The sequence below is a fragment of the Coregonus lavaretus genome (genome assembly GCF_964263955.1).
Source record: "Coregonus lavaretus genome assembly, chromosome: 38".
Taxonomy (NCBI): domain Eukaryota; kingdom Metazoa; phylum Chordata; class Actinopteri; order Salmoniformes; family Salmonidae; genus Coregonus; species Coregonus lavaretus.
In genome coordinates this window covers 16,230,001-16,374,179 of record NC_140025.1, presented here as the reverse complement: position 1 = coordinate 16,374,179, position 144,179 = coordinate 16,230,001, and the positions used below count along the sequence as shown (strand labels likewise).

The window sequence follows — 144,179 nt, the reverse complement described above, 5'->3', positions numbered from 1 at the left end:
TCATACGTTTCCTGTAGGTCTTGACCAGGTTTGCACACACTGCAGCAGGGATTTTGGCCCACTCCTCCATACAGACCTTCTCCAGATCCTTCAGGTTTTGGGGCTGTCGCTGGGCAATACGGACTTTCAGCTCCCTCCAAAGATTTTCTATTGGGTTTAGGTCTGGAGACTGGCTAGGCCACTCCAGGACCTTGAGATGCTTCTTACGGAGCCACTCCTTAGTTGCCCTGGCTGTGTGTTTCGGGTCATTGTCATGCTGGAAGACCCAGCCACGACCCATCTTCAATGCTCTTACTGAGGGAAGGAGGTTGTTGGCCAAGATCTCGCGATACATGGCCCCATCCATCCTCCCCTCAATACGGTGCAGTCGTCCTGTCCCCTTTGCAGAAAAGCATCCCCAAAGAATGATGTTTCAACCTCCATGCTTCACGGTTGGGATGGTGTTTTTGGGGTTGTACTCATCCTTCTTCTTCCACCAAACACGGCGAGTGGAGTTTAGACCAAAAAGCTATATTTTTGTCTCATCAGACCACATGACCTTCTCCCATTCCTCCTCTGGATCATCCAGATGGTCATTGGCAAACTTCAGACGGGCCTGGACATGCGCTGGCTTGAGCAGGGGGACCTTGCGTGCGCTGCAGGATTTTAATCCATGACGGCGTAGTGTGTTACTAATGGTTTTCTTTGAGACTGTGGTCCCAGCTCTCTTCGGGTCATTGACCAGGTCCTGCCATGTAGTTCTGGGCTGATCCCTCACGTTCCTCATGATCATTGATGCCCCACGAGGTGAGATCTTGCATGGAGCCCCAGACCGAGGGTGATTGACCGTCATCTTGAACTTCTTCCATTTTCTAATAATTGAGCCAACAGCTGTTGCCTTCTCACCAAGCTGCTTGCCTATTGTCCTGTAGGCCATCCCAGCCTTGTGCAGGTCTACAATTGTATCCCTGACGTCCTTACATAGCTCTCTGGTCTTGGCCATTGTGGAGAGGTTGGAGTCTGTTTGATTGAGTGTGTGGACAGGTGTCTTTTATACAGGTAACGAGTTCAAACAGGTGCAGTTAATACAGGTAATGAGTGGAGAACAGGAGGGCTTCTTAAAGAAAAACTAACAGGTCTGTGAGAGCCGGAATTCTTACTGGTTGGTAGGTGATCAAATACTTATGTCATGCAATAAAATGCAAATTAATTACTTAAAAATCATACAATGTGATTTTCTGGATTACAGACCTCTACATGCTTTGTAAGTAGGACAACCTGCAAAATCGGCAGTGTATCAAATACTTGTTCTCTCCATATATGTTGAAGAGGGTAGGGCTTAAGCTGCATCCCTGTCTCACCGCACAGCCCTGTGTAAACAAATGTGTGTGTTTTTTGCCAATTTCAACCACACACTTGTTGTTTGTGTACATGGATTTTATAATGTTGTATGTTTTTCCCCCAAAACCACTTTCCATCAATTTTTATTGCAGGCCCTCATGCCAAATTGTGTCAACAGCTTTGTTGAAGTCAACAAAGCATGAGAAGACTTTGCCTTTGTTTTAGTTTGTTTTTTGTCAATTAGGGTGTGCAGGGTGAATAAGTGGTCTGTCGTACGGTCATTTGGTAAAAAGCCAATTTGACATTTGCTCAGTACATTGAGGAAATGTACAAGTCTGCTGTTAATGATAATGCAAAGGATTTTCCCAAGGTTGCTGTTGGGGTAAAATGTGTCTCCACTTTTGTGGATTGTGGTTATCAGTCCATGTTTCCAAATATTGGGGAAGATGGCAGAGCTGAGGATGATGTTAAAGAGTTTTAGTATAGCCAATTGGAATTTGTGGTCTGTATATTTTATCATTTCATTTAGGATACCATCAACACCACAGGCCTTTTTGGGTTGGAGTGTTTGTATTTTGTCCTGTAGTTCATTCAATGTAATTGGAGAATCCAGTGGGTTCTGGTAGTCTTTAATAGCTGATTCTACGATTTGTAATTGATCATGTATATGTTTTTGCTGTTTGTTCTTTGTTATAGAGCCAAAAAGATTGGAGAAGTGGTTTATCCACACATCTCCATTTTGGATAGATAACTCTTTTCGTGTTGTTGTTTGTTTTCCCAGAAGTGGTTAGATTCTATGGATTCTTCAATTACATTGAGCTGATTTCTGACGTGCTGCGCTCTCTCTCTCTCTCAGACAGTAGCCTCACTCTAGTCTCTATTGTAGCTCCCTACAGTAAGCGGTGGCGGCAGACAAAGCCTCGCCTTGTAGGCCAATATCTGTCTGTCTCTCTGCCAAGGGGTCACCATCTCTCTCTCTCTCTGTGCTTCTGACTTCGATGCCAGTACCCAACAGGCCAGTACTTGAGAACCACTCGAAGAAGGAGATTCTAAAAGAAGCATGCCAGGATAAGAAACAAACCATCCCTTCAGTCAGCAACTGAAAACACTCAAAGCACCTATTGTGTTGAAGTTAATATAACTGGTGGTGTTTTCATTCACTGGCAGTGATGATGAATAAACAACGTCTATGATGGGAGATAAAGCACATTGCCCCATTGTGAGGTTTCTCACTTGTGTGGGGTGATGTCATCACTGAATGATGATGGTCAGTGTAAAGAGATGCAGTTTGCTGTAATTGATATTGTCTCTATCCCAAATGGCACCCTATTCCCTTTATACTGCAGATCTTTTGAACAGGGCCCATAGGTCTCTGGTCAAAAGTAGTACACTTTGTAGGAAATAGGGTGCCATTAGGGACGGAGACAAGATCATTTACAGCCAACCCTTGTTGTCATGGCACACTCCGGGTTGTTAAGTGTTGATGGGCCTTGTCACTGCTGGCAATACTGACAGTGACAGAGTGAGTGTGTGTTTGCTTGGGGGGGTGTATTTTGTGTGTGTGTGTGTGTGTGTGTGTGTGTGTGTGTGTGTGTTTGTTTGTGTGTGTACATACACATTATCACTCATCAGGCTAACAGGGTCAGAGGAACTTTTAGTCAGAGGGTTTAACATAAACCTGGCATGATGTCCACTATCTACCATCATCCATCTCTGTTAAATACTGCATTGATTAGAGCTGTGTTTACTGTATCTATAGAGCACCAGTTGACATTGACTGACTGTTAAACACAATCCTATGTCATTCCATGAGTGCTACTCCGCAACATTGGTGAAGGAGCAATGACAGCTTGGTAACAGATTTCCGTTTACATGGAATCATGGACAATAAAGTTTTATTTATTCAACACAACGTCTAGTTTTACCGCTCAGGAAGTTGGAATTTTCTTAAAGGATTCCAATAAAACTAAAATAAACTATTTTAACAACACACATAGCATTATCGCTAACGAGTGACATCCCCATGCTATTTCCTCATAAATAAAGTGGTTTGGGGACTTTTTTCCTCTTTTGGCGAAAAAGAGAATTGATATGCCCCCTGTTTCATTTTACTCCTAATTGTAAACAGCTGTTGTCATAAATACATTAAACGAGCATAACCTTGCAGAGCACTCGGCGCAGGTAACAACTTCCTTATGTTTTACATCGGGTTCCACACAGAAATAGCAGAAACAAGAAAGAAAGAGAAAACACTAAAAATCTTAGCTAGTTTCACTCAAAAGCAAGTTTGATGCAAACCATGCATGCGTTCAGCACACAATGTAGTCCTTCGGTGTGTGTCCTTGTAGACTAGTTTCCTGGTATGTAGGGGAAAAACCCACTGTGCCGCGGTAACTAGTAATGACTGCCCCGGCTGGAGGGGCCTCACGAGTGTAGCACACCTCACATGACATCAGAGCTGCCTGCTGTGCATCTGCTGTGTATCACTGCATGGGGCTGGACTCCTTGCCCTGTTCTGTCTATTACATTACATTACACTACATTAATGCTTTTGGCTACTCTTCAGCCAAGTGAGTCAGTGGCCCTATCCAGAAACAGCCCCTAGCCACTAGCCCTTAGCCCTCTTGGTACTTGTGTAGCTCTGAAAGAATGGGATCGTTTAAGCAATATGGTAGTAGCTACACCTAGCCCTCTGATTAGATCTAACTAGATGGAATTTGACTAGATGGAATTTTCGCCATATTGCTTATGCCTAGCGACACAAGTGCCTATATGGCGTAGCAGCTAGTTACAAGTATGTAAGCTACGGAGTTCCAGGATTGGGGTCAAATCAATTTCAGTTCCAGTCAATTTAAAAGGTAAACAAAATTCCAATTCCAATTCCACATTTTCCTCATTGAAAAGCATTGAAGAAAATACTTCCTAAATTGACTAATTGAAATGCAATTGACACCAACCCTGCTGAGTTTGGTGCTATGTAGGGGTCAAAATTGTGTAGCGGTCAAAATCTGTAGGGGTCGAAATTAAACCATCTTGTTAAGAGGGAGGCCGGGAATGTCCTTCATGAGGGATCGGGGACAGGAAGCCATATACATGCATTATTGGTTCCTCCCCAGCCCTCCTGTAACATGCTTCTTAGAAAGAAGGCTGTGGCCTGGGGTGCTATAGTGGATTATAGGAAACATTGGCAACCGCACCCATCCTCATGCCTCCACCCCTCCACTCCTGCCTCCTCAAGCTCTGGGTATGAGGGGCCTGTAAATAGATTGTAGTGCGACACATACTGACACACACATACGCACACATACATTGTTTCATCAAAAACTCACAGAAACACACACACACAGACCTACGTTAACATGCATAACAGACCTACTGGATGAAGTCCATTGTTTCTACTGTGCACATACACACACTTACATACACACACATACACAAATGTATGCAAACACGCACACTGACTATGCTTAATCAGTTTAAATAAAGAACCCTAGCTAGTTGAGACCTCTTGAGACATAGTAGGCGCAGCAAATGGAAGTGCACACCCTAAACCAAAACACCGCTGGACGACCGAGTGAATAAAGAAAGAAGAAAAGAAAGAGAGAAGAACTTGAGATGGTTAAAGACATTCAGTCTGTCTTCAGATCGGCTTGCTGGAACACACTAAGGCAAGATATACTCTAGGCTATTTCATGATGACTTGTCCTTTGTCCTGCAAACAATATAAATCATAAGTCAGTGATGTGTCACACAGAGAGATGAGGTCAAGATTCACCCTTCCACTTGTCATAGCCGGACGCCGGAGACATACCAAAGGTCAGAGTTCACATGCAGCACCCTTGGTGGACCCCATAAAGAGAGGGACTAGTTCCTTTGGCAGAAGACATTTCTCAGTGTGTAAATGTACAAGAATGTGTGATGAAGTTCTACATTTGGAATTAATTTAATTTCTCCCACTCCACCCAGTTCTTATATAAGAAGCACTCGTAACTATAGCGAGGGTTCACTGGATTGAACCAAAAACATCTCGGGATCAGGCCTACTCGAGTTTTCCACTGACATAAAATGGTTGCAAGCAGTTACAGTCTTGCTTCGCTCCGTTGTGACATGGGCCAGTAGACATATCTAGCCTCTGTAATCCTTTTGCCAAATGTACACAATTGTAAAAGCATGGTTTGTTAATCGCTTCAAGGCACAAGTAGTATTGTTTTTTTGTATTCTGAGCCTCAGTACAGAAGTGCAAATTATGCCACTAGGGGATTTCATCACATCACAAAATAGTTCATGGGTTTCCTTTATTATTATATTATATATATATTTTTTTTTTTTTTTTTGGGGGGGGGGGGGGTGGAGTAGCACAGCTTTAATACTGCAGATGAATTGTAGCTTCCATCAATGTAATTGTCTGCATCATTTCAAATCACCCATATCTTTTTTTGTAAATATACAGTGCCTTCAGAAAGTATTCAGACCCCTTGACTTTTTCCACATTTTGTTACGTTACAGCCTTATTCTAAAATTGATTACAGTGAGGGTGTCACGCCCTGGCTCTGGGGACTCTTAAATGTTGAACCAGGGTGTGGAGTTTCTATGTCATATTTTCTATGTTGTGTTTTCTAGATCGTGTTGATCTATGTTGGCCAGGGTGGTTCCTAATCAGAGGCAGCTGTATCTCGTTGTCTCTGATTGGGGACCATACTTAGGCAGCCTGTTTGGCACTAGTCGGTGTGGGATCTTGTTCCGTTAAGGTTTGTTTTGTTGTAACCTAGGAGTTCACGTTTCGTTTGTTTGTTGTTTTGTCGTGAGTTAAGTACTTAATAAAATGTACGCTTATCATGCTGCGCCTTGGTTCCACGAATCTTTAAACGGACGTGACAGAGGGAAAAAAGTATTTGATCCCCTGCTGATTTTGTAGTTTGCCCAATGACAAAGAAATGATCAGTCTAAAATTTTAATGGTAGGTTTATTTGAACAGTGAGAGACAGAATAACAACAAAAGAATCCGGAAAAATGCATGTCAAAAATGTTATGAATTGATTTGCATTTTAATGAGGGAAATAAGTATTTGACCCTCTCAATCAGAAAGATTTCTAGCTCCCAGGTGTCTTTTATACAGGCAACGAGCTGAGATTAGGAGCACACTCTTAAAGGGAGTGCTCATAATCTCAGCTTGTTACCTGTATAAAAGACACCTGTCCACAGAAGCAATCAATCAATCAGATTCCAAACTCTCCACCATGGCCAAGACCAAAGAGCTCTCCAAGGATGTCAGGGACAAGATTGTAGACCTACACAAGGCTGGAATGGGCTACAAGACCATCACCAAGCAGCTTGGTGAGAAGGTGACAACAGTTGGTGCGATTATTCGCAAATGGAAGAAACACAAAAGAACTGTCAATCTCCCTCGGCCTGGGGCTCCATGCAAGATCTCACCTTGTGGAGTTGCAATGATCATGAGAACGGTGAGGAATCAGCCCAGAACTACACGGGAGGATATTGTCAATGATCTCAAGGCAGCTGGGACCATAGTCACCAAGAAAACAATTGGTAACACACTACGCCGTGAAGGACTGAAATCCTGCAGCGCCCGCAAGGTCCCCCTGCTCAAGAAAGCACATATACAGGCCTGTCTGAAGTTTGCCAATGAACATCTGAATGATTCAGAGGAGAACTGGGTGAAAGTGTTGTGGTCAGATGAGACCAAAATTGAGCTCTTTGGCATCAACTCAACTCGCCGTGTTTGGAGGAGGAGGGATGCTGCCTATGACCCCAAGAACACCATCCCCACCGTCAAACATGGAGGTGGAAACATTATGCTTTGGGGGTGTTTTCAGCCAGGGCATTGAAAATGGGTCGTGGATGGGTATCCCAGCATGACAATGACCCAAAAGACACGGCCAAGGCAACAAAGGAGTGGCTCAAGAAGAAGCACATTGAGGTCCTGGAGTGGCCTAGCCAGTCTCCAGACCTTAATCCCATAGAAAATCTGTGGAGGGAGCTGAAGGTTCGAGTTGCCAAACGTCAGCCTCGAAACCTTAATGACTTGGAGAAGATCTGCAAAGAGGAGTGGGACAAAATCCCTCCTGAGATGTGTGCAATCCTGGTGGCCAACTACAAGAAACGTCTGACCTCTGTGATTGCCAACAAGGGTTTTTCCACCAAGTACTAAGTCATGTTTTGCAGAGGGGTCAAATACTTATTTCCCTCATTAAAATGCAAATCAATTTATAACATTTTTGACATGCGTTTTTCTGGATATTCTGTCTCTCACGGTTCAAATAAACCTACCATTAAAATTATAGACTGATAATTTTTTTGTCAGTGGGCAAACGTACAAAATCAGCAGGGGATCAAATAATTTTTTCCCTCACTGTAAATAAATAAAAATCCTCAGCAATCTACACACAATACCCCATAATGACAAGAGAAAACAGGTTTTTAGAAATACAGAAATACCTTCTTAGCAAATGTATTAAAAATAGAGAGACAGAGCTCTAGAGTTCCTCTGTGGAGCTGGGAGAACCTTCCAGGAGGACAACCATCTCTGCAGCACTCCACCAAGCAGGCCTTTATTGTAGAGTGGCCAGATGGAAGCCACTCCTCAGCAAAAGGCACATGACAGCCCGCTTAGAGTTTGCCAAAAGTCACCTAACAAGATTCTCTGGTCTGAATGCCAAGCGTCACGTCTGGAGGAAACCTGGCACCATCCCCACGATGACGCAAGAGACGGTTCGGGACAAGTCTCTGAATGTCCTTGAGTGGCCCAGCCAGAGCCCGGAATTGAACCTGATCGAACAGCTCTGGAGAGACCTGAAAATAGCTGTGCAGCAACGCTCCCCATCCAACCTGACAGAGCTTCAGAGGATCTGCAGAGAAGAATGGGAGAAACTCCCCAAATACAGGCGTGCCAAGCTTGTAGCGTCATACCCAAGAAGACTCAAGGCTGTAATCGCTGCCAAAGGTGTTTCAACAAAGTACTGAGTAAATGGTCTGAATACTTATGTAAATGTCATATTTCAGTTTTCTTTTGCAAACATTTCTAAAAACCTGTTTTTGCTTTGCCATTATGGGGTATTGTGTGTAGATTGATGAGGGAAAAAATCAATGTAATCCATTTTAGAATAAGGCTATAACATAACAAAATGTGGTAAAGGTCAAGGGGTCTGAATACTTTCCGAATGCCCTGTATATACAGTACCAGTCAAAAGTTTGGACACTCATTCAAGGGTTTTCTTTATTTTTACTATTTTCTACATTGTAGAATAATAGTGAAGACATCAAAACTATGAAATAACACATATGGAATCATGTAGTAAGCACAAAAGCGTTAAACAAATCAAAATATGTTTTATGTTTAAGATTCTTCAAATAGCCACCCTTTGCCTTGATGACAGCTTTGCACACTCTTGGCATTCTCTCAACCAGCTTCATGAGGTAGTCACCTGGAATCCACCTCAATTAACAGGTGTGCCTTGTTAAAAGCTAATTTGTGGTATTTCTTTCCTTCTTAATGCGTTTGAGCCAATCAGTTGTGTTGTGACAAGGTAGGGGTGGTATACAGAAGATAGCCCTATTTGGTAAAAGACCAAATCCATATTATGGCAAGAACAGCTCAAATAAACAAAGAAAAACGACAGTCCATTATTACTTTAAGACATGAAGGTCAGTTATTCCTGGAACATTTCAAAGAACTTTGAAAGTGTCTTCAAGTGCAGTCGCAAATACCATCAAGCGCTATGATGAAACTGGCTCTCATGAGGATCGCCACAGGAAAGGAAGACCCAGAGTTACCTCTGCTGCAGAGGATAAATTCATCAGAGTTAACTGCACTTCAGATTGAGGCCCAAATAAATGCTTCACAGAGTTCAATTAACAGACACATTTCAACATCAACTGTTCAGAGGAGACTACGTGAATCAGGCCTTCATGGTCGAATTGCTGCAAAGAAACCACTACTAAAGGACACCAATAAGAAGAAGAGACTTGCTTGAGCCAAGAAACACGAGCAAGGGACATTAGACTGGTGGAATCTGTCTTTTGATCTGATGAGTCCAAATTTGAGATTTTATGTTCCAACCGCCATGTCTTTGTGAGACGCAGAGTAGGTGAACGGATAATCTCTGCATGTGTGGTTCCCACCGTGAAGCATGGAGGAAGACGTGTGATTGTGTGGGGATGCTTTGCTGGTGACACTCCCCGCCCACTCAGCCTGTTTTTTCAGGCTTCCTGATAGTTAGAGATGAGAGAAAGCAATTTCTTCACTTCTGAGCATTTTAATAGTGTAAAAATATTATGGGTGATGTCATTCAAAGGCACCTTTTACTTGGGAAATAGGATGACTGTGTGGGACATTTAATAAACAAAATCTAGTTCTCTGATCAATTGTATTAGTATTATTTTTTTAAATTTAGCATACAATATTGTTCAGTAATTGTATTATTTATTTTATACAGTCTTTTAGCTCATCTTTATCAAGAGTGCCAATAATTTTGGACCTGACTAAATATGCCATTTAGCAGATGCTTGTATCTAAAGCGACTTACAGTCATGCACGCTTACATTTTTGTATGGGTGGTCCCAGCAGGAAATGGAATCCACCACTCCTGGCATTGCAAGCACCATGCTCTACCAACTGAGCTACAGAGGACCACTTGGTTGTGTTACAACCAATATTTTTGTGATACAACAGAGCTCTTATGCACAAAAATGGTTAGACAACCATTGTGCGGTGTCTCCACAATGCCTACGGAATGATTTTTGTGCAGAAAAACTCTCACAGCGGTTGTGCATCAGAGTGTGTACGGGGAAACTGTGATAACGGCTTCAGCTGTTACTGTGGGACATTGATCGGTCATGGACCCAGACGATGACTGGCTTCCAATTCCAACATATTTCCAAGATGGCATCATCTTTTGTTTACTTCTGTGACAAAGATTGTATTGGGTAGTCACAAGTGCTATGGCCACTATGCAGAGAATAATTAGTTTAGCTTTTACGCCACTCTAAAGCAAGGCTCATCACTTCTTGTTCTGTTGAAATGCAGTATGTGCAGGCTTTTGTTCCAGCGCAGAACCCAGCATCTGATTTGAATACTCAGGTTGGTTATTTGAATACTCAGGTTGTCAAAACTATAAATATACTGAGCAAGAATATAAACGCAAATGAAATGCCTTTGACCCTGTCCTTCTCACAAAAACATGCACACTGATACATTTGTTAATGCAAAATAGCCTAATATCCATGACTAATGTTCAAACTTAGACGTCAAACAGTATCAAGGTTGTGGTCTAATGCTTCAACAAAATTAGGCGTAACCGTGTTCAGGTGTTATGGCACTAGGCTCTTTATTCATTTTACTAGGCTGGAAACAATGACCCGCACACACTGCAGCTCTCCAATACCAATAGGGAAGACCACTGCTTCAAAATAAAGTATAACATCTCAAAACCAGATGTTTTGACCCAACTAGTGAAACTATAGGCTGTAGATAGTCCAAATACTATAGGATCGGGCGAGCAGCCTGGAAAATATGGGTCATGAAGGGTGACATCAGAGTACTCAGTGTCACACCAGATGTCCTTCCCTGGAGAGACTGGTTGCATCCCACATTGCACCCGATCCCCTATGTAGTGAATTACTTTTGACCAGGGTCCATAGGGCTCTGGTCAAAAGTAGTGCAATGTAGGGAATATGGTGCTGTTTGGGATGCAACCTAGGTCTGCTGTAATGCATTCGGCAGAGCAGTTGGAAGTTAGCAGCTGGAAGCCGCTTGGCGCTTGCAGCTGCACGGTTTTCTCCATCCAGAATGAGATCTGCAGGGCCCCCACGCTGTTCATTCCTGTACTACGGTGTAGCCACATCAGACAGACTGAGGAGAATATCTCCTGACATTTGCTGAAGTACACACACACACACACAGACACACACTCACAAAGAAACACACGCTCACACACACACACAATTGCACATACTCAGATTGCATGGCTGGAGTGTGTGCAAAGTGTGTAAGGACTGTGTAGTCTCACAGACCTAGCCTGGTTCCAAATCTGCATGTGCTTCAGGGAAGAGAACCGACCTGTAAGGTAGTATGAAGGAGTGACTGCTCAGATGCAGTGTTTTTCTCGTAAAACACAGGGGTTATTATCTGCTAATGTCCTAATGTTGTGTCAGAATATGTGTGGGTTTGGGCGAGTGTGTGTTCATGTGCGAACAGTAATGTAGTGTTCCTAGGTGTGGATTGATGCTGGCCCTGTGCGTTTGGCACCTATACTGCCTCCTTGGGAAAAACTGTCAGGAAAATAGTTTCATCTCCATATGATTTGTTTCATGCAATTGTTAAATAATCAATGGCTGTTGTGAATATAGGTGAGTATGATTATTGTCATAACGATAGTCAGAGGAGATAGATTGCAAGTTCTATCAGAATCACATATATTCACAACAGCCCAATTTTCCTGACAGTTTTTCCCTAGGCGGCATAGGTGTGCCACAAAGCTCCGGGCAGTGCCTTTAGTGTTGGCACACAACAGAAAAAAGTATTTGAATTGAAATACACATTTTTGAGGACATTACAGCATTTCATCACACCCACCAGTGGTGAGAGCCTTCTCTAGCTGTTATTCCCATTTATGCCTACATTTGTTTTAAGTGGTTTAAACAACTTACTTGTCCCATCAATCAGTACATTCATCATGCGTCATACCTTTTGACAACATAAACATGCAACTGGTTAGTTACCTGCCAATGACTTACCATAAAAGTAGGCGTTACTTTGTAGGTGTAACTTTTATAGTCCTTCCTTCCCATAACACCTGAGCTATATGTCACCTCCATTTCCTCCGGAAGGTTCTTATCAGCCAGGTGTGTGCTACGGACTAATACCCAACACCACCTGTTAATCAACCACACCTTCAGGATATTTTTCAGCTGACCCCAGGTGAGTTCACTGAGTGTTAGAGGTATTTTACTATGATACTGTAAAACCACTGTATTACTACGATACTGTAGTATTATTAAGACCATGACCACTAGTATTTTGTATTTTATTAAAGCAGAAGCTACTCTTCCTGGGGTCCACACAAAACATAAAACATGACATAATACATAACATTAATAGACAAGGACAGAATTACTGTACATAAATGATAAATACGTATACACTCTTTCATACATTTATGACTTCATAATCATGTGATTCATAGATGCTACTGAATGCAAGTGCAACACACAAAAACAAAAAATTGAAATACAATAAAAAGGATGTGCGTTGCAAATAGGCTGACATTCACCCCTGCTATATTCACCCCTGAGGTGAATATAGCAACCTTGTTTCGTTAAATTCCCCTGACGTGAATAAAGCTACCTTGCTTCTATAGTTACTTGTCTTATGTTTCCACTATCATTCCCCTACACCATATTCACACCCAGCAGAGTCCACCAGTCACACATATACACACATATCAGTACATACTGTACTTAGGTATCAACTCAAGGACAGAACTACATACAGTACATTTAAAATAAGAATACACACTGTATACACTTTAGCCTAACATTCCATACATCAATAATATTTTGCTCTACTGAGGCAGGCCCTGATATTCTAATGTCACTGCACCAATGCTCTTTAAACAACCTGAGAGATTCTCACAACATCCGTTTGTTAGTGAGCTGAGTAGAGTATCATATTATACGGAGCATGACTGAAGTCCTTACTCTACTGAGGCTTTGTTTACAATTTCTTTCTCTAAGCAGGCCCTGACATCCTAATGCCAAGGGCAAATCTTTTCTTTAACTTTAACCCAAAAACCAGCTCGTGAGGACGATGGTACGAGCTATTTATACTGAACAAAAATCTAAATGCAACATGCAACAATTTCAACATTTTACTGAGTTACAGTTCATATAAGGATATCAGTCAATTGAAGTAAATTCATTAGGCCCTAATCTATGGATATCACAAGACTGGGCAGGAGCGCAGCCATGGGTGGGCCTGGGAGGGCATAGGCCCACCCATTTGGGTGCCAGTCCCACCCATTGGGGAGCCAGGCCCAGCCAATCAAAATACGTTTTTCTCCACAAAAGGGCTTTATTACAGACAGAAATACTCCTCAGTTTCATCAGCTGTCAAGGTGGCTGGTCTCAGACGATCCTGCAGGTGAAGAAGCCGGATGTGGTTGTTCTGGGCTGGCGTGGTTACACATGGTCTGCGGTTGTGAGGCCGGTTGGACGCACTGCCAAATTCTCTAAAACGACGTTGGAGGCGGCTTATGGTAGAGAAATGAACATTCAATTCTCTGGCAACAGCTCTGGTAGACATTCCTGCAGTCAGCATACCAATTGCACGTTCAATTGCACGTTCCCTCAAAACTTGAGACATCTGTGGCATTGTGTTGTGTGACAACACTGCGCATTTTCGAGTGGCCCTTTATTGTCCCCAGCAAAAACGTGCACCTGTGTAATAATCATGCTGTTTAATCAGCTTCTTGATAATGACTCATCTCTGTACCCAAAACATTCAATTACAGCGGCTTGCGAAAGTATTCACCCCCCTTGGCATTTTTCCTATTTTGTTGCCTTACAACCTGGAATAAAAATTTATTTTGGGGGGGTTTGTATCATTTGATTTACACAAGATGCCTACTAATTTGAAGATGCAAAATATTTTTTGGGGTGAAACAAACATGAAATAAGACAAAAAAACAGAAAACTTGAGCGTGCATAACTATTCACCACCCCAAAGTCAATACTTTGTAGAGCCCCATTTTGCAGCAATTACAGCTGCAGGTCTCTTGGGATATGTCTCTATAAGCTTGGCACATCTAGCCACTGGTATTTTTGCCCATTCTTCAAGGCAAAACTGCTCCAGCTCATTCAAGTTGGATGGGGTCCGCTGGTGTACAGCAATCTTTAAGTCATACCATAGATTCTCAATTGGATTGAGGTCTGGGCTTTGCCATTCCAAGACATTTAAATGTTTCCCCTTAAACCACTCAAGTGTTGCTTTAGCAGTATGCTTAGGGTCAATATCCTGCTAGAAGGTGAACCTCTGTCCCAGTCTCAAATCTCTGGAAGACTGAAACAGGTTTCCCTCAATAATTTCCCTGTATTTAGCGCCATCCATGATTCCTTCAATTCTGACCAGTTTCCCAGTCCCTGCAGATGAAAAACATCCCCACAGCATGATGCTGCCACCACCATGCTTCACTGTGGGGATGGTGTTCTCGGGGTGATGAGAGGTGTTGGGTTTGCGCCAGAAATAGTGTTTTCCTTGATGGCCAAAAAGCTCAGTTTTAGTCTCATCTGACCAGAGTACCCTCTTCCATATGTTTGGGGAGTCTCCTTAATGCCTTTTGGCAAACACCAAACGCGTCACTAATTATGTGACTTCTGAAGGTAATTGATTGCACCAGATTTTATTTGGGGGCTTCATAGCAAAGGGGTTGAATACATATGCACGCACCACTTTTCTGTTATTTATTTTTTTGAATTTTCTGAAATAAGTAAAAAAAAATATCATTTCACTTCACCAATTTGGACTATTTTGTGTATGTCCATTACATGAAATCCAAAAAACGCCAAGGGGGATGAATACTTTTGCAAGGCACTGTATCTGTAAGGTCCCTCAGTCGAGCAGTGAATTTCAAACACAGATTCAACCACAAAGACCAGGGAGGTTTTCAAATGCCTCGCAAAGAAGTGCACATATTGGTAGATGGGTAAAAATAAATAAAAACTGACACTGAATATCCCTTTGAGCATGGTGAAGTTATTAATTACACTTTGGATGGTGTATAAATATACCCAGTCATTAAAATATCCAGGTGTCCTTCCTTACTCAGTTGCCGGAGAGGAAGGAAACCACTCTGAGATTTCACCATGAGGCCAATGGTGACTTTAAAACAGTTACAGAGTGCAATGGCTGTGATAGGAGAAAGCTGAGGATGGATCAACAGCATTGTACATTGTACTCCACAATACTAACCTAATTGGCAGAGTGAAAAGAAGGAAGCCTCTACAGAATCAAAATATTCCAAAACATGCATGCTGTTTGCAATAAGGTACTAAAGTAAATCTGCCAAAAAAAAAAAATTAGCTTTATGTCCTGACTGCAAACCATTACGTTTGGGGCAAATCCAACACAAAACATCACTGAGTACCACTCTTCATATTTTGAAGCATGGTGGTGGCTGCATCATGTTATGGGTATGCTTGTCATTGGCAAGGACTAGGGCGTTTGTTGGGATACAAATAAATGGAATAGAGCTAAGCACAGGAAAAATGCTAGAGGAAAACCTGGTTCAGTCTGCTGGGCAATAAATTCACCTTTCAGCAGGCCAATAACCTAAAACACAAGGCCAAATATACACTGGAGTTGCTTACCAAGATGACAATGATCATTCCTGAGTGGCCTAGTTACAGTTTTGACTTAAATCAGCCTGAAAATATATGGCAAGACTTGAAAATGGCTGTGTAGCAATGATCAACAACCAACTTGACAGAGCTTGAAGAATTATAAAGGGAATAATGTCCAAATATTGTACAATCCAGGTGTGCAAAGCTCTTAGAGACTTACCCAGAAATACTCATAGCTGTAATTGATGTCAAAGGTGATTCTAACATGTATTGACTCAGAGGTGTGAATTATTATGTAAATGAGATATTTATATATTTCATATTCAGTAAATTTGCATTTCTAAAAACGTTTTCACTGTGTCATTATGGGGTATTGTGTGTAGGTGGGTAAAACATATATATTTAATCCCTTTTGAATTCAGGCTGTAACACAATAAAATTAGGAATAAGTTAAGGGGTATGAATACTTTCTGAAGGCACTGTATATGAATGCTGTAAGTACAGAAATTGTTTGCTCACTGGGAAATGAATATCCAACTAGTCAGTGACAACTGTGTGGAATTTCGAGTTTGTGAGCTAATTACAGTATTATAGTCACTATGTCCTGGGATTTCCTATGAACTTCTATGTAGAAGAACCCCTTACCTTCTAACGACTCTTGTTTAGCTTGTGAGCGTCATAGAGAGAAACATGTGCATGTTCATGAGAGTCAGGTTTTCATAGATAGCTTTTAATAGTTTGTAGCTCAAACCATTCAGACTCTACTGACATTTTTGTAAAAAGACCTGGCCCAAGGAACCTTTTGGGATCCGCCCTTGTCTCACAAACACCGCTCTAGCTCAGCCCACGTTAATCCCTCAGACTAATGGTATCTACGGATGCAGAAGAAATACTGTAGATGAATCCGAATAGTACAACCCAAAAGTCTGTAGCTCAAACACACAAAGGGGTTAGAAGTCCAAAACGTGTCGGCATTACGGTGGGACTCATCGAGTTAGAATAGAATAGAATAAAATAGAATACAACTTTATTGTCCATCCAGGATGTACATTCTTCTTTGGCATCAACTTACATTATTCATGCAGGTGACCTCAGGGTCTGGCAGCAGTGATGCGCCCCTTAAGGCTAGTGGTAGATCATTAATAAAAATAGAAAACAGTAGCGGGCCAAGACAGCTTCCTTGTGGAATACCACACTCAACATGTTTACCGTTAGAGAGGCTTCCATTAAAAAACAAATAGATTCGATGTCCGCGACCCACATAAATCTAATTAGCATAAGGAACAAATCTGTCTCTTTAAGCTAGAGATATCAGTTTTTTTGCATGGACATCTGCGGTGGAAGGTAGCCAAGCTATGGAAAGATGAGACACTCACGAACACGATGGTGTTCTCCATTTTGCTTGACGACCCCCACAAGCGTCATGGGACTCGTCTGAAGTCGGTACCGCCAATCTGCCAACTTCTGTCTGTAGCGTCCGAACAGTGTGGGCTGCCCACTAATATGAACATTCTATGGAAAGATGAGACTTGTTTTGCTCTAGGCCGCCCACAAGCCTCACAAAACTTGTCTGAAGGTAGCCCGGTACCAGTTTAAAAAATGAATGGAAGTACAGTGCCCTCCGTAATTATTGGGACAGTGAAGCATTTATTTATTTTTTTGACTCTATACTCCAAAAATGTACGTTAAAGTGCAGACTAGACTGTCAGCTTTAATTTGAGGGTATTTTCAAATCAAATCAAATTTTATTGGTCACATGCGCCGAATACAACAGGTGCAGACATTACAGTGAAATGCTTACTTACAGCCCTTAACCAACAGTGCATTTATTTTCACAAAAAGTAAAAATAAAACAACAACAAAAAAAGTGTTTAGAAAAAAAGAGCAGAAGTAAAATAAAATAACAGTAGGGAGGCTATATATACAGGGGGGTACCGGTGCAGAGTCAATGTGCGGGGGCACCGGCTAGTTGAGATAGTTGAAGTAATATGTACAAGTGGGTAGAGTTAAAGTGACTATGCATAAATAATTAACAGAGTAGCAGCAGCGTAAAAAGGATGGGGTGGGGGGGCAGTGCAAATAGTCCGGGTAGCCATGATTAGCTGTTCAGGAGTCTTATGGCTTGGGGGTAAAAGCTGTTGAGAAGTCTTTTCATTCATATCGGGTGAACCATCTAGAAATTACAGCACTTTTTGTACATAGTCCCCCCATTTTAGAGAAACAAAAGCATTGGGACAAATTCACTTATATGTGTATTAAAGTAGTAAAAAGTTAAGTATTTTGTCCCATACTCATAGCACGCAATGAATACATCAAGCTTGTAACTCTACAAATCTGTTGGATGGATTTGCTGTTTGTATTGGTTGTGTTTCAGATTATTTTGTGCTCAATAGAAATTAATGGTAAATAATGTATTGTGTCATTTTGGAGTCACTGTTATTGTAAATAAGAATATAATATGTTTCTAAACCCTTCTACATTAATGTGGTTACGGATAATCCTGTTTGATTTGTGAATAATGATGAGTGAGAAGGTTACAAAGCCACAAATATCATACCCCCATGGAATACTAACCTCTCACCATTACAATAACAGTGGAGGTTAGTATTTTTGGGGGGGACTCCAAGAAGCTCCTCATTAAATATATTACTAATCTTATACTGAACAAAAATATAAACGCAACATGTAAAGTGTTGGTCCCGTGATTCATGAGCTGAAATAGAATATCCCAGAAATGTTTCATACGCACAAAAAGCGTATTTCTCTCAAATTGTGTGCACAAATTCGTTTACATCCATGTTAGTGAGCATTTCTCCTTTGCCAAGATAATCCATCCACCTGACAGGTGTGACATATAAAGAAGCTGATTAAACAGTATGATCATTACACAGGTGCACCTTGTGCTGGGGACAATAAAAGGCCACTCTAAAATGTGCAGTTTTGTCACACAATGCCACAGATGTCTCATGTTTTGAGGGAGCGTGCAATTGGCATGCTGACTGCAAGAATCGCCACCAGAGCTGTTACCAGATAATTTAATGTTCATTTCCCTACCGTAAGCCGCCTCCAACATCGCTTTAGAGAATTTGGCAGTACGTCCAACCGGCCTCACAACTGCAGACCACATGTAACCACACCAGCCCAGGACCTCCACATCCAGCTTCTTCACCTGTGGGATCATCTTAGTCCAGCCACCCAGACAGCTGATGAAACTGGGGGTTTTCACAACCAAAGAATTTCTACACAAACTGTCAGAAACCGTCTCAGGGAAGCTCATCTGCATGCTTGTCGTCCTCACCAGGGTCTTGACCTGACAGCAGTTCGGCGTCATAACCAACTTCAGTGGGCAAATGCTCACCTTCGATGGCCACTGGCACGCTGGAGAAGTGTGCTCGTCACGAATGAATCACGGTTTCAACTGTACCGGGCAGATGGCAGACAGCGTGTATCCATCATCAAGAAGAAATCCAGTGTCTGTGTTCTTTTTCCCATCTTAATATTTTATTTTTATTGGCCAGTCTGAGATATGGCTTTTTCTTTGCAACTCTGACTAGAAGGTCAGCATCCCGGTGTCGCCTCTTCACTGTTGACGTTGAGACTGGTGTTTTGCGGGTACTATTTAATGAAGCTGTCAGTTGAGGACCTGTGAGGCGTCTGTTTCTCAAACTAGACACTCTAACGTATTTGTCCTCTTGCTCAGTTGTGCACCGGGGCCTCCCACTCCTCTTTCTATTCTGGTTTGAGACAGTTTGAGCTGTTCTGTGAAGGTAGTAGTACAGAGCGTTGTACGAGATCTTCAGTTTCTTGGCAATTTCTCGCATGGAATAGCCTTCATTTCTCAGAACAAGAATAGACTGACGAGTTTCAGAAGAAAGTTATTTGTATCTGGCCATTTTGAGCCTGTAATCAAACCCACAATTGCTGATGCTCCAGATACTCAACAAGACTCAAGAAGGCCAGTTTTATTGCTTCTTTAATCAGCACAACAGTTTTCAGCTGTGCTAACATAATTGCAAAAGGGTTTTCTAATTATCAATTAGCCTTTTAAAATGATAAACTTGGATTAGCAAACACAACATGCCATTGGAACACATGACTGATGGTTGCTGATAATGGGCCTCTGTACGCCTATGTAGATATTCCATTGAAAACCAGCCGTTTCCAGCTACAATAGCCATTTACAACATTAACAATGTCTACACTGTATTTCTGATCAATTTGATGATATTTTAATGGACAAAAAAAATGTTTTTCTTTCGAAAACAAGGAAATTTCTAAGTGACCCCAAACTTTTGAACGGTAGTTTAAATCATAAGGAATAAGGTTTTGAAGTGTCTGTCCTATATCTAGGAGATGTAAGAAAGCTCAGGAAATATTAATATTTTTTTGGACACATATTAAACCCCTTATTTTTGTTAGCACAAAACTACCTTCATTCCTCCATTAATTTGTATGGGTTACCTTCAGACGAGTCCCTTTCCACAGTGGGGTTTGTAGCCCATATTAGTTTGTTGCCCAAACAGACATTTTCGTGAGAAGACCAATTTTCAGGATGCCTCATGGTCTGACAAACACTGCTGTAGCTCGGCCACCTTCCACAGCAGATGCGGAAGGCCGACAGGCAGATGCGGTCTATTGAGATGCAGCTTAAACTGACAGATTTGTATGGGGATTTCTTTATAATGTTACTTAGATTGACGTACAGGTGCGTCAATAGACTCTTACTCTTTCTAATGTTCGCAAGTATGGCCCCAGAGAGTTTCTCACAGGCAGTAAAGCTGACTGAATGGCTAATTGCACATACAGTAGGCCTGTTTTACTGTAATACTACTTAATGTACTGTATATCAGCTTTACCATTTAATTGCTAGTTGGTGTATCTTGTGTATTTCTTGCTGTTTGTATGTGTCACACCCTGGCTCTGGGACTCTATATGTTGAGCCAGGGTGTGTTCATTCTATGTGTTCATTTTCTATGTTGGGTGTTCTAGGTTGTGTATTCTATGTTGGCCAGAGTGGCTCCCAGTCAGAGGCAACGAGTGTCAGCTGTTGTGGGTTGTCTCTGATTGGGAGCCATATTTAAACTGTATGTTTTCCCTTGGGTGTTGTGGGTTTTTGTTCCGTGTCGGTGTTTGTCACCGTGGACTTCACGAGTCGTGTTTTGTTTGGTAAACTTTAACTATTAAAGTCATGTTTGTTTCACACGCTGCGCCTTGGTCTACTCCTTACCCTGACGTTCGTGACAGAAAAACCCACCATACAACGACCAAGCAGCGTGTCCAGGAACACACGCAGGAGGTGACGCTGGTGGATGTCCTCCTCGGTTGGGGGCAGATTACCGAGGAGGAGGCCGTCCGGTACCGGAGGGCTATGAAGGGGGAGACCCAGGCAGGAGAGGAGCAGCGGCGTCAGCAGTGCCATCGTCGGACGGACGAGAGGCACCCCCAATAATTTTTTAGGGGGGGGCACACGGCATGGGCGACTGGGCAGCAGGAGGCTGCCACAGGGCGAAATAGGAGACGAGGAGAGAAGGCCACCGGGTTACGGGAGCCATTGGCGAGAGGAGGGAAGGAAGTTGTAGAGGCACGGCGAGAGGTACTGAGGTGTATTGCCAGTCCGGTCCGGCCCGTTCCTGATCCCCGTTTAAAGCCAGTGGTGTGTGTGTTCCCAGTACGGTTCGGCCTGTTCCTGCTCCACGCACCAAGCCTACGGTGTGCGTCGCCAGCCCAGTCCGGCCTGTCCCTGCTCCACGCACCAAGCCTACGGTGTGCGTCGCCAGCCCAGCCCGGCCTGTCCCTGCTCCACGCACCAAGCCTACGGTGTGCGTCGACAGCCCAGCCCGGCCTGTCCCTGCTCCACGCACCAAGCCTACGGTGTGCGTCGACAGCCCAGCCCGGCCTGTCCCTGCTCCACGCACCAAGCCTACGGTGTGCGTCGCCAGCCCAGCCCGGCCTGTCCCTGCTCCACGCACCAAGCCTACGGTGTGCGTCGCCAGCCCAGCCCGGCCTGTCCCTGCTCCACGCACCAAGCCTACGGTGTGCGTCGACAGCCCAGCCCGGCCTGTTCCTGCTCCACGCACCAAGCCTACGGTGTGCGTCGCCAGCCCAGCCCGGCCTGTCCCTGCTCCACGCACCAAGCCTACGGTGTGCGTCGACAGCCCAGCCCGGCCTGTTCCTGCTCCACGCACCAAGCCTACGGTGTGCGTCGACAGCCCAGCCCGGCCTGTCCCTGCTCCACGCACCAAGCCTACGGTGTGCGTCGCCAGCCCAGCCCGGCCTGTCCCTGCTCCACGCACCAAGCCTACGGTGTGCGTCGCCAGCCCAGCCCGGCCTGTTCCTACTCCACGCACCAAGCCTACGGTGTGCGTCGACAGCCCAGCCCGGCCTGTCCCTGCTCCACGCACCAAGCCTACGTGTGCATCGCCAGCCCGGTCCGGCCTGTTCCTGCCACCCGCACCAAGTCTACGGTGCGCGTCGCCAGCCCGGTCCGGCCTGTTCCTGCCACTCGCACCAAACCTACGGTGCGCGTCGCCAGCCCGGTCCGGCCTGTTCCTGCCACTCGCACCAAACCTACGGTGCGCGTCACCAGCCCGACCCGGCCTGTTCCTGCCACTCGCACCAAACCTACGGTGCGCGTCGCCAGCCCGACCCGGCCTGTTCCTGCCACTCGCACCAAACCTACGGTGCGCGTCACCAGCCTGGTCCGGCCTGTTCCTGCCACTCGCACCAAACCTACGGTGCGCGTCGCCAGCCCGACCCGGCCTGTTCCTGCCACTCGCACCAAACCTACGGTGCGCGTCGCCAGCCCGGTCCGGCCCGTCTCTCTTCCACGCACCAAGCCTAGGGTGCGAGTCGTCAGTCCGGCACAACCCGTGCCTGGGTCATCGGTGCCAATTCAGGTACCGCTCAACTGCTCCACTAAGGAGCTGAAGCCTACCGCCCCTGCTACGTCCAGTCCAGCTCCAGCCAGCGGGGCCAGACCGGACCAGGGGCGCTATGGGGGGTTGATTGGAGGGTGGTGGGCAAGGCCGGAGCCAGAACCGCCGCCGAGGAGGTATGCCCACCCAGCCCTCCCCCTGTTTAGCTCTTATTGAGGCGCGGTCGCAGTCCGCGCCTTTAGGGGGGGGTACTGTCACACCCTGGCTCTGGGACTCTATATGTTGAGCCAGGGTGTGTTCATTCTATGTGTTCATTTTCTATGTTGGGTGTTCTAGGTTGTGTATTCTATGTTGGCCAGAGTGGCTCCCAGTCAGAGGCAACGAGTGTCAGCTGTTGTGGGTTGTCTCTGATTGGGAGCCATATTTAAACTGTATGTTTTCCCTTGGGTGTTGTGGGTTTTTGTTCCGTGTCGGTGTTTGTCACCGTGGACTTCACGAGTCGTGTTTTGTTTGGTAAACTTTAACTATTAAAGTCATGTTTGTTTCACACGCTGCGCCTTGGTCTACTCACTCCTACGACGATCGTGACAGTATGCTGTTTGTATGATGAGAGCTCTGGTGAGTAAGACTTCCAATTTATTTATTTATTACAAATGAAGCCCTTTGCTCCACACTGTAAAAAAATGCAACTTAAAAAAAGTCCAGTGAACTTAGATATCCAAGATGGCTGGACCTAAAATTGGGAAATTGTTGAGCTGACATCGAATACTCCATCAACCCAATGATTTCTGCTCAGTGTGAGTTGAATTTGAAAAACAATGTTATGTGAACTTAAATATTGTTTGCCTTTTGCAACACAAATAGCTGAGTTATGGATGTCTGGTCCATTAATTGGACCATGACTGACACTGGAAAGGAGTCAAATGGGACTCTAAGTTGACTCAACTTAATATTTTTTTGTAGTTGACTCAACTTTTTTTATTCAGTGCACTAGTAGCTGAAAGGAGTAAGTCAACACATGGCAAATTAACTTTAAACTATAAACTTGATGATGGACTCTATTAAAAAACTGTTTGATAAGCTTTACTAAACTGGTTTGCCAGGCTATGGCCCGCCATGAGACTGAGCAAAAGCAGTGAGGGAGAAGCGCCCTTCTCAAATCGAACTGTAATCTGCGCCACCTGGTCATATTGTCAAAAAGGCAGCATGGTGTATTGTTTAGAAGCACACTTTTCCATATAATGTATGTTATGCTCTAAAATGTTTTACTAGTTGGGAAGGCAAATAAAGCACGCGTTTTTTTACTAGCAAACAACACTTTCACATGTAAAAACCTGGAATCCTAAATCATTAGTCCACGTTTGACATATGTTACTTTATTTCACGCCCGGTAGACAGCCCAGTTTTAAAACTAATATAATCACTTTTCCCCCGGTGAAAACTCTGGGCACCTGGGCCAGCTTAATCGAATCCCCTCATTGGGTGACTTCATTTTGCATCACCCAGTGCCCCGAGTGGGTGGAGATCTCACTTTAGGACCAATGGAATGGTCTAAAATATGCAAACTCCACCCCCCGGAGCACCCGACGAAGAAAATGAACTCGCCCAAAGTAATTGACAACCATACCCTGTAGCCTTCAATAACAGTGGAAAAGGTGTGAGAGGCACTTTATTAAACCTGCACCCTAACCCGTGTGACTCAGTTGGTAGAGCATGACGCTTGCAATGCCAGGGTTGTGGGTTAGATTCCCACGGGGGAACAGTATGAAAAAGTATAAAAATATATGCACTCATTACTTACTGTAAGTTGCTCTGGATAAGAGTGTCTGCTAAATGAAAATACAAGAGCTATTAGCCCCCCCACAAAAAGTTAGTTATAATATCATAATTGCATTGATGAAAGGTTTTCATATTAACGGCTTCACCTACAGATGTAGGATCTTTATTTTTGCCAGTTTCTACAGAAGGAAAATAATCCTGCAGCTATAGGAAATTTGAATTAATACGTGGGTTATAATTCATGGAGATTTTTTGGAGGGGTTGATACATACATTTCGTAAGGGAAAATCAAGTCTGAAATTTCAAAGTGGAAATTACAAACTTGAGAAGCCTTTTTAAACCTCAAATACACTACAAGTTTTACATTTTCTGCATTGCAGTCATGTTCTCCTGCAACAGGGTGATCAAATTAAGATCCTACATCTTTATGGAGTGTAAGCATGTTTTGATATTTGGATAAGAAGACAGTGCTGTCGCGGAAATTGTAATGATTTCACTGTGGTGCCATGTCATTTATTTAGGGCATGAACTGTAGTTGTAAATAATGTCAATGTCATATCACACACACACACATACCAGGGGTTGGAACCTGTTCAGGGAACAATACCAAAAACCCTCTCTCGCTCTCTCCCCACTTGCAATATTTCAGTTGCCTCTTGCGCCATTGGCTATACATGTCTGTCCATCATGCATGTAAACAACTAGCTTGCCTGCTCTATCCACACTGATTGGTGATGTAATTTAATGAGCAAAATGTAAAAAAAAAACTGTTAATTTCACAGGTTAAAAAAGGAACGATATAAACGATATAAACTAATACTTGTTTTGGGTTCGAACCGGTTCAGAGCTGGTCGGAACAGCGGAACGAATCGAAAAAAATAAATGTTCTGTTCAGGATGAAACGATTGCAAAGTCATTTCGGTTCCAACCCCTGACGAATACACACTGAGAGACCACAGATTGTGAGTGAGGCTGTGGCTTTTTTACTGGAAAAACAAATGTCAGTCAAGGGAGAGTTGGGTTGGACCACCATGGAAAGTATTTGATCCCCCAACTTATGACCCCCCATCTTATCTAGCCTTATCTTGGGGCTTGACATTCTCCAGATATAACACATCAGCAGCATAGGATTTTTTTGTCACACACAAAGACACAGACACACACACACTCTCCATTCATCACTGTCTGGCCAAAGGAGGCCCTTGAACTTGAGGATAGACGTTTATTGTATAGCATTGTAGTATCGGAGTCTGACAGCCCTGTCTCTAAGATGTCTTATATACCTTGGGCCTTGTAAAACTGAAATACCAGAGGGATGTCAAATGGCTGAGTCATTACCTGGCCCCTTAGCGACCGTTTTGGCTCCATTTCAGCCCAGTGTGAGATGAACGATAAGGAGATCCCAATCTCTCTACTGTCTCTGACCCAGCGTGTGGCTCTAGTCTAGTTCCTCCTCATTAAGGTGAATGGTTACTGATTACCATGCTAGGTTAGTTACCACAACAGTATATCTGAGAGAGGGAAACCTGATATCTAGATTCTATACCATTCTCCATTCCTTTGTCTATACATTTGACATTTTACCAATGGATTGTCCATAGGGAGACAGCTTGGGGGGCAAAAGGTGGTAAGTAATGTATATTGAATACCTAAAATATGTGAAACAAAATCAAATTATCCTCAAATGAGACGTTATTATTCAATCGAGATTTGTTGGATCACCTTTTGTCATTCATCTGATTACCAATGTTTTTCCTGCCCTTGTAGAGTCTATGGTGTTCAAAACTTTAAACCTTAGCCTTAGTTAGAGAACACTAGAGTGGTACTGGTTTAAGGCATTGAGTGAAATGTAATATAATCATAAATACGGGCTGTAACCACAAGCACGGCCAAGGGAAGATGTTTTGGGTTGGGGGTGCTGTCGACGGTGGGGCAGGGTGCTGAGTAGTATTTTTCTCCGCTCTGCTTTTTCTTTTGTGGAAGAAAAAGGTGCTGCAGCACCCTCAGCACCCCTACTTCTCGCAGCTATGAGCACAAGCAGGCGTTCACAACAGTGACCTATGGCTGCTTGCCTATTTCAAAGGGCAAATGACTGTACACAATACATGTACATTACACATTAAATCTAATGACTGCATGGTTGTGCCAAAGCAGCATTTTCATCCCCTCCTTCCTCACAGTGCTACTACACAGTGACATCATTCTGTCTTACAGCATGTGTGTTTTATTTGTGGTCCCATTTAAGTTTTCTGAGCCAGGATCGAGAACCAACCACGGATGTTTGGTTAAAGTGACTTTCCATTGCATTTTCTTTCTTCTCTTAATCCCACACTGTTGATGCAGCTCTTTGGCTTTGGCAGTCAAACGCTCCGCGTTTGCTAACGTCGCTATTTAGTGACCTAGTGTAGTGGGACCCTGGCCAGCAGTGGGCAAGATGCCTCTTGAAATGCTTTCTTTGAGCGTTTCTGGCTGAATTGTAAAGGAATAACTGAAAGTGATGGAAGCTGAGCCCTTCAGCTACAAAACTGGTATCTGTTTGGAAGAGCAACCAGAGTGCAAGGGAGGACAATTAATGCAGAGATCTTTTGGAGGCATAGGGTTCCCCTTGGGGACAATGTTGAGTCAAATGCTGGACCTATTTTCTACTTCTATCCTTCCTACTGAATTCAATGGTAACGGTACTGTTATGGTTTGACTGCCTTGAGGGGTCATATGAGGTTGTGTTTTATTGCTTTAGATAAGGATATTTATCTTAGGGTTAAGGTTAGGGTTAAGTTTAGGAGTTAGGTTGAAGGGTTAAGGTGAGGGTTAGGGGAAGGGTTAGCTAACATGCTAAGTAGTTGCAAAGTAGCCAAAAAGTAGTAAGTAGTTGAAAAGTTTGAGTTTCTAATTAGCTAAAATGCTAAAGTTGTCTGTGATAAAATTCGAACTCTCAACCTTTGGGTTGATAGACGTTTGCGTTATAGGCTAACCCATTCACCTCGACAAACCACCCTTCTTTAGCTTTTGACTTAAGTAACCATCTGTCTTATGTAACCATACCAAATGTAACATATCATACTTGTCCCGGTTTACATTTACTATGTTACGTCTAGTCTATGAGACCAGGCTGCTGGCACAGCTCCAGCTCTGAAGCCGGCTCCGCTTTCACTCCTGCCTTGTTTTTGTTTGTACATCGGGCCGGAGGACATGTTATTGTATGGCTAGTAGGAAACACTCACCGAAGTATCTTCTAACAAGACCCGAGTTTTCCAACCCAGCTTGGAATAACAGACAAAGCCCCATTCCTCGTAGTCTCCCACCGCCCCTCCATGACCCCCCTACCTGGTTCCTTTCTCCTAGGCCTTAAGCCTAGCCTCGGGCCCTGGCACTCTGCTCCCTTCACCTCCACTTCCTGGCCCCAACAACAAGATCTTGTTCGTGTTTTTCTGTCTGGAGGGGGAACTGAGGGTGAAGACATTTGATGTCAGACTCAGGTGTGACTCTCTTGAAATCCTAAACCTAACCCTCCATTCTCTTTCCAAGAAAAGTCATATACTATATGCAGGAGTATTCAACTCTTACCCTACGAGGTCTGGAGCCTGCTGGTTTTCTGTTCTACCTGATAATAAATTGCACCCACCTGGTGTCCCAAGTCTAAATCAGTCCCTGATTAGAAGGGAACAATGAAAGAAAGGAGTGGAACTGGCTTCGAGGTCCAGAGTTGAGTTTGAGGGTACTATAGGGTGATCACATGGGCAATAATAGTGGAAAGCTCAGTAGGTATGATCATATACTGCAGGCAGGCTTATGGCTACAAATGTTTTGTTTGCTCTCTAAATCACATGAAATGCACCCCCAACACACACACTGGACTGGGTTGCACACACACACACACACACACACTCATTTGATCAGAAGCCATGACTCAGCCTTTAGCTTTTTTAACAGTCTGAGTGCCCCAACCTCAGTGAACCTCTCAACCTCTGATGAGAGAATGTTATTGTTTCAGCCCCTGGTCAACAAGGCCACGGGGGCTCTCCAAAAAAATCTCAAAAACCCATAACTCAATGGGGCGACGCGCCAAAACCTTGACCAGGGTGCTTAACCTCAATTAAGGTCCTGGTGTCCAGGCATATCAATAGGCCCTGTCTGTGGAATGTTAAAACCAAGGCGAACCTGCCAAGCGAGCCGGAGACCATAGTCATGCAATAATCCAATAACATGCTAATTAAACAATGTCTTTATTATATAGGAAACCTCCCCCCACAATGCTATTTACATTTACATTTTTAGTCATTTAGCAGACGCTCTTATCCAGAGCAACTTACAGTTAGTGCATACATTATTATTTTTCATACCCCCTGTGGGAATCGAACCCACAACCATGGCGTTGCAAACACCATGCTCTATCAACTGAGCTACATCCCTGCCGGCCATCCCCTCCCCTACCCTGGACGACGCTGGGCCAATTGCACGCCGCCCCATGGGTCTCCCGGTCGCGGCCGGCTACGACAGAGCCTGGATTCGAATCAGGATCTCTAGTGGCACAGCTAGCACTGCGATGCAGTGCCTTAGACAACTGCGCCACTCGGGAGACAATGTTTACAGTATGAAAAACACAAGGGACCAATAATAGTTCTTACTGAATTAGATGACTCTGTTTCTAAAATAAGAACTTTAATAGTATGTAGGTTACCAAACGTTTCTATGGGAATGGGGTGCTGGTCTGGGTGAACATTGTAGAATCGGAGCCTTCCAAAAAAGAAAACACGACACCCAAAGATTACCTCAACAAGGATTTGAGTCCTAGTGTGCTATTTTCTTCTTAATCTAATGGGGTGGTTGTATACACTCAATTTCCCATGGTCCTCCTTGGTTGCCCAAACACTGGTTCTCACGGTGTCGGTACAATCAGAAGGCTTTATTTACTCTCCCTGTTCACCCAGTATGAGTGACAAACAAACTCTTTCTTTTCACCGGTGGCGGTGGAAGCTGGCTGAGAAAGGGATTGTTGTTTAATTTCTCGAGATAATCCAATCGCGCTCGGAGGACTATTCCTTACATGCAAGGGCTGCCTTGGCTACCATACTTCCAGACTTAACCTCCAGATCTCCTACAAACCACCATCCAGACCCCCAGAGACCTCCAGCAGGCCTGCACCACATCTTCTGACCCAGTTCTGAACAGGCGTTTTGGAGTGGGTTGTACTGAGGGCTTTGTTGAGGCTGTGCGGGTCAATACTGCTAGAGGGCTACAAAATGTATCTAGGTGAATCAGTCATATAGGCATTAGCAAATGGGGTTGGGAAGCATGTGATTTTATTTTATTGAGGACACAATGTATTTGGTGGACGGTTGCGTTGTACAGTAAGTGTGTACTGGTGCAGTGAAAGGATATTGGCTGGTCATGTGTAGTAGTATTAGTTCATGGTTGATTTGTATTTGTGTGAAGGGATTATGTGGTTTTATGCACCTGTTGCTTGGTCTTGTGGTCAACAATGGGGAGTTGTGCAATGCTAAACCAAGATACTTGACTGTGTGTGTTTGGGTTACAGAGAGCAGCCCTCATTCAACCATGTTTGTGTGTTTTAAAGTTTTATTTTTCAAGTACAGTGAAATGCTTAAATTGCAAGCAGTATTCAATATCAAAATAGTATAACTAATAAATTATAAAAATAAAACACAAGAAATAAGAAATTAGAGAAGAAGCTATACCACCGTTCAAATGTTTGGGGTCACTGAGAAATGTCCTTGTTTTCGAAAGAAAAGCAATTTTTTGTCCATTAAAATAACATCAAATTAATCAGAAATACAGTGTAGACATTGTTAATGTTGTAAATGGAGATTGTAGCTGGAAACGGCTGATTTTTCATGGAATATCTACATAGGCATACAGAGGCCCATTATCAGCAACCATCAGTCCTGTGTTCCAATGGCACGTTGTGTTTGCTAATCCAAGTTTATCATTATAAAAGGCTAATTGATCATTAGAAACCCCTTTTGCAATTATGTTAGCACAGCTGAAAACTGTTGTGCTAATTAAAGAAGCAATAGAACTGGCCTTGAGATTAGTTGAGCATCTGGAGCATCAGCAATTGTCGGTTCGATTACAGGCTCAAAATGGCCAGAAACAAATAACTTTCTTCTGAAACTCGTCAGTCTATTCTTGTTCTGAGAAATGAAGGCGAGAAATTGCCAAGAAACTGAAGATCACGTACAACGCTGTGTACTACTCCCTTCACAGAACAGCGCAAACTGGCTCTAACCAGAATAGAAAGAGGAGTGGGAGGCAAAACACCATGGGGGTGTGTATACATGTAAATAGGAGGAATAGTGACCAGTAGCTGGATAAATAGATGGATACTCAATTCAATGAACAGCAGAACAGTGGTAGTAATACATCTAATCAATAATTATTTTAGCAGCATCGTACACTGTAAAACCATGAACATGAAAAAATGTGACACATTTAGAACCTAAACATCAGTCTTTAAGACTTAAACATCAGACATTTAGATTTGCCAATAATTGTTATCTTCAACACAGGCATTTAGAATGCAAGATTGAACATAATAGTCAGCTTTTTCCAGTCAGTTTCCAACCAGGAAGTGTTCAGATTTTAAACACTAGTGTTTACTTTCCCATCATCCTGTTTAGAGTGAATTTATTCATTAGGAATTGATGTGACTTTCCATGCCTTTTATTGAGATCTGTGTTAGGAATGTCTGTCACTGTCACGCCCTGACTCTAGGGACTTGTATTGGTTGAGTCAGGGTGTGTATTTTCTGTGTTGGGTTTGTCTAGGTTAGTTTCTAGATCATTTAGATCTATGTTGGCCAGGGTGGTTCCCAATCAGAGGCAGCTGTAGCTCGTTGTCTCTGATTGGGGACCATACTTAGGTAGCCTGTTGGCACTAGTGGGGTGTGGGATCTTGTTCCGTGTAAGGTATTGTTGTGTGTATGCTACCTTGGACTTCACGTTTCGTTTGTTGTTTTGTCGTGTGTTTAGTCGTCAATAAACATGAATGCATATCACGCTGCGCCTTGGTCCGTCTCGTCTGTAAACGATCGTGACAGAAGATCCCACCAATCCTGGATCAAGCAGCGTGACGAGGAGAGAGGATGGACTTGGGAGGAGATGAGCGAGAGTCTGGCAAGAGTGATGGAGGCCATGATCATGGGGGAGAGACAAGCCCAAAACATGTTTAGGGGGGGGGCTCACGCCGTGGACGACGAGGCAGCAGGAGGCCGCGATAGAGCGGTTCAGCCATTTTGCAGAGGAGGCCGCCAGATTAAGGGGGTCATTGGTTCAGAGGGAACAGAAGGAAAGTGTAGAGGCACGGCGAGAGGAGCTGGTTAGGCAGCAGAAGGAGCGGGGGTTAATGAAGGAACCCAGTCCCGCTCGTCACACCAATCAAGTGGTGCGTGTCGCCAGTCCGGTCCGGCCCGTTCCTGATTCCCGCACTAAGCCAGTGGTGGGTGTTCCCAGTATGGTTCGGCCCATTCCTGCTCCTCGCATCAAGCCAGTGGTGCGCATCGCCAGTCCGGTACGGCCCGTTCCTGCTCCCCGCTCCAGGCCAGTGGTGTGCGTCGCCAGTCTGGTACGGCCCGTTCCTGCTCCCCGCACCAAGCCAGTGGTGCGCATCGTCAGCCCAGTCCGGCCCGTTCCTGCTCCCCGCACCAAGCCAGGGGTGCGCGTCGTCAGCCCAGTCCGGCCCGTTCCTGCTCCCAGCACCAAGCCAGGGGTGCGCGTCGTCAGCCCAGTCCGGCTCGTTCCTGCTCCCCGCACCAAGCCAGGGGTGCGCGTCGTCAGCCCAGTCCGGCCCGTTCCTGCTCCCTGCACCAAGCCAGTGGTGCGTGTGTCCAGTCCGGCATGGCCCGTGCCTGTTCCACCGGTGCCTGGTCCAGCTCCGGTCAGCGGCTCCACTCCGGAGCCAGAGCAATCCGCTCCACCGGGGTCCAGTCCAGCTCCGGCCAGCGGCTCCACTCCGGAGCCGGATCCGCCTCCGAGGTGGAATGCCCACCCGGCCCCTACCCTGTTAGGTTTATGTGGTGCGGTCGGAGTCCGCACCTTTGGGGGGGTGGGTACTGTCACGCCCTGACTCTAGGGACTTGTATTGGTTGAGTCAGGGTGTGTATTTTCTGTGTTGGGTTTGTCTAGGTTAGTTTCTAGATCGTTTAGATCTATGTTGGCCAGGGTGGTTCCCAATCAGAGGCAGCTGTAGCTCGTTGTCTCTGATTGGGGACCATACTTAGGTAGCCTGTTGGCACTAGTGGGGTGTGGGATCTTGTTCCGTGTAAGATATTGTTGTGTGTATGCTACCTTGGACTTCACGTTTCGTTTGTTGTTTTGTCGTGTGTTTAGTCGTCAATAAACATGAATGCATATCACGCTGCGCCTTGGTCCGTCTCGTCCGTAAACGATCGTGACAGTCACCTTACCTACATGTCAGCACAACTGAACAGGACATTTGATTCAAGAAATCTTTTAAATTGCGTAGTGTTGTTGTTAAACATTTCCGTTAACTCTCTCAGAGTGAAAAAAAGTTTGGGAGGGGGAACATTATCATATTTCCCAACATGCTTTGTTACAGGTTGATTTTTAGAATAGTTTATTATAATACAGTATCTATGTTTCCTCATGCACATTGATTGATTAAATGATCTTATACTCTACAAATAAATAAATACAGATAAATAACTTTATAAACTAATCCAATCTGTAAGGGGTTGGATATATTGCACCCGTTACTGAGATGGTTGTTCCAGTTTAGATGGTTTAGGTATACTTATTTGTTAAGTCATTCTGAGTGCATGTTGTAGGTGATAAAATATTCCAATTGTTGGATATCTTCCCTCTGGCTGGATTCTGATAGGAATTTCTAATCACTTCACTAACCAGTGTATTGTGACTTGCAGGTCTTATGTGGCCCATAAGTCAGAATTTTTTGAAAATAACTAGGCCATAACTAAAGGCCTTATGAAATGTATAATATATGGTCATAAAGGGTTTACTTTTAATTGAAACACATTCACTTAGGCAGTCACTTGGTTAAGGCTTCAGGAATATAATTTATTGAATGTAAAAACCATATCTCTGGCACTAACACTCCTCTTTCTTTTTTAGCCAACGTTCAAGCTTTGGAGAATAAAATGGACGATTTAAGATTACGGTTATCCTACCAACGGGACATTAAAAACTGTAATATCTTATGTTTCACGGAGTCGTGGCTGAATGACAACAATGACAACATTCAGCTAGCAGGCTATACGCTACATCGGCAGGACAGAACGGCAGACTCGGGTAAGACGAGGGGTGGCGGTCTCTGTATTTTTGTAAACAACAGCTGGTGCACAAAATCAAATACTAAGGAAGTCTCAAGGTTTTGCTCGCCTGAGGTAGAGTATCTTATGATAAGCTGTAGACCACACTATTTACCAAGAGAGTTTTCATCTATACTTTTCATAGCTGTCTATTTACCACCACAAACCAATGCTGGCATTAAGATTGCACTGAATGAGTTGTACAAGGCCATTAATCAACAGGAAAACGCTCATCCAGATGCAGCGCTCCTAGTAGCAGGGGACTTTAATGCAGGGAAACTTAAATCCGTTCTACCTCATTTCTACCAGCATGTTAAATGTGCAACCAGAGGGGAAAAAACTCTAGACCACCTTTACTCCACACACAGAGACGCATACAAAGCTCTCCCTCGCCCTCCATTTGGCAAATCTGACCATAACTCTATCCTCCTGATTCCTGCTTATAAGCAAAAACTGAAGCAGGAAGCACCAGTGACTCGGCTAATAAAAAAGTGGTCAGATGACGCAGATGCTAAGCTACAGGACTGTTTTGCTAGCACAGACTGGAACATGTTCCGGGATTCTTCAGACAGCATTGAGGAGTACACCACATCAGTCACTGGCTTCATCAATAAGTGCATCGATGATGTCGTCCCCACAGTGACCGTACGTACATACCCCAACCAGAAGCCATGGATTACAGGAAACATCCGCACTGAGCTAAAGGGTAGAGCTGCCGCTTTCAAGGAACGGGACTCTAACCCGGACGCTTATAAGAAATCCCGCTATGACCTCCGACGAACCATCAAACAGGCAAAGAGTCAATACAGGTCTAAGATTGAATCATACTACACTGGCTCTGACGCTCGTCGGATGTGGCAGGGCTTGAAAACTATTACAGACTACAAAGGGAAGCACAGCCGCGAGCTGCCCAGTGACACAAGCCTACCAGACGAGCTAAACCACTTCTATGCTCGCTTCGAGGCAAGCAACACTGAAGCATGCATGAGAGCACCAGCTGTTCCGGACGACTATGTGATCACGCTCTCCGTAGCCGATGTGAGTAAGACTTTTAAGCAGGTCAACATTCACAAGGCCGCAGGGCCAGACGGATTACCAGGACGTGTACTCCGAGCATGTGCTGACCAACTGGCAAGTGTCTTCACTGACATTTTCAACATGTCCCTGACTGCGTCTGTAATACCAACATGTTTCAAGCAGACCACCATAGTCCCCGTGCCCAATAACTCTAAGATAACCTGCCTAAATGACTACCGACCCGTGGCACTGACGTCTGTAGCCATGAAGTGCTTTGAAAGACTGGTCATGGCTCACATCAACAGCATAATCCCAGAAACCCTAGACCCACTCCAATTTGCATACCGCCCCAACAGATCCACAGATGATGCAATCTCTATCGCACTCCACACTGCCCTTTCCCACCTGGACAAGAGGAACACCTACGTGAGAATGCTATTCATTGACTACAGCTCAGCATTCAACACCATAGTGCCCTCAAAGCTCATCACTAAGCTAAGGATCCTGGGACTAAACACCTCCCTCTGCAACTGGATCCTGGACTTCCTGACGGGCCGCCCCCAGGTGGTAAGGGTAGGTAACAACACATCTGCCACACTGATCCTCAACACGGGGGCCCCTCAGGGGTGCGTGCTCAGTCCCCTCCTGTACTCTCTGTTCACCCATGACTGCATGGCCAGGCACGACTCCAACACCATCATTAAGTTTGCCGACGACACAACAGTGGTAGGCCTGATCACCGACAACGATGAGACAGCCTATAGGGAGGAGGTCAGAGATCTGGCCGTGTGGTGCCAGGACAACAACCTCTCCCTCAACGTGACCAAGACAAAGGAGATGATTGTGGACTACAGGAAAAAAAAGAGGACTGAGCACGCCCCCATTCTCATCGACGGGGCTGTAGTGGAACAGGTTGAGAGCTTCAAGTTCCTTGGTGTCCACATCACCAATGAACTATCATGGTCCAAACACACCAAGACAGTCGTGAAGAGGGCACGACAAAGCCTATTCCCCCTCAGGAGACTAAAAAGATTTGGCATGGGTCCTCAGATCCTCAAAAAATTCTACAGCTGCACCATCGAGAGCATCCTGACTGGTTGCATCACCGCCTGGTATGGCAACTGCTTGGCCTCTGACCGCAAGGCACTACAGAGGGTAGTGCGTACGGCCCAGTACATCACTGGGGCAAAGCTCCCTGCCATCCAGGACCTCTATACCAGGCGGTGTCAGAGGAAGGCCCTCAAAATTGTCAAAGACTCCAGCCACCCTAGTCATAGACTGTTCTCTCTGCTACCGCACGGCAAGCGGTACCGGAGTGCCAAGTCTAGGTCCAAAAGACTTCTCAACAGCTTCTACCCCCAAGCCATAAGACTCCTGAACAGCTAATCATGGCTACCCGGACTATTTGCACTGCCCCCCCACCCCATCCTTTTTACGCTGCTGCTACTCTGTTAAGTATTTATGCATAGTCACTTTAACTCTACCCACATGTACATATTACCTCAACTACCTCAACTAGCCGGTGCCCCCGCACATTGACTATGCAACGGTACCCCCCTGTATATATAGCCTCCCTACTGTCACTTTATTCTATTGTATATATAGCCTCCCTACTGTCACTTTATTTTTTACTTCTGCTCTTTTTTTCTCAACACTTTTTTTGTTGTTGTTTTATTCTTACTTTTTTGTTTAAAATAAATGCACTGTTGGTTAAGGGCTGTAAGTAAGCATTTCACTGTAATGTCTGCACCTGTTGTATTCGGCGCATGTGACCAATAAAATTTGATTTGATTTGATTTAACAAACACAGTCATGGGTGAGTATCTCTCACATTCACTCAAAAGCCATGCTGGAAAATATGCAAATACGGCTTTACACCCTACAGTGTTAAAACGACACCCCCAGTGTTTATTGTTTAAAACCTAAACGCCTTGTGCTGAATAAATGTGTTCATGTGTTTAAAAAGTGTTACAGCGAATAAACACGTTCTGGTGTTTACAATCTAAACATTGTTACGCGTTTTCATTGAAATTCAAAATGCCTTGACGCATTTAAAAACTGTTACAGAAAAGTGTTTAGTTATGTGTTCAGATCCTAAACACTTGGTTTTACAGTGTAGGTGTGAGGGGCAGCAGTAGCTGTTTGCCATTTAACAGTCTTATGGCCAGGAGATGGAAGATGTTTAGGAGTCTGTTGGTCTGACCCTTGATGCACCGGTACCGCTTGCCGGACAGGAGCATGGCGAACAGTCCATGTCTTGGGTGTCTGGCATGCACGTCCTGGATGGCTGGGACCTCACCCCCAGTGATTCACTGGGCCATCCGCACCACCCGAGGTTGCCATACCAGACAGTAATACAACAAGTCAGGATGCTCTCGATGGTGTAGCTGTAAAAAGTTCCTATGGATCTAAGGAGCCATGCCAAACCGTTTCAGCCTCCTGAGGGAGAAGAGGCACTGTCATGCCTTCTTCATGACTGTTCTGGTGGGAGAGGACCATGTTAAGCCCTCAGTGATGGAACTTAGTGTAGACCGTGTGTGTGTGTGTGTTTGTGTGTGTGTGTGTGTGTGTGTGTGCATACCTGTATGTGTGTGTGTGTATGTGTACGTGCATTAGTATGCAAATGTGTGCGTGTGTATGTGTGTGCGCGCATATGTGTGGGTCGGTTCGTAGCCTGGTCTTGTGGTTAGACCATTTAGACCTGGGCTCCAGGATCAGTGAGCAGTTGGAATCTGTGTTTGTTTGGCTTGTCTGGATCCGTCTCTTCCCAGCCCGGATCGCTGGAGCATGGGATGGGAATATGACCACCAGGTGGGTCTGTGGTCTGTATATGTTGCCCCATCCATGGTCTTCCTGATCACTAGCGTTCCTGGGAACCCTATAGGATTCCATATAATGGGAACTGGGAATGCTGCCTCTCCTCCTCATTCATCTTGCCTGTGCAGTATGTCAACACAAAGTGTTTATTCAACACAAACACACTCATGTACACACAAACACATACACACATTGCACTCATGTACACAGACAAACACACACATATACACACACTCATGTACACACACACGTACACACTAAAACACACACACACAAACACACATACCTTCATCATTTACATTTACATTTTAGTCATTTAGCAGACGCTCTTATCCAGAGCGACTTACAGTTAGTGAGTGCATACATTCTTTTTTTTCATCCATGTTGATGTTTTTGTGTATGGCCCTATGGCCCTATGGCCCCATTGACTGTGTCAGTATTTGCACTTTGTAATGTATGGTCTTGCTGAAAGCAGTGGCAGAGTGCGCTGCAGAACAGAGTGAATGTTGACAGCACTGTACTGATATGTTTGACTTCCTTGAGAAGAAGCATGTTATTACTTTGACTCTGAGAAGCAACTGGAACCTAAGAGATCAACACCCATAACTCCTAACTTGAGATCAACTTGAGATCAACACCCTTAACTATTAACTTGAGATGAACTTGAGATCAAAACCCATAACTCTTAATTTGAGATGAACACATGACTCCTAACTTGAGATCAACACCCGTAACTCCTAACTTGAGATCAACATCCGTAACTCCTAAATTGAGATTGACACTCATAACTCAGACTGTAAATGCCAATGGAAGATTTGCGTGGAAACATTTGAATAATGCACACAGATTTTTTTTAAGTTAGCATCTGGTCTTCTCTCTGTCCTTACCCTATGTACTTCCATACAGTAAGCTTACATTTACATTTACATTTTAGTCATTTAGCAGACGCTCTTATCCAGAGCGACTTACAGGAGCATTTAGGGTTAAGTGCCTTGCTTAAGGGCACATCGACAGATTTTTCACCTAGTCGGCTCAGGGATTAGAACCAGCGACCTTTCGGTTACTGGCACAACGCTCTTACCCACTAAGCTACCTGCCGCCCACTTCATTTCCTACTCACATGTCTCCAGTCTATAGGTCAGCCTGCTTAGTCTGGCCTCATTAAACTAGCTCCTAACCCCAATTAGCCCTCTTGGATGGAGGATGGTGTGTGCAAGCAAGGGGGGGAGGTGGGAGTGGGTTTGTCCACTCTAATCCCAGGAGAGAGAGAGAGAGAGAAAGAAAGAGAGAGAGACCATTGTTTCAGAGGAACTCCAGACTGAGGGGTAGTCGTCAGTCACCCTCCTTCTCAGCCCAGAGCACATAAAATCCCTAGGAAGGATTATTAGCATTAAAGCGCCAATCACAATAAATACAACATTAAACGGCCTCTCTCAATCGCCTCAGGGGAGCCCTGCCCAACGGCCAACTTTTTGGGAAAAATGCTGTAGGGGAATAGTAGATTAATGCTTTCCCCCTGGCTCGTTTGACATGGAGGGCAGGGGGTTTGAGGGTTAGGGGGTTACAAACCATACTGGCCACATCCGAGAAAGAGGAAATGTGTGAAGTGGTCGGAGACAGGGGAGCAGTGGTGAGGGCCTGTATCCACAAAGCATCTCAGAAAAGGTCTTAGGAATCCTGTTAAAACCTGTTTTAGGACTATAAAAACTCCCAGCTCAGAGTATGTTTTGGATGATGTTAAGACACTGCCCAGACGAACTCTGAGCCAGGAGCAAAATCAACTCATAAAAGTTTATCTCAGCTGGTAATCACGACAGTTTGAGGTACCGCAAAGGAAAGATAGTGATGATGCTCATTGACATTGTTGCAAATTGGGGATAAACCAATCGTGATGAGGCATCGCCAGCTGTGAACTCTAGAGCACGCTTCAGACAACCACGGTTAATGTGACTGTACATCAAATAATGCAATAAAACGTTTGATATCATTTTCGCCTGACACGATCCCTTTGCCTATTCTTAATTATTGCCTAATATGTTGACATGTGTAATTTTCTTTAACCCATTCTGATGGTTGTTAAAAGCAGAATTTTCTACAATAATCACCATCATATCGACACACTCGTCACGCCCATTAAACAACTCTAAATCGCTTTGACACAGTAGGCATCAAGTCACTTGCCGATAACGTTGTATACAACCTTGCATATAATGTTTGAAAGGCATAGCCGTGGGAGTAGGGGTGCTGAGGGTGCTGCAGCACCACCTGGAAAATCGGAATAAAAAAATTATTGAAATATTTTACATTTTCACAAAAGTAGTGCACTGGGCCTTTAATAGTCCTGTATTAGAGGACCGATATAGCCATCTGTAGCGCAGACAACAACAAAAAAATCTGCATCGGCCACGATTACTAAAAGTTTAGATAGCTGGCTAGACTAACTACCAATCTAAAAAAATTTTGCTGACATGACTAATTTAGTCCTGTCAGTGACTGACATAACAATAGGAAAATTGCTGAATGATGCACAACCAAATTTCTAAATTTCACCTGGTGTATTCTAGTATTTTTACTCTCAATAGTAAGTTGAGACCCTGACTGAGTTCCCCCCATAAAGTTCAGCTTATGCCGCTTATGCCTGGAGCCAGCCCAGCCTGGTACTCTGCTAATGTCAGTAGTGTCTGGGTAGATGAACATTTCATTTGCACACCTGAAGTAACATCTTAGACCACCAATGTGTAGCAGATGTGACTTAAGTAGATACAGTGGGTTGGACAGAACATAGTGCTAGCATCAGATGTTGAATCGAGACCAACTAAGAGCAAATACATTATGTCCAGCTGTGACCAACAGTATTCAGTATTTTTGTTGTTGTTATTATACTTTGATTGTTTGCTTGAGTCTGCCTGGAGTACGAGATGGGCAGGCTTTGCACTTTCGGGACTATTCCATTTGTTCAATTGATCCAGGCAAACTCAATCAAGCACAGCTACAGTTCTCGCAAAGATTTCAAATACTTTTTGTTCAGGTCTAGTATTAACACGAAAATCCCTCATACAGCTACTTCTAACGACCCCAAAATACTGCAATACCCCAATGGCTAGACCTCTGTGGTGACGGATAGTGCTGACTCCAGGCGAGTGGTGTGTGGTGTATAAGTGAGTGATGCTGGGGATCTAGTAGTGGGAACATGGGGAAGTGGGAGGTGGGGAATGTGTGACCCAGTGCCCTGCCTCCCAGACACTGGTTAAAGGCACCATAAAGCAATCCACTGGGCACAGACGTCAGTTCAACATCTAGTTTTGATTTACATTTGGTTGAGTTGTCAACTAATGTGAATTCAACATAAAATCAACAACAAAAAAATCACCTTGTCATTGGATTTAGGTTAAAAGTGTGAAAGAAAAGAACATTATTTTATGTTGATGACTTTTTGTAAATCTAATCAGTTTTCCACGTTGATTCAATGTCATCACATTGAATATTTTGGTTGAAATGACGTGGAAACAACATTTATTCAACCAGTTTCTGCCCAGTGGGACGCTAGTAGAGGTCCACGACTGGGCCTGGGCTGAATTATGCCACTAATTTAAAGGGACTCCAGGTCTGTCCTGCATAGAACAATGGCCACTGTGTGAAAAGACTCCTACGCTGGTATTTTATTTGTCCCAAGTAGCTGAATGGAGTCTGGAGTTGGGTTTGGAATACGGATATGAAAACGTGTGTGGGGTGGGGTCTGTGTGTGTTGGAGGGGATCTCTGTGTGTGTGTGTGTGTGTGTGTGTGTGTGTGTCTTTCTGTCAAACAGAAATGTTTAACAGACACACAACTATTAACAAAAACTGGAAAAGTGAGAAAAACAATACATAGTCCCTTCTTACACTCACCAACGGAGTCTGAAGAGGATCTTGAATTGCCAACGTGTGTGTATGTGTGTGTTGTTTTCTACACTTCCTTACTCTTGACCCTCAATGACCAGCCCAGTACAGACCAGCCTGTGTAGGTTAATAGTTAGCTTTTCTGTGGATGAATGGCATTACCACTGAGTCGTGGTATGGTAATACGTGTGGAAGTGATGTGCGGGTTGACTCAACCTGCAGTCCCCACGGTTATATCCGGTGGGCGGGCAGGTTTAGGGTCATTAAATATTGTGTGTATGAAGGGCGGGTGGGTGGTGGACGGGTTGAATAAATAGAAAACAATACCTTAAAAAATCTATAAATGTATCATTCTTGTGCAATTTATATCTATAGGCTACATTTAGGTTTTTATTTCATTATTTTAGGTTATCTGGCATTAGTGCGTAAGTCTAAGCGTTGGGGCCTAACTGTACGTGCACCAAATAGCCTACACGCCAAACATCAAATGCTTTTGGGAACAGGCAGAAAAATCAAAAAGGACAATGTCGGAGTTTAATTCAATAAGAGAAAAGCTGTTGAAAATAAAGAGAAGGGAGGGCCTGAAAAGTAATGTTTGGGAAAGATTTGGTGAAGTGGTAATAGAGGATGGTAACGGTGCTGGCTATGTCAGCTTAGTTTATTAGGATCCCCATTAACTACTGCACATGCAGCAGCTACTCTTTCTGGGTTCCACATAAAACGTACAAATACATGACAAAGTACAGAACTGTAATAGACAAGAACAACATAAGATATTACATTAAATTCAACATAAAAAATATAAATAATATAGGAGTTATACGTATATGGGAAAGACACCAAGACACAAATAAAAATACTATTTACACATTATTCATATATACATATATTCTTATATCCAGTACAGTTAAATTTGATCTTCAGAAAGAAGTGAGGCGCTATGATGTTTATTATATGTGGGTTTTTTCAGCTAAACTTGCTTTTTGCCTGTGTAACCTCTGGTGGCAGAGCATTCCACGATGACATGGCTGTATAAATAACTGCACGATGCATTAAATCTGTTTTTGGTTTGGGTACCGTGAAGAAACCCATAGTGGCGTGTCTGGTGGGGTATGCATGTCTGTTTGAAGTGTATGCAAATAGATTATACAAGTGGTTAGACATTTTTAACACACAAATGTTTCTTAAAAAGACTAGAAGAGAAGTAGTCAATTTCTCCTCAGCCAGACTATTATGCATGTTATGATGTTAGTTCTGTGTGTGCAGTTAATGGCAAGGCGTGCTGCTTTGTTTTGAGCCAGCTGCAACTTTGCTAGGTCTTTATTTGCTGCACCTGACCATATTACCGGACAGTAATCAAGATGGGACAATATCAAAGCCTGAACAACTAGTACAGTTGATCTTTGTGTCAAAAATATAACAGACATACCTCTCCCCATCTTCACAACAACTTTGTCAAAATGACTTGACCATGATAACTGACCATCCAAATATACTCCTAGGAGTTCAGTTCCTTCAACTCGTTCAATGGTCACACCCTTTATGCACAACTCTAGTTGAGGTTTTGGTCTAAGAGAATGCTTTGAACCAAATAAAATGCTTTTGGTTTTAGATGTATTTAAGACCAGTTTATTGTTAATTATCCATTCTGACTGTAACTCTTTGCTAAGAGTCTTTGCTCTTTGCTAAGAGTCTCAGTGAGCTCAATGGCTGTAGGTGCTGATGTGTAGAGTGTGCAATCATCATCATACATAGTGATTTTAGCTTCTTGTAAGACAAGTGGCAAATAATTTGTAAAAATAGAGAAGAGTAACATCCCAAGGCAACTGCCCTGAGGGATACCACACTGTACATATCTGATGTTAGAGAAGCTTCCATTGAAGAATCCTCTCTGAGTTCTATTGGATTAGTAACTCTCCAACCATGTGATGGCAGGTGATGCAAAGCTGTAACAAGTGAGTTTTTTTCAATAACAAATTATGATCAATAACATCAAAGAATTGAAATCTATCAATACAGCTCCAACTATCATCTTATTATACAATTATATTAGCCAATCATTAGTCATCTGAATCAGTGCAGTACAAGTTGAGTGCCCTTCTCTATATGCATTCTGAAAGTTATGTTATGTTATGTATAATGATTGTGAGGCGCTATACAAATTCCACAGTCACAAGACGGGGACTTCAAATTGGCCTACGGCACATCAAAGGAACTGTAGCCTACTGTTCAGATGGGTTAAATTGAAACTGAAATCTGGACACTGACTGTAGGTCTATAACCTCTCACATAGCCATAATATTAACTCATGCAGAACTAAGCATTTGTTGCAGTAAAATGATACAGCACACCAAATTTAGGCTACATTTTTACTTGAGAATAGCAGTGGAGAAATATAATTTCTTTCAGCATCTTGAGAGAATGCAAATGCGCCGTTAGATACTGTCTGTAGAGATGCTATCTTTATCAGCATCATAAAAGCTGATAGTATTTCAACAACATAAAATACTGTAATGACAGAAGAGAAGCTGCATGTATCTAATTATAGACAAGTTGACTGACAAATAGCCTACCAAAATGTCGGAAGTTATAAGCAGAAACATAGCCTATCTATATCAGGCCAAAATAAATCCTGCACAGGTTGGAGGATTCCAGATTTCCTGCTTATTCCCTCATGATTCCGGGAAACATCCAGGCGTGATTTTGGGAAAACCAGGGAATTTATTGAAAATTCCAGGAATTTTGCAACCCTAAGTGTGTTTGCATGTCTGTAGCCTATATAGGAGCTCTAGCACCAGTGATATACGACACTCATGTTCTTTCTTGATAGTCCATGCATTAGTTCATGATTTAGGCATCTACAATGCCTTCAGAAAGTATTCATACCCATTAACTTATTCCTAATTTTATTGTGTTACAGCCTGAATTCAAAAGGGATTCAATATATATGTTTTTACCCATCTACGCACAATACCCCATAATGACAAAGTGAAAACATGTTTTTCGAAATTTCTGCAAATGTATTGAAAATGAAATACAGAAATATCTGATTTACATAAGTATTCACACCCCTGAGTCAATACATGTTAGAATCACCTTTGGCAGAGATTACAGTTGTGAGTCTTTCTGGGTAAGTCTCTAAGAGCTTTGCACACCAGGATTGTACAATATTTGCACATTGTTATTTTAAAAATTATTCAAGCTCAAGTTGGTTGTTAATCATCGTTGGACAGCCATTGCAAATGACTAGGTGTATCGATACACCATCCAAAGTGTAATTAATAGCTATACTTATGTAAATTAGATATTTCTGTATTTAATTTTCAATACATTTGCAAACATTTCTAAAAACATGTTTTCACTTTTTCATTCATTAAAAAATATTTAATCAATGTTGAATTCAGCCTGTAACACAACAAAATGTGGAATAAGTAAAGGGTTATATATAATTTCAGAAGGCACTGTATATATACTCAGTCAAGGCAAAGAAAGAACCTTGAATAATTTTTTGTCTCACAAAAGTAGTCCACTGGGCCTTTACTAGTACTGTATTAGCGGACAGATATAGCGGTATGTAGCGCTGGCAAAAAAAATACATCTGCACCGCTGCAGGAGTTGAGCCGAAAGGTGGCTGTTATAATTGCTATTATAAACAGGTTACCAACTTAATTAGAACAGTAAACAATACGTTTTGCGTTATACCCATGGTATATTGTGTTGTATACCACGGCTTTCAGACAATCAGCATCCAGGGCTTGAACGTCGCGGAATATAATTAATAAGGCACGAGGCGGTGTGGTACATGGCCAATATACTACAGCTAAGGGCTGTTCTTACGCACGACGCAACGTGGAGTGCCTGGATACAGCCCTTAACCGTGGTACATTGGCCATATACCACAAACCCCCGAAGGTGCCCTATTGCTGTTATAAACTGGTTACCAAAGTAATTAGAGCAGTAAAAATAAATGTTTTGTCATAACCGTGGTATACGGTCTGCTATACCACGGCTGTCAGGAAATCAGCATTCAGGGCTCGAACCACCCGGTTTATAATACATTTTATAAACTGGGTGGTTCGAGCCCTGAATGCTAATTGGCTGAAAGCCATGGCATATCAGATCGTATCAAGGGTCTGACAAAACATGTATTTTTACTGCTCTAATTGCAAGCGATAGAACCCTTTTTAGTTCTATAAGGATTTTTTTCTAAGAGTGTAGTGTAAACTAATCTGGCCTCGCTCAACCTCAAGAATGTAATTTTCTGAATGGAGATTTGGAGCAGATTATGGGCGGGAGTCTTGGTTTTACAGTGCCTATAAAAAGCAGGCTGAATGAGCACAGCCAATGAAACAGCTTGTTAACTTGTTGAGAATTGCCTGGGATGGCGTAAATGGCAAAGACGCCATTTATAGAACGACAGACACCATAACAGCCTAAACTAGGAGGAATTTATTAAGAATTTCTCAATTTATAGTTAGCTTATACAGTGCATTCGTAAAGTTTTCGGGCCACTTCCCTTTTTCCACATTTTGTTCTGTTACAGCCTTATTGGATTAAATAAAATAAAAATCTCATGAATCTACACACAATACCTCATATTGACAAAGCGAAAACAGTTTTTTAGACATTTATGCTAATTTATTAAAAAATAAAAAACAGAAATACCTTATATACGTAAGTATTCAGACCCATTGCTATGAGACTCGAAATTGAGCTCAGGTGCATCCTGTTTCCATTGATCATCCTTGAGATGTTTCTACAACTTGATTGGAGTCCACCTGTGGTAAATTCAATTGATTGGACATGATTTGGAAATGCACACACCTGTCTATATAAGGTCCCACAGTTTACAGTGCATGTCAGAGCAAAAACCAAGCCAAGAGGTCAAATAATTGTCCGTAGAGCTCCAAGACAGGATTGTGTCGAGGCACAGATCTGGGGAAGGGTACCCAAATAATTCTGCAGCATTGAAGGTCCCCAAGAACACAGTGGCCTCCATCATTCTTAAATGGAAGAAGTTTGGAACTACCAAGACTCTTCCTAGAGCTGGCTGCCCTGCCAAACTGAGCAATCGCAGGAGAAGAGCCTTGGTCAGGGAGGTGACCAAGAACCCGATGGTCACTTTGACAGAGCTCCAGAATTCCTCTGTGGAGATGGGAGAACCTTCCAGAAGGACAACCATCTCTGCAGCACTCCACCAATCAGGCCTTTATGGTAGAGTGGCCAGCCACTCCTCAGTAAAAGGCACATGACAGCCCGCATGGAGTTTGCCAAAAGGCACCTAAAGGACTCGGACCATGAGAAACAAGATTCTCTGGTCTGAGGAAATCAAGATTGAACTCTTTGGCTTGAATAACAAGCGTCACGTCTGAAGGAAATCTGGCACCATTCCTACTGTGAAGCATGGTGGTGGCAGCATCATTTTTATTTTATTTTTTTTATGCGGTGGGGATGTGTTTTCAGCGGCAGGGACTGGGAGACTAGTCGGGATCAAGGGAAAGATGAACAGAGCAAAGTACAGAGAGATCCTTGATGAAAACCTGCTCCAGAGCGCTCAGGACCTCAGACTGGGGCGAAGGTTCACCTTACAACAGGACAACGACCCTAAGCACACGACCAAGACAACGCAGGAGTGGCTTCGGGACAAGTCTCTGAATGTCCTTGAGTGGCCCAGACAGAGCCCGGACTTAAACCTGATCGAACATCTCTGGAGAAACCTGAAAATAGCTGTGCAGCGATGCTCCCCATCTAACCTGACAGAGCTTGAGAGGATCTGCAGAGAAGAATGGGAGAAACTCCCCAAATACAGGTGTGCCAAGCTTGTAGCGTCATACCCAAGAAGACTCAAGGCTTTGATCGCTGCCAAACGTGCTTCAACAAAGTACTGATTAAAGGGTCTGAATACTAATGTAAATGTGATTTTTCAGTTGTTTTTTTATACATTTGCTAAAATTTATAAAAATCTGTTTTTGCTTTGTCATTATGGGGTATTGTGTGTAGATTGATGAGGAGGAAAAAACTATTTAATCAATTTTAGAATAAAGCTGTAACGTAACAAAATTTGGAAAAAGTCAAGGGGTCTGAATACTTTCCGAATGCACCGTAGCTAGCTTTGTCTTCAGAGATGGATTACTTTTTATTCTCAACCCATCAGATTGGAGATGGCGTTCCTCTCTCATCTATTTGGCTTCTCTCCTGTCCTATTATTTTGCTTAATTTAATAGGAATGGAGACAGTTTTAGCACTGAGGCTAGCAATTAGCATCCCAGGCAAACTGACAGCTTGGGATGGTGAGACGATAACTGCTCAGAATGGTGAGGGCCCCATATGACAGATCCCTGTTGTAAACAGCCAATGATAAAACTGTGTATTAAAGAGTAGATGACAGACTTGTAACAAGGAGCCGATGATAGATCAGAATAGTGATGTGTTAATGAAAGAATGATTGTGTAACACATCTAAGGTGGTCAGTGGCTCGTGTGTGTGTGTGTGTGTGTGTGTGTGTGTGTGTGTGTGTGTGTGTGTGTACGTGTGTGTGGGTGCATGTGTACGTGTGTGTGCATGCGTGTGTTACAAGCAAGTCCACCCTCACAGTACAAACAAGTCCACAAGCCTGAGCAGGCAGATGGAATTTATGAAGCTATGTGTGCTTTTCTAAAATAAGACCAACTGACATGGAAATAATAACTGCAGTCGAAGTTGAAAGTGCATTTTGGTACATTGGTTCTCTCTCGCTCTCTCTCTCTCTCTCTCATGTTCCTTCAATCCCAGGAGGAAGGAGGCCAGTGTTGACATTGGGGATGGCGGTGGCGGGAGGCCGTGACAGCTAGGCTGCTAAGGTCACCTGTGTTTGATGTAGCTGTGGCATGTTATGCTAGGTGCACTAGGGATGGAATGTAAGATCACACTGAAGCTAGTATAATGAACACCAGACATGACTCAGCTTAAAATCATCATCAGCCAAAAAAGCATGACCAATTCAGCAGAGAATGTATGCAAAACTTGGAAAGGCAGATATTTATGTTGTTAAAAACTAAGTTGTTTGTTCTACTCAAATGGGTAATGGGTGTCTCGGAAGTCTTACACACAACTGGGGATACCTGCAGGAGAATGCCGTTGACACTAAAAATGTCTAGGCACTATCTAACCTACAACACCATAGTCTAGTCAGAACCTTTTGTTCATTTCCTATGCAGGTGCCCAAAGTGGCAAAAACTTAATAAAGCTACAGGTGGCAGCGACATTTACATTTACATTTACATTACATTTTCGTCATTTAGCAGACGCTCTTATCCAGAACGACTTACAAATTGGTGCATTCACCTTATGATAGCCAGTGGGACAACCACTTTACAATATATTTAAAAAAACGTCCTTTTAGCCTTAACACTTCGTTCAGCTGTTGCTTAACCTACATCCATCCACCAACATTCTTGTACTTTTGTGATGGCTTTTGGGTGGGCTATGATCTATTCTAAATTAATAGAAAGGTTGTCATATATGGTTACTTTAATATTGAATAAACACACTTTATTGCATGTGGACTTTGAGTCAAGAAACTAAGTAATCAATTTAAGGTCTTCATTGTGGATGAATAAAATGGGTAGGCTATGCACTGGTCAATACATTTTAGAGCCTACAAGGCTATAAGCTTTGCATTCTTGGGGAATGGGGAGGGAGTGCAAATACAGAAATGTTTGAAAGGCTTATACTTGAATCTACTCAGTGCACAGTTATTCAGGCCTTTTCACACTGCATTGTTCTTAGCCCCTGGCTTGCCTTAGCCCTAGGCTAAGACTGGCCCTGGGCTAGCTTAGCCTGTGTTCACACAAGCAGGGCTAACTGAAACCGACTGTCACATTTCTGGAGTAGAATATTCAAATTAGGTGACTGTGATTGGCTAGCCCTGGATTAAGGTTGGTCCTATCCTACATTAATATGTGCAAGTGTAAACAGTCGCTTAGCACTGGGCTAAAAGCTCTCTTAGTCCAGGGAATAAGTGCACAGTGAACGGTATTGACAATTGCATGACAACTGGAAAAAATTTGAAAAGTGAGAAGAAAAAAAACATTTACACTACTGGTCAAAGGTTTTAGAACACCTACTCATTCAAGGGTTTTTCTTTATTTTTTACTATTTTCTACATTGCAGAATAATAGTGAAGACATCAAAACTATGAAATAACACATATGGAATCATGTAGTAACCAAAATAGTGTTAAACAAATCAAAATATATTTTATATTTGAGATTCTTCAAATAGCCACTCTTTGCCTTGATGACAGCTTTGCACACTCTTGGCATTCTCTCAACCAGATTCACCTGGAATGCTTTTCCAACAGTCTTGAAGGAGTTCCCACATATGCTGAGCACTTGTTGGCTGCTTTTCCTTCACTCTGCCGTCCGAATCATCCCAAACCATCTCAATTTGGTTGAGACGGGGGATTGTGGAAGCCAGGTCATCTGATGCAGCACTCCATCACTCTCCTTCTTGGTAAAATAGCCCTTACACAGCCTGTAGGTGTGTTGGGTCATTGTCCTGTTGAAAAACAAATTATAGTCCCACTAAGTCCAAACCAGATGTGATGGCATATCGCTGCAGAATGCTGTGCTAGCCATGCTGGTTAAGTGTGCCTTAAATTGTGTGCCTCGAGTTTCCAAGATGGCGAGGTAGTGCAGTTCTGTTTTTGTCGTGTGTCTGTAAATAGCCTGTAAATACCCTGTTTTTTTGTATTTTTCGTACATATTTCCCTATCAGACTTTTCATCCTTCTACAAGATATACTTTCCTGCAACCCGCCTCACTCAATGTGGAACGGATTCTATTATTGACTTACCTTTATCTAGAATCTAGAATCTCCAGTTGAAACTAGCTAGCCAGCTAACTAGCTACTTGCTATTTGCTATTAGCCACAGCTAGCGGTGTTTTTCACCCAGAAAAGAACATTGGATTTTTTTCTGCGGGATTAATTTTAATCACTGGACACTGATCACCGGATATTCGGCCAGTCTGCACAGCGCGTTATCGACCCAGAACATATCAGTTTTTCCGCGGAATCACTGATTCACTGGAACTTTAACTCCGGATTCATCCCTACCAGATGGCTACAACAAAACGGACGCTGTGGTCTGGCTAATCAACCTGAGCTAGGCCCATCTCCCAGCTATCTACCTCTCTATCAACCGGACGGGACCACATAGTATTGACACGGAGCCCCGCCGATCCTACACGACTGGTCTGCCAACGAAATCGTCTGATGTGGTTACGACGTAACCACGAAGATTCCATCCATCTGCTAGCCCTGGCCCGTTAGCACACGCTTACTCACTAAACTGAACTAGCTACTGGACTAGCTACTTGCTATTAGCCACAGCTAGCAGTGTCTCACCCAGAACATTTGATTTTTTTTTTCTTCCGCGGGATTAATTTTAATCACTGGACTTTGATCACCGGATATTCGGCCAGTCAGCACTGCGCGTTATCGACGCAGAACATATCAGTTTTTCCGCCGGAATCACTGGACCTTTAACTCCGGATTCTTCGCTACCAGCTGGCTACAACAAAACGGACATAGCACACGCTAGCCGTGGCCTCTTACTCACTAGCACTTCACCACCGGACCTTATGATAACTCAGCTATACAGCTGATATCTGCTGGACTGTTCCTTTTTACGGTACTACATCCTGTTTACGTTTAGCCTCAGCCCAAACATGGTTAGTTTATTGTTGTTTCGGTTATTTCTAATTGTACTATATCACTGTAGACCCCCCAGCCTAGCTAAACCTGCCTTAGTTAGCTCCTTCGTCCCTCCACCCATACACTCAGAGACCGATTCAATTGATGCCTCTAGAGATACTATCTCTTTCAGTGTTACCCAACGCTTAGGTTTACCTCCACTTTACTCATATCCTTCCATATCCTTGTCTGTACATAATGCCCTGAATCTTTTCTATAACACCCGGAAATCTGCCCCCTTTATTCTATGCACCCAACGCACTAGAAGACCAGTTCTTAAAGCCTTTAGCCGTATCCTTATTCTAGTCCTCCTCTGTTCCTCTGGTGATGTAGAGGCTAACCCAGGCCCTGTAGCCCCCAGTATCACTCCTACTCCCCAGGAGCTATCATTTGTTGACTTCTGTAATCGCAAAAGTCTTGGTTTCTTGCACATAAATATCAGAAGTCTACTTCCTAAGTTTGAGTTATGCACTGCGTTAGCACACTCTGCCAACCCTGATGTTCTAGCAGTGTCTGAATCCTGGCTCAGGAAGGCCACCAAAAATTCTGAAATTTCCATCCCCAACTATAACATTTTCCGTCTAGATAGAACTGCCAAAGGGGGTGGAGTTGCAATCTACTGTAGAGATAGCCTGCAGAGCTCCATCATACTATCCAGGTCTGTGCCCAAACAGTTTGAGCTTCTACTTCTAAAAATCCACCTTTCCAGAAATAAGTCTCTCACTGTTGCCGCTTGCTACAGACCCCCCTCAGCCCCCAGCTGTGCCCTGGACACCATATGTGAATTGATTGCCCCCCATTTATCCTCTGAGTTTGTACTGCTTGGTGACCTAAATTGGGATATGCTTAATACCCCAGCCATCCTACAATCCAAGCTAGATGCCCTCAACCTCACGCAAATTATCAACGAACCTACCAGGTACAACCCTAAATCCTTAAACATGGGTACCCTCATAGATATCATCCTGACTAACATACCCTCTAAATACACCTCAGCTGTCTTCAACCAGGATCTCAGCGATCACTGCCTTATTGCCTGCGTCCGTAACGGGTCCGCGGTCAAACAACCACCCCTCATCACTGTCAAACGCTCCCTAAAACACTTTAGCGAGGAGGCCTTCCTAATTGACCTGGCCCAGGTATCCTGGATGGATATAGATCTCATTCCGTCAGTAGAGGATGCCTGGTTGTTCCTTAAAAGTAATTTCCTCTCAATCTTAAATAAACATGCCCCATTCAAAAAATACAGAACTAAGAACCGATATAGCCCCTGGTTCTCCTCAGACTTGACTGCCCTTGACCAGCACAAAAACATCCTGTGGCGTACAGCATTAGCATCAAATAGCCCCCGCGATATGCAACTTTTCAGGGAAGTTAGGAACCAATATACACAAGCAGTCAGGAAAGCAAAGGCTAACTTTTTCAAACAGAAATTTGCATCCTGTAGCACTAACTCCAAAAAGTTTTGGGACACTGTAAAGTCCATGGAGAATAAGAGCACTTCCTCCCAGCTGCCCACTGCACTGAGGCTAGGAAACACTATCACCTACCGATAAATCTACAATAATCGAGAATTTCAACAAGCATTTTGCTACAGCTGGCCATGCTTTCCATCTGGCTACCACTAACCCGGCCACCAACTCTGCACCCTCTGCTGCAACTTGCCCATGCCCCCCCCCGCTTCTCCTTCACACAAATTCAGACAGCTGATGTTTTGAAAGCGCTGCAAAATCTGGACCCCTACAAATCAGCCGGGCTAGACAATCTGGACCCTTTCTTCCTAAAACTAGCCGCCGAAATTGTCGCAACCCCTATTACTAGTCTGTTCAACCTCTCTTTCATAACGTCTGAGATCCCCAGAGATTGGAAAGCTGCCGCGGTCATCCCCCTCTTCAAAGGGGGTGACACTCTAGATCCAAACTGCTACAGACCTATATCCATCCTGCCCTGCCTTTCGAAAGTATTCGAAAGCCAAGTTAATAAACAGATCATCGACCATTTCGAATACCACCGTACCTTCTCCGCTATGCAATCCGGTTTCCGAGCTGGTCACGGGTGCACTTCAGCCACGCTCAAGGTCCTAAACGATATTATAACCGCGATTGATAATAGACAGTACTGTGCAGCCGTCTTCATAGACCTGGCCAAGGCTTTCGACTCTGTCAACCACCGCATTCTTATTGGCAGACTAAATAGCCTTGGTTTCTCAAATGACTGCCTCGCCTGGTTCACCAACTACTTCTCAGATAGAGTTCAGTGTGTCAAATCGGAGGGCCTGTTGTCTGGACCTATGGCAGTCTCTATGGGGGTGCCACAGGGTTCAATTCTTGGGCCGACACTTTTCTCCGTGTATATCAATGATGTCGCTCTTGCTGCTGGTGACTCTCAGATCCACCTCTACGCAGATGACACCATTTTGTATACATCTGGCCCTTCATTGGACACTGTGTTAACAAACCTCCAAACGAGCTTCAATGCCATACAACAATCCTTCAGTAGCCTTCAACTGCTCTTAAACACTAGTAAAACTAAATGCATGCTTTTCAATCGAACGCTGCTAGCACCCGCCCACCCGACTAGAATCACCACTCTCGACGGGTCTGACCTAGAGTATGTGGACAACTACAAATATCTAGGTGTCTGGTTAGACTGTAAACTCAACTTCCAGACTCACATAAAGAATCTCCAATCCAAAGTTAAATCTAGAATCGGCTTCCTATTTCGCAACAAAGCCTCCTTCACTCATGCTGCCAAACATGCCCTCGTAAAACTGACTATCCTACCGATCCTTGACTTCGGCGATGTCATTTATAAAATAGCCTCCAACACTCTACTCAGCAAATTGGATGTAGTCTATCACAGTGCCATCCGTTTTGTCTCCAAAGCCCCATACACTACCCACCACTGTGACCTGTACGCTCTTGTTGGCTGGTCCTCACTACATGTTCGTCGTCAAACCCACTGGCTCCAGGCCATCTATAAATCACTGCTAGGCAAATCCCCGCCTTATCTTAGCTCATTGGTCACCATAGCAGCACCCACCCGTAGTCTGCGCTCCAGCAGGTATATCTCACTGGTCATTCCCAAAGCCAACACCTCCTTTGGCCGCCATTCCTTCCAGTTCTCTGCTGCCAATGACTGGAACGAATTGCAAAAATCTCTGAAGCTGGAGACTCTTATCTCCCTCAATAACTTTAAGCATCAGTTGTCAGAGCACCTTACCGATCACTGCACCTGTACACAGCCCATCTGAAATTAGCCCACCCAACTACCTCATCCCTATATTGTTATTTAATTTGCTCCTTTGCACCCCAGTATCTCTATTTGCACATAATCTCTTGCACATCTAGCATTCCAGTGTTAATACTATTGTAATTATTCTGCACTATAGCCTATTTATTGCCTTACCTCCATAACTTGCTACATTTGCACACACTGTATATATATTTTCTGTTGTATTTCTGACTTTATGTTTTTTTTTACCCCATATGTAACTCTGTGTTGTTTTTGTTGCACTACTTTGCTTTGTCTTGGCCAGGTCGCAGTTGTAAATGAGAACCTGTTCTCAACTGGCTTACCTGGTTAAATAAAGGTGAAATAAAAAAATAAAAAATAAAAATTCTAAATAAATCACAGACAGTGTCACCAGCAAAGCACCCCCACACCATAACACCTCCTCCTCCATGCTTTACAGTGGGAAATACACATGCGTAGATCATCCGTTCACTCACACCGCATCTCACAAAGACACAGTGATTGGAACAATAAATCTCCAATTTGGACTCCAGACCAAAGGACAAATTTCCACCGGTCTAATGTCCATTGCTCGTGTTTCTTGGCCCAAGCAAGTCTCTTCTTCTTATTGGTGTCCTTTAGTAGTGGTTTCTTTGCAGCAATTCGACCATGAATGGCCAGGTCGCAGTTGTAAATGAGAACTTGTTCTCAACTGGCTTACCTGGTTAATTAAAGGTGAAATAAAAATAAATAAAAATGAAGGCCTGATTCACATAGTCTCCTCTGAACAGATGATGTTGAGATGTGTCTGTGACTTGAACTCTGTGAAGCATTTATTTGGGCTGCAATTTATGAGGCTGGTAACTCTAATGAACTTATCCTCTGCAGCAGAGGTAACTCTGGGTCTTCCATTCCTGTGGCGGTCCTCATGAGAGCCAGTTTCATCATAGTTCTTGATGGTTTTTGCGACTGCACTTGAAGAAACTTTCAAAGTTCTTGAAATTTTCCGGACTGACTGACCTTCATGTCTTAAAGTAATGGTGGACTGTCATTTCTCTTTCCTTATTTGAGCTGTTCTTGCCATAATATGGACTTGGTCTTTTACCAAATAGGGCTATCTTCTGTATACCCCCCTACCTTGTCACAACACAACTGATTGGCTCAAACGCATTAAGAAGGAAAGAAATTCCACAAATTAACTTTTAAGAAGGCACACCTGTTAATTGAAATGGTATTCCAGGTGACTATCTCATGAAGCTGGTTGAGAGAATGCCAAGAGTGTGCAAAGCTGTCATCAAGGCAAAGGGGGGGCTATTTGAACAATCTCAAATTGAAAATAGATTTTCATTTGTTTAACACTTTTTTGGTTACTATGTGATTCCATATGTGTTATTTACATTTTAGTCATTTAGCAGACGCTCTTATCCAGAGCGACTTACAGTTAGTGCATACATATTTATTTTTTATACTGGAATCGAACCCACAACCCTGGCGTTGCAAACACCATGCTCTACCAACTGAGCTACATCCCTGCCGGCCATTCCCTCCCCTACCCTGGACAACGCTGGGCCAATTGTGTGCCGCCCCATGGGTCTCCCGGTCGCGGCCAGCTACGACAGAGCCTGGATTCGAACCAGGATCTCTAGTGGCACAGACCACTGCGCCACTCGGGAGGACATATTTCATAGTTTTGATTTCTTCACTATTATTCCACAATGTAGAAAATAGTAAAAATAAAGAATAAAGAAAAACAATTGAATGAGTAGGTGTTCTACTTAGTCTTGTATGTATTGGGGGTATTACTAGCTCTGTGTGTGTGTGTGTGTGTGTGTGTGTGTGTGTGTGTGTGTGTGTGTGTGTGTGTGTGTGTGTGTGTGTGTGTGTGTGTGCGGGTGTGCGTGCGTGTGTGTTTTAATGTCTACAATTAAAGTATCGGACTAGTTGTGCATTCACTTATGGTCCATCGAAGATCACCTGTGCTGTCTACTGCAGTAAGTTTGCAAGTCAACTGTACTTTAACTGTGGTTATTTTGCAGTTAGACTGCAATTATACTGTAGTCATATTCTGTTACTGAAACTTAATACCTGCGAGATTTTTTCTTTGAGGGGAGAATTTAAAATGTCGTCTGCTGTGCACTGTCTTCGGGGATTTAGCAGGCAAAAGGACCCCCAACAAGACTCATTATTCCCTTTGTAACACATACCTATCCATTGAATGGCAACCTAATATCGCCTTGAATGATTTCTAGCATTGGCGACTGTTCTTTGTGACAGAGGTGTACGCGCTTCTAATGCCGTGTTCAAGTCCTAGTCGGAACTAGGAAACTCAGACAAACCCCGACTTGCTCCGTGTTTGAACGCGGCGCGTGTATAACTACAACCGGTTAGCGAGTCGGACATTTATGTGTTTCCTAGTTCCGACTAGTATTTGAACGCGGCAAACGTATAGGCTACTCTTCGGAATTAGATTGGCTAAAATAACCGCGGTTGTTATACACGAAGGGAACACTTGGCGAAAGGGACTTCAAACCTGCCGTAATCGTTGTGCAATGCTAAATGTTGTGCACGAAAAACGCATTGTTTTTAAGCTATTTATTTGTGTGGTTTCATTCGCGCCGTGCTCTGTTGAATGTCATAGGAAAGTTTTTGCTTACCCTACCAAATTAAACCTGATTATTATAAATATATTATAAACCTAATAATTCCAAAGTTCACCGTTTACATTCGTTCGCATATGCTCACATAATTATTTGTGTTGCCCATGAGGTGTGCTATGAAAGGCACAAGGAAGACATGTTCCTCAATCTAGGCAGTGGAGATCCGTCATTGTAGGCTATCATACCAGGTATAGTAGGCAACGTTTTTTTCACTTACTACTTTTGCACTTGATAGGGAAGCTAAGCAAATGTCATCTTTGTGTATCGTTAACGGTAAAATGCGAACTGTTACAGATAATAGTGTAGCTACAGCGGCTACACTGTAGTCCAAAATAATTGCAAGCCAAACCTCTATAGCCTAGCTACAGCGGCTACACTGTAGTCCAAAATAATTGCAGGATACGCCTCTATAGCCCCCTGCATCTGGGTTGTAAAAATGGGACCTTGTCTTCTGACTAGGCTACTGCATATCCATTGTAAACGGTGAAAAGCCTCCTAAAGTTGAACATGTGTCTTTGCTCTCTCTGTCCCTCAGTCTATATGATTCCTGGAAAGGTTATATCAGAGACCGTAAAAAACAGGGTTAAATACGTGAACTTGACTTACATCACTATCTCACGAGACACACGTAACAACCAAAGCCTGTGGTAACAACATAGTAGTCACATGACAGTTGCAGTTTGAGTAACCCAGCTGACAATAGAAAGCAATAGTAATGGTGTCTTGTCTAGGCATTCAGTCTGCCATGCTTCGTTAAACAAAGCCTATTGGAAAATGAAAAAATGAATGAATGAGTTTTTGTAGGGTTTTTGGATAAACGCTGAAAATAAGGTATGTGGTAAACACAGGTTTAGGAGATCTTACGTTTTGTTCTATGAGATTACCTTCATCAGCTAACATAACTTTTTGTGAATTTTGAAGCATTTATTTAATACAAAAAACAACGCACATAAAGGCTTTATAATTATTAAAGATCATGCTCTGACTGATATTTTCTCACAGAACAAAACGTATAAGATCTCATATGCCTGTGTTAATATTATAATATTTCACATTTAGTGGACGCTTTTATCCAAAGCGACTTACATTCATGCGTGCATACATTTTAAGTATGGGTGGTCCCGGGAATCGAACCCACTACCCTAGCGTTACAAGCAGCATGCTCTCTCTACCAACTGAGCTACAAAGGACCTCAAACCGTGTTTTTGGCTTTTATTCCAAAACCATTTTGCCAATAGGAATGGCTGATCGAACCAGAGGTAAATCATTTCCGTTTTTTTTGGGCTACAGTCCAAAGTGAGCTCTAAGGTGTCAGATGGGGTGGGGTGGGATAGGAGGAGGGGGTTTAGGAATGGAGTTGCTCACGTTTACATACAAACAGACTGCAGAATTGATGTGTGGCACAGGAGCACCAGTCTACGACTTGTACGAGTATTTAAATGACGATTTACAGTCCCGCCATTAGTTGTTGACACCCCCGAAACACCAAACACACATACACACACACCTTCTAGACCTTGGGTGCGTCCCAAATGGTGCCTTATTTCCTACTTTTGAACAGAGCCCTGTAAGGAATAGGGTGCCATTTGGAACGTAGGCCTTGCGTAGACCTTGCGTAGCCTGAGGAAGTCAGATAGCAGACACACACCCCACACACAGCTGGCCCTGAGAAGGGCGGTACAGATAAGTTACGCAGGCAGGCCAACTGTCAGGGAAGCACCCTACTAAGGTAGTTGGTCACTCCATCGCAAGCTGCAGAGATGTAAGCACTCGTGTAAACCCTCTCTCTCGCACGCTCTCTCTTTCTCTCGCTCTCTCCCATTGTGTAGCCAAATTCATATTTTTCCTTTGTTTTTTTCCCCCTAATGGCTCCTCAATTGTCATTCATCTTCGCTGTTACAGAGATGCAAGCTCCCTGCCATCTCTCTCTCTCTCGCTCTCTCTCTCTATCTCTATCTCTATCACTATCTCACTCTCACTAACTCTAGCCTGATTCATATTTTTCCCTTATGACTGCCTTATTCTCATCCATCCCCTCTCTTTCTGTAGGGGTGTGTGTGTATCCTTACCAGATCCTGTCATGTCAGCCCAGCCTGCTCCGGAGCAGGGTGGTGTGTTGCTGAACGGTGGCCTGCACGTGAAGAGCAAGAAGGGGCTGGAGGCCGGGGAGGTGGAAGGCCTGCAGGCCCGGGGCCAGTGGGCCAGCAAGGCAGAGTTCCTGCTGGCTGTGGCAGGACAGATCATAGGCCTGGGCAACGTGTGGAGATTCCCCTACCTGTGCTACAAGAACGGAGGAGGTGAGAAACTAAATTTGAAGGAAAGACGCTACCACAGATGTCAGAGCTAACTGTACTATTTTAATCATAACATTCAACATTAAGTTGAATGCACCAATTTGTTAGTCGCTCTGGATAAATGATGTAAATGTAAATGTATAACGTCAATGGAACAATACAGAAAGTGGGCGCCATAAATTAACCCTAGGGTCAACCACTGTAACAATAACATCTTGCGTGACTGTCCTACTGTACAAGTATTGTTGCAAAAGTATTCACCTTCTGTTCTTTTGTTTAGGCAAGCCTAAATTAGTTCAGGAGTACAATTTGGCTTAAGAATCACATAATAAGTTACATGGACTCAATCTGTGTGAAATAATAGGGGTTGACTTGATTTTTTATGACTACCCCTTCCTCTGTCCCCCATACATTCAACATATGTAAGGTACCTCAGTCAAGTATTGAATTTCAAGCACAGATTCAACTACAGACCAGGGAGCTTTTCGAAAGCCTCAAAAAGAAGGGCAGTTATTGGTAGATGGGTAACGATAACAAATCAGACATTGAATATCTTTTTAAGCATGGTCAAGTTAATAATAATGCTGTGGATAATGTATGAAACCACACAGACACATCAAAGATACAGGCGTCCTTCTGAACTGAGCTGCAGGACAGGAAAGAAACTGCTCAGGGATGTCACCATGAGGCCATTGGTGATTTTAAAACAGCCACGGAGTTCAATGGCTGTGATGGGAGAAAAATTAGGATGGATCAACAACATTGTAGTAACTTCACAATAATGACCTACACTTAGAAAAAAGGTTATATCTACAACCTTAAAAGGGTTCTTCGGCTATCGCCATAGAATAACCCTTTTTGGTTCCAGGTAGAACCCTTTTGGGTTCAATGTAGAACCTTTTCCATAGAGGGTTCTACATGGAACCAAAATGGTTCTATCTGGAACCAAAAAGGCTTCTGTTATGGGGACAGCCAAAGAACCCTTTTGGAACCCTTTTTTCTGAGTGTAAATGACAGAATGAAAAGAACAATACAAATATACAGAATACAACGCACTAAAGTAATACTGAAAAAAAACAACACGGCAAATGAATACACTTTTTGGCCTAAATGCAAAGCCTTATGGTTGGGGTAAATCTAACACAACACGTCACTGAGTAACTGCCTTCTTATTTCCAACCTCCCGAGTGGCGCAGTCGTCTAAGGCACTGCATCCAGGCTCTGTCGTAGCCGGCCGCGACCGGGAGACCCATGGGGCGGCACACAATTGGCCCAGCGTCGTCCAGGGTAGGGGAGGGAATGGCCGGAAGGGATGTTGCTCAGTTGGTAGAGCATGGCGTTTGCAACGCCAGGGTTGTGGGTTTGATTCCCACGGTGGGCCAGTATGAAAAAATAATGTATGCACTCACAAACTGTACATCGCTCTGGATAAGAGCGTCTGCTAAATGACTAAAATGTAAAATGTGGTGGCTGCATCATGGTATGGCAGGTTTTCTGCATAGAAAAGTCTTGGGCGGGCCGCCTAAGTGTTTTTTTTGGGCCGCCTATGTCCAAACAGTAAAATCTAAAGAACATATTATTATTTTTGGAAATACTTTTCAGAATTGAAGAACGTTTTCAGTGTAAAGTTAAACGACTAAAACTAGACATCAAGTACGTAGAAAAGATAATGGACTTATATATATTTTTATATATTTGTTATATAATTTTAAGATCATCTAGCTAAAGGCTAGAGCTGCCGCTTTCAAGTTGCGGGACAGTAATCCGAACGCTTATAAGACGAACCATCAAACAGGCAAAGCGTCAATACAGGACTAAGACTGAATCCTACTACACCGGCTCTGATGCTCGTCGAATGTGGCAGGGTTTGCAAACTATTACGGACTACAAAGGGAAACCCAGCCGCGAGCTGCCCAGTGACACGAGCCTACCAGACGAGCTAAATGCCCTTTATGCTCGCTTCAAGGCAAGCAACACTGAAGCATGCATGAGAGCATCAGCTGTTCCGGACTACTGTGTGATCACGCTCTTCGTAGTCGATGTGAGCAAGACCTTTAAACAGGTCAACATTCACAAGGCCGCAGGGCCAGACGGATTACCAGGGCGTATACTCAGAGCATGCGCGGACCAACTGGCAAGTGTCTTCACTGATATTTTCAACCTCTCCCTGACTGAGTCTGTAATACCTACATGTTTCAAGCAGACCACCATAGTCCCTGTGCCCAAGAATGCGATGATAACCTGCCTAAATGATTACCGCCCCGTAGCACTCACGTCGGTAGCCATGAAGTGCATTAAAAGGCTGGTCATGGCTCACATCAACGCCATCATCCTTGAAACCCTAGACCCACTCCATTTCGCATACCGCCCCAACAGATCCACAGATGATGCAATCTCAATCGCACTCCACACTGCCCTTTCCCACCTGGACAAAAGGAACACCTATGTGAGACTGCTGTTCATTGACTCAGCGTTCAACACCGTAGTGCCCACAAAGCTCATCACTAAGCTAAGGACCCTGGGACTAAACACCTCTCTCTGCAACTGGATCCTGGACTTCCTGACGGGCCGCCCCCCAGGTGGTAAGGGTAGGCAACAACACATCTGCCACGCTGATCCTCAACACCGGGGCCCCTCAGGGGTGCAACCTCTGAGGGGTTGCACCCCTCAGACCTCAACCTCTCCCTCAATGTGAGCAAGACAAAGGAGATGATCGTGGACTACAGGAAAAGGAGGGCTGAACAGGCCCCCATTAACATCGACGGGGCTGTAGTGGAGCGGGTCGAGAGTTTCAAGTTCCTTGGTGTCCACATCACCAACGAACTATCATGGTCCAAACACACCAAGACAGTCGTGAAGAGGGCACGACAACACCTTTTCCCCCTCAGGAGACTGAAAAGATTTAGCATGGGTCCCCAGATCCTCAATAAATTCTACAGCTGCACCATCGAGAGCATCCTGACCGGCTGCATCACCGCCTGGTATGGCAACTGCTCGGAATCCGATCGTAAGGCGCTACAGAGGGTAGTGCGTACGGCCCAATACATCACTGGGGCCCAGCTTCCTGCCATCCATGACCTATATACTTGGCAGTGTTAGAGGAAGGCCCAATAAATTGTCAAAGACTCCAGTCACCCAAGTTATAGACTGTTCTCTGCTACTGCACGGCAAGCGGTACCGGAGCGCCAAGTCTAGGTCCAAAAGGCTCCTTAATAGCTTCTACCCCCAAACTATAAGACTGCTGAACAATTAATGAAATGGCCACCCAGACTATTTACATTGCCTGCCCCCCCCCCCCCGCTTGAAAATCTATGGCAAAACCTGTAAATTGATGTCTAGCCAAAATCCCCAACACCTTGACGGATTGGGGGAAAATATTGCCCCCAATCCTTAATCCCACTTTGTAACAATAAAATGTGAAGAAATCCAAGGGGGGGGGGGGATACTTATAATACCCACTATACATTGAGAAAGGAAGCTGAGCTGAGTTGATATAGGTGTCAAAGTGTCAGTGTAATGCGGTAGGCGTAGTCAGGCGCAGGACACAGAGCTAATCAAAAGGCGTACTTTACTCGTAGGTAAAAGAATGAACAACAACCTCCACGCAGGGAGGGAACAAACCCGCACACTAACGACAACCAAAACATGAACAAACACACAACACACAGTGTGAGACAGAGGGTTAAATAGGAAAGACATAACTACATGATGGGAAAGAGGTGTGACCAATTAAGACAAAACAAGTCGAACATAGATCGGTAGCAGCTAGTACTGCGGTGACGACGAACGCCGAAGCCTTCCCGAGCAAGGAGGAGGGGCAGCCTCGGCTGAATCCGTGACAGTACCCCCCCCTTGACGCGTGGCTCCAGCCATGCGCCGACCCCGGCCTCGGGGGCGGCCAGGAGGACGCGGAGCAGGGCGGGCGGATGACTCTGGTGGAAATCCCTCAACATGGAGGGATCGAGGATGTCCCTCCTAGGGACCCAGCACCGTTCCTCCGGACCGTACCCCTCCCACTCCACGAGATACTGCAGGCCCCCCAGCCGACGCCTCGAATCCAAGATGGATCGGACCGAGTACGCCGGAGCCCCCTCAATGTCCAGTGGGGGCGGAGGAACCTCCCGTACCTCAGACTCCTGGAGTGGACCAGCTACTACCGGCCTGAGGGGTTAATACGGTAATTAATAGTAAGCTGTAACCTATAACAAACCTTGTTCAATCTCCTCAGGACTTTAAATGGCCCCACAAACCGCCGACCCAGCTTCCGGCAGGGCAGGCGAAGGGGCAGGTTTCGGGTCGAGAGCCAGACCCGGTCCACCGGTGCATACACCGGGGCTTCACTGCGGTGGCGATCGGCGCTCGCCTTTTGTCGCCTGATTGCCCGCTGCAGGTGTACATGAGCAGCGTTCCAGGTCTCTTCCGAGCGCCGAAACCACTCATCCACCGCAGGAGCCTCGATCTGGCTCTGATGCCAAGGTGCCAGGACCGGCTGATAACCTAACACACACTGAAAAGGCATAAGGTTAGTAGATGAGTGGCGGAGTGAGTTTTGGACCATCTCTGCCCAGGGGATATAACCTGACCACTCCCCCTGCTGGTCCTGGCAATAGGACCTCAGAAACCTACCCACATCCTGGTTAACGCTCTCCACCTGCCCATTACTCTCAGGGTGAAAACCTGAGGTAAGGCTAATCGAGACCCCCAGACGTTCCATGAACGCCCTCCAGACCCTTGAGGTGAACTGGGGACCCCGATCGGGATAGCTGTATTTTACAGTGATCTGATTTAGACCACGGTAGTCAATGCACGGGCGTAAGCCACCATCCTTCTTCACAAAAAGAAACTCGATGACACGGGATGTGGACGGCCGAATGTATCCTTGTCTCAGAGATTCGGTGACATATGTTTCTATAGCCGCCGTCTCTTCCTGTGACAGAGGATACACGTGACTCCGGGGAAGCGCAGCGCCTACCTGGAGGTTTATCGCACAATCCCCCTGTCGATGGGGTGGTAATTGAGTCGCCTTCTTTTTACAGAAGGCGAGAGCCAAATCGGCATATTCAGGCAGAATGTGCATGGTGGGAACCTGGTTTGGACTTTCCACCGTAGTTGCCCCTACGGAAACACCTACACACCTCCCCAAGCACTGACTTGACCATCCCTTGAGAGCCCTCTGTTGCCATGAAATAGTGGGGTCATGAGAAGTTACCAGGGAAGCCCCAACACAACTGGAAACGCAGGAGAATCAATCAGATATAGACTAATTATTTCCTCATGCTGGTCTTCATCCAGAGTGGCGCTGTGACCTCCCTAATCAGACCTGACCCTAAAGGGCGACTATCTAGGGCATGTATAGGGAAGGGCACATCAACTGGCACAATAGGAATCCCTAACCTACGGGTAAACTGATGATCAATAAAGTTCCCATCTGCGCCTGAATCTACTAGCGCCTTATGCTAGGAATGAGAAGAAAACTCTGGAAATACAACATTTATACACATATGCGCAACAGGGAGCTCTGGGTGAGTTGGGTGCCTACTCACCTGAAACGGTTCACCAGTGCGCTGCCTACTGCCTCGACTCCTAGAAGGCCCTCCCCAGCACTGACCAGCAGTGTGTCCTCTGCGGCCACAGTTGGTGCAGGGGACGGCCCCTCTACCGGTCTCCCTCATAGCAGCACCTCCGAGTGCCATAGGGGTAGGGTCGGAGGTGCTGTGGGATGGAATGGACGGCCCCTGATCCGGACGTCCGCGGGTGGCCAACAGGTTATCCAGTCGGATTAACATATCCACCAGTTGGTCCAGGTTTAGGTTGGTGTCCCTGCAGGCCAATTCCCGACGAACGTCCTCCCTTAAGCTACAACGGTAGTGGTCGATGAGGGCCCTCTCATTCCATCCTGTGCTGGCAGCCAGAGTCCGAAAGTCCAGTGCAAATTCCTGCACGCTCCTCTTCCCCTGTCTGAGGTGGAATAGACGCTCACCCGGGAGGGAACAAACCCGCACACTAATGACAACCAAAACATGAACAAACACGCACAACACACAGTGTGAGACAGAGGGTTAAATAGGGAAGACATAACTACATGATGGGAAACAGGTGTGACCAATTAACACAAAACAAGTCGAACATAGATACATGGATATCACACTCCGGTGACGACGAACGCCGAAGCCTGCCCGAGCAAGGAGGAGGGGCAGCCTCGGCTGAATCCGTGACAATAGGGGGTTGTAGATATTCAAATTAAATCTCTCTGTGTGTGTCTCTCTTTCTCTGTCTGTCAGTATGTCTACTTGTCTGTCTCTCTCTTTTTCTCTCTCTCCCTTTTTTTTCTTTCTTTCTTTCTTTCTTTCTTTCTTTCTTTCTTTCTTTCTTTCTTTCTTTCTTTCTTTCTTTCTTTCTTTCTTTCTTTCTTTCTTTCTTTCTTTCTTTCTTTCTTTCTTTCTTTCTTTCTTTCTTTCTTTCTTTCTATCTTTCCTTCTCTCTCTCTCTCTCTCTCTCTCTCTCTCTCTCTCTCTCTCTCTCTCTCTCTCTCTCTCTCTCTCTCTCTCTCTCTCTCTCTCTCTCTCTCTCTCTCTGTCCACCCACTCTCTAAGCTCTAACACACCTGATTAAGGCTGAACGATTTTGGAAAATAATCTAATTGCGATTTTTTGCCCCCAATATTGCGATTGCGATTTAATATGCGATTTAATTTATTTATCCTTTTTCCCCTACAAAACATAATGAATGATTTAAATATGACCAACACAATAGTATATACATTTAGTGTGAAATGTTCTTTCCCATAGGCTGGGTCTATTTGTTAGAATTAAATTCAAACATGTATGACTTGAAATAAATGACATTTTTATTGAACTGCTCATTACAGAAACATCTGTGGCTTTGCCACTGTGCATTTAAATAATTTAAACAAAGGCATGAACTTTGTAAACACTGTGTGCAAAAGGTACAGTCTTAAGAAAAAAATAATTTTAAATTGTATGTATCTTACTGCTCCCAAGTCAGTAACATTTCACACAACTGAAACAAGGAATTTGCTTTGAAAATATTTTGTAAAATCAAAGTAAATAAAGTTATAAATAAAAAATGAGAAATGCACTTTTAATTTAGACAAACTATTTTTTATAAACGATTTGAATATTATAATATAAAATAGATGAGCCTCACTTATCTCAAGTACACAACAATAACACACCACACAGACTAAAGTTCACTACGAGTATGGCACTGCCAGCCATACTTATCCAACAGTTCTGTTCTCAGTGGCTCACAGGTTTTTTGCTAAGAAAACCAGAATATTGACTTTTTCTGGCTTCAAGGATGAGCGAGTGCAAGTCACAATATTCCCTCCTGTGCTAAAAAGACGCTCTGAGGGAGCGCTTGTAGCAGGTACACAAAGATACTTGCGTGCCATGGTGCACAACTGTGGGTAGCTGATCTTGTGCACCCTCCACCAAGCCAATGGATCATCTTCTCCATCAATGGTAGGAGTCATCAGGTAATTGTTTATCTCTGCCTCTGCGACTGAGAGGCATCATATCTTTGGCTATGAACTCGGTTATTGTCCGAGTGATTTCTCCGTGCCGTTTTGAATTACGTTCATACGGAGTGACACTTTCGAACATTTCTGTCAGTGATCCCTGTCTTGAGGTATTTGGCTTGTCTCGCGCACTGATGCTCGGCATTTTGGTCATACAACTGTCATGCATTGATTTGTGGTATTTTTTTAAGTGCTGAAACAGGTTTGTAGTGTTACCCCGTGAAGTAGCAATCGGAGCACGGCATGCTCTGCACAACACCTGACGCTGCTCAGCATCTTCTTTTTTAAAACCAAAATAGTTCCACACCACCGACGTGCTGTTCCTCTTCGATATTAAAGTATCAGCTGTGTCAGTTTCTGACTGTTCCGTCGAGCAAGAGGCCATTGCGCTGGACAGCATGAAAAGTCGCGTCACGTGACCACCTCAAATCGCGCACGTTGCGATTAGAAAATCGCGTTCAGTCAAATCGCGATATTATCGCGAATGCAATTAATCGTTCAGCCCTACACCTGATTGTGGACAGCAGATTCCTATAGCTTAAAGACGACTATAGTAGTATTATACCCAAGGGGAAAAACAGTACATACATGCATAGTTTCTGGGCTATAAATAGGAGACCAAGTCAAAGTGCTATTGTGTACTTATGTCTCTTTCTCTCTATATCTGTGTTCATCCCTCTCGCACTCTCCCAGGTGTGTTCTTTGTGCCCTACCTGTTGTTTCTGGTGCTGTGTGGTGTTCCTCTCTTCCTGATGGAGACCTCTCTGGGTCAGTATACCAGCCTGGGAGGGGTCAGCGCCTGGAGGAGCATCTGCCCACTGTTCGGAGGTACACACTCACACACACACGCACACTCCTCAAGGTATACACCCATGCACAAATAGGGCTGTTACGGTGACCTTATTACCGCCACACCGGCGGTCACGAGTCATGATGGCAGTCAAATTCCACGTGACCGTTTAGTCACGGTAATTAGGCTTCCCAAGCTCTGATGCTGCTGAGGGTCATTAATAGCCTACCAAAATTGCTATCTGCCTGGTACTCAGCACTCTATTGTCCCTCTAATCACTCTGACATCAATACATATGTAATCGAAAATCGAATCAAACACTTCATGAGCGCCCATGGGCTCATGTTGCGCAACATTTCTATAGGCTATGCAATTGCGTGAGTGATGGCCTCTATTAAAAAGAGTAGGATCCCATCAGCTTTCTAATGGCTAGGCCTACTATATTTATTTCTCAACTTTCCTAATATTAAGCACATTGCTTCTCTTTACAACAGGAGGATAGCCTACCTGGCTGGCATGAAAATAAACCATGGGAAAAGCATCCTCCATTCGCTATTTAAGTGCATAGATGACATGTATTTTTTCCCCCTGTTTCAAGACAGTTGCATGATAATGGCCCATTCTAAATCAGAACAAATTTCACACTTATATTATTTAGTATATGTAAAGACAAGATTAAATCAGGAATAGTCTGATTGGTACAATATTATCCTATCACTTGTGAATTATATACTGTATTATCACTTGTGAATGATGCCCAGCTTGTGTGCAGTAAGGCAAGAAACAGTGCATGCATGTTTTGTGTGACTTTTTCAAATCATAGTCGCACACCTTATGTAGCCTAGCCCATAGACCTATATGTTTTGATAAGGTTTGTATCACAATTAAAGGGGCCAAATAACTTCTTAAAATTAAGCACATTAATCCACTTTACAACGGGTGTAGAGCCTAACTGGCATACATACGCAGCACGTGAGTTTCAAGTTTGAGGAAGATAATTTTCACCATAAAAATGCAACTTTATAATAAAAGTATTACATGCATAATCGCATTTGCGGTCACTTTTGATAATGGTGTTTTCCAGCTAATTGATTGCATTTTGGAACATTTGCACTTCTAGCCTTCTGTTGTGTGCGCATTGCTGCACTTATAATGTGAAGAAATAGACTAGTAGTTTATCAACATTTTAAGCTAAATGTTCTGATCTGTTGCGTCAGCCTCATTGCTTACTAAATGTTTTTTGATGCTAATGGTTGTATTAATTTGGGATCTATCTCATCCCACAACTGTCCCAGACTATGTCTGGAATATTTATTTCTGGCACAGAATAGAATAGGTCAACTTTTCTACTATGGGGGATAGTGCTTTTGCTGTTCGTTAGGCCTAATCATCTTGTTGGCTGACGAAAAGTACATGTGGACAGTTCTTCCAACATCTTCAATATGCACCTCAGAATTGGATAAGGATGCACGCAGTTGCGTCCCCAATGTGTCTGTCTTCACTTGTAGCCTGTGAGAAAGACCTGATCATTGGCTAATCGTAGTCACCTTTCAGTGGCAATCACAGTTGGCCGGTGGCACCGTAATTGGGGAGGACTGGCTGGAACAGTGTAAATGGAATGGTATCGAATACATCAAACACATGGTTTCCATTGGTTTGATACCATTCCATTGACTCCATTTCAGTCATTGGAAGGTTTGCTCTTCTGTTCTAATCTATGTGGAATATTTTTTTTGCTTGTTAACTTTGCTCTCCTTGGTGGCTTTCTACAGAAACCTTTTTAACCAAAAAACTGAAGTCAGACCCCTACTTAATGAGAACTGAATCATCCCAAATTTCATCAGGATCTTTGTGTCAAAATAATTTTTTTGATTTGTCAACACAGCTCCTTCCTGTTCACTTCCTAAGTACTGGGATGACACACATGACAAGTCATCAGTTTACTCAGCTAAGTCTCTAGTTTCAGTGGGGAAAAGTACACTAAAATCTTTGCAGAAATAAATCTGGCTAACCAATGAAGTAATCCAAAAGTAATCAGATATCATTACTCATTTTGAAAATCCAATGGATTATGTTACTCGCACGTACACACACATATACACACACGCACCTTTTATACATGCCGTACTTGACGAATACAATTTGAATTGATTTTAATACATTGTCATGCTGACAATCTGTTATGCTGACACATGCCCTGATTAGATCGATGTGTGACCATTCCCTGGAGTGGAAACTTAACTCTTATATTTCCCTTAATGACTTACACACACACACATGTTCAAAGTCACACACACTCTCACTCATCTGTGGTGCCATGTGTTATTGTTTGTTTTGACAAAACAGTGAGAGGGTTTAGGTTATGTTTAGTTGGATTGGATTGGACAGATTTAAATGAATGAGTTAAAGCCAAAGACTTGATGATGATATCTATATCTCTAGATTGAACCATAAACTGTTCAGGTGTTGTCACGACTTCCGCCGAGGCTGCCCCCCCTCCTGGTTCGGGCAGGCTTCGGCGTTTGTCGTCACCGGAGTGCTAGCTACTGCCGATCCCATTCTCATCACTCCGCTGGTCATGTCTTGTCAATCACACACACCTGGTGCTCATACCCCTAATTAGTATGTGTATAAGTGTTCCCTCTGTTTCCCTTGTCTTTGTGAGTGATTGTTTTGTTGTGAGAGCGTGTAGCTCAGTTGAGCTTAATTTGATTGTGTTATTGCCAAGGTGGATGTTTTCCCTTGTGCAGTTTCATTTGACGCTTGGGGCATTTGATTTATGCAAACGGAATAAACTCTGGACTTCGGTATTTTACCTCCTGCGCCTGACTCCTTCTTTCACACCTCGTTACAAGTGTAGCAGAGGTAGCTTGGTGTAACATAGGTACAGTAGCTTGGTGGAGCAGAGGTATAGGTAAGCTAAGCTACACCCAATCCTCTCGTTTGATCTTATTCTCCAATAGTCTCCTCGTCTCCCTCAGACATTTTTAGAAGGAGATGAGTCTAGGAAATACTTTTCAGTCTCACCCACTGTATCCTACTACTCCAACTGCATTGTCTCAACCAGGCATAGTCATTGCGCGTCTCGCGAGACACATGCATCTCTCAGTGACTTAATTGGTGGCTCGCGGCAATAATCTGAAAGAATGTGTTTTCCTCAGTCAGCTGAATACGCCGCTTAGTTCATAGAACCGTGGTATTAGTGGCGGTTTCTAGGAATACATTTTGGCTATAGATTTATAACATTTGGAGCTATTACCATCCCTGAAAGCTAAGACTTTCAGGAACAAGTATGTCTTCTGTTTCCATCTAAGACACAAGCTGTGCAGGACTTTTTAGAAGGGAGAGTGTTGAATCTGCACAGGATAACTGAGGGAAATGAATTGATTCTCCATAAACGATCATACATAAGATTGTTTGATGATCATCCCTGATGTTTTCCTGATCATTACAATACCTTTCTGATGCATTTCAATCATTCCAAAGACTGCTTCCTTCAGACTGAAATTTGCCATTACCTGATTTGACATAGCTTCTGCTAGATCACTTTTATTGAGATAATGGCAATAAGGTCAAATTCTAACGATTCATCACATTTGTTTCTGATACCCCCAAGTGTCCTAAAGTAGAGAATCAGGTAATCAAATAGCTTGATGGTCCATGTTAAGAAATAGGAATATAATGTATAAATCCATTTAATATCATGAATGAATCAATTTGACTTTGTGACCCCCTCCAACCCCCGTTCTCCAAACGCAGAGTGATTTTGTTTTACAAAAGTGGTTCCCTCTGAAATATTAGTGACTAGCACTGGTCGAAACTGTTCAACCTGGGACATGTTCATGAGGGAACACCGTAGCAAAACATTTTACAACTGAAAACAAAAACATGCATCTCTTATTAAGTTCAGATATTGCCTACCCGTTTTCTCTGTTTTGTGCTGTTCTGTCCCGTTTCGTAACCTGGGTACCAGTCTGTTTGTGCCATCATGCCACGCCTTGCCACTCCTTGTCATGCAAAACATGTTTGGCATGACAAGGAGTGGCATGGTGGCTCAAATAGACTGGTACCCCGGCTCTCTGCTTGGTGCCTGCTGAACACAACCCGGGTTTGGTACTTCCTACAGGTGCAGCTAGTCAGATGACTGTAGCTTCTTAGCGAAGCCACCTGGTCGACACACTGTAAATGTTGTCTATCTTGTAAACAAGCTGGTGTTAGAACTATCTGCCTCTGGATAGCTTTCTGTTTCACGTAAACTTGCCTCTTCCTCCTCCTCCTCCTCCTCCTCGCCCCCTCCTCCAGACAGCTGCTGTTCTCTGTCCATATGGCCCACAGCTGCACAGACGCACTCACATGCTCGTACACATACACACACACATACAATGTATTCAGAAAGTATTCAGACCCCTTCCCTTTTTCCACATTTTGTTACGTTACAGCCTTATTCTAAAATGGATTAAATACATTATTTTCCTCATCAATCTGCACACAATACCCCATAATGACAAAGTGAAAACAGGTTTGTAGAAATTTTACAAATGTATAAAAAAAAAATATATATATATATATATATATAGATATATATACTTTATTTAATAATAATAATATGCCATTTAGCAGACGCTTTTATCCAAAGCGACTTACAGTCATGTGTGCATACATTTCTACGTATGGGTGGTCCCGGGGATCGAACCCACTACCCTGGCGTTACAAGCGCCATGCTCTACCAATTGAGCTACAGAGGACCACAAGTATTCAGACCCTTTGCTATGAGACTCGAAATTGAGCTCAGGTGCATCCTGTTTCCATTGATCATCCTTGAGATCTTTCTACAAATTGATTGGACATGATTTGGAAAGGCACACACCTGTCTATATAAGATCCCACAGTTGACAGTGCATGGCATAGCAAAAACCAAGCCATGAGGTCGAAGGAATTGTCCGTAGAGCTCCGAGAGAGGATTTTGTCGAAGCACAGATCTGGGGAAGGGTACCAAAAAATGTCTGCAGCATTGAAGATCCCCAAGAACACAGTGGCCTCCATCGGCAGGGACTGGGAGACTAGTCAGGATCGAGGGAATGACAAACAGAGCAAAGTACAGAGAGATCCTTGATGAAAACCTGCTCCAGATCGCTCAGGACCTCAGACTGGGGGTGAAGGTTCACCTACCAACAGGACAACAACCATAAGCACACAGCCAAGACAATGTAGTAGTGGCTTCTGGACAAGTCTCTGAATGTGCTTGAGTGGCCCAGCCAGAGCCCGGAATTGAACCCGATCGAACATCTCTGGAGAGACCTGAAAATAGCTGTGCAGCGACGCTCTCCATCCAACCTGACAGAGCTTGAGAGGATCAACAGAAAAAAATGGGAGAAACTCCCCAAATACAGGTATGCCAAGCTTGTAGCGTCATACCCAAGAAGACTCTAATCGCTTCAACAAAGTACTGAGGAAAGGGTCTAAATACATTTACATTTTAGCAGACGCTCTTATCCAGAGCGACTTACAGTTAGTGAGTGCATACATTATTTTTTCATACTGGCCCCCCGTGGGAATCAAACCCACATCCCTGGCATTGCAAACGCCATGCTCTACCAACTTAGCTACATCCCTGCCAGCCATTCCCTCCCCTACCCTGGGCCAATTGTGCGCCGCCCCATGGGTCTCCCGGTCACAACAGATCCTGGATTCAAACCAGGATCTCTAGTGGCACAGCTAGCACTGCGATGCAGTGCCTTAGACCACTGCGCCACTCGGGAGACACCTGTAAATGTGATATTTCTGTTTTTTATTTTTAATACATTTGCAAAACTTTCCAAAAACCTGTTTTTGCTTTGTCGTTCACACAACTCACTGTAAACACACCTGCTGACTTTCCAAATGCACTGTACACGCTCGTACAGACACACACAGAGCCCAGATCAGTCAGCAGGTGTGTTTACAGCGAGTTGTGTGAAGGCCAACAGACTCATGTGTTAGCAGATGGACAAACAGATGGGCTCCCGAGTGGCGCAGTGGTCTAAGGCACTGCATCTCAGTGCTAGAGGCGTCACTACAGACCCTGGTTCGATTCCAGGCTGTATCACAATCCGGCCGTGATTGGGAGTCCCATAGGGCAGCGCGCAATTGGTCCAATGTTGTCCGGGTTTGGCTGTCATTGTGAATAAGAATTTGTTCTTAACTGACTTGCCTAGTTAAACAAAACAAACACATCTGTGTTTTGGTACATGTAGTACTAGCTACTAGTAGATGTGTGTGTTCATGTTTGTGTGTCTGTCTGTGCATGTGTGTGTGCTCTTTAGTGTGTCCTAAGTTTTAAGGGTGAAATCCTATCTTGAAAGCTATGCATGCATGTAACTCAAATGTATGTCCACATTTACTGTACCCTTGTTAATCTATGATTTATTAACGACCACTCAATGTGATTGGTTAAATTCACGAAATAGCACAGCAAATGCACACTAACTGTTCTATTTGAATTATAACTGTGTATCCATGAGAATGTATGTATTTTTTCCTGTGCCTGCGTGTGTGTTGTCTGTGTGCCTCTGCCTGTGTTTGAGTGTGTGGGTGTGTAACTGCCGTTATTAATGCAATAAAGGTCTGACAAAGTTTTAGACACTTTTGGTACTTTTGTATCCATGAGTGTCCATGTGACTTTTGTAATGTTTTAATCCTTCTTGAATGTATTGTTTTATTTATGTATTTAACCTTTATTTAACCAGGTTAGTTTCAAGAGAGACCTGGACCTGGAATGTGATTTTTAGATTTAAATAAAGTATTTGAAATGTGTTTCCACAGGTCTGGGCTTTGCCAGTCAGGTGATGATCCTCCATGGGTGTGTGTACTACATTGTGGTCCTGGCATGGGCTCTCTTCTACCTGGGCCACAGCTTCCAGTCAGAGCTGCCCTGGGCCCACTGCAACAACACCTGGAACACAGGTACACCATGCACTGATACCCTTTTCACACTACTGAGTCAAGCTGAGTCAAGCTGTACTTGGCTGGCCTGGTTACGCATCCAAAATAGTTGCTGGAACCTTACTGGAAGTTGGGGATGTTGATGGGTTATCTTATTTTCAAAGAGGTCATGTCAAATAGGCCTACATTTGTCAACTACTGTCAAATATTTGAAAGCATTGGAGGTGTACTTGATTAGGTTGGAGTTTGCATTTTTGGGACTATTCCAATGGTTCCATTGTACTGGAAAAACTAAATCAAGTGCAGCTCAATTAGCCGGTCCAAGTATTTGAAAGTATTTGACCTACAGGAGCCTATGTACCTATTTGACCCAGGTTTTTTTTGGCAGTTGCTATTAAACCACTTTTTTTTCCTTTGGAAGAGAAAGAGGTACAGTGGGGGAAAAAAGTATTTAGTCAGCCACCAATTGTGCAAGTTCTCCCACTTAAAAAGATGAGAGAGGCCTGTAATTTTCATCATAGGTACACGTCAACTATGACAGACAAATTGAGAATTTTCTTTCCAGAAAATCACATTGTAGGATTTTTTATTAATTTATTTGCAAATTATGGTGGAAAATAAGTATTTGGTCACCTACAAACAAGCAAGATTTCTGGCTCTCACAGACCTGTAACTTCTTCTTTAAGAGGCTCCTCTGTCCTACACTCGTTACCTGTATTAATGTCACCTGTTTGAACTTGTTATCAGTATAAAAGACACCTGTCCACAACCTCAAACAGTCACACTCCAAACTCCACTATGGCCAAGACCAAAGAGCTGTCAAAGGACACCAGAAACAAAATTGTAGACCTGCACCAGGCTGGGAAGACTGAATCTGCAATAGGTAAGCAGCTTGGTTTGAAGAAATCAACTGTGGGAGCAATTATTAGGAAATGGAAGACATACAAGACCACTGATAATCTCCCTCGATCTGGGGCTCCACGCAAGATCTCACCCCGTGGGGTCAAAATGATCACAAGAACGGTGAGCAAAAATCCCAGAACCACACGGGGGGACCTAGTGAATGACCTGCAGAGAGCTGGGACCAAAGTAACAAAGCCTACCATCAGTAACACACTACACCGCCAGGGACTCAAATACTGCAGTGCCAGACGTGTCACCCTGCTTAAGCCAGTACATGTCCAGGCCCGTCTGAAGTTTGCTAGAATGCATTTGGATGATCCAGAAGAGGATTGGGAGAATGTCATATGGTCAGATGAAACCAAAATAGAACTTTTTGGTAAAAACTCAACTCATCGTGTTTGGAGGACAAAGAATGCTGAGTTGCATCCAAAGAACACCATACCTACTGTGAAGCATGGGGGTGGAAACATCATGCTTTGGGGCTGTTTTTCTGCAAAGCGACCAGGACGACTGATCTATGTAAAGGAAAGAATGAATGGGGCCATGTATCGTGAGATTTTGAGTGAAAACCTCCTTCCATCAGCAAGGGCATTGAAGATGAAACGTGGCTGGGTCTTTCAGCATGACAATGATCCCAAACACACCGCCCGGGCAACGAAGGAGTGGCTTCGTAAGAAGCATTTCAAGGTCCTGGAGTGGCCTAGCCAGTCTCCAGATCTCAACCCCATAGAAAATCTTTGGAGGGAGTTGAAAGTCCGTGTTGCCCAGCGACAGCCCCAAAACATCACTGCTCTAGAGGAGATCTGCATGGAGGAATGGGCCAAAATACCAGCAACAGTGTGTGAAAACCTTGTGAAGACTTACAGAAAACGTTTGACCTGTGTCATTGCCAACAAAGGGTATATAACAAAGTATTGAGAAACTTTTGTTATTGACCAAATACTTATCTTCCACCATAATTTGCAAATAAATTCATAAAAAATCCTACAATGTGATTTTCTGGATTTTTTTCCCTCATTTTGTCTGTCATAGTTGACGTGTACCTATGATGAAAATTACAGGCCTCTCTCATCTTTTTAAGTGGGAGAACTTGCACAATTGGTGGCTGACTAAATACTTTTTTTCCCCACTGTATGTGATGTTATGTTATAATAATAATAATAATATGCCATTTTGCAGACGCTTTTATCCAAAGCGACTTACAGTCATGCGTGCATACATTTTTACGTATGGGTGGTCCCGGGGATCGAACCCACTACCTTGGCGTTATAAGCGCCGTGCTCTACCAGCTGAGCTACAGAGGACCACATGGATTATGAGTTGAGTTGAGCTAAGTTTAGTTTAGTTGAGTTAAGGTGATCATGTGTTGAAGTTCTGTCTATGTCTTGTAGATGCCTGTGTGTTGTTTGACTGTCAGAACCTAACCTCTGGGACCAGCCTACCAGAGAATGCTACCTCACCTGTCATCGAGTTCTGGGAGTGAGTCTCAGCCACATTCCTTACAACACTACTGCATTTAGTTTTCTTAAATATTAAGGTAAAGGGGCTTAATATGCAGCTGTGGGCTGGCATTTTAAAATGTGAGGTATTAACAATGGTGTGTTCGTGAATAGCCAAAGTACATATTAGGGGACATAGAGAAGACTGGAGAGGAGAAGGACATTGCAGACGAGGTAGGGTCCCATTTCCAACAGGGGTTTGGTTTTAGGGGTTCAGCTTTACCAAGAGTAGAGTGATCCTAATCTACCTGTGGCATTACAGTGGCTCTAATCAGGCTCATGCTTAGTCTTGTATTTATTGGGGTTATTATTAGCTGTGTGTGTGTTTGTGTCCAGGCGGGAGGTCTTGCAGTTGTCCAGTGGACCAGATGAGCTGGGGCCAGTCAGCTGGAGGCTGGCTCTGTGTCTGCTGCTAGTCTGGGTCGTCTGCTACTTCTGTGTGTGGAAGGGGGTCAAATCCACTGGCAAGGTGAGCACAAATACACATTAATTATTGACACCCTTGACAGAGATTAGCAAAAAATACTGTATAAAATAAATAATTCAAATACTGACCTATATTGTATGACATTTTTGGGGGGGAAATTATATTATTTTATACTAATACAATTACTTAGAGAAAGATATTTTGTTTACCAAGTAATATATTTGGTCCTCAAAAAGGTAGGGGTCAAAATTATTGACACCCCTATTTTCAATACCTTTCAATACCTCACCTTGTTTTTTGAGATTGGAGAACACATTGGTAATCTTAGACCATTCCTCCATATGGAATCTTTCCAGATCCTTGATATCCTTCGTCTGCGCTTATGGACTGCCGTCTTCCATTCAAACCACAGGTTTTCAATGGTGTTCAAGTCCGGAAACTGAGATGGCCATTGCAAAATGTTAATTTGGTGGTCAATTAACCATTTCTTTGTGGATTTTGATGTGTGCTTGAGGTTATTGTCTTCCTGGAATATCCACTTGTGGCCAAGTTTCATCCTCCTGGAAAGATTCTGTATGGAGGAATGGTCTAAGATCACTCCCAATGTGTTCTCCAATCTTACTAATATAAAATATTAGTTGTTAAAAAATATATATTTCTCTGAGCAATTGTATTAGTATAGAATAATATCATTTTCCAATTGATTGAACATACAATATAACTCAGTGTTTGAATTATTTATATTATACAGTCATTTTTGCTCATCTTTATCAAGGGTGTCAATAATTTCAGACCCCACTGTACATACATGCATACATACACACACACACACACACACACACACACACACACATACAGCACCAGTCAAAAGTTTGGACACACGTACTCATTCAAGGGTTTTTCTTTATTTTTTACTATTTTCTACATTGTAGAATAATAGTGAAGACATCAAAACTATGAAATAACACATATGGAATCATGTAGTAACCAAATAAGTGTTAAACAAATCAAAATATATTTTATATTTGAGATTCTTCAAATAGCCACCCTTTGCCTTGATGACAGCTTTGCACACTCTTGGCATGCTCTCAACCAGCTTCACCTGGAATGCTTTTCCAACAGTCTTGAAGGAGTTTCCACATATGCTGAGCACTTGTTGGCTGCTTCTCCTTCACTCTGCCGTCCGACTCATCCCAAACCATCTCAATTGGGTTGAGGTCGGGGGATTGTGGAGGCCAGGTCATCTGATGCAGCACTCCATCACTCTCCCTTCTTGGTAAAATAGCCCTTACACATGTGTTGGGTCATTGTCCTGATGAAAAACAAATGATAGTCCCACTAAGCCCAAACCAGATGGGATGGCATATCGCTGCAGAATGCTGTGGTAGCCATGCTGGTTAAGTGTGCCTTGAATTCTAAATAAATCACAGACAGTGTCACCAGCAAAGCACCCCCACACCATATCACCTCCTCCTCCATGCTTCACGGTGGGAAATACACATGCAGAGATCATCCGTTCACCCACACCGCGTTTCACAAAGACACGACGGTTGGAACCAAAAATCTCCAATTTGGACACCAGACCATAGGACAAATTGAGTAGGTGTGTCCAAACTTTTGACTGGTAGTTTATATACAGTTGAAGTCAGAAGTTTACATACACCTTAGCCAAATACATTTAAACTCAGTTTTTCACAATTCCTGACATTTAATCCTAGTAAAAGTTCCCTGTCTTAGGTCAGTTAGGATCACCACTTTATTTTAAGAATGTGAAATGTCAGGATAATAGTAGAGAATTATTTCTTTCAGCTTTGATTTCTTTCATCACATTCCCAGTGGGTCAGAAGTTTACAGACACTCAATTAGTATTTGGTAGCATTGCCTTTACATTGTTTAACTTGGGTCAAACGTTTCGGGTAGTCTTCCACAAGCTTCCCACAATAAGTTGGGTGAAATTTGGCCCATTCCTCCTGACAGAGCTGGTATAACTGAGTCAGGTTTGTAGGCCTCCTTGCTCACACAAGCTTTTTCAGTTCTGCCCACACATTTTCTATAGGATTGAGGTCAGGGCTTTGTGATGGCCACTCCAATACCTTGACTTTGTTGTCCTTAAGCCATTTTGCCACAACTTTGGAAGGATGCTTGGGGTCATTGTCCATTTGGAAGACCCATTTGCGACCAAGCTTTAACTTCCTGACTGATGTCTTGAGATGTTGCTTCAATATATCCACATAACTTTGTCCTTCCTCATGATGCCATCTATTTTGTGAAGTTCACCAGTCCCTCCTGCAGCAAAGCAGCCCCACAGCATGATGCTGCCACCCCCGTGCTTCACGGTTGGGATGGTGTTCTCCGGCTTGCAAGCTCCCCTTTTTTCCTCCAAACATAACGATGGTCATTATGGCCAAACAGTTCTATTTTTGTTTCATCAGACCAGAGGACATTTCTCCAAAAAGTACGATCTTTGTCCCCATGTGCAGTTGCAAACCGTAGTCTGGCTTTTTTATGGCGGTTTAGGAGCAGTGGCTTCTTCCTTGCTGAGCGGCCTTTCAGGTTATGTCGATATAGGACTCGTTTTACTGTGGATATAGATACTTTTGTACCTGTTTCCTCCAGCATCTTCACTAGGTCCTTTGCTGTTGTTCTATGATTGATTTGCACTTTTCACACCAAAGTACGTTCATCTCTAGGAGACAGAACGCGTTTCCTTCCTGAGCGGTATGACGGCTGCATGGTCCCATGGTGTTTATACTTACGTACTATTGTTTGTACAGATGAATGTGGTACCTTCAGGCGTTTGGAAATTGCTCCCAAGGATGAACCAGACTTGTGGAGGTCAAAAAAAAAAAATCTGAGGTCTTGGCCAATTTCTTTTGATTTTCCCATGATGTCAAGCGAAGAGGCACTGAGTTTGAAGGTAGGCCTTGAAATACATCCACAGGTACACCTCCAATTGACTCCAATGATGTCAATTAGCCTATCAGAAGCTTCTAAAGCCATGACATCATTTTCTGGAATTTTCCAAGCTGTTTAAAGGCACAGTCAACTTAGTGAATGTAAATTTCTGACCCACTGGAATTGTGATACAGTGAATTATAAGTCAAATAATCTGTCTGTAAAAATGTTTTGGAAAAATGACTTGTCATGCACAAAGTAGATGTCCTAACCGACTTGCCAAAACTATAGTTTGTTAACAAGAAATTTGTGGAGTGGTTGAAAAACTTTTTTTTAATGACTCCAACCTAAGTGTATGTAAACTTCCGACTTCAACTGTGTGTGTATATATATATATATATATATATATATATATATATATATATATATATATATATATATATATATATATATATATACACACACACATACATCTCCCACACCAACCCTCAAACACACCCCTGAGCAATTCCAGACTCAGATACCACACATATAAATACTCTTTCAGAAACCACCTCAAGAAAACACTCACCAATGAGCTTAACCAAAAACCATCACACACAACACCCATTCTGGCTTATTCCTATGGTTTTCATGCACTCCTTCTAATCAGGGACTGATTCAGACCTGGGACACCAGGTGAGTGCAATTAACTACCAGGTAGAAACATAAAAGTGTTTCAGCCCTCCAGGACTGGAATTGAACGGCCCTGCTATAGACCTACAGTAATCCTACCTCCTATGCTATGGGAGTACTGTACATGAAGGATTCCACTTAACCCTTCATGGCCAATGGATTTGAAATGTACAGTATATATATGTGGTTGACATAGAAGGTATCATAGCTGTACAGTTAAATATGTGATTGATATAAAATCTAGATTTTAGAAAGTATCATGCCATTTTCGGTTGGATTTGAGATGTACAGTACAAGATATGATTGATCTAGAAGCTATCCTACTGTTGTTCCAGGTGGTCTACATTACCGCCACGTTCCCTTACGTGATGCTGGCCATCCTGCTGGTACGTGGCATCACCCTGCCTGGCGCTGCCCAGGGCATCGTCTACTACCTCAATCCCAACATCACCCGCCTGGCAGACCCACAGGTACCCTCATACCCACCCTCATACCCACCCACTACCCACGCCCATACCCGCCAACATACTGGGTCTTTTTCATTAGGCACAAAACTGAAGAAAACTGACTGAAACAGGGAGAGACTACCAGGACTTGTCCAATAAGAAACACTTACATTGTGAAACCTTTTAGAACGTTTTCCAATGTGTGCCCTAGTAAACACAACCCTGGTAACCATGCCTAATGTCTGAGAGGATACTGATTGTACTGGCTGCTTTCTAGCCAGTCCCAAGCGCCCCTCTATTGGAGTAGGTCTAGTCTGAATCAGTCTATGTAGGGTGTCCACCCACTCCGCCCAGAGTGGGTAAAAACGCACTTTGATGATGACACTTCACTTTCTTATGTTATAAGTACATTTTACCAAGACAAATATGAATATTCAGCTTGGACGACATACCATATATACTGGTGGCGGTCGGTGCCGTTTAAGATTAGGGAGGACGATTTTGTTTTCTTTGAGCATGGCCTTATTTCTATTACAGCATATTGGATGACTGTCATTCATATTCCATTTACCCAGCTCAATGTAACATCGATAGGTTTAGGCTACTACATGATACTTGAATTTGCCCTATACCCATCATGAGGTTGCTACAACCTAGCCTACAAGTTTCTAACGTAGGTACACAGGTCGAGAGACAAATTGGAGTAATCAAGGTGACAGACAGTGACACATTCAATACCGTCTTGCACACTCTTGCCTGCATCTAGCTGATCTGGGTTCAGTTTCGCAACTAAAACAAGAGTTTCTATTGGAAATAATTCAGCTCGGTTCGTCCCTGTTTCGTTGCATTTGCTTCCATTTAAGAAACATTTTGCAACAGAATCGGCAGAATAAATATACCCCTGATCACCCACGCACACAGTTCACTTTCTTAACAGCCACATACAGCATCATCACTTTCCTCATTGTATAAATCCTTCTCGCATCTATGCGCTCTCCTCCTCACCTTCTCCCTTTGTTTGTGGACTTCAGTGCACAACACAACAGCTGTCTGTGACCAAGTGAAAAAACCTCTCCAAGCCAAACCTTCATACCATAACCATTAACCACAACACAGCCTACATAGTTGTCACCATATTATCTAACGTCATAGTCAACATAGCTACTAGAACTAACTCGTTAGTAAACCCACAATCCAATCCATATGTACAATCACACAATACAGTGTACAGCAAGCTGTTTAGCAGTTACACCGGCCAGCCCCGGTGGCAATAAATTAATAAAACCAAAAGCTTACTTTCACTTGGAAGAGTTGCAGTGTTGAATAGCCTTAGCCAGCTAGCTAACATAAATAGCATTTGTCTCACTGTTTGAGTCAGGTTGTTGAGCAGGCTAAAGTAGCTGCATTAGCTGGTTAAGTAAGTGAAAGGTAAACTAAGTAGAATTAAAAAAAATACAAAAAAATATAGCTAGCTCTCTCTCTCTCAGCTGCTTCTCCTTTATTTTTGAAGAAATTAATTTGTTCAAAACTGTTCAACTATTGTCTTTCAGCTACTCACCACACACTGCAGTGCTAGCTAGCTGTAGTTTATGCTTTCGATACTAGATTCATTCTCTGATCCTTTGAGTGGATGGATAATATGTTTATTCATGCTGCAAGAGCTCTGATAGGTTGGAGGACATCCTCCGGAAGTCATCATAATTAGGCCTGTTGCGGTCACGAAATTTTGCCAGCCGGTGATTGTCAAGCAAATAACTGTCGGTCTCACGGTAATTGACCATTAATTAACATAAACACATTTAGCATCTCCTGGCTTCCACACATAGCCTACAAGCCACTGATGCAGACCTTTGGAACATCTACATTTTAAAAAGTCGTATTAAATCCATGTAATATAGCCTACACCTTCACAATAAATCCATTTTTTATTTTAGACAGGTCTAAAGAAACATGATATGAAGAAAATGTAGTCTATTTCAGAAGAAAATAATAGCATACTCTGAGTTGTCCTTATGTTAGGTCCTGATCTGGCTATGCCATATGGCTGTGGGCTACACTAGTTCATTTAGCAGACAAGATTTGGCTAGAATTCTGCTGCATTATTTTATATTATTTTGTAGTATGAAGAATACAATTGAACAAAGCTGAATAGAATAGAAAGGATATTTTCTCCAATCGATTTGAGGGAGTTCTGTGTTGTGCGGTTAGCAAAGAAATAGGTACTCCTATGTGCTTAATTTAGAGTTATTAATGTAACTTTAGTTGTTCTACAAACTTTGGGCTATATGTTTTGATTTTTAAAACATTGTAAGGCTACATGATGCGAATCTAATGATGATTTGAAAAAAGTTGGTTGAAAGGCATAAGCTTAGTTTTTTTGCGCAGGCAGTACACACTTCATCAGTTTCTAATTCACAATTTGACAAGCACTTGATAATGCCTTGAATTTCACAGCGGCATCCCCTTTGTGTGGCCATAATGCACCCTAAAAAAATCCACGCCTTGTGTGGCCGATGTTCCCTTCTCCCTTAGTGCTGCGTGTCCCCCGAAGGACCTCTCACTTACATGCGTGATCGGGTCTTTCTCACAGGCTACAAGTAAAGACAGACACTTCGGGGACGCAACTGCATGCATGTTTATCCAATTCCGAGGTGCATATTGAAGATATTGGAAGAACTGTCCACATTTACTTTTCGTCAGCAAACAAGATGAGTAGGCCTAACGAACTGCAAAAGCATTAGCCTATGTCAATCTACTATCCCCCATAATACAAAAGTTGACCGATTCTATTCTGTGCGAGAAATAAATATTCCAAATATAGTCTGGGACAGTTGTGGGATGCGATAGATCCCAAATTAATACAACCAGTAGCATCCCACTTCTTTTTTTTTACGCAATGAGGCTGACACAACAGATCAGAACGTTTAGCTTAAAATGTGATAAACTATTAGGCTATTTCTTCAAATTATAAGCGCAGCAATGCACACACGGCAGTAGGCTATACGCGCGAATGTTCCATTAGTGGGAAAACACCATTATCAAAAGGGACTGTTAATGCGATTATGCATGTAATGCTTTTATTATGATGCATTTTTATGGTGAAAATTATCTTCCCCAAACTTGAAACTCACGTGCTGCTTATGTATGGCAGTTAGGCTTTACACCCCTTGTAAAGCGGATTAATGTGCTTAATTTCTAGAAGTTATTTGGCCACTTTAGTTGTGATACAAACCTTGTCAAAACATATAAGCATATAAATATATATATGGGCTAGGCTACATGAGGTGTGTGACTATGATTCGAAAAAGTCGCCAAAAAAAGGCATTGTTTCTTACCTTACGCTGGGCATCATTCACAAGTGATAATATATAATTCACAAGTGATAGGCTAATATTGTCACCCATCAGACTATTCTTGATTTAATCTTGTCTTTACATACACTACCAGTTAAAAGTTTGGACACTCCTACTCATTCAAGGGATATTCTTTATTTTGAAAAATTTTTACATTGTAGAATAATAGTGAAGACATCAAAACTATGTAATAACACATATGGAATCATGTAGTAACCAAAAAAGTGTTAAACAAATCAAAAAATACTTGAGATTCTTCAAATAGCCACCCTTTGCCTTGATGACAGCTTTGCACACTCTTGGCATACTGTGGCTATTTGGTTACTACATGATTCCATATGTGTTATTACATAGTTTCGATGTCTTCACTATTATTCTACAATGTAGAAAATAGTCAAAATAAAGAAAAACCCTTGAATGAGTAGGTGTGTCCATACTTTTGACTGGTACTGTATATATATAGGGGTGCGTGTTACGCCACTGTTTATAACTATAAGTTAACTATATAAGATGTGCCAAATAAATTATATCCAGCTCAGGGCTCCAGCTTTGCATTTGGTTATGATAACTTGCTAGCTAAGTGTCTAGATGGCGAGATCAAGTTTCTTGGTTACAGCAGAGACAATCAATCCCCTCCTGAATCAAGATCCATGTTGCCTAAATTGTCTTTAGCGTTTATTTAATTTTTTATAGCTGCCCTTGTGTGTACTTCCGGTAATACTGTATGAAAATATGGATACCGCTTAACCCTAATGATTATTGTGGTGAGTGATTTTGAAGGAGTCAGGCGCAGGAGAGTAAATCAGAGAATAAAAGGTTTATTCCGAAAACACAGCGGTACGCAGCAAGGCGTCAAACAACTCCAGTGCGGAAATCAGACGCACTGGAAACAACAAGGCACACGGGTGAAATATCCCGCCGATACGACATACACAGAGCTCCACCGAGCTAATATAGCCTTCACAATAAACAATCACACACAAAGACAAGGGGGCAGAGGGAACACTTCTACAGGTACTGATGAGGGGATATGAACCAGGTGTGTGTAATAAACAAGACAAAAAAAATTGAATGATGAGATGAGGAGCGGCAGTGGCTAGAAGGCCGATGACGACGAACGACGAAGCCTGCCCGAACAAGGAGAGGAGGCCGCTTCGGAGGAAGTCGTGACAATTATTCATGTTCTGAATCGTTCAGTAGGGTCTTTCTCTGACGTTTCATTAACAGTACATCCAAAAAGTTGGATTTCGTAACCTAGTACAGTTGAAGTCGGAAGTGTTCATACACTTAGGTTGGAGTCATTAAAACTCGTTTTTCAACCACTCCACAAATTTCTTGTTAACAAACTATAGTTTTGGCAAGTCGGTTAGGACATCTACTTTGTGCATGACACAAGTCATTTTTGCAACAATTGTTTACAGACAGATTATTTCACTAATAATTCACTGTATCACAATTCCAGTGGGTCAGAAGTTTACACACACTAAGTTGACTGTGCCTTTCAACAGCTTGGAAAATTCCAGAAAATGATGTCATGGCTTTAGAAGCTTCTGATAGGCTAATTGACATCATTGGAGTCAATTGCAGGTTTACCTTTGGATGTATTTCAAGGCCTACCTTCAAACTCAGTGCCTCTTTGCTTGACATCATGGGATAATCAAAAGAAATCAGCCAAGACCTCAGAAAAAAAATGTAGACCTCCACAAGTCTGGTTCATCCTTGGGAGCAATTTCTAAACGCCTGAAGGTACCACGTTCATCTGTACAAACAATAGTACGCAAGTATAAACACCATGGGACCACGCAGCCGTCATACCACTCAGGAAGGAGACGTGTTCTGTCTCCTAGAGATGAACATACTTTGGTGCGAAAAGTGCAAGTCAATCCCAGAACAACAGCAAAGGACCTTGTGAAGATGCTGGACGAAACAGGTACAAAAGTATATATATACACAGTAAAACGAGTCCTATATAGACATAACCTGAAAGGCCGCTCAGCAAGGAAGAAGCCACTGCTCCAAAACCGCCATAAAAAAGCCAGACTACGGTTTGCAACTGCACATGGGGACAAAGATCGTACTTTTTGGAGAAATGTCCTCTGGTCTGACGAAACAAAAATAAAGAAAAAAGCAACATCTCAAGACATCACTCTCTTTTTGTCTTGCTCCCTCCTTCTTTCTCTCTCTCGCTCTCTCTCTACTTTTACCCTTTCTCTTTCCCTCATTTTTTTCTCTCCATCTTTCCTTCCTTCCATCCATCTCTATCTATCTGTCCATCTCTGTTTAGGTATGGATGGATGCGGGGACTCAGATCTTCTTCTCTTATGGCATCTGTCTGGGGAGCCTTACCGCCCTGGGCAGCTACAACAAATACAACAACGACTGCTATAAGTGAGCCTCATACACGCACACACACACAGTAGATGATACAACAAACCAAATTCACAAAGTGGTACTAATTTCATCAATTTAGCTCACCAAGACAAATAAAGCAAAGGAATAATTTAACCTTTCAATTTTCATCTCATGACTTGGCAAAATTAACCGTAGAACTTGAAGTTGATGAACATTTGCTTTTGAAGGGACTCCCTGGCTTTGTTCCAAATGGCACCCTATTTACTATGTAGTGCACTACTTATGACCCAGTAATAGGGAGACATTTAGGAGGCAGACCCCGACTCCCAGTCCCCCAGTCCTCAGATGTTTTACATAAAGAATGCCTGGAATGACAGGGAAAACACAGAGACCGTACCCCAACTAGAACAAAATCCCACACTGCCTGTTTCCCACACTGACACACAGGTCTTGGCAATTACAAACCCAGGGTCGTGTTCATTAGGGAACATAATGGATAATGTTTTAAAGCATTTTGTTTTATTGATTAATTCTTCTTTTTTATAGATAGTTTGAAGTCAGTGATTGATTGAGATTGTCTGTTCCCTATATTTACTCAGGTGATTGATTGTGATTGTCTGTGTTGTTTGCCAGGGACTGTTATTCCCTGTGCCTGCTGAACAGTGCCACCAGCTTCCTGGCAGGCTTTGCCATCTTCTCTGTGCTGGGCTTCATGGCACAGGAGCAGGGCGTGGACATCGCAGATGTGGCCCAGTCCGGTACATTACAGTTTTCTATGCCAATATACAGTACCAGTCAAAAGTTTGGACACACCTACTCATTCCAGGGATTTTCTTTATTTTTACAATTTTCTACATTGTAGAATAATAGTAAAGACATCAAACTATGAAATAACACATGGAATCATGTAGTAACCAAAAAAGTGTTAAACAAAATATATTTTATATTTGAGATTCTTCAAAGTAGCCACCCTTTGCCTTGATGACAACTTTGCACACTCTCTGCATTCTCTCAACCAGCTTCATGAGGTAGTCACCTGGAATGCATTTCAATTAACAGGTGTGCCTTGTTAAAAGTTAATTTGTGGAATTTATTTCCTTCTTAATGCATTTGAGCCAATCAGTTGTGTTGTGACAAGGTAGGGGTGGTACACAGAAGATAGCCCTACTTGGTAAAAGACCAAGTCCATATTATGACAAGAACAGCTCAAATAAGCAAAGAGAAATGACAGTCCATTATTACTTTAAGACATGAAGGTCAGTCAATCAGGAAAATGTCAAGAACTTTAGAAGTTTCTGCAAGTGCAGTCACAAAAACCATCAAGCGCTATGATGAAACTGGCTCTCATGAGGACCACCACAGGAAAGGAACACCCAGAGTTACCTCTGCTGCAGAGGATACGTTCATTAGAGTTAACTGCACCTCAGATTGCAGCCCAAATAAATGCTTCACAGAGTTCAAGTAAGAGACACATCTCAACATCAACTGTTCAGAGGAGACTGCGTGAATCAGGCCTTCATGGTCGAATTGCTGCAAAGAAACGACTACAAAGAACACCAATAAGAAGAAGAGACAAGAAACACGAGCAATGGACATTAGACTGGTGGAAATCTGTCCTTTGGTCTGATGAGTCCAAATTTGAGATTTTTATTTCCAACCGACGTGTCTTTGTGAGACGCAGAGTAGGTGAACGGATGATCTCCACATGTGTGGTTCCCACCATGAAGCATGGAGGAGGTGTGATGGTGTGGGGGTTTGTAACAAGGCACTTAAGTAATACTGCAAAAGATGTGGCAAAGAAATTAACTTTTTGTTCTGAATACAAAGCGTTATGTTTGGGGCAAATCCAACACAACACATCACTGAGTACCACTCTTCATATTTTCAAGCATGGTGGTGGCTGCATCATGTTATGGGTATGCATGTTATGGGCGAGGATTAAGGAGTTTTTTAGGATATAAATAAATGGAGTACAGCTATTCGCAGGCAAAGTCCTATAGGAAAACCTGGTTCAGTCTGTTTTCCAACAGACACTGGGAAATGAATTCACCTTTCAGCAGGACAATAACCTAAATCACAAGACCAAATCTACACTGGAGTTGCTAACCAAGACGACATTGAATGTTCCTGAGTGGCCGAGTTACAGTTTTGACTTAAATTGGCTTGAAAGTCTATTGCAAGACTTGAAAGTGGCTGTCTAGGAATGATCAACAACCAACTTAACAGAGCTTGAAGAATTTAAAATAGAATAATGGGCAAATATTGTACAATCCAGGTGTGCAAAACTCTTAGAGACTTACCCCAAAAGGCTCACAGCTGTAATCAGTGCCAAAGGTGTTTCTAACATTCGCAGAGTACGACCCTGCCTTACACAGGAAGCAGCACAGGTCCTAATCCAGGCACTTGTCATCTCCCGTCTGGATTACTGCAACTCGCTGTTGGCTGTGGCAGGGAGCACATTAAACCCCTACAACTCATCCAGAACGCCGCAGCCCGTCTGGTGTTCAACCTTCCTAAGTTCTCTCACGTCACCCCGCTCCTCCGCACACTCCACTGGCTTCCAGTTGAAGCTCGCATCTGCTACAAGACCATGGTGCTTGCCTACGGAGCTGTGAGGCGAACGGCACCTCCGTACCTTCAGGCTCTGATCAGTCCCTACACCCAAACGAGGGCATTGCGTTCATCCACCTCTGGCCTGCTGCCCCCCCTACCTCTGCGGAAGCACAGTTCCCGCTCAGCCCAGTCAAAACTGTTCGCTGCTCTGGCACCCCAATGGTGGAACAAGCTCCCTCACGACGCCAGGACAGCGGAGTCACTCACCACATTTACATTTTTACATTTACGTCATTTAGCAGACGCTCTTATCCAGAGCGACTTACAAATTGGTGCATTCACCTTATAGCCAGTAGTACAACCACTTTACAATGTTTTTTTTTGTTTGTTTTTTTTGGGGCGGGGGGGGGTTCAAGTGTCTCCGGGGGTGGGGTTTCAAGTGCCTTCCGGAGACACTTGAAACCCCACCTCTTTAAGGAATACCTGGGATAGGCTAAAGTAATCCTTCTACCCACCCTTACCCCACCCCCCCAAAAAAAAAGAAAATGTAAAAAATATAAAAAATATTGTAAAGTGGTTGTCCCACTGGCTATCATAAGGTGAATGCACCAATTTGTAAGTTGCTCTGGATAAGAGTGTCTGCTAAATGACGAAAATGTAAATGTAAATGTAACATGTATTGGCATAGGGGGTTGAATACTTATATAATCAAGATATATTAGTGTTTAATATTTTTTTTTAAATTATTCTTCCACTTTGACATTACAGAGTATTTTTGTGACAGAAAAGTACAATTAAATCCATTTTAATCCCACTTTGTAACAGAAGAAAATGTGGAAAAAGTCAAGGGGTGTGAATACTTTCTAAAGGCACTGAATGTGTCTGACTGTGTTGTATGGCTGTGCTTGTCTGACTGTATGTCTGACTGTGTATGGCTGTATGTGTTTCTCTCCAGGCCCTGGGCTGGCCTTCATCGCGTACCCTCGGGCTGTAGCCATGATGCCTCTCCCTCAGCTGTGGGCTGTGTGCTTCTTCCTCATGATCATCATGCTGGGGCTGGACACACAGGTGTGTGTGTGGCACGCACACACACACTCACACACAAACACACAGGGTCTCTTCCACTCATGCATCCAGTATATAACAAATAATTACAATGTAACAAGCATCGTATCGACATGCACACGCAGACACACACACAGTATGCAACAGACAAGCATTGCAATGTAACAACCATCTTACACATACCAACCTACCCCGTTCCCCTACCCCTTCCACCCCCTGTCCAGTTTGTGAGCCTGGAGGCCCTTATGACCTCTGTGACTGACCTCTACCCTACGGTGATCCGGCTGGGTTATCGACGTGAGCTGCTGCTGCTGATGGTGTGTGTCGTCTGCTTCCTGGTTGGCCTGGTCATGGTCACCCCGGTGAGTCTGGTTGGATGGATGAATGGGTGGATGGATGAATGGGTGGGTGGGTGGATGATTGCCTGGCTACCCAGACTCCTTGCTCCGGCCAAACGCTACGCCATGCCCATTGACATTAGTTTCTTCTCTGGAAGTCTGAATCTGAGTACCTCCCCGACCATTCACCGAATGCGAACACATTCAGGGCTGTCTGATTGGTCCAGAAACCAATGGGTTGGGCCAGAGCAAGAGCACACGTGGGTAAAGCGGCGGTTAGAAAATGTGTCTTTGGCTTTGATACTCTGATTGGTTAGAGACGATCCAATCGCTGATTACTTTGTAATTGTACAATGCCCCTTGTGTCCCTCCTCACCATAAACAACTTCAATGATGGCAGTCCCAGACTAAAGTATGTAGCGAACGAAAGAGCAGCAGAAGAACTTAGTGTGAGTCGTCAGTCTAGGTGGATGGATGGTTGTCTGTTTTACTGGACACATGACTGGCTGGCTAGCTTGGGGGGCTGTCTACATGACTAGCTACATGGCTAGCTGGGTGGCTGGCTGACTGGCTGGCTGGCTGGCTGGCTAGCTGGCTGTCTGTCTGTCTGTCTGCTTGCCTGTCTGTCTATCTGTCTACATCGGTGTTTCCCAACCTTGGTCCTCGAGTACCCCCAACAGTACACATTTTAGTTGTAGCGCTGGACAAACACACCTCATTCAACTCATTGAGGCTTATCCAGGGCTACAATGAAAATGTGTACAGTTGGGGGTACTCTAGGACCAGGGTTGGGAAACACTGGTCTACATGATTGGTTGTCTGTTTGTCTGTCTGTCTATTTGAACTAATGTCCAACTAGTTGACATATTCACATACCGCTAGACACTCTGTTACAATTAGTACATTATCCAAATGTATTCTCCCAATTAAATAATATCCCTCTATATTTTTAATTGTGTAGATCTATGACGTGGTGATAAATCTGTGATGTAATGTTCTCTCACTCTCTTTGGATAGGGTGGTCTCTATGTGTTCCAGATCTATGACCACTACTCCTGCAGTGGGGCCAGTCTGCTGCTCCTGTCCATCTTCCAGTCAGTGGCTGTGGGCTGGGTTTACGGTGAGTCCAGAGGTTGTGCACAATAAATACCTTATCACAACCTTAACACAACATCATTCACCCTAATGTACACTTAACATTGAACACACCCTCTGATGGGTGCCTCGAAACACAGTAATTTCTTTCTTTCTTACTTTTATCTATATATGTCTCTATGGCTGTCTCTCTCAATTGTGCAATTACACACAAAGTGAGCCGCCGGTGGTGTTGTTTAACTATGCACAAATCTTATACATCCTCTCCCTTTACCTTCCATATTTCTATTCAGGTCAACAGTATATGAATCTGGAGTAGTCTATTGTGAGCTGCAGACATTCAGTGTGAGCTGGAGTGTAGTGGAGACAGAGCCAGCGCCAGCCCTATTAATTAGTCACTGTCTCCCCAGCCCCTAAATCTTCCCGCTGAACGTGTCGCCACACAGTCTCAGCCATGGGGCCCTGGGAAGCCCACAGTAGCTGCCTCAGATACTAACACACAAAAAGCATAGACAAAGAAAAGCTCAGGCAGGAATCTCCCTTAGATGCTAACGCTAAGTCGCTAACACAGAAAAACTCAGGTGACAGAAAAACCTGAGCATCAATCTGCCTCGAACGCTAACATACTAATATTCTAACACTAACATCCCAAAAACTCCAGACACACAGAAAAGCCTGAGCATAGATCTGCCTCAAATGCTAACACTAATGCTAACACTAAGTCTCTAACATAGACAAGCCAGGGTGTAAATCTGCAGATAGTCTACAGTGGAGCTGTAGAGGGATTTTGGGTGTTCTACTTTAATTTGTTTCCATGTAAGTTGAGAGTGTAAGAGACAATTGTTGTTTTACGATAAGGGCCCGAGCCAGGAGGTAGAGACACAGATAGGAATGATGATGGGGACTGGAGCAGTCTGTGTGAGGTGGGAACCTGTCTGCTCTGGTGGATTCCTAAGCAGTGGGAACTGTGTGTGTGTGTGTGTGTTTGTGTGTGTGTGTGCGTTTAGCGTCAAACATGCGTGCCTACAGTGCATTCGGAAAGTATTCAGACCCCTTCACTTTTTCCACATTTTGTTATGTAACAGCCTTATTCTAAAATGGATAAAATGGTGTTTTTCCCTCATCAATCTACACACAATACCCCATAATGACGAAGTAAAAACAGGTTTTTATAGAATTTTGCTAATGTATAAAAAAAAAAAAACAGAAAGATGACATTTACATAAGTATTCAGACCCTTTACTCAGTACTTTGTTGAAGCACCTTTGGCAGCGATTACATTCTTGAGTCTTCTTGGGTATGACGCTACAAGCTTGGCACACCTTTATTTGGAGAGTTTCTCCCATTCTTCTCTGATCCTCTCAAGCTCTGTCAGGTTGGATGGGGAGCGTCGCTGCACAGCTATTTTCAGGTCTCTCCAGAGATGTTCGATCGGGTTCAAGTCCGGGCTCTGGCTGGGCCACTCAAGGACATTCAGAGACTTGTCCCGAAGCTACTCCTGAGTTGTCTTGGCTGTGTGCTTAGGGTCGTTGTCCTGCTGTAAGGTGAACCTTCGCCCCAGTCTGAGGTCCTGAGTATTCTGGAGCAGGTTTTCATCAAGGACCTCTCTGTACTTTGCTCCATCTTTGCCTCGATCCTGACTAGTCTCCCAGTCCCTGCCGCTGAAAAACATCCCCACAGCATGATTCTGCCACCACCATGCTTCACCATAGGGATGGTGCCAGGTTTCCTCCAGATGTGACGCTTGGCATTCAGGCCAAAGTGTTCAATCTTGGTTTCATCAGACCAGAGAATCTTGTTTCTCATGGTCTGAGAGTCCTTTAGATGCCTTTTGGCAAACTCCAAGCGAGCTGTCATATGCCTTTTACTGAGGAGTGGCTTCCGTCTGGCCAGTCTACCATAAAGGCCTGATTGGTGGAGTGCTGCAGAGATGGTTGTCCTTCTGGAAGGTTCTCCCATCTCCACAGACGAACTCTGGAGCTCTGTCAGAGTGACTATCGGGCTCTTGGTCACCTCCCTGACCAAGGCCCTTCTCCCCCGATTGCTCAGTTTGGCCGTGCAGCCAGCCCTAGGAAGAGTCTTGGTGGTTCCAAACTTCTTCCATTTAAGAATGATGAAGGCCACTGTGTTCTTGGGGACCTTCAATGCTGCAGACATTTTTTGGTACCCTTCCCCAGATCTGTGCCTCGACACAATCCTGTCTCGGAGCTCTACGGACAATTCCTTCGACCTCATAGCTTGGTTTTTGCTCTGACATGCACTGTCAACTGTGGGACCTTATATAGACAGGTGTGTACCTTTCCAAATCATGTCCAATCAATTGAATTTACCACAGGTGGACTCCAATCAAGTTGTAGAAGCATCTCAAGGATTATCAATGGAAACAGGATGCACCTGAGCTCAATTTCGAGTCTCATAGCAATGGGTCTGAATACTTATGTAAATGTGCAAAAATCTCTAAAAACCTGTTATCCCTTTATGGGGTATTGATGAGGAAAAAAGTTAATTTAATCTATTTTAGAATAAGGCTGTAACGTAACAAAATGTGGAAAAAGGGAAGGGGTCTGAATACTTACCGAATGCAGGGAGAGTTGAGGTAGGCATGCTTTACATCCCCGTGGAGAGCTGTGGAAATTGGGTTTGACCAAGGTCGTTTAGACTGCGGTCAGGTCTCCAGTGGGTCCTCTATGGTCGTTACGACCGTGGGATTTAAAGGTGGTCTATTCAGGACCTTAGACAATATCCTGTTCTACGGTCTTATATGGGTCTGTGCTCTGATTTAAGTGGTTTGGGGTCTCTAGGACCATTTTCTAGTTTTCAATTACTGGTCTTCAAGATTGTGCCTGGACTTCAGACTGACCTTGTATGGTCCTTTCAATTCAGAACCATGGTTCAACCATTGTTGTGGTCAGAACCAGGCCTTGACCACAGAACCACGTAATAACCCTCGCCCTGTTCCTTAGGGCCTGACAGGTTCAATGACAACATTAAGCACATGATTGGCTACAGCCCGCTGCCCTTCTTCAAGCTGTGCTGGCGCTACCTGACGCCAGCCATGTGCACGGTGAGTGACCTTTAACCCTTGACCCCTGTGTGTGGGAGGAGTCCTGTGAACTTCACATATCCCAATTGTGTCTGTCATTGGATATCTGTGTATACATGTGAGCAATTGTGTGAATTATTTGGTTACCTTTTTTGCAGAATCTAGTTGTTGTGACTTTTCTCTATACATTTCTTACCCTATAAATGGATCAATTTTGAATCAGACTGATACACTGGTCCAAGATGAATCCATTAGGTCATATTCAGACAAGCAATGTGTGTGTGCGCAACTCTCTTTCTCTGTCTCTCTCTCCAGGCAACGTTTGTGTTCTCCTTGGTGTGCTGGTCCCCTCTGTCCCTGGGGAAGGGCGTAGTAGCCCCGGGGTGGGCCACAGCCCTAGGCTGGCTCCTCACCCTCTCCTCTGTCTCCCTGCTGCCCATCTGTGCGCTCTACGCACTGGCCACCACCCCCGGCAGCCTAACACAGGTCAGTCACACAGTGACATTTTTTACACCAACAACCAACTACTACACTTGGCCTTACCATAACCCTGACTCTCACATTAACTGTTACTCTTGCCCCTACCGTCCAACACTATGTGGACTGACTCTACACTTACTTACCTCCATCTCCCCTGTGACTTACCCTATGATTATACAAGACATTAATAGTCACTATAGTGACTAGGTTGGCCAGTAAGTCAGTGCAGAAGACTGTACTAAGCATATAAGACATACTGTACAGTGCATTAAGGCATATGTTGTGTGTGACTAACAACCCGTCCATCTCTCCTGTTGCCTGTAGCGTTTCCGCCGGCTGTGTCGTCCTGCCCCCAACTCCAATTTAGCCCTGGACCACCGGACCACCTCTCTCACCTTTGACCCCTGTCTGGCTCTCACCGCCGAGAAACCCAAGGAGCCAATCGCAGACGTGATCTAGGAATGACCTCCCTGGGTTTAGCCAATGATACGGTCTCACGGTTTCTGCGCACCAATGGGACAGATCGGAATCGGGGATCAAGGGATGTTTCTATGGAGATGGGAAGGCCTCTGCCCCTCTGTTGTGTCCTCACAGATAAATGGAGACGGGATGGTGGTTGAAACTGTGATGGAATCCGGTTGTATGCTATTGGGCCTGGGATACGTGGACTGGGCTTAGTGACATGCCCCTGACTGTGTGTATTTTTGTGAATGAAGGAGAAGGGGAGGGGGGAAAGAGAGGGAAAGGGAGGGAGGGATAAAAGCCAGTCCCAAATCGCTCCCTATTCCCTCCACCTTGGCCCTAACCCTCATCTGAAGATTCTGGATAGGTGGAAGCAGTGTAGTGATAAAGCTTCCGCCATATTGCTTCCACCTTACACATCTGCAAACGTTGGGGCCAATGGGAAGGTTAGGGATCGAATTGTGACCGGCTGACTGTGTAGAGAAGGGATGGGAGTGAGGGAGGAGTAGAGCGACACAAACACTTTTATATTTATATGTGATCATGGGACTGACATTAATGAGCTGCTGTGTGACACAGATCATTACCTCATCATAATTTCAGTCAGACTAGCCAATGGTTTCTGACTGGACTATTTAGATCAGACTGATTGGGTCTGAAATGGCACCCTATTCCCTATATAGTGCACTACTACTTTTAACCAGGGCCCGTAGGGCTGAAACTGTTTACAGAAAATGAGAAATCTCCTCTGGATTGGAAGTAGTGAAAATAAATAAATAAATATCATGCCGTAAAGGATATTTTCTCCTTTTTGCTATTTATTGTGTTGAACAATGAAATACTGAAACAAGTAAAATGAATGCAATAGTACCATGTTGAAAACATAAGTAATAATCAGAGACATATTATACACTGAGTGTACGAAACATTAGGAACACCTGCTCTTTCCATGACATAGACTGACCAGGTGAATCCAGGTGAAAGCTATGCTCCATTATTGATGTAACTTGTTTAATCCACTTAAATCAGTGTAGATGAAGGGGAGGAGACAGGTTAAAGAATGATTTTTAAGCCTTGAGACAATTGAGACATGGATTGGGTATTTGTGCCATTCAGAGGGTGAAAGGGCAAGACACAATATTTAAGTGCCTTTGAACAGGGTATGGTAGTAGGTGCCAGACGCGCTGGTTTGAGTGTGTCAAGAACTGCAACGCTTCTGGGTAATTTCACGCTCAACAGTTTCCCGTGTGTATCAAGAATGGTCCACCACCCAAAGCACATCCAGCCAACTTGACACAACCGCGGGAAGCATTGGAGTCAACATGGGCCAGCATCCATGTGGAATGCTTTCGACCCCTTGTAGAGTCCATGCCCCGACTAATTGAGGCAAAAGGGGGTACAACTCAATATTAGGAAGCATGGGCGGTGTGTTCAATAGGGCGATATGGGCGACGCACTGCCAAACGGGAAAAGGAAGGGATTTTTTTTCTAATCAATTATATCATGGCAACAGTAGTTCAGTGTTCACGTCTGATCTGCCAGCCACTAAATGTCCAATCAGGCTAAAGTCGTGCTTCAAATGTCCCCGCCCGTTTTGGGGCGATTTCAGTCTGGTTGAAAATCGCCCAGAAGTCTCTCATAGCCTCTAATGTAAAAATTTTTTTTTTCAAATTTCTGAGCTTTCAATACATTCTCTATGGGTGTCTGAGGGCTTGCACTTACGCGCTTTCGTCATACGTAACGTAACGTAACCATGAACGGCAGACAGCAACGCTTGGACAGCGACTGGTGTAACCGACATGCACCATCTTTCAGAAAAGATTAAGAAAAATGAGCTGTCACAAAGACCCACATTGATAGCTGTTTGAGATTGTCTGCTTTGGTGAGAGTGAATATTGCCACTCAACTGGATGAGGGATACAGGCTAGCTGTCCGCCGCCACAACGATGAGCTTAGCAACAGCAGAGTCGTGAACACTGTCTACGAGAATCGAGACGACCTCATAGAATGTTTTGAAGCCATCCGGACGGGTTCATTGGGTTCATTTGACCAGCCCACCGTACCAGAAGCTACAGAATAAGGACATCGATGCTGTCTTTATCAAACGTGCCCTCGACAGCTTCGCAAGCAGTGTGCAGGCCATAAGGTAAGATAAAGATTAAACAATATCATTCGATCTTTCTCAAAGCAGAGCTTTATTTGAAAATGTATGCATGAAAGGAGACTGCATTTGTGTTTGAAATTACATTATTGTCATTATATATGGCCAGTGGTGTAATCTATCTTATTTTATATACTATGTGTACTGTACAGTGGTGCTCATAAGTGTATGAACACATTCTAAAGCTGACTAAAAAGAGGAATAAAAAAATAAAAAAATCATCTTTTGGAAATTGATCTTAATGACTTAATTAAAAAAGTTGGAAAATCCAACCTTTAAGGACACCAATTTTCTTTTCTTTTTTATTCCTCTTTTTAGTCAACTTTAGCATGGGATCATAAGCTTATGAGCACCACTGTATACTGTGCTGAACATCCAGGCTATGTGAGACACAAAGGCTAACTTAAACACTAAAGACTTTATGCATCCCTGCCCATTTTAAGTGGAACTGAAGTATTTGTACTATACATGGATACATTGCATATACCTGTGCATCACATAGACAACAATACTGTACAAAGCCAACAAACACATTGGTCTGTTTGCCTTCAGGGACTCCTCTCAACAGCAGCTGCAAGAAGCAACAGGAGCCAAAAGACCCAGAACAGCTTTGAGAGAAGAGGAGAAGCAGAGGCTGTCTGAAGAGGTCTGCAACACCATCCTGGATCACACCAAAGAAAGGTTCTCTTTCTCTGGCCACCTTGTGAGTGCTACCTTACTGCAAGCAGACATGTTTGAAAGGTACTGCCATTCAAAAAAATAAAAAATCTGTTCATGTTCATTTTTACAAATCTATACAATTGGCCAGAATATGGTTGTTCATATTTACAAATCTATACAATTGGCCAGAATATGGTTGTTCATTTTTACAAAGCCATACATATTGTTTATGCAGTGTTGAGGAATGTGAAAGAACACCCTTGATTATTTTTACTGTGATAACTTATTTTGCTTTTGTAAGCCAACACTTTTGAGATCAGTCAATAAATGCTTCTGGTATTGACTTATATGCTGCCCCTGTCTTCATGTTGTTGCTGGACATATCTTTTTAAAAATGTGTGTAGGTCACCTAAATCATCAGAAAAATTGCCCCTCCTGAGAATTTTTTCAGGAGCCGCCACTGTTAGGAAGGTGTTTTGTACACTCAGTGTATAGTAGGAACTCCGACATACGAACATGTCTGGAATGGAGGTTGTTCGGAACACTGAAATGTCCGTAACTTTGAAATTCACTTACAAAACGCATGATAGAATATATTGATTTTATATATTTTTATAGAAAATATTTGTTACAGAAAATATATACATATATATATTTTTTTACATGTGTTTTCTAATCATTTATCCAGATACTGTAATATCTGATGTGTTTTTTAGACCATGTAAGCAACATTTACGTTTTACAGAAGTTCCCAGTTTCATATTGCCTGTTTGGTTGATTGGTCTATCTGTAATTCCGAGGCTCGTATCTTTGAAGTTCTACTGTATATAATCTAATTGCATAATGTAAGAGCTTCACAATCATGTGAAAAGCGCTGGGACTATTACTTGTTCTACAGTATGTGACAACTGTGACTAATCATGATCCAATGTGTTCTATTTTACTTCTCAAAGCTGCTGGAAACGTACACTGTCATCTCGGTTTACAAATTGTGAGCCATGGATATGGTTCTTTTATTTCATTAACATGTTTCTTTGTTTACTTTCTCATTGAAATCATGATTTTAAAAAAAAAACATGCTTGTGTTGTATTAAACGAGTGTGTGCATACGTATGTGTTTGTGTGTGTGACTGCCTCCACGGAGTATCAAGTTTTAATGTCACACGCACAAGTACAGTGAAATGCCTTTCTTGCTAGCTCTAAACCCAACAATGCAGTAATCAATAACAATGTAATACTAAAAATAACATAAGGTAGAACAAAAACACACAATAAATAAAAATAAGAAATAAGAAGAACATGAGAAAGTGAGTAAGCATACTATATACAGGGTCAGTCAGTTCCAGTACCATATTTACAATGTGCAGGGATACTGGAGTGGTAGATATGTATAGGTCAAGGGTGGCTAGGCATCAGGATATACAGTGGGGGAAAAAAGTATTTAGTCAGCCAGCAATTGTGCAAGTTCTCCCACTTAAAAAGATGAGAGAGGCCTGTAATTTTCATCATAGGTACATGTCAACTATGACAGACAAAATGAGATTTTTTTTCTCCAGAAAATCACATTGTAGGATTTTTTATGAATTTATTTGCAAATTATGGTGGAAAATAAGTATTTGGTCACCTACAAACAAGCAAGATTTCTGGCTCTCACAGACCTGTAACTTCTTCTTTAAGAGGCTCCTCTGTCCTCCACTCGTTACCTGTATTAATGGCACCTGTTTGAACTTGTTATCAGTATAAAAGACACCTGTCCACAACCTCAAACAGTCACACTCCAAACTCCACTATGGCCAAGACCAAAGAGCTGTCAAAGGACACCAGAAACAAAATTGTAGACCTGCACCAGGCTGGGAAGACTGAATCTGCAATAGGTAAGCAGCTTGGTTTGAAGAAATCAACTGTGGGAGCAATTATTAGGAAATGGAAGACATACAAGACCACTGATAATCTCCCTCGATCTGGGGCTCCACGCAAGATCTCACCCCGTGGGGTCAAAATGATCACAAGAACGGTGAGCAAAAATCCCAGAACCACACGGGGGGACCTAGTGAATGACCTGCAGAGAGCTGGGACCAAAGTAACAAAGCCTACCATCAGTAACACACTACGCCGCCAGGGACTCAAATCCTGCAGTGCCAGACGTGTCCCCCTGCTTAAGCCAGTACATGTCCAGGCCTGTCTGAAGTTTGCTAGAGTGCATTTGGATGATCCAGAAGAGGATTGGGAGAATGTCATATGGTCAGATGAAACCAAAATAGAACTTTTTGGTAAAAACTCAACTCGTTGTGTTTGGAGGACAAAGAATGCTGAGTTGCATCCAAAGAACACCATACCTACTGTGAAGCATGGGGGTGGAAACATCATGCTTTGGGGCTGTTTTTCTGCAAAGGGACCAGGACGACTGATCTGTGTAAAGGAAAGAATGAATGGGGCCATGTATCGTGAGATTTTGAGTGAAAACCTCCTACATCAGCAAGGGCATTGAAGATGAAACGTGGCTGGGTCTTTCAGCATGACAATGATCCCAAACACACCGCCCGGGCAACGAAGGAGTGGCTTCGTAAGAAGCATTTCAAGGTCCTGGAGTGGCCTAGCCAGTCTCCAGATCTCAACCCCATAGAAAATCTTTGGAGGGAGTTGAAAGTCTGTGTTGCCCAGCGACAGCCCCAAAACATCACTGCTCTAGAGGAGATCTGCATGGAGGAATGGGCCAAAATACCAGTGACAGTGTGTGAAAACCTTGTGAAGACTTACAGAAAACGTTTGACCTGTGTCATTGCCAACAAAGGATATATAACAAAGTATTGAGAAACTTTTGTTATTGACCAAATACTTATTTTCCACCATAATTTGCAATTAAATTCATAAAAAATCCTACAATGTGATTTTCTGGAGAAAGAAAATCTCATTTTGTCTGTCATAGTTGACGTGTACCTATGATGAAAATTACAGGCATCTCTCATCTTTTTAAGTGGGAGAACTTGCAAAATTGGTGGCTGACTAAATACTTTTTTTCCCCACTGTATGATAAACAGAGTAGCGGCAGAGTATATGATGATTGTATGTGAGTGGGTGTGTGTGACCATATTATGTGTGTGTGAGCAAATGATGAAGTGAGTGTTAAGTGTGTGTGTTGGAGTGTCAGTGTGCGTGAGTGTGAAGGGCCCTGTGAGTGTGCAAAAAAGGGTAAACTCAGTGTGCATAGTCATTTTGTTAGCTATTTAGCAGTGTCATGGCTTGGAGATAGAAGCTGTTCAGGAGACTGTTGGTGTCAGACTTGATGCACCGGTTCCAATTGCCGTGCGGAAGCAGAGAGAACTGTCTATGGCTTGGGTGGATGGAATCTTTAACGATTTTCAGGGCCTTCCTTTCACCACCTGATATAGAGGTCCTGGATGGCAGGGAGCAAGGGCCCCAGTGAGTCCTATTTCACTGGCGTAGGTACGTTACCTCTGTGACCTAGGTCCTAGGGGACATCCTGTACTTGTCACCTACCCCCCCTGGCTGCCACAGCAACAGATGACAGAAGAGAGAGCGCCTCTGAACAGGCACACCACACTTCAGAGCGAGAGAGTGAGAGATAGTCAGGGAGAGAGAGAGAGCGCGATGAAGAGATGGATGGGCTCCTATAGAAAGGATCAAAGCCAACTTGTCATCTATCACTCGAGAACAAATGTTGTGATTCTCATTATTATGCCAACGTTCTTTATCTGATTTATTTTTATCCCAGCGGGCATTAGTAGTCTATTATGCATGAGAGAGGGAGAGCGTGTGTGAGGAAAAGAGAGTGTGTGCATCCCTAATGGCGCCCTAATGGCGCCCTATTCCTTACATAGTGTGCTAAGTAGTGCACTATATAGGGAATAGGGTGACATTTGGGACATAGACAGAAAGTCATCGAGATGAAGAGCTGTGCCCGGGGAATTCTGGAACCATCCACCATCACTTAGCCAGTTGGTTATGTAAAAGAGTCCGGTGTCAATTAGCTGTATTGGATTCCCCCACAGCAGGCAACCATAGAACTGGGTTGTCCCTGCTCCACACGTGTCTATGCACGCGTGGTAATGCACATGTTGTTTTAGTGGTGAGTATTTTAGATACTCTGGGACTCCTGTGCAGAACGTGCAATCTATCACTATTTCACTGGGCCATTGAACTGTATATGGTACTAGTGTGTGTGTGTGTGTGGGGGGGGGAGATGAGGGGGTGGTTAGTTCCATATGATTCCCTGGCATACATCTTCTGTTTCAGCTGATCAGGATTAGAAATGATCCAGTGTGTGTGTGTGTGAGATAGAAGGACTGAAAGAGAGAGAGAAACATATTGGAGGATGTGTGGCAGATGCAGTTTGTCCATGCTCAAGCGTTATACTGTATGAGTGTTTAGGTTGTCTTTGTAACCCACCCACCTCCTTTTCCTTTTCTATCCCTTTCCTACCCTCTCTCCCCTTCCATATAGTTTTTTTGCCATCATCACCAGTTGCTTTATAAATTGTTCTTTGTGTAGCAAATCACACAATTTTGTGTAAGCAAACACAAAAAATATTACCTGCAGCAGCATTGACTGTCATTGGTTTACATGTAGTTGTAAAATGCACATGTATTCTGAATTCACCTCAGTGGTTTACAATGTATTTATACTTTTTTTTTTTTCATTTGTCAAATGTGTTGCTTGTGAAATCACCAGAAATATTTTAGTCATTTAGCAGACACTCTTATCCAGAGCAACTTACATGAGCAATTAGGGTTAAGTGCATTGCTCAAGGGCACATCGACAGATTTTTAGTCGGCTCTGGGATTCAAACCAACAACCTTTCGGTTACTTTCCCAACGCTCTTAACCGCTAGGGTACCTGCTGCCATCCAGGGTTTATACACATCATTGGGTCTGATACACCTCAGCTGTCAGGGGAGGAGAAAGTTGTGATTAACTCAGGAAATGTATTATTCATAGAATTCAAATTCATTACAATGTATTTATTTTTGTTTGTTTATCATCGAGAGGGGCAAACGTGACAGTTTTCTTTGTTGCTTTTCTGGATTAAGTGCACTTCCGGAATGGACCCTTTCATTTTCCATGTAATGTGGCAGGTAGACGTTTATTAGTCTTGTCCTTGATGCAGAACAGAGCAATTTCCGCTAGATGAGCCAGCTGCAAAGTCAAAATTGGCTCAATTGTAAAAATTCATGAAAACAAAAATTTGCTTTGTTTATTTTTATTTTTTTATTAGGGTTATGCATTAGGGTTAGCAGTGTGGTTAAGGTTAGGTTTAGGTTTAAAATCCGATGTAATTACCTTGTGGCTGTGTCAGCTAGTGACCACTCCGCAGAGCTGCCTCCAGAATAAGATTCATTAGGAAAAAAGCTAACCTGCTGTAATGCGGGGGGCATTGGTTGTGTCGGTCATGCATGTGGAGGTGTGAGAGGGGGAGAGGCTTAGGGTGGCAGTCAGCACATGGTGTTCTGTTTAATGTTTTGGCCATGCTTAGAAGTCCACCCACACACACCCTCTTTCTCGCTCTCTCTCTCCCTCTCTCTCATACTAGGCCACAGTATTACTGGATTAGTACAACAAGGGACATCTCAGGATTTTAGAGGGGGAGGATGGGCACTCGGTAGAGGAGAGTAGGGTTCACCCACACAAAAATGCACATTTATTGATAACCTAACGTTTGCCCTTTCTCAAGCGGACAAATGGGGACTGGTGGGTTGGAGGGAGTGTGGTTGTGTGGGTGCGTGTGCGTGCGTGTGTGTGGACGTGTTTAACTATACTTGTGGGGACCAGAAGTCCCCACAAGAATAGTAAATGAACAACATTTGACCAACTGGGGACATTTTGTTGGTCCCCACAAGCAGTGGTGTAAAGTACTTAAGTAAAAATACTTAATAGTTTTTGGGGGTATCTGTACTTTACTTTACTTTACTTTATATTTTTGCCAACTTTTACTTTTACTTCACTGCATTCCTAAAGAAAATAATGTACTTTTTAGTCATTTAGCAGACGCTCTTATCCAGAGCGACATACAGTTAGTGCATACATTATTATTTTTTTCATACTGGCCCCCCGTGGGAATCGAACCCACAAACCTGGCATTGCAAGCGCCATGCTCTACCAACTGAGCTACACGGGGCTACATGGGACTTTTACTCCATACATTTTCCCTGACACCCAAAATAACTTTTGACAGGAAAATGGTCCAATTCACACACTTATCAAGAGAACATCACTGGTCATCCCTCCTGACTCACTAAACACAAATGCTTTGTTTGTAAATGATGTCTGAGTGTTGGAGTCTGCCCCTGGCTATCCGCCAATAAATAAATAAAATAAAATGTTGATTAATATAAGGAATTTTAAATGGTTTATACTTTTACTTTTGATACTTAAGTACATTTGAGCAATTCCATTTACTTTTGATACTTAAGTATATTTAAACCAAATACTTTTAGACTTTTACTCAAGTAGTATTTTACTGAGTGACATTCACTTTTACTTTAGTCATTTTCTATTAAGGTATCTTTACTTTTACTCAAGTATGACAATTGAGTACTTTTTCTACCACTGCCCACAAGGTCAAATGCTATTTCTAGGGCGTTTAAAGTTAAGGTTAGAATTAATGTTAGGGTTAGAATTAGGTTCAGGGTTAGGAGCTAGGATTAGTTTTAGGGTTAGGGTTAGGAGCTAGGGTTAGGGTTAAGGTTAGGGTTAGGATTATGGTTACGGTTAGGGTTAGGGTTAGGTTTACGGTTAGGGGTTAGGGAAAATTTGATTTTGAATGGGACTGAATTGTGTGTCCCCACAAGGTTAGCTGTACAACACTGTGTGTGTGTGTGTGTGTGTGTGTGTGTGTGTGTGTGTGTGCGTGCGTGCGTGGGTGCTTGTGTGTGTGTGTGTGTGTGCGTATATGGGTGCGTGCGTGGGTGTTTGCGGGCTAAACAGAAGGAAGTTTCCATATCTCCTTCCCTCTCTCGCTCTCTCTCTCTCTGTGTGTTTTGATGACTCCTATGGGAAAGCACTGTTCTGTGACTCAGCCACCAGTAAACTAGTAAACAAACACAGAGCTGGAGATGCATGAAGAGTCACACTTCCCCTCTGAGAGTTTGGCCCTAGACTGCTATGTATGCATCAGCTCTCTCCAAACACACAGGCATGACACCCCTGGCACACACACACTTCCCTGAAGACACAATCTATTGCCAAGACATACACACTGACAGTCCCAAAACAGTCCCTCCTCATGGACCTGGGACTGAACTCTTCCCATGAAGTCCTAGACTTCATGAAGGGCCGCCCCCAGGTTGTGAAGGTAGGCAACATAACCTCTTCGACTCTGATTCTCAACACAGGTGCCCCACAAGAGTGCATCCTCAGTCCCCTCCTGTAGTCCTTGTATACCCACGACTGCGTGGCCTCACACAGTTCCCCGGGGGCGAGGAGCACAGCAGAGCGCACAGCAGAAGATGGTGAACGCAGTTCTCCAAACGTGCCTCTCCACCCTCACTGGGAAGTCGGCGCAAGAGGTCGGTTTCGTGCGCCAGGCACGTGGAGCTCCTGCTGGTCGCAAACAAGTCCATGAGAAGGAGAAGGGGCTGGAGGTGTCCAAGAACGCAGCCACCACGCTCAAGAGCTTCTGCAAGTGGCAGAACCAGCAGAACCCACTGGACGACGACAACCAGCACCCCCACGATGCCACCATCCTCTTCCCCTCCTGTACTCCTTGTATACCCACGACTGCGTGGCCTCACACAGTTCCCACTCCATTATCAAGTTTGCTGACGACACAAGAGTAGTAGGTCTGATTACCAACAATGACGAGATGCCCTACAGGGTGGAGGTAGGCACTCTGATGGCGTGGTGCCAGGTAAACCACCTCTCCCTCAACATCAGTAAAGCAAAGGAACTGATTGTGGACTTCAGGAGGAACCAGGCTGGGCACGCCCCCATCCTCATCAACAGGGCCGCCGTGGAGACAGTCAAAAACGTCATGTTCCTCAACGTACACATCTCAGAGGAGCGGAAATGGTCAAACCACATGGACACCGTGGTGAAGAAGACACGACAGCGACTCTTCGACGTCAGGATCCTGAAGAAATACCTCCCGCACAGAAAGAGAAAGACGTGTGCTCAGCATTGTGAACATGGGACAGGACACACACACTTTTTGAGACAGTTGAACTGTGAGAACTTCTATTCTGAAAATGCCATAAATTATCCATCTCTACAGTTGTACAATTCTGACTTCAGACACTCTCCAGCCCACTGTTACAGTTTCCCCTTCAATTATTAAAAGAGCCACACTTAGAACGTTTAAAAATAACAGGCAGGTGTTAAATACACCATTTAAATGCTGAGATAGAGTGCTATTTTCTATTTGGCCTACTATAACAAGAACGGAAGCTTATGAGTAGTGGTGGTGGCTGGTGTTGTTGTTATTGTTGACATTGTGTGGCTACTAGTAGTGATGATGTCACGCTTGAGTGAAATGACCTCCAATAGACCCACACAGAGACCAGAGTGAATGCCCCTGCTCCCATCGCACAAAAGCCGTTATTCTGTACAGTGAGTAGGCTAAACCCGCGGGCGACTGGGGTATCTGGAGCGTTGTAGCATAGCGCTGGTTTTCTATAGCAGTCCATAGAGTGACTCCTTGTGACTGTAAATGACAGCACGTTTTTTTAATATATCTCCTTCCAAAACACGAGTGTCTTTTTTTCAATCTCACAAAGGAAGAAGATTTTGAGGGATGACCCTTTCGAATTGAACCCTTGCGCGCGATCATATTTAGACTACACACATGCTCGCGCGTTTAAAAAGGCACACGACATACACTGCTACGCTCTTGCTGTCCCAACTAGTGGGAAGGCTGAAGATATGGGTGACATTACAGAAAAATGCTTTGTTCTAGTACTCCTTTACTCTCCTGTTTGCGTCTCGGCGCCGGAGACAGGACCAAAAAGTGGAGTTGAGTGGGGCGGCAGACTCCGAAACCTCCTGCACTTGACTTTGCTTTGATTTCGGCAGACACGAGAACGCAGCAGAGAGAGAGGCGAGGGGGGTGGTGTGGCGAGTGAGTGCAAAGGGGCAGGACTTTTTTTCTCTCCTCTATTAAGAGGAAACTTTGTGTTTTGTTCTCCAAGTTCAGCTCAGTCCTCAAGCCGGTTTCTCCGCTGCTCCTTTCTTCCATCTCCGCTGTGTCTTTTCTTCCATTCCCTCCGATGCCTTAATTTTTCTGCGTTTTTACACTTTTCATGGAAATGCTGGATATCGAGACCATGCGCATTCAAACGGGACCTGTTCTGAAAATTGTTTGTTCTTCGTTTCCATGACTGTTTTAGTTGGAATATAAATGTTTCACCGTGCACTGCTTGTTTTGGGGTAAAGATGACCGGTGTCTTTTGTGCTTTTGCTGGAGGCATGTTGGTGTTTCTTTTGCTGTGCATCGTGGAGTTGCATACGGGCTGCGATGCCGTGCTCGCCGCGGGACTCACCACTTTCAGGGCTTTCGCTCCACCTGCAAAAGAGGGTGTTGTGCAGAACGTCGATCGGATTTACCATGGGGGTGGGAAGGTTGGTTACCTGCTTTACATGGATGGGAGAAGGTTTCAGTTAGATATGGAGAGGGATGAGTCCATTTTGTCACATCACTTCAGTCCGAAATATGTGATGAACCTGATGGGGGCGGGAGAAGGCGCCGCGCCTTTGAACCGGGAGTGTGTTTACCGGGGAACCGTGGACTCCAACCCCGAGTCCCTGGCGGTTTTTAGCCTCTGTGGTGGGGGTCTAGAGGGCTTTTTCGCGTTGAAACACGCGCGCTACACAATCACACCCCTCATCCGAACCAAGGGACACGATAACGACGAGCGTTCGCTGCAGGACACGGCTGCGGAGAGCGCCCTCCACTACTTCACGCGGGAGAGCTTCAGCTTCGAAGCCATGCCTGTGAGCGAGAGCTGTGGGACCAAGGGAGGGCGCGGGCGCATGGATGCATCGAGGAAACACCAGCGTAAGGGCCGAGGGAAAGGGAAACTCGACCGGCACGATGTCACCCTGGACGGGGGCAAGGAGCGCAGAAGATGGTGGACGCAGTTCTCCAAACGTGCCTCTCCACCCTCACTGGGAAGTCGGCGCAAGAGGTCGGTTTCGCGCGCCAGGCACGTGGAGCTCCTGCTGGTTGCAGACGAGTCCATGTCCAAGAAGTATGGCAAGGACCTGCACCACTACCTGCTCACGCTGGCCTCCATCGCTTCCAAGTTGTACAGCCATGCCAGCATCGAGAACCCCATCCGTCTGTCCGTTGTGAAAGTGGCCATCGTCACGGAGAAGGAGAAGGGGCTGGAGGTGTCCAAGAACGCAGCCGCCACACTCAAGAGCTTCTGCAAGTGGCAGAACCAGCAGAACCCACTGGACGACGACAACCAGCACCACCACGACGCCGCCATCCTCTTCACCAGGCAGGTAAATAAATAAAGAAACCCATAGAGTCCGACTCGCACTCCCACCCATCACCTGGCCAACACACACAAACCACTGCGCGCCAGGTCCATCCCTTTCCACTCACCGGACTAGAGCGCATTTTACACTCAGGTGTTACGCCAAGCATGACGCAGTGTTTGTTGTTATTATGGTACTGCATGCGTTTCTGTACTCGTACCTGTTATTCAGGAGAGTCATTTGGAACCAAAATATGTTTATTACATTGTTGTTATCAAGCAGAAATCTGCTTCGGTTTAGTGTTACCAAATTGAGGGCGTGTGCCTCTCTCTCTCTATTTCTCTCCCTCTGTCTTGCACACCCTCCCTCCTCTCTGTGGGCTCTCGCGCGTGTCTTATAAAAGAGCGTTTCCTCCGCTTGTGTTTTTCTGGGCAGCCTCCTCTGTCTCAGACTCTCCCAGTCCCCTGACAACCAATGTCTCGAGCCCTTGTGATCTCTCGCACCAGCTGCGCACGCACATTCTTCCAGGGTTGAAGGGATGTAGTTTAAATCAGCTGCTGGTTAGAGTTCAGAATGTTTCTCTCAACCAGAAACCGCAGCCAGACTTCAGCCCTATGTATTTCTTCCTTCATTTTTTCCTTCCATTTTTTTCCCCCCTACATTTTTTCTCTGAGCGGAGCTGGGGCTGTCAAAAAAGCAACCACATCTACCCCTCTGAAAACCAATGGCCTACATTGACCAAGACCACACTCGTTTATACAAGATCTCATGGTTTTACCAATTTAACTTCAGATTCTGACCTATATCCAAGTTTCTCCAAACATCACATTTCGAAGTTGCTCCAAATGTCAAATTTCAAATTGTTTTTGGCACCCTGGGTTGACTCCTCCTGCTCAGCATCTTTCCATTTCTGGAAACATTAAATTTCGAAGTTAAGGGTTAAGGTTTTGGATAGGGTTAAAACATTAGGCCTTCATTCCAAATGGTTAAGTTAAGGGTTAAAATTAGTGTCTACCACAGAGATTGAACATATGACCTATGGATCCAAATCATGGGATTATGATGGTAATAGCGCTCACTGTTGCCCCTAGTGGTCAGTTGTGAAGGCATTTCGGAAGTCCTCAGGACATGGACATACCTCCAATTTCGAAGTCAATCTTGAGCACACACACACATATATCTCAAAACATTTTTCACCCCTCTGGTGTGGTTTCTTGGTCCGTCGGCTGTGGTTGAGGTGTCAGGTGTCTTTCTTGCCTCAGGATTGTGGTGCGTGTAATGAAATAATGCAAGGTCTTGTGCTAGAGACGGGTGCCAAAACCAGGGAATACCGAGGTAACTTATGTTGGCACCGGTGCCCGGGTGGATCCTGTTGCCAGCGCCACGTGAGCATACCTGGGCTTGGCAGGTTGGCAGAGCACGGTGTGCCAACTATTACCACCACCACCTGCATGGTCATGGACCTCCCACCCACTTGGCAGTGCATCCCCTCTGTGTCACCTGCGGGGGTTAGGGTGGCATGGTTGGCACAGTGGTTGGCACAACGGGCACGGAGATACCTGGCGCTGGCACTACCCAGGGGCAAGTGTCAGGTCATAACAACAGTAACAACTCCATAGCATAACAACATAATAACACCTGCAAGGTGTTTGGAGTGGGTCATGACTTATCAAAAGGTCAAAGGTCAGTGAACCCCCTCAGCCAATAGGATTTGAACTCTGATTCCATGATTGGCTGTAGTGTTAGATCACTGTATCTTTAAAACACAACCCTTCCATTCAGTTGTCTTTCATTGCTGTAGCTTGTTATCAAAGAAGTCAGTGTCGTAGTTTGGGTGAGTCACGCTCATTCAATGGAAGTCAAATCCATCATCAGACTGCATTCTCACAGTCAGAGACGAGACCCATCCATTCTTTAGCGATGTAGAGGGGGGGAGTTTATTGGAACATGGGGGTTATTCATGCATGGGTCCAATTACTCCAGTCCCAACACCCCCCGTGTCCTGAGTGAGCTGACCCGTGTGCCATTGTCACCGAGCTCTTTGCATGCCGCACCAGGACAGAACAAGAGACACATTGAGGGGACTCTGTGTGTGTATGCATTTATATGTTTGTGTGTGCGTGGGTGCGTGCATGCGCGTGTGTGTGTATGTGCGTGCCTGTGGGTGATTATTAGGTGTTACGTCACAGTGTGACCGGACGCATGACTGCTCTTGCCAGGGTCCAGGACAGTAGACAAAGCCTCACTGTGAGGGGAAGAGCTCTCTACTGACAGAACATAGAGCAGGGATCATCGACTAGATTTAGCAGCAGGCCAATTTTTTTATTGAGCGGATCGTCAGGGGGCTGGGACATAATTGTCAATAATTTGTAAACTGCAAATTGACCGCAAGAAGCCCAAACAGATACAACATTTGACTTAAACATAATCATTTCAAACCTTGCTTGCATTTGTATACGATCACATACAGTTGAAGTCGGAAGTTTACATACACTTAGGTTGGAGTCATTAAAACTTGTTTTTCAACCACTCCACAAATTTCTTGTTAACAAAGTATAGTTTTGGCAAGTCGGTTAGGACATCTACTTTGTGCATGACACAAGAAATTATTCCAACAATTGTTTACAGACAGATTATTTCACTTATAATTCACTGTATCACAATTCCAGTGGGTCAGAAGTTCACATACACTAAATTGACTGTGCCTTTAAACAGCTTGGAAAACTGAAGAAAATGATGTCATGGCTTTAGAAGCTTCTGATAGGCTAATTGACATAATTTGAGTCAACTGGAGGTGTACCTGTGGATGTATTTCAAGGCCTACCTTCAAACTCAGTGCCTCTTTGCTTGACATCATGGGAAAATCAAAAGAAATCAGCTAAGACCTCCACAAGTCTGGTTCATCCTTGGGAGCAATTTCCAAACGCCTGAAGGTACCATCTTCATCTGTACAAACAATAGTATCCAAGTATAAACACCATGGGACCACGCAGCCGTCATACTGCTCAGGAAGGAGACGCGTTCTGTCTCCTAGAGATGAACGTACTTTGGTGCGAAAAGTGCAAATCAATCCCAGAACAACAGCAAAGGACCTTGTGAAGATGCTGGAGGAAACAGGTACAAAGTATCTACATCCACAGTAAAACGAGGCCCATATCGACATAACCTGAAAGGCCGCTCAGCAAGAAAGAAGCCACTGTTCCAAAACCGCCATAAAAAAGTCAGAGTACGTTTTGCAACTGCACATGGGGACAAAGATCATACTTTTTGGAGAAATGTCCTCTGGTCTGATGAAACAAAAATAGAACCGTTGTGCCATAATGACCATCGTTATGTTTGGAGGAAAAAGGGGGTTGCTTGCAAGCCGATGAATACCATCAAAACCGTGAAGCACGGGGGTGGCAGCATCATGCTGTGGAGGTGCTTTGCTGCAGGAGGGACTGGTGAACTTCACAAAATAGATGGCATCATGAGGAAGGAAAATTATGTGGATATATTGAAGCAACATGTCAAGACATCAGTCAGGAAGTTAAAGCTTGGTCGCAAATGGGTCTTCCAAATGGACAATGACCCCAAGCATACTTTCAAAGTTGTGGCAAAATGGCTTAAGGACAGCAAAGGCAAGGTATTGGAGTGGCCATCACAAAGCCCTGACTTCAATCCTATAGAAAGTTTGTGTGCAGAACTGAAAAAGTGTGTGCGAGCAAGGAGGCCTACAAACCTGACTCAGTTACACCAGCTCTGTCAGGAGGAATGGGCCAAAATTCACCCAACTTATTGTGGGAAGCTTGTGGAAGGCTACCCAAAACGTTTGACCCAAGTTAAACAATTTAAAGGCAATGCTACCAAATACTAATTGAGTGTATGTAAACTTCTGACCCACTGGGAATGTGATGAAATAAATTAAAGCTGAAATAAATCATTCTCTCTACTATTATTCTGACATTTCACATTCTTAAAATAAAGTGGTGATCCTAACTGACCTAAAACAGGGAATGTTTACTAGGATTAAATGTCAGGAATTGTGAAAAACTGAGTTTAAAGGTATTTGGCTAAGGTGTATGTAAACTTCCGACTTCAACTGTATATCTCTCTATTATGCGTGAGAATAATATTTCTTAAATTAAAATCACTTGGAGTTGATTTGCTGGTGTTTTTACTGTCCATGTCCAACAATAACAAAAGTAATACAAAAAAAACGTTAGTTTTTTATTCAGAAAACTTGGGGGGCCTGTCACGCCCTGACCTATAGAACTCTAGTTAGTTTGGTCAGGGTGTGCATGTTTAGTTTCTATGTTATGTTTTCTATGTGTAGAATCTAGGTATTGGTTTTCTATGTTTGGCCGGGTGTGAATCCCAATCAGAGACAGCTGTCGCTCGTTGTCTCTGATTGGGGATCATACTTAGGTAGCCCAGTTGCCTACTGTGTTTGTGGGATCTTGTTCCGTGTATAGGCTTGTATTGTGTTTAGCCTGAGGACTTCACGTTACGTTGTTTTGTTGTTTTTGTTCGTGTGTTTATTTTATAAAATAAACATGTATTCATTCCACGCTGCGCCTTGGTCTGACCCGTCCTTCAACGTCCGTGACAGGGCCAAATAAAATTGGCCCGCGGGCTGCCAGTTACGGAACCCTGACATAGAGAGAGACAGAAAGAGCCCAGAAAGAATCAACTTGAAATAGCCAAGAAAACATAACTAATTATATGAATATGCAGCATGGAAATATTCAACATAAATATTACATCCTAGAGATTATCATGTTTATTGTAGACTCTTACTTTGATTGTTCCCTCAGGCACTAGGACATACATGTTTAAGGTTTCCTTATTGCCAGAGAGAGAGGGAGAGAAAGAAAGATAGAGGGGGCTAGAGTGATATAGAGAGGAGAGAGGTAGAGAGGACACCGAGAAAGAGAGAGGGAGCGAGAGTGTGTGTGGACTCTGAGAAAGAGATAGGTAGAGAGAGATGGACAGAGGGAGAACTCTGAGAACGAGAGAGTGTGTATGCAGAGAGCCAAGAAAGCATAGAAATGCTAGGCTACATCTCCTTTTTGTTGAAGGTTACGTATTTGTTGAAGATTAAGGGCACATATTCGCGAAACGTCCCAAAGTAGCACTACTGATCTAGGATCAGATCCGCCCTCTTATTCTTTATGTGAATAATGAGAAGTTCAATTATTGTTGTCTCTATGTTAAAGCACAGTACCCTGCAGATGTCCTTGATAGTTTAAACAGACAGACATGTCACCCCAGTGGTGCGCAGCCCAGTGGCTTGCTCAAACCAATAACACCTAGGTCATTGTCACTTTATACACAAAACACACATGACAATCACCTTATGCAGGTGCCGGGTCTGAAAAGTTCATTCATGATCTGTGATGCAGAGTAGCCTATCTCACGCTGTTACTAGGTGGCAATGGCACGTAACAAGATGTTCCTGACCAATCACGTGGACCGAGCGATGGGTCGAAAGTTGAATGGCAGAGTTTATATAAGCATGAAATATAGGACCTGTGAAATACCCCAGTCTGTTATAACAAACAGAGGAGCTATAGGCCTACCTATGGGAGGAGAGGATCGGGAAACTCAGACACCTTAAACACATGCGCGCATGTTCGCACACATGCATACACACACACACACTTTAAGCAGACACACAATGTACACACAGTACACACACACAATGTAAAAGCACACACACACACACACTGAATGCAGAAACACTGTAGCAGACACGCACACACACATACTGTAAACACACCCTCTCACACCTACACACTCACAACAAACATGAGCGAAGAGGAGAAGAGACAGGAGAGCACATAGGGCATGCTCTGTTCAAATCGAATAATACACATGCGTACATACTCAATTCTCCACAGCAAATATGATATGAGTGTGTGCATGTGCACTGGAGTTGGAATGATAGAGTATGGATATACGGATGTTTTTGAAGGGGGTCTGTCTGTTGCTATCTGATTTGTTCAGTAGACAAAACAATGCCATGAACTTAAATGACCAGCTAGCAGTTAAGGTCTGGGACGGTATTCACAAAGCATCTCAGAGAAGAACTGGAATGACAATCACAGTCTCTCTGATAGGCTGATATGGTTGTATATGAAGGATACTATCATGTTACTGTAAAGGTAACCGCTTAAATGTGTGTCATAGGTCACTGGGCCAGGAGTTTTGTCGGGACCATCGGGGCCTGACTAGCCTAGTACCATTGCCATTTAATAGGCTAATGTCACTCTCACCGATGATTGGCAGGCCATTCATTTCACGGATAATTGACTCTTACATTGTTGACCCTGATTTCTGAGTGACAAGTTGTTGTGGTTAGTCTCTCTGGACTCTCTCCATGATACAGTATTAGCGGTGTTTGTGCGTGCGTGCATGCGCGCTAACGCTACAAACTGACAGTGTGTGTGTGTGATTGACACTCTCCTTTACTCAGAGTGGCAGTGTGTTTTTCGAACGCAGCTAGGGTGTGTTCCCCTGGTTGACCCGAGACTCACACACACACATGCGCGCAGGTGCATGTCACACACACACAAACACACCCTTACTCTCTTTCTCACACAGACACACGCAGTCTTCTTATATGATCATCTACTGACCTAAATACCTTACCACCAGTGCTGAGGTTATTTTGCTCATTATTTCCAGAACTGCCCAATCCCTCCATTCTTTCCTCCTCTCTTTTCATTTCCTCCATCCTCCCATCCCTTTCCCCAGGTGTCTGATTCCATAACTTTATTTATCTTGCTCTCTCTTTCTCGCCCTCCCTCTTTCTTTCTCTCGCTCACGCTCTCATATGTCTCTGAAAGCCCCTTAGGAGAAAAGGGAAAATACCAAGCTGAGAACACACTGGAGAACGGGAGGGAGAGGAGAAAAAAGAGAGACAGAGGGAACATGAGAGAGACAGGGACAGAGTGAAAGTGAGAGAGACATAGGGAACATGAGAGAGAGGGACAGAGTGAAAGTGAGAGAGACAGAGGGAACATGAGAGAGACAGGGACAGAGTGAAAGGGGGAGTGGGAGGCAGAGAGAGTTTGGGACAACAAGTTAAAGTGAACAAAAGAGAGTGAAAGTGAGAGAGAAAGAGAGACAATGTCCCTCCTGATTGGCTATTGAAATTAACTCTTTCTACAATGTCCCTCCCGAATGGCTAGTGAGATTAACTCTTTCTACAACAGCGTCCTCGGGACCCCAAGGGGTGCACATTTTGGTTTTTGCCCTAACACTACACAGCTGATAAAAATTATCAAAGCTTGATGCTTAGTTGATTATTTGAATCAGCTGTGTAGTGGAGGTCAAAACCCAAAACGTGCACCCTTTGGGGTCCCGAGGACCGAGTTTGGGAAACCCTGTTCTACAAAATCCCTCCCAATTGGCTAGGGAGATTAACTCTTTCTACAATGTCCCTCACGATTGGCTAGTGAGATGAACTCTTTCTACAATGTCCCTCTCGATTGGCTATTTCATCTGATAGTGACAACGAGGAGTTCAAAACACAACTCTCCATCTACACACACATCAGGGGGCAAAATCTTAACGATAACTAACACAATGCATTTAGTGGAATGCAATCGGACTGGACTGTATTTGACTTTGTTTTTATGTCTCCTTCAGTAAGTAGGGGACTTTCTCTTTTAAGAGTTTCTGTCTAAAGCATCTGTGTCCGAAATGGCACCCTATTCCCTACATAGTGCATTACTTTTGACCAGAGCCCTAAGTAGTTCACCATATAGGGAATAGGCACTAATGGCCCTATGGACCCTGGTCAAACGTAGTGCACTATGTAGGGAATAGGGTGCCATTTCGGACGCGGTCAGAGTTTGTGTCTAGAGTAAGTGTATGAGGCGTTCCCCCCTGTTGGTCATGTGTTGGAGAGCCCAGAACAGAACACAGACGGGTTTGTTCCTAAAGTGTTCCATCCGAAACGAGTAAATACACACCCCAGAGAGTCTCTCACACACGGCACAGCGGACCTGTCAACATCACTTAACAAGGGATTCATCCTGTCCCCAGGGTGTGTGTGGGAGGGGGGCCTGGGGTGGTGGGTGGGGTGGAGAGGAGTGTGTGTGTGTTTGCCCTCGCGCACGCCCTTATCTCATTCATACATGACACGTGCCCTTTTACATTAAACAATGTACACACTGTATGTACACTGTGAGAGTGTGTGCGTTTGTGTGTGCGCACGCTTGCATGCCTGTGTGTGTCTGTGTGTGCATGCATACTTGTGTGTCTGCATGTGTGTGTCCACGTGCGTGCATGTGTGTGTGTGTTTCTGAGAACGAGAGAGTCGATGGCATAGGGACACAGTGTTTGAGTGACTGATTGATTCCTCCACACGGCAGAGTAGCTTCAATCCCTCTGGGCATCATCTGTATAGATCTGTGTGGGAGCTGGAACACTGGTCAATACACAGTACCTTATATGAGAGAGAGAGAGAGAGAGAGAGAGAGAGAGAGAGAGAGAGAGAGAGAGAGAGAGAGAGAGAGAGAGAGAGAGAGGGTGAAGAAATAGAGTGAACTCAAAGCATCAACAATTTTGGGTCAAATAAGGTCTATTGACATCTGATCTTCTCTCATTTGTCATCTGTAAGCTATCCGGCTTGTCCTTGCATTGTCTGTGTTTTGGTGTGTGTGAGTCCTACAGTATATGTGTGTGTTCTACCTATACACTAACTTATTTCACCCTTTACACTAACTCATTTCACTAACTCATTTCACCCTTTCCACCAACCCATTTGCTTGTGCCCCCTGTATAGGACCTGTGTGGGCACCACTCGTGTGACACACTGGGCATGGCCGACGTTGGCACCATCTGCTCACCAGAGAGGAGCTGTGCCGTCATAGAGGACGACGGACTCCATGCCGCCTTCACAGTGGCACACGAGATAGGTGGGCACCGTTCACACACCTGCATACACACATACACACCTGCCATTTTTTAGTGTACGCAAGCACATGCAAACACATCCAAACTTTATTGCTATCACTGTCACCAGGGGTCTCTTCATAGTCCCCAAGTCCAGAGCAGACTCTGGAAAACGCACAGTACTACATAGAGCCATGACTACATGGAACTCTATTCCACATCAAGTAACTCAAGCGAGCAGTAAAATCTGATTTAAGAAAACAGATACAACTACAGTTTATGGAACGAAGCGGACTGTGAAGAGACACAAACACAGGCACACACGCACACACGCTAACACACGTACATTGTAATGTTGTAATATTGTTGTATTGTGGTATTATACATTTTGTATTGTAGATTTGTAATGATAGAGTAGTGGTGTAATAAAGTGTTGTATGTTGTACGGTTTTATAATTTTTTTGTGATGTAGTTGCCTTAATCTTGTTTGGACTCCAGGAAGAGTAGCTGTTGCCTTGGCAGCAGCTAATGGGGATCCTTAATAAATACAAATACAGATACACACTCTCACGAATACAATGCTCATTGTGTAAACAAACACCCCCCCAAAATGATTTGTCTTTCTGTCTGCCTGCCTGTCCATCTCTCTGTCTGTGAACCAAAGGTCACTTGCTGGGCCTGTCCCACGACGACTCCAAGTTCTGCGAAGAGCGTTTCGGCGCCAGCGCGGACAAGCGTCTCATGTCGTCCATCCTGACCTCCATCGACGCCTCCAAACCCTGGAGCCGCTGCACCTCAGCTACCATCACTGACTTCTTTGACGATGGCAACGGTAAGACATGGAGAGGGGGATGAGAGGAGGAGAGCGGGGAAGAATGGGAGGATAGGATAGAGGGGGATGAGAAGAGGAGAGCGGGGAGGAGAGGAGAGAATTAAATCAAGAAGTATTTTGGCACTCCAGGCCTAGAGTTGACTAGCCCTGAACTAATGGTTAGGGAGGTAACCAAGTCTTAATTGTAAAAGTGAGGAGAATACCTCAATGACTTACTTGGTTAAACATTGAGGGTTGGGCTCACCTACTGTACAGAGTTCATGTGCTGTTGTCTTTGCCAAATTGAATCCAATGTCCCATCACACCTATCGAGTGGCGGATTAGAATGATCGGAGGTTTGATAAACCAGACAGACAAACAGCCTTTGGCATTGGACACCATGTATACAAAAAAGCAATGCACTGATCTGTCCATCCTCTAATTGTTCTATCCTTTCCACTTTCCACTTACCCCTTTCTCCTCATTCCATCCTCTCCCCCTCTTCTCTGCCACCCACAACACCTCTCCCTGCCTCCTTCTTTCTCCTTCCCCTTTCTCCTTTCCCCTCCTTTGTAACCTCTTTCTCCCTCCCCTTCTCTTCTTCTAACCTTCCTTCTCCCCTCATTCCATCCTTCTAACCTTCCTTCTCCCCTCCTCCTTTTTCCTCCTCCCCTCTCCCCCTCTACAGCCGAGTGTCTCCTGGACACTCCTCGCCAGCCCATGCTCGGCTCAGAGGAGCTGCCCGGCCAGAGCTATGACGCTGTGCGCCAGTGCCGCCTGGCGTTTGGGCCTGAGTACACAGTCTGCCCGGGCATGGACGTGTGCGCCCGCCTGTGGTGCGCAGTGATACGCCAGGGCCAGATGGTGTGCCTGACCAAGAAGCTGCCCGCCGTGGAGGGCACGCCGTGTGGCAAGGGCCGCATCTGCCTCCAGGGCAAGTGCGTGGACAAGACCCGGAAGAGACACTACTCGGTAAGGACAGGGCGGAGGGTGAGAGGAAGGGAGGGGAGGGAGGGAATGGGAGGCAACAACGCAATAGGCTGACAGCATAGACAGAGTGGAAGAGCAGAGTACTACTTTATTATTATTTATTATTCTCTAGAGAGGGAAGGAGGGAAGGAGGAAAGGAGGGGATGGGAAGGAGAGGGAGAGTGTTGAGAGAGGGAATGGGAGGCAAACACCGGATAGGTGCAGTGAAATGTGTTGTTTTACAGGATCAGCCATAGTAGTACGGCGCCCTTAGAGCAAATTAGGGTTAAGTGCCTTGCTCAAGGGCACATCGACAGATGTTCACCTTGTCGGTTCGGGTATTCAAACCAGCGACATTTAGGTTACTCACCCAACACTCTAACGGCTAGGCTACCTGCTGACCAATAGGGTGACAACATAGACAAGTCCCTCAAATTATACTACTTCGTGAGAGGAATGAAGGTGTGAGAGAGGGAGGTGTGTAGGGAGAGTGGAGGTAAAGGGGGTTGGGTGTATGGTGGAGTACGGTGAGAGTGCCAACAACAGCAATGAGAGACACTATAACACAAGGAGAGAAGGAATGAGGGAGGGAGTATAGAGAGAGGGAGAGAGAGAATGGGAGGCAGGGATGGAGTTAGGTGAAAGTGTGAATAAGAGCCACAGGAGATATACACTGAGCGTACAAAACATTAAGGACACCTGCTCTTTCAATGACGTAGACTGACCAGGTGAATCCAGGTGAAAGCTATGATCCCTTATTGATGTCACTTGTTAAATCCACTTCAATCATTGTAGATGAAGGGGAGGAGACATGTTAAAGAAGGATATTTTAAGCCTTGAGTCAATTGAGACATGGATTGTGTACATGTGTCATTCAGAGGGTGAATGGGCAAGACAAAATATTTAAGTGCCTTTGAACGGGGTATGGTCGTAGGGGCCAGGCTTAGGGCTGTGGCAGTCGTGACATTTTGTCAGCCGATGAATGTCAAGCAAATAACTGCCGGTCTCACGTAATTGACCGTTAATTACCATAAACATATCATGTTTCTTTAGACCTGTCTAAAATAAATAACGGATTTATTGTGATGGTGTCGCCTATATTACATGGATGTATTAGACTTTTTAAAATGTAGATGTTCCAAAGGTCTGAATCAGTGGCTTCCAAGCATAGCCTACAAGCCACTGATATATCTACATTTAAAAAAGTCTAATAAATCTGTTATTTATTTTAGACAGGTCTAAAGAAACATGATATGAAGAAAAGGTAGTCTACTTCAGAAGAACAGAATAGCATACTCTGAGTTGTCCTTATGTTAGGCCCTGATCTGGCTATGCCATATGGCTGTGGCCTACACTAGTTCATTTAGCAGACAAGATTTGCTTGTGGCATTATTTTATATTATTTTATAGTATGAAGAATACTATTGAACATAACTGAATAAAATAGAAAGGATATTTTCTCCAAACGATTTGAGGGAGTACGCACATGCAGCTATTCCGAATTGAGAGGCTAACAAAGAAACAGGTACTCCTAAATGCTTCATTTAGAGTTATTTATGTAACTTTAGTTGTGATACAAATGTTGGGCTATATGTTTAGATTTTTAATACATTCTAAGGCTTCATGATGTGACTCTAATGATGATTTGAAAAAAGTTGCATGAAAGGCATGAGCTCTGCTTTGTTTTTGGGCAGGCTGTACACACTTCATCATTCACAATTTGACAAGCACTTGATAGTGCCCCGAATTTCCCTTTGTGTGGCCATAATATCCCCTAAATAAAATGGAGGACGCTTTTCCCGTGGTTCATTTTCATGCCAGCCAGGTAGGCTATACTCCTGTTGTAAAGAGAAGCAATGTGCTTGATATTAGGAAAGTTGAGAAATTAATATAGTAGGCCCAGCCTATAGAAAGCTGATGGGATCCTCCTCTTTTTAATAGAGGCCATCACTCTGTGATGCCTATAGAAATGTTGCGCAGCATGAGCTCATAGCCTCTCATTAAGTGTTTGATTCGATTTTCGAATACATTTGCATTGATGTCAGAATGATTAGAGAGACAATAGAGTGCTGAGTACCAGGCAGTTAGCAAGTTTGGTAGGCTACTAATGACCATCAGCAGCATCAGAGCTTGGAGAAGCCTAATTACTGTGACTAAACGGTCACGTAGAACTTGACTGCCGTCATGACTCGTGACCACCAGTGTGGCGGTAATATTGTCACCGCAACAGCCCTAGGTGCAACTCAATATTAGAAAGGTGTTCTTAATGTTTTGTACACTCAGTGTAGCGGTAGAGGGAGGGTAGGAGAGAGTTGGAAAGAATTAGAACGTTTCCGTAACTTTTACTGCACATTGTGATTCATTTGGGCTTTACTGTCACAGACTCTCAATTAATCTAATTCAGTTGAATTTGATTTGGAACAAGATTACTAGAGGAGTGACTGGGTGTATTTTTGGCAGGTCGGAGAAGGGGGAAAGAATGTTGCTTTTGTAGGTGGGATTACTGTGTCTCCCTCCTCTCAGAGCAGGCTGTTTCTGTTGAGTCTTTTCAACTTCTGAGTCCCTGAGTTTTCAGTCACTCTTATGACAAGCAGCACAAAACTCACTCTACTTTAATGGTCACCACCATTTTGGTTGTCTTTTTGTTGAAACATTACGTTCCAAAAAAATGTGTTCTATTAGAGTTACATTGTAAGAGTATCGCTTAATTATAAATTGTTAAAAGGGACATCCGACCAGAATCACTGTCAACAGAATATACATAGGCCTACTGTATATGCTTTGTTCGTTCATATTTTGACTTGTGGCTATTGACACTAATGATATCAGGCTATAGTCACCTACCTAGAATATAGTTCTAGACCAACTAGACGTCTATATTCAGTGTTGGGTAGTAGTGAACTACATGTAGTGGAACTAGTAATGTAACTACATTTTCCAGTAGCTTGGTGGTAGTTGAACTAAATTAAAAATCTTGGTAGTGTTTTGAGTAGTTAATGACTTTATTTTGCCATGTAGTGGTGTAGCTAACTACTGGAACTACAGACTACTTTTTTAGCAAAAATATTATAAAACATTTGTTGTTGGCAAGACTTTCCTTTCTTTTTCAACAGCAGACCTGTCTAATTCTCACTTGAAACATTGTTTTTGTGTTTAATAGGCTAAATTACACATTCTGTTAACTTCTGACTCCAGAGTGATCTGTTCTTGCAATTTGTAGTCTATGACATTTCAGATTTAGTAACTTTAGTTAAGTAAACTATATTTTTCTTAAGGGTAGATTTAGTGTAGCTTAACTTCTTCCAGTGTGCAGTAATTGGTAGCTTGGTAAACTACACTGCCAGTCAAACGTTTGGACACACCTACTCATTCAAGGGTTTTTCTTTATTTAATTTTTTTTTTACATTGTAGAATAATAGTGAAGACATCAAAACTATGAAATAACACATATGGAATCATGTAGTAACCAAAAAAGTGTTAAACAAATCAAAATATATTTTATATTTGAGATTCTTCAAATATCCACCCTTTGCCTTGATGACAGCTTTGCACACTCTTGGCATTAGTGTCTTCACTATTATTATTATTATTCTGCAATGTAGAAAATAGTAAAAAATAAAGAAAAACCCTTGAATGAGTAGGTGTGTCCAAACTTTTGACTGGTACTGTATATCTTCAGAGTAGCTTCCCCAACACTGTCTATATTGTAGATCCAGACCAACTTACTAGACATCTAACTAGAATATGCAGTAGATCTATCTAGACCAACAATCTATTTCAAAGTAATCACAAACAAAATGTTCAATGAAAATATACATGTTTATTTTGGATGGGAAGAGGGGGGAGAGGTGAGGGGATGGGAGGATAGCTGAGGAGAGTTTAGGAGAAGACAGGAGGTTTCACACCTGCTGCAGGGCGATCCCCCTAGGGGGCCTAAGGGTGAAGAGAAGGGGGTACAACGACCCATTGAGAGCTGCAACAAAATGAAAACAGGACAAAGGGAGGTTAATTCTAGGGTCAAAGGTGATTATGTGTTGGGTTAGGGCTATAAAATGTTCTACTCCTGACCTTATTGCTACGTAGCAACTGTCCCTGTATGATTTAATCTCTCTTTCATTCTCGACCATTCTACTCACCAGCCTCTGTCTCCTTCATCAACGCCTCTTTCTCCTCCTTCCTCTTCTCCAACTCCTCCCTCATCCACTCCTTGTCTGCGATGTCCTTCTCTCTCTTCTCTATCGCTCCATTCTTTATGTCCAGGAGTTTGGCTTGATTTGCCAAAGCATCCTCTCTCTCCATCCACACTCCGTTTCTTTCCACCTCCTCTGTCTCCTTCCTCAGCCTCTCCTTCTCCAACTTCCTTATCTTTCCCTCTGTCAACACTTTCTCTTTCGCCAGCTGCGCTCTCACCCTCTCCACCTCCTCTCCCTTCACCACCACCTCCTCCGCCTTCACCTTCACCTCCTCTGCCCAGGTCTGAACATTTTCCTTCTCCCCCCTGACAGCTATCCTCTCTTCCATCAGCCACTCGCTTATCAGAACGATCTGCCCCCTCTCTCTTCTCAGAATCTTCTCTTCTCTACCCGCAGTCTTCTCCCTCTTCTCCACCTCCCTCCTTGCCACCTCCACCTTCTTTCTCTCGACTGCCACCTCCTTCCTTTCCTCAGTCACCTCCTTCCTTTCCTCGGTCACCTCCTTCCTCTCCTCTTCCACCTCCCTCCTTTCCACCATTACCTACTCCTCCCCACATGCACCTCCCTCTTTCCAGCACCTCCTCCCTCCTGTTAAACTCCACCTCCATCCTCATCAACTCATCCTCCTTCTTCTGGTTAGACTCAGCCCTTTTGATTATCCTCCTCCATGGCTTTGATCTGAAGGACAGTCGGTAAGAATGATACTCCGTAAGTCAGTAAGAGAGTACATGTTCATTTTACAGCCTATTTCAGCCCAACAGTCAGTCGCTGGTCGTGATGACCTACTCAGACCTGGGTTCAAAGACTATTTGACATCTTTCAAATACTTTGAGCGTTGCTCTATACTGCTTGGAGTGCCAATCGAGCACAGATAAAGTATTTGAACCCAGGTCTGAACCCACTTCAACTAACAACCCATAGAATAGGAATAAATAGAACCCATAGAATAAAAAAGAATGAATCATCAGGTGTAGTGTGATAGAATATAGAATTTGAATGAATTATTGTAATTATATAGGTCGTTAGTTGTAGTGGGATAGAATTTGAATGAAAATAACCCATAGAATGAACATTCTAATTCTATGGGTTGATAGTTGTAGTAGGATAGAATTCAGAATGATAATGAATAGAACCCGTAGAATGAATAATTCTTATTCTATGTAACAACTAGACCTGAGTTTAATTGAATCTGTGCTTGATTGAGCTTGCCTGGTGCATTGGAAACAATGGAATACTCCCAAAAGTGTGAACCCTGCCCATCCGGCACATCAGACAGGCTTAAGCAAATGCTCAAAGTATTATAATTATTATAATTTTTTAACCCAGGTCTACTAACAACATTATACCTTTCCATGATGGGGAACTTGTTACCATTAGTCTAATAATATCATGGATTAGTTTTTACTAACAGTTTATAAACAGTAAAATAAACAAAGTACATAAAATACAGAAAGTAAAATACAGAAACTTGACACTCACTTTAGAGACTGTCGGCCTCCGTGACCTCCCCTTCATCATCAAGACCAAAAACAATACAAAATACTATACAAACAATATATATACAAAAAAGCAAGAAAAGTCAAAGTAACAAATAAAACAAATAAGATGAAGGAATATATAATGTACAAAAAATGGAGTACAGTCAAATAGAAATAGAGTAGGCTAAATAGTAGGTTGAATATTTCGCAGGTGTTCGCAGCTAGTAGCAGATAGTGTTGGATGGTTGGACTTAATGATGGTGTTGGAGTTGTGCCTGGCCATGCAGTCATGGGTGAACAGGGAGTACAGGAGGGGACTGAGCACGCACCCCTGAGGATCCCCTGTGTTGAGGATCAGCGTGGCAGATGTGTTGTTACCTACCCTTACCACCTGGGGGTGGCCCGTCAGGAAGTCCAGGATCCAGTTGCAGAGGGAGGTGTTTAGTCCCAGGGTCCTTAGCTTAGTGATGAGCTTTGAGGGCACTATGGTGTTGGAACGCTGAGCTGTAGTGAATGAATAGCATTCTCACGTAGGTGTTCCTCTTGTCCGGGTGGGAAATGGCAGTGTGGAGTGCAGTAGAGATTGCATCATCTGTGGATCTGTTGGGGCGGTATGCAAATTGGAGTGGGTGTAGAGTTTCTGGGATAATGGTGTTGATATGAGCCAGCCTTTCAAAGACCAGCCTTTCAAAGACAAAACAAAGACGAATAGAGACAATACGTAAAGAATCAAGATAGTTCAGATCAACTTTCCCTTCCCCAATCTTAACCTTAACCATTAGTTGGGAAAATGCTAAACTGACCCAAGATCAGCGTCTAGGGGCAACTTCACCCTATACCCTTAAGATGTTGTAGGCTAGCATGTGAGCTAATATAGCACATTGCTACAGACTCTGACTTTGCCTTGATGTACTGGGTCGCCTTTGAACATTACTTTAATTTCTATCATCATGCCGCCCCACACCCTTCTCAATGTATTCCACTTGCACAGACAATCACGTGCATGCAGACACACAAATGAATCACACACACACAGACACATACACACATTTTACACATGGCTTGGCTGCCGGCCAATCCAACTTTTAACATGCTCACTGTGCAACTTTAAGAGTACTCTCTTATCTCTCTCCTCCCTCTCCTCCTCTGATCTCACTCTCCTATCTCTTCTCACTCTCCTCTCTCTCTCTCTCTCTCTCTCGCTCTCTCTCTCTCGCTCTATCGCTCTCTCTCTCAATCTCTTTCCTATTGCCTCCCTCTCTCCTATCTCATCTTTCTCTTTCATCTTCCCGCTCTCCTCTCTTCATCCTTCTCTCCAAGGCATCTAACCACGGAAGTTGGAGTTCGTGGGGTCCGTGGGGGGCATGTTCGAGGACGTGCGGTGGAGGGGTGCAGTTCGCCCAGCGTCTGTGTAACAACCCGCCGCCCCGAAACAATGGGCGGTACTGCACCGGCAAGAGAGCCATCTACAGGTCCTGCAGTGTCACCCCATGCCCCTCGCACAGTGAGTGTAGTACTGCAGATTGACTGGCTGACGTGTGTGATCACATAGTGAGATAGACACGCATAAGCACACACAAGTATACATTTGCTCAGGCAAATACACAGGCTTACAATAGATCAATGAATGGTAAATATTTAGACTCTCTCTCCCTGTCTCTCTCTCTGTCTCTCTCTCGCTCGCTCTCTCAAACACACACACACACACACACAGTCTGAAATGCTAATGTTCCCACTCTAACCTGTGGTGGAACTGTCCTCCTCTAGGTAAGAGTTTCCGCCAGGAGCAGTGTGAGGTGCGGAATGGCCCCCAGACAGACCCTAAGGGGGTGAAGACCTTTGTGGAGTGGGTACCCAAGTTCGCAGGAGTGCTACCCAAAGATGTGTGCAAGCTGACCTGCCGGGCCAAGGGCACAGGCTACTATGTAGTGTTCTCGCAGAGGGTGAGTGAATAAGAGAAGGGCACTGGGGAGTAAAAGAGTGTGAGTGAGGGTACTTTGGAGTGCTGTCTTCCACTACCATTAGTCCACTACCTTTGTTATCAAGACTTGTAGTGTCCGTTCTGCTAGTATGATGATGATAAAGATGATGGTGATGATACAGTGCCTTCGAAAAGTATTCAGACCCATTGACTTTTTCCACATTTTGTTACGTTATAGCCTTATTCTAAAATGGATTAAATGAAAAACAATCCTCAGCAATCTACACACAATACCCCATAATGACAAAGGGATAACAGGTTTTTAGAAATGTTTGTAAATTTATAAAATATTTAAAACAGAAAAACCTTATTTTAGGAAGCTTGGCCCCAGTGATGTACTGGGCCGTACGCACTACCCTCTGTAGTGCCTTGCGGTCGGAGGCCGAGCAGTTGCCATACCAGGCGGTGATGCAACCAGTCAGAATGCTCTCGATGGTGCAGCTGTAGAATTTTTTGAGGATCTGAGGACCCATGCCAAATATTTTCAGACTCCTGAGGGGGAATAGGCTTTTTCGTGCCCTCTTCACGACTGTCTTGGTGTGTTTGGACCATGATAGTTCGTTGGTGATGTGGACACCAAGGAACTTGAAGCTCTCAACCTGTTCCACTACAGCCCCGTCAATGAGAATGGGGGCGTGCTCAGTCCCCTGAGGGGCCCCTGTGTTGAGGATCAGTGTGGCAGATGTGTTGTTACCTACCCTTACCACCTGGGGGCGGCCCGTCAGGAAGTCCAGGATCCAGTTGCAGAGGGAGGTGTTTAGTCCCAGGATCCTTAGCTCTAAGAGCTTTGCACACCTGAATTGTACAATATTTGCCAATTTTTCTTATTCTTCAAGCTCTGTCAAAACTGTAACTAGGCCACACAGGAACATTCAATGTCGTCTTGGTAAGCAACTCCAGTGTAGATTTGGCCTTGTGTTTTAGGTTATTGTCCTGCTGAATAGTGAATTCGTCTCCCAGTGTCTGTTGGAAAGAAGACTGAACCAGGTTTCCCTCTAGGATTTTGCCTGTGCTTAGCTGTATTCCGTTTCTTTTTATCCTAAAATCTCCCTAGTCCTTGCCGATGACAAGCATACCCATAACATGATGCAGCCACCTCCATGCTTGAAGATATGAAGAGTGGTACTAAGTGATGTGTTGTGTTGGATTTGCCCCATACATAACGCTTTGTATTCAGGACAAAAAGTGTATTTCTTAGCCACATTTTTTGCTGTATTACTTAAGTGCCTTGTTGCAAACAGGATGCATGTTTTGGAATCTTTTTAATTCAGTACAGGCATGGTGAAATCCTTCCTCTCCGGCAACTGAGTTGGGAAGGGCACCTGTATCTTTGTAGTGACTGGGTGTATTGATACACCGTCCAAAGTGTAATTAATAACTTCACCATGCTCAAAAGGCTATTCAGCATCTACTTTATTTTTATTTTTACACATCTACCAATCGGTGCCCTTCTTTGCGAGGCTGGTCTTTGTGGTTGAATCTGTGCTTGAAATTCATTACTCGATTGAGGGACCTTAACAGATAATTGTGTGTGGGGGGTACAGAGATGGGGTAGTCATTCAAAAATCATGTTCACCACTATTATTGAACACAGAATGCAACTTATTATGTGATTTAAGCACATTTTTACTCCTGAACTTATTTAGTCTTGACATAACAAAGGGGTTGAATACTTATTGACTCAAGACATTTCAGCTTTACATTTTTATAAATTTCTAAAGTTTTCTACAAATAAAATTCCACTTTGACATTATGGGGTATTGTGTGTGATCAGGCTGTAACACAACAAAAAATTGAAAAAGTCAAGGGGTGTGAATACTTTCTGAAGGCGCTGTACATGATAATATACCCATGATGACTGTGAGAATACTGATGGTGATGATGATGATGATGGATTTATTTTATATACCACTGTTCATACAGAATCTCAAAGTCGCTTTAAAATATATATTTCAGGGGGCTGGCAGTTAATGGGAGATGGTCTTCCACAGATAGATGATGATGCAGCTCAGTAAAGTGGAGTTGAGTGCAGGTCGCGTCGATGGTTCATAATACAGCCAGGGAGGGAAAAACAACAGTCAGACAGTCAGCTCTTCATCAGGCACCTCTGTCTTTGAAGTTCACAGCTACTCCTCCTTTGTAGGTAGGCTGGAACATCTACCACCGAATGAGTAGCACTCACCTGGGTGATGATTCAGCAGCTGTAAGCTCCTGAGAGACCACAACACCTCGGCAGTAATCAGCTACAGTCTCCTACGAGGCGAGCCTCTATGATGATGATGATGATGATGATGAAGAGTACAATAACAGCAATGATGATAATATCTCCTTATGTCTCCTTCTCCAGGTGGTGGATGGGACAGAATGTCGGCCGTACAGCAGCTCAGTGTGTGTGAAGGGCAAGTGTGTGCGTACCGGCTGTGACGGCATCATTGGCTCCAAGCTGCAGTTTGACAAGTGTGGCATCTGTGGAGGGGACAGCACTGGCTGCATCAGGGTGATAGGCAACTTCACCAAGAAGAGGTAAGGGAACACACAAACACACACACACACTGAAATTGAAAAAAAACATTTGGGGTTTACACGTTTATTTGTCTGATACACAGCACCAAGAAAATAAAAATCTAAACTGAGATTTATATTTTCCACTTCAAAGTAAAAAAACAAATGGCCTTGACTTCATTATAAAAAAATCTAAATATTTGGTTGGAGGCAATGATTCTTGTTTATTGTGTAATTTATCTCACCTGTAGTAAGTTGCAGGTGCATATAGGTAAAAATAGCCATTCAACAAATTTTGAAAAGAAAAAACTAAACATTCTGCTCCGTTGCACTCCATTGTAAAGTGAAAGGGTACGAGTATACTGTATTTTAACACATCTACATCTTGAGTACATTTGTAGGAATGGTCTATAGATTGTCTTCCGCTCCCTCACCATCTCTCATTCTATACATTGGCAAATTCTTGTTTAAGCTATCCATTTCTCACACTCACTCTGTCACATCCTCCCTTTTCCCTCATCTCTCTATACGTCATGAGCTTGTAATGCTAAATCACACCTTCCATTGGTGAAGATTGACGTACATTATATATACAAAAATATGTGGACACCCCTTCAAATTAGTGGAATCGGCTATTTCAGCCACACCTGTTGTTGACAGGTGTATAAAATCGAGCACACATCCATGCAATCTCCATAGACAAACATTGACAGTAGAATGGCCTTACTGAAGAGCTCAGTGACTTTCAACGTGGCACCGTTCCAACAAGTCAGTTCCCCGGTCAACTGTAAGTGCTGTTATTGTGAAGTGGAAACGTCTAGGAGCAACAACGGCTCAGCCGCGAAGTGGTAGGCCACACAAGCTCCTAGAACGGGACCGCCGAGTGCTGAAGCACGTAGTGCGCAAAAATTGTCTGTCCTCGGTTGCAACACTCACTACCGAGTTCCAAACTGTCTCTGGAAGCATCGTCAGCACAATAACTGTTCGTCTGGAGCTTCATGAAATGGGTTTCCATTGCCGAGCAGCCCCACACAAGCCTAAGATCACCATGTGCAATGCCAAGCGTTGGCTGGAGTGGTGTAAAGCTCGCCGTCATTGGACTCTGGAGCAGTGGAAACGCGTTCTCTGGAGCGATCACGCTTCACCATCTGGCAGTCCGACAGACAAATCTGGGTTGGGCGGATACCAGGAGAACGCTACCTGCCCCAATGCATAGTGCCAACTGTAAAGTTTGGTGGAGGAATTGACTGGCCTGCACAGAGCCCTGACCTCAACCCTATCTAACACTTTTTGGATGAATTGGAACACTGACTGCGAGCCAGGCCTAATCGCCCAACATCAGTGGCCGACCTCACTAATGCTCTTGTGGCTTAATGGAAGCAAGTCCCCGCAGCAATGTTCCAACATCTAGTGGAAAGCCCTCATAAAAGATTGGAGGCTGTTATAGCAGCAAAGGGGGGACCAACTCCATATTAATGCCCATGATTTTGGAATGAGATGTTCGATGAGCAGGTGTCCACATACTTTTGGTCATGTAGTGTACAACATACTGGGCACATATGGGATCTTGCCACACACACACTCCTCACTCTCCTGTAACCCTCTCTCCCTCCCCCATGCAGTAAGGGCTACACAGACGTCGTGAAGATCCCAGAGGGCTCCACCCACATCAAGGTCCGCCAGCACAAGCCCAAGGACCAGCCCAGGTACACAGCCTACCTGGCCCTGCGTCGTCCTGGTGGCGACTACCTCCTCAATGGCAAGTTCATGATCTCTACCTCAGAGACAGTCATCCCCCTCAACGGCTCGGTGCTCAACTACAGTGGCTGGAGCCAGCAGGACGAGTGGCTACACAGCATGGGCCCAGGGGCCCTCAGAGAGGCCCTTACGGTTCAGATTCTGGCCACGGATGCCAAGAGGCCCCTGGATATCCGCTACAGCTTCTTCATGCCCCGTCGGGTTTTGGCACCACCACCCCCACCTCCCCCGCACACCTCCACAACCACATCTACCACTACTACTACTACAACAACCACCTCTACTAGATCCAGCAGTAGAACCACATTGGCCCCGGCCCTGGCTCGCTCCACAGCCCCGGGGGTGTCGACGGTGGCCCCTGGGCCCCAGTGGGTGATGGGCCCCTGGATGATCTGCTCCAGGACTTGTGACACGGGCTGGCAGAGCCGCACGGTGCAGTGCAAGGACCCGCAGGCCAAGCTGGCCAAGGGGTGCCCTCTGGCCGACCGCCCCTCCGCCTTCAAACAATGCCTAGTGAAAAAGTGTTGAAAGGACCAGAAACGGGTATACATAGACAGAGACACTGGCTATTGACAGTCAACCCCTCCTCTTCCTCACACCCAACCCTACTATGCCAGGCACTGCTTGGCACAGCTACAGACAAACGACGGGCACATGTGGACACTTCCGAATAGTGCAGTCGCCCAATCACCAACCACCCACTTGTCAAATCCCTCCTCTATCTGAAGGTTTCGTTTGTATTCCTCTGTTAATTACACGTTTTGTTTGCTTTTCTGTATGTTGTTGCTACTGTGGGTTTTTCGTGATTGTCCGCTTTGTCTCTTTGTGTTGTGTGACTGCACACCTCCGGACAATGGGCCTCAGGACTAGTCTGTTGCGTGGCACTTTTTCTCCACTTCCTTTTGGGGTCCCCTTTCTCTTCTTGCTCCTCCCACGGCCGAGTCTCCACATACGATTGGTCTATCCAACTTCCTGTTTGGATTGCGGACCAGGAAGTAGGCTGGGGCCACAACCAAGAGCAACCGATCCGTACTGTAACCAGTCCAGAAATGGGGTTGAACCGCACTGCAAACATCCCAGGTCAAAAAATGGACATAAAGTGATGGAATGAGGTCTATCCAACTTCCTGTTTGGATTGGGGACCAGGAAGTAGGCTGGGGGCACAACCAAGAGCAACTGATCCGTACTGTAACCAGTCCAGAAATGGGGTTGAACCGCACTGCAAACATCCCAGGTCAGAAAATTGACATAAAGTGAGTGAGTTGGGGCAGAATTGTGCCCAATTGCTAGTGCTGAGCGATTAACCTACATTTTGTTTATTATTTTGGTTTTTAAACAACTAATTGACAGACTTCGGTTCAATTCCATTTAGTTCCGTTTTTTTCTGTGAACTCAATGCACACATTGGGCAGTTTCTCTAGAAATAAATCAGATCAATCCCAAACTGTGCGATGTAGTAGGGAGTTGTAGTTTCCAACAGGCCAATATTCTAAATAGTTTAGCGCAGAAAACATGCTAATGAACCACAATGACCATAATCAATTGCTTGTCCGGTCTTTTGCGTGCGTACTTGTCCGGTCTTTTATGCCTGCTACTTAGGTTAGTACGGAAGAATGTGTGATCGAGAGGGATAGAGAGCAGTTGCTTTGCGAAGTATCTCTACCTGAAAATACATTATCTAAGTGGTTGATAGTTGGTATTCAGCTGTAATAAAAGGATGCCTTATTTACTTTGAAGAACTACTCAAATACTGATTTTGTCAGACAGCATAGGCAGCAGCTCTATAGAAATGACTTGGAATTAAATAATAAAATCATCAAATAAAACAAATGTAATATACACAACTGAAATATTTTATTAAAGTAAAGTAATGTGAATAAATTATGGTTAATAAGTGATAAGCAGTAATGGGCAGTCACTACCATTATTAATTGTTTTTTCTGTGTTACAGCATTCAACCCACATAATGCATGGTGCATTTAATGTTTGAAAAAATTATTGAAATCGAAAACCATGATTCTTTTTTTATAATCGAACCGAAACCAAACCGACCTCAAAAAGCACTAATCGCTCAGCACTACCAACTGCCCATGCCCAGTGACCCCTATATAGTGACACTGGGCCAAGAGACCATGGTGACCCTTCACCTCTGACCATTGTGGAGGTTAAAGGTTGTAATTATATGGGATTACATAACGTGTGGGGCTAAGCTTAACATTTGTGTGTGTGTGTGTGTGTGTGTGTGTTTATCTTTGTGTGTGTGTGTGTGTGTGTGTGTGTGTGTGTGTGTGTGTGTGTGTGTGTGTGTGTGTGTGTGTGTGTGTGTTGTGAACATATAGTGTTTTTGTCATACTCAATGTCCTAAACTCTTTTAATGGACTTTAACCCTCAGTTCCATTTGTATCACTATGCGGGAGCTAGGGGGTCGCTACCATTTTGTCACTGTGTTTCTTTGGCTCTCCATGTCTGTGTCTGTCTGTCTTTCTGTCTGTTTGTCTGATTAGGAAAAAAAGCAATTCTTGCTAGTATGACAATGTGTGCCCTGGATACTCGCAAATACAGCAAGAGGGAAACTAACCCAGTCATACCTGACCAAATACACTTCTACAGCTCGCTCTTTCTCTCTTTCTCTATATCTCTCTCACCCTCTCCCTCCCTCTCCGTCTCTCATTCAACATATTGGCACATTCTTGTTTAAGCTATCCATTTCTCACACTGTCTTTCACTCACTCTCACATCCACCACCATCCATTCTCCATCATCCCTCTATCCCTCATGAGCTTGTAATGCTAAGCCACACACCTTTTCAAGGGTGATGATAGACATGCAATATACTGGATACATATGGGATCTTGCCACATAGGCAAAACTCACTATTTCTCATACACAGGCACAGACACACATTCACATAAAGAATACACAACACCCCCAAATTACTTAATTAAGAGTATTAGGCTCAATTAACACATAATACACAAATATGTATACACACATTTTAACTCACACACTACAATACACATTTAGATAGAAACACCAATATCACATATGTACAGAATATATTTTGCACACACACATAAGTATGTAAAGAAAATTAAACCACACCCATGCAAACACACGCACACAAACACACACAAATATACTGTACAGTGAGGGAAAAAAGTATTTGATCCCCTGCTGATTTTGTACGTTTGCCCACTGACAAAGACATGATCAGTCTATAATTTTAATGGTAGGTTTATTTGAACAGTGAGAGACAGAATAACAACAACAAAATCGAGAAAACGCATGTCAAAAATGTTATAAATTGATTTGCATTTTAATGAGGGAAATAAGTATTTGACCCCTCTGCAAAACATGATTTAGTACTTGGTGGCAAAACCCTTGTTGGCAATCACAGAGGTCAGACGTTTCTTGTAGTTGGCCACCAGGATTGCACACATCACAGAAGGGATTTTGTCCCACTCCTCTTTGCAGATCTTCTCCAAGTCATTAAGGTTTCGAAGGCTGACGTTTGGCAACTCGAACCTTCAGCTCCCTCCACAGATTTTCTATGGGATTAAGGTCTGGAGACTGGCTAGGCCACTCCAGGACCTTAATGTGCTTCTTCTTGAGCCACTCCTTTGTTGCCTTGGCCGTGTCTTTTGGGTCATTATCATGCTGGAATACCCATCCACGACCCATTTTCAATGCCCTGGCGGAGGGAAGGAGGTTCTCACCCAAGATTTGACGGTACATGGCCCCGTCCATCGTCCCTTTGATGCGGTGAAGTTGTCCTGTCCCCTTAGCAGAAAAACACCCCCAAAGCATAATGTTTCCACCTCCATGTTTGACGGTGGGGATGGTGTTCTTGGGGTAATAGGCAGCATTCCTCCTCCTCCAAACACGGCGAGTTGAGTTGATGGCAAAGAGCTCGATTTTGGTCTCATCTGACCACAACACTTTCACCCAGATCTCCTCTGAATCATTTAGATGTTCATTGGCAAACTTCTGACGGCCCTGTATATGTGCTTTCTTGAGCAGGGAGACCTTGCGGGCCTGCAGGATTTCAGTCCTTCACGGCGTAGTGTGTTACCAATTGTTTTCTTGGTGACTATGGTCCCAGCTGCCTTGAGATCATTGGACAAGATCCTCCCATGTAGTTCTGGGCTGATTCCTCACCGTTCTCATTATCATTGCAACTCCACGAGGTGAGATCTTGCATGGAGCCCCAGGCCGAGGGAGATTGACAGTTATTTTGTGTTTCTTCCATTTGCGAATAATCGCACCAACTGTTGTCTACTTCTCACCAAGCTGCTTGGCGATGGTCTTGTAGCCCATTCCAGCCTTGTGTAGGTCTACAATCTTGTCCCTGACATCCTTGGAGAGCTCTTTGGTCTTGGCCATGGTGGAGAGTTTGGAATCTGATTGATTGATTGCTTCTGTGGACAGGTGTATTTTATACAGGTAACAAACTGAGATTAGGAGCACTCCCTTTAAGAGTGTGCTCCTAGTCTCAGCTCGTTACCTGTATAAAAGACACCTGGGAGCCAGAAATCTTTCTGATTGAGAGGGGGTCAAATACTTATTTCCCTCATTAAAATGCAAATCAATTTATAAAATTTTTGACATGTTGTTGTTATTCTGTCTCTCACTGTTCAAATAAACCTACCATTAAAATTATAGACTGATCATGTCTTTGTCAGTGGGCAAACATACAAAATCAGCAGGGGATCAAATACTTTTTTCCCTCACTGTATGTGTATTACTGTTTGACTCTTCCCATGGGAAAAGACCCTTTCGTTGAACGACAGAAACACAGCACTGAACTTGTAATTTATTGTTTGTACAACTAGTATGTGAAAAAAACCATGTGATGAATGTATTTATTATTATGGCAATGTTGTATCATAATTACTATTTAACTAAGAATATGACTGTGCAGAATAATTCATTTTTAAGAAAATAGTGTTTTCTAGTCATCTACATGAATATATGTACATAAAATCTATATATTTAAAAGCTCTGTGTCTGTTTCATTCATTTATTGGACGTGTTCAGAACATGTTTTTATTTTACTAGGAAAGACCCTTGAGGTACGAAACCTCTTTTGCAAGGCCGACTTGAACTAAAGTAGCAAAGTATCCTCTCTCTCTCTCTCTCTCTCTCTCATTCAACCTTTGCAAGAGGATAAAGCCTTGTTGCCAGATCTTGTTAGATTATGGCCTATGGTCATGAAACCATGCATACAGAGGTTACAGTGAAAGTTGTGCCCCATCACAATGTGATCAAAACTACTCCTGTTTGATCATGTGACAATGCACTCAGGTCAAATGGAATGTACGGTAATCAGTCCATTCAGGAATTGATTGGAGACGGACAGCCAGACTACACCGATCTACAACAGAGAGACAGTATGACAGCTAGGAGAGAAGAACTCAAAGACCATTTCCACTCTTTATGAAGAGAGAAAACAACTGATAGGTGATAAATGTATAACCATTATAATTCACAGCATAAGTCACACTTAAGAAAAGCAACATAAAATTATAGTTGGCCACTGTTTAGTGTCACCCTCACCTCAAGGAGTTCAAGGAAGACCATACCTTTGCTCTTCCCTTCTACTAATTCAATGGCTGTACCTCATATACAGTGGGGAGAACAAGTATTTGATACACTGTCGATTTTGCAGGTTTTCCTACTTACAAAGCATGTAGAAGTCTGTCATTTTTATCATAGGTACACTTCAACTGTGAGAGACGGAATCTAAAACAAAAATCCAGAAAATCACATTGTATGATTTTTAAGTAATTAATTTGCATTTTATTGCATGACATAAGTATTTGATACATCAGCAAAGCAGATCTTAATATTTGGTACAGAAACCTTTGTTCGCAATTACAGAGATCATACGTTTCCTGTAGGTCTTGACCAGGTTTGCACACACTGCAGCAGGGATTTTGGCCCACTCCTCCATACAGACCTTCTCCAGATCCTTCAGGTTTCGGGGCTGTCGCTGAGCAATACGGACTTTCAGCTCCCTCCAAAGATTTTCTATTGGGTTCAGGTCTGGAGACTGGCTAGGCCACTACAGGACCTTGAGATGCTTCTTACGGAGCCACTCCTTAGTTGCCCTGGCTGTGTGTTTCGGGTCGTTGTCATTCTGGAAGAACCAGCCATGACCCATCTTCAATGCTCTTACTGAGGGAAGGAGGTTGTTGGCCAAGATCTCGCAATACATGGCCCCATCCATCCTCCCCTCAATACGGTGCAGTCGTCCTGTCCCCTTTGCAGAAAAGCATCCCCAAAGAATGATGTTTCCACCTCCATGCTTCACAGTTGGGATGGTGTTCTTGAGGTTGTACTCATCCTTCTTCTTCCTCCAAACACGGCGAGTGGAGTTTAGACCAAAAAGCTATATTTTTGTCTCATCAGACCACATGACCTTCTCCCATTCCTCCTCTGGATCATCCAGATGGTCATTGGCAAACTTCAGATGGGCCTGGACATGCGCTGGCTTGAGCAGGGGGACCTTGCGTGCGCTGCAGGATTTTAATCCATGACGGCGTAGTGTGTTACTAATGGTTTTCTTTGAGACTGTGGTCCCAGCTCTCTTCAGGTCATTGACCAGGTCCTGCCGTGTAGTTCTGGGCTGATCCCTCACCTTCCTCATGATCATTGATGCCCCACAAGGTGAGATCTTGCATGGAGCCCCAGACAGAGGGTGATTGACCGTCATCTTGAACTTCTTCCATTTTCTAATAATTGCGCCAACAGTTGTTGCCTTCTCACCAAGTTGCTTGCCTATTGTCCTGTAGCCCATCCCAGCCTTGTGCAGTTCTACAATTTTATCCCTGATGTCCTTACACAGCTCTCTGGTCTTGGCCATTGTGGAGAGGTTGGAGTCTGTTTGATTGAGTTTGTGGACAGGTGTCTTTTATACAGGAAACGAGTTCAAACAGGTGCAGTTAATACAGGTAATGAGTGGAGAACAGGAGGGCTTCTTAAAGAAAAACTAACAGGTCTGTGAGAGCCGGAATTCTTACTGGTTGGTAGGTGATCAAATACTTATGTCATGCAATAAAATGCAAATTAATTACTTAAAAATCATACAATGTGATTTTCTGGATTTTTGTTTTAGATTCTGTCTCTTACAGTTGAAGTGTACCTATGATAAAAATTACAGACCTTTACATGCTTTGTAAGTAGGAAAACCTGCAAAATCGGCAGTGTATCAAAAACTTGTTCTCCCCACTGTACCTGCATTCACTAAAGTGTTGTCTTTAACTTGTTCACTACAAGATTGATGATGATGATGATTATGATGTTGATGATAGATCATTGTACCACAATCCCAGGTCAGATGAGACTGGAAGTGTGTTTGTGTGCAGTGTGTGTGTACGTGCGTTTTTCCTGTTGCTATTAAGAAGACATCAAAAGGGCACAGGGGCTACTGTATGAACTACTCCATGATGAGTAGGGGTGGATGAAGTGTGATATGCCAAAGTGCAGACTTCACATTAAAACATACACGCACACACACACACACGCCCACACACACACACTCTAGAATGTAGTCACATTCATTCCCTTTTATAGCCAATGGGGATGTAGGGTACCTTCACGTCCTCATATAAATTAATATGTGTGATAAATGTTGTGTAGTAGACTCCCTCTCTCCATATGACATGTCCACTAAGATATCGTAATATCTGTTACTCCCTTAAGAAACGGATATGTGTACTAGAATCAGGGTGTAGCTGCATATGCTATTATATAATAGCCCTAACACCCTTTAAAGAGGCAATCTGGGGTTCAGTGATCACTAATTTAAAAGTCGAAAAATGTATGTAGCAATCCCACATTGCCCCTTTAAGGGCTGATATGTTCACTATGTTCTAGTGTAATTTACTACTCCTTTCAAGGGACTAGTAAGAATGCTGTAGAGTCACTGTAAGTCCCTATGTGGACTGTAGAGTGTATACATTGATGGAAGTTACAGTGCTGTGGTACTGAAGTCGGAGAACACTGAGGTCAAATGTGATGTTGTGCTGCCATCTGCAGGCTATAGGGCTTTTGTAACCAATAAATTATCTTCACATACATACACAATAAAGCTAAATGACTACGCCTTGCAAACCCTTTTCTGTGCCTAAATTGAATACCCAATAAAAACAAAAGCAACAACAACCTATTGCCATGTCTTGTGTTCCCAAAATGCCATTGGCCCTCAGAATAAGTCATTGAGAGACAGCAGAGGTGCTATGTCCATTGAAATATATGCCATTGAGCAGACTCTTTCATCATTTTACATTTTAGTCATTAAGCAGACGCTCTTATCCAAAGCGACTTACAGTTATGCATGCATACATTTTTCGTATGGGTGGCCCCTGGAATTGAACCCACAATCCTGCCGTTGCAAGTGCCATGCTCTACCAACTGAGCCATACAGGACAAGATGTCATTCATAATACAGAATTTATTGAAAGATATTGGATTTGGCAATCAATGACCCCTCAACAAAAACTGGGACTAAATTTACATTTTAGTCATTTAGCAGACGCTCTTATCCAGAGCGACTTACAGTTAGTGAGTGCATACATATATATTTTTTTTTCATACTGGCCCCCCCGTGGGAATCGAACCCACAACCCTGGCGTTGCAAACGCCATGCTCTACCAACTGCCCCTCTATGCCACAGAGAGGTGGACAGTTGAGGCTGGTACCACGGCACTGTTCATTTTGTGGCCCTTTTGGACGATTTAGAATTCCTAATGCCTCCATACCTGGGGTCATAAAGATAGAAATTATGATCTTCCTTATAACCAATTGATACCTTTTTCCCTTACATGTGTGACATGCAAATTCTGAGCCAAAAGAGTCTTATGTGGGAATAGCATGTGCCATATATTGGATTTATGGCAATAGTAGAGCTATAGCCATGGTCCTTTGCTACTTTTTCCACGGTCCACGTCTGACATCTGTTGGACAACTATGTCACTACAACTATTCCCTCTCCCCGACCTGTTGTGCTTAAGGTGGCCCATCACAATTCTCCTCTCGAAATGGTAAGTTACATTCATATGATGGGCTCCAACTAATGCGTTAAAAACGCATTTAGTAAATTGATTATAAATGTTTCACTCTTATACTCTACTGGCCAGGCCATGTTCAACACAGACTCGCGGTTCACTAAGAGGCTGAGACCACCGTGTATGGCACTTTATCCATCATATCCAGTATGAAAAATAATGTATGCACTCACTAACTGTAAGTCGCTCTGGATAAGAGCGTCTGCTAAATGACTAAAATGTAAATGTAAATATCTCTTGATCTTTATCTCTTGGCTATTGGTGTTCCTGCAATGTACCTGTGACGTCTCGTTTTGTTCCCGTACGGTATGTACCACTTGTCTGTTCTGTCATCTGGGTGGATAGACTAAAATGTACATGTAAATAGACTTACCATACATAGACACAGTTGGGTTTAGTATTTTATTGGTGTGTCATGTATCATTATTCAAACGTGATATATAATACTTAGCAAATAATTACTCGGTCACTGGGAGCGGGCGAGTAATACGTCGATAATTCGTTTGGGAAGGTTCCAGAGTACTGGACTTACACAAGTGATGCGGTTTGCACGGTATGTTTGAGAAGAGGAGTTGGGAAGACGAGCGCGGGGAGGGGAGGGGGTGTCCGCGCAAGGAGAGGGGCCCCGGCCTCGGTGGGTTGAGTGTTTGGGAAGGTTCCAGAGTACTGGACTTACACAAGTGATGCGGTTTGCACTGTATGTTTGAGAAGAGGAGTTGGGAAAACGAGCGCGGGGAGGGGAGGGGAGGGGAGGGGGTGTCCGCGCAAGGAGAGGGGCCCCGGCCTCGGAGGGTTGAGTGGAGAAGGAGATGCGCCCAAGGGACTATTCCACCTTAAGAACTCACCGGCCCCTCTGCGTTCCCTCTCCCCGAAAAGCTATGGAAACCTGCCAGGCCGCCACGGCGCACAGCTCGCTTGGCACTGCGGCTATGCAAAGGACTCCTCGCTCACCGTATCGAGCACCGGTGCTACGGTTGCCATCTCTGACCTGCTAGCTATCCCACATCTCCAGTTTCACAGACACCACAACACTGCCACAGATAAACCACTGCCACCCTCATGACGTATAATTTACATTCAATGTGTGGGTATAGCCTATAGGCTATATGAGCGCAGCGTGAAAGTAGCAGGGGCGAAAAGTATGAGAGTTTTAGTGTAAATGATGTGAACATATAGGAGGAGGACGGGGAATGGGGAGAGGAGTGAGGGCTATAGTCCCGCCTACAAGCAGAGCAAGGGGAAAAAAAAGTTTCTGGGCCAAACGCGTCCCACTCCACATTGATTGATTATTATGGCACGTCTCCATGTCTACGTTTTGTTGCGCACGAGATTTCGCCTCTAAAAGATCAAAGAGGCTTCAGGAAGGGGTGGTCCGGAGCAGGGGGATATATAGGGAACCGGGGTCTGTCGGTCTTTAAGGCAAAAGCAGAGCAGAAACTAGACGGCACAGCAGGGGAAAAAAAACCTGCCCCGAAGTCATATAGAAACTCAAACAGCTGTTGAGTATTCAATAGAGGGCTGAAATAAACACCAACGTTCCGAAGAGTTGGAATTTATCTACTGTTGAGCTTTTTTCGAGCAAGAGAAAATAAGAAGACTCGAGCTTGAAGCAACACGATATGAAGTCTGAGCTGTAGACTATTTTGAATGGGTTTTGCACTGGATTTGTTTCCATTTTAGTTTTTTTACACTTATTTTTTCGGCTATCATTTCTGGAGGTGTTCTAGTTCTTGGACTGATATTTTTTAGTTATTAGTGGAGTCTTTTACGGATTTTACTTGCTTCCGCCAGACACTTCAATATCATTTTCTCTTTCAGTTTGAAGGATTTGACAGGGAATATGATGTCGTTCGTGTGCGTCTCGTTCAGTTTGATTACCGCTCTGTGCGTGAGCGCGTCGCACGGCACATGGGAGGAAAGTACAGTGGTACCGGTCAGACTCGACGCGGTTCGGCCGGAGAGGGAAGCTGAGCAGGGCCGGACCCTTTCGGTAGAGGAGCGAGAGAAGGAGTCGGAGATGCGGGTCTACCGGTTGGACGTATTTGGCAAACGGTTGGTCTTGGAGCTAGAGCCGGACCAGACCTTCCTGGCACCTGGGTTTGTGTTCCATGTGGTGGGGAGCCCCGAGTCGAAGGCGCAGCGGGAATCTGACAGCAGCGCAGCCAAGGCTCGATGCTTCTTCTCGGGCACGGTGAACCGGGAGGAGGACTCCGCAGCTGCGCTCAACCTGTGCCACGGACTACAGGGCGGCTTCTACCTCCAAGGTGAAGAGTACTTCATACATCCACATAATTCGAGTGATGCACAGCCTATGGATGGGGACCTCCACCTCATTCGCAGGAGAGGTCGGGAATCTTTTGCAGAGGAGAGCAGCTCAAAGTGCGGGGTCAACGAGGACGAGGACAGGTTGCCAGATAATCAGGAGACAAAAGTAAACCATGGAACCACTAACTCAGACCAGACAGGTATGCATTAACACTTATAAAACCTTTGACTTGGGTCTATTTAGGAATATGCTGACTTTAAATCATATTCATAGGCCAAGGTATTTTAGTAAGATAAAACAATAAGCCAAGCTGTTCCACATAGTCACTTAGTTGTGTTGTGTGTCTACATCATGTATGGCAAACGAAATGGACTCTGGCCCAATTCCTGTACCAGCCGTGTCCTGGGGCTTCAATTCCTGGAACGGGCAGAGTTTAGCTGGAGGATTTGTCTATCCAAACTACCTCAACTTCTGTCTTGGAGTGATGCGTAAAATACCACTTTTACGCAAACATCTGAGCCTCAAATAATTACACACAGCGCAGGCTATATATTTAAATGTTGAGGTAAGGGTGGATAAGTCGATACTTTGACCGGTGCACAGCTAGGGTTAACGGGGAATGGTCTCAGCTCTGACAGTATATGCAGGCAAGGGGAAAAGGGGGAGGGTAAGTCTCAGAGGAAGTGAGGGGGGAGTGACCGAGGGAGGGAGGTACGGGCCGGGGACGGGGGCTGGTGGTGGTGAGACGTGGAAACTAGTCTCACCGCCTCCTGGTACTGCACGTTGCAGGTCAGCACTGTCAGACATTTACCTAGAAAATATTTTTTCCCCCTCTCACACATAATTCCGCCCAGTGAATGTCAATTTGGGAATGTAGTCCTTAGGAGGAGGAGGGGCCGCCGATAGTGTGAC

General features: G+C 43.9%; 3 protein-coding genes across 3 annotated transcripts in view; all 3 read left to right on the top strand.

Moving 5' to 3' along the window:
- Nucleotides 1-56,765: 56,765 nt before the first annotated feature.
- Nucleotides 56,766-96,898, top strand: LOC311112205 (sodium- and chloride-dependent GABA transporter 2-like). Its single transcript, XM_084155229.1, has 15 exons — nt 56,766-57,158; nt 59,020-59,267; nt 67,498-67,632; nt 74,396-74,536; nt 76,810-76,897; nt 77,254-77,386; nt 81,250-81,384; nt 86,998-87,101; nt 87,699-87,823; nt 90,574-90,686; nt 90,908-91,045; nt 92,039-92,141; nt 95,080-95,180; nt 95,475-95,645; nt 95,964-96,898. The coding sequence occupies exons 2-15, from the start codon at nt 59,051-59,053 to the stop codon at nt 96,096-96,098; spliced, it is 1,839 nt and encodes a 612-aa protein (XP_084011355.1). The 5' UTR covers nt 56,766-57,158; nt 59,020-59,050; the 3' UTR covers nt 96,099-96,898.
- Nucleotides 96,899-108,305: 11,407 nt separating this feature from the next.
- LOC311112015 (A disintegrin and metalloproteinase with thrombospondin motifs 5-like) lies at nt 108,306-133,189 on the top strand (the record flags this gene model as incomplete). The annotated part of the gene is made up of 8 exons (XM_084154973.1): nt 108,306-109,379; nt 118,132-118,264; nt 118,906-119,073; nt 119,741-120,024; nt 127,013-127,196; nt 127,460-127,635; nt 130,021-130,196; nt 131,798-133,189. The coding sequence occupies 8 exons, from the start codon at nt 108,306-108,308 to the stop codon at nt 132,459-132,461; spliced, it is 2,859 nt and encodes a 952-aa protein (XP_084011099.1). The 3' UTR covers nt 132,462-133,189.
- A 9,228-nt stretch (nt 133,190-142,417) lies between these two features.
- The window catches only part of LOC311112523 (A disintegrin and metalloproteinase with thrombospondin motifs 1-like), a 7,457-nt gene continuing 5,695 nt past the window's right edge, over nt 142,418-144,179 (top strand). Inside the window, exon 1 of the mRNA XM_084155655.1 lies at nt 142,418-143,466. Within this exon, the coding sequence (XP_084011781.1) occupies nt 142,842-143,466 (625 nt within the window). The 5' untranslated portion in view covers nt 142,418-142,841. The remainder of the gene's footprint in view (nt 143,467-144,179) is intronic.

Bases quoted from the DNA above. Each gene is read 5' to 3' on its own strand.
- LOC311112205 (XM_084155229.1), top strand. From the start codon at position 59,051: ATGTCAGCCCAGCCTGCTCCGGAGCAGGGTGGTGTGTTGCTGAACGGT. The intron at 74,537-76,809 runs GTACACCATGCA...TATGTCTTGTAG, and splicing joins CAACAACACCTGGAACACAG to ATGCCTGTGTGTTGTTTGAC. The intron at 92,142-95,079 runs GTGAGTCCAGAG...CCTGTTCCTTAG, and splicing joins GGCTGTGGGCTGGGTTTACG to GGCCTGACAGGTTCAATGAC.